Source organism: Malus domestica, chromosome 08, assembly GCF_042453785.1.
Source record: "Malus domestica chromosome 08, GDT2T_hap1".
Classification (NCBI taxonomy): Eukaryota; Viridiplantae; Streptophyta; class Magnoliopsida; order Rosales; family Rosaceae; genus Malus; species Malus domestica.
This window is the reverse complement of record NC_091668.1, coordinates 13,873,216-14,016,478: the sequence shown is the minus strand read 5'-3', so window position 1 is coordinate 14,016,478 and position 143,263 is coordinate 13,873,216. Positions and strand designations below refer to the sequence as shown.

At 37.2% G+C, this 143,263-nt stretch overlaps 8 protein-coding genes and 1 long non-coding RNA gene across 11 annotated transcripts; 3 read left to right on the top strand and 6 right to left on the bottom strand.

The window, feature by feature from the left end:
- The first annotated feature begins 29,601 nt into the window (after window positions 1–29,601).
- LOC103430333 (probable sugar phosphate/phosphate translocator At5g25400) lies at window positions 29,602–31,253 on the top strand. Its single transcript, XM_008368468.4, has one exon. It carries the CDS (start codon window positions 29,830–29,832, stop codon window positions 30,877–30,879), a length of 1,050 nt encoding a protein of 349 aa, XP_008366690.3. The 5' UTR covers window positions 29,602–29,829; the 3' UTR covers window positions 30,880–31,253.
- Window positions 31,254–37,402: 6,149 nt separating this feature from the next.
- LOC103450127 (pentatricopeptide repeat-containing protein At4g21065-like) lies at window positions 37,403–42,806 on the bottom strand. 2 transcript variants are annotated; one of them, XM_008389444.4, is made up of 3 exons: window positions 40,778–42,806; window positions 40,460–40,521; window positions 37,403–37,961 (listed from the first exon to the last, which is right to left on the bottom strand). In XM_008389444.4, the coding sequence occupies exon 1, from the start codon at window positions 42,671–42,673 to the stop codon at window positions 40,886–40,888; it is 1,788 nt and encodes a 595-aa protein (XP_008387666.3). In that variant the 5' UTR covers window positions 42,674–42,806; the 3' UTR covers window positions 37,403–37,961; window positions 40,460–40,521; window positions 40,778–40,885. The 2 variants fall into 2 exon arrangements, with proteins under 2 accessions (XP_008387666.3, XP_017192008.3); XM_017336519.3 differs by having other exon boundaries at window positions 37,403–37,983; window positions 40,778–42,711.
- A 124-nt stretch (window positions 42,807–42,930) lies between these two features.
- LOC103450115 (uncharacterized) lies at window positions 42,931–47,816 on the top strand. 2 transcript variants are annotated; one of them, XM_070826921.1, is made up of 14 exons: window positions 42,931–43,066; window positions 43,169–43,305; window positions 43,403–43,545; window positions 43,649–43,794; window positions 43,879–43,958; window positions 44,113–44,370; window positions 44,798–44,908; window positions 45,173–45,301; window positions 45,632–45,753; window positions 45,831–45,900; window positions 46,013–46,105; window positions 46,517–46,644; window positions 47,160–47,301; window positions 47,499–47,816. In XM_070826921.1, the coding sequence occupies exons 1-14, from the start codon at window positions 42,931–42,933 to the stop codon at window positions 47,631–47,633; spliced, it is 1,830 nt and encodes a 609-aa protein (XP_070683022.1). In that variant the 3' UTR covers window positions 47,634–47,816. The 2 variants fall into 2 exon arrangements, with proteins under 2 accessions (XP_070683022.1, XP_070683021.1); XM_070826920.1 differs by having other exon boundaries at window positions 42,931–43,072.
- A 10,280-nt stretch (window positions 47,817–58,096) lies between these two features.
- On the bottom strand, window positions 58,097–59,007 carry LOC103413730 (uncharacterized). The gene is made up of 3 exons (XR_011583596.1): window positions 58,868–59,007; window positions 58,394–58,676; window positions 58,097–58,298 (listed from the first exon to the last, which is right to left on the bottom strand). It is a non-coding gene; the product is annotated as an uncharacterized lncRNA (long non-coding RNA).
- A 10,117-nt stretch (window positions 59,008–69,124) lies between these two features.
- LOC103450116 (adenine nucleotide transporter BT1, chloroplastic/mitochondrial-like) lies at window positions 69,125–72,293 on the top strand. Its single transcript, XM_008389434.4, has 3 exons — window positions 69,125–70,192; window positions 71,363–71,524; window positions 71,605–72,293. The coding sequence occupies exons 1-3, from the start codon at window positions 69,644–69,646 to the stop codon at window positions 72,073–72,075; spliced, it is 1,182 nt and encodes a 393-aa protein (XP_008387656.2). The 5' UTR covers window positions 69,125–69,643; the 3' UTR covers window positions 72,076–72,293.
- A 3,522-nt stretch (window positions 72,294–75,815) lies between these two features.
- On the bottom strand, window positions 75,816–77,784 carry LOC103430334 (uncharacterized protein At2g34160-like). The gene is made up of 5 exons (XM_008368470.4): window positions 77,520–77,784; window positions 77,361–77,409; window positions 77,031–77,093; window positions 76,854–76,918; window positions 75,816–76,129 (listed from the first exon to the last, which is right to left on the bottom strand). The coding sequence occupies exons 1-5, from the start codon at window positions 77,643–77,645 to the stop codon at window positions 76,025–76,027; spliced, it is 408 nt and encodes a 135-aa protein (XP_008366692.2). The 5' UTR covers window positions 77,646–77,784; the 3' UTR covers window positions 75,816–76,024.
- A 787-nt stretch (window positions 77,785–78,571) lies between these two features.
- LOC103430335 (cellulose synthase A catalytic subunit 1 [UDP-forming]) lies at window positions 78,572–86,684 on the bottom strand. Its single transcript, XM_008368471.4, has 14 exons — window positions 85,593–86,684; window positions 84,522–84,717; window positions 84,242–84,423; window positions 83,863–83,944; window positions 83,591–83,777; window positions 83,189–83,455; window positions 82,750–83,095; window positions 82,086–82,223; window positions 81,871–81,996; window positions 81,104–81,316; window positions 80,730–80,994; window positions 80,254–80,450; window positions 79,798–80,148; window positions 78,572–79,564 (listed from the first exon to the last, which is right to left on the bottom strand). The coding sequence occupies exons 1-14, from the start codon at window positions 85,671–85,673 to the stop codon at window positions 78,977–78,979; spliced, it is 3,219 nt and encodes a 1,072-aa protein (XP_008366693.1). The 5' UTR covers window positions 85,674–86,684; the 3' UTR covers window positions 78,572–78,976.
- An 11,599-nt stretch (window positions 86,685–98,283) lies between these two features.
- HY5 (transcription factor HY5) lies at window positions 98,284–100,620 on the bottom strand. The gene is given in 4 exon segments (NM_001293823.1): window positions 98,284–98,343; window positions 99,559–99,715; window positions 99,832–100,012; window positions 100,524–100,620. Coding segments are annotated over 4 exon segments (495 nt in total).
- A 3,496-nt stretch (window positions 100,621–104,116) lies between these two features.
- Window positions 104,117–106,080, bottom strand: LOC103426862 (protein OVEREXPRESSOR OF CATIONIC PEROXIDASE 3). Its single transcript, XM_070826919.1, has 4 exons — window positions 105,676–106,080; window positions 105,220–105,594; window positions 104,577–104,906; window positions 104,117–104,493 (listed from the first exon to the last, which is right to left on the bottom strand). Exons 1-4 carry the CDS (start codon window positions 105,871–105,873, stop codon window positions 104,350–104,352), a joined length of 1,047 nt encoding a protein of 348 aa, XP_070683020.1. The 5' UTR covers window positions 105,874–106,080; the 3' UTR covers window positions 104,117–104,349.
- Between the last annotated feature and the right edge of the window lie 37,183 nt (window positions 106,081–143,263).

The window sequence follows — 143,263 nt, the reverse complement described above, 5'->3', positions numbered from 1 at the left end:
TTTATTTTCTTAGTATTTATTATATATTTCTATAATTCAATCTAAATGATTTGTGGTTTATTGTTTTAGGCACGGCTAATTTGGGAGGTGAGGAGAATACAACACAAGGAAATGAAATGCCACCTCCATTTCCTGGACCACCTCAAGTTGAAGTTCAACAACATCAAAATCAATCACTACCTCCACGAGCACCCATTTTAAGGGGAAGGGCTCAACCATCAACATCAAGGGGAAGAGTACCAACAAGAAGGGAGCAACCACAACCATCAACAAGATCAAGGGGCCAAAGTGGCAAAGAGGCCAACAATCTTCATAAACTTTAAGTTTTTCTTTTTTCTTTTGGTTTGTAACTTAATTTATTTTGAAACTTTGGCTTGTATTTTTTTGCTTTTCGGTTTGTTACTTAATTTATTTTTGTTGCATGCATGTGTAGTAAAATATATTTGAAAAACAATTCATAATTTCATATTTCAATTAGGGCTATAAATATATGATTACACAGATTGGTATGTATGAAGTTAAAGGTTCAAAATAGATTGCATTGGTGGCTCAAAATAGATTGCACAAACGCACATATGACATATTTCTATGTATGACAGATTGGTATTAACAAAATTGGGCTGACAATTTCAATATAAAAGGCTAAATTTTAGCCCAAAAGCCCAATATGTCAAGTTTCAGCCCAACAACCCAAATGCCCAAAATCAAAATTGAATCCCAATTTGTCCCAAAATCCTAAAACTATTTCGGGATTCTCGAAATTTGGGATTCCCAAATATTTGGTTTGGGATTGGTCTTGAAATTGGAATTCCCAAAAATTTTGGTTTGGGAATCGGGATATGGTTTTCAATTCGATATCCCATACCGAACCAGCCCTAGTAATGTGTCCTTATATTTACCATTACTTTAGTAAACACATGAATGGAAATCATTGCTTATTTCTTACAAATCAATTCCTTGTAAGTAAACATATTGTAACTTCTTACAAATACAATCAAATAAATAATTTGAGAACAGAACAACAAAGTCTGGTAATTTGACCAGTTTTTAAGTCGTTGTAATACTCTTAACTTTCTGATGTAAAACATTTCTTCACATATTCACAATTGCTATTAGCACTCTAAAAAATTCAGTATACAAAGTGTAATTTCTCCTTATGTCTTCACATCTTCGCAACTATTATGAGTCTAAGCTAACTTTTTTACAGTATCAATAACAACTCCCCATATATTATTACATATTTAACTTATAACCCAAAATTCTAAAGGAAAACTAATGAAAAATGCTTGAAAACTTTGAGTTTTAACGAAAAAGACAAAAAGTGTTGTAAGTGAATAGTACCAGAACCGACTTTTTAGTAAAATATGGTTTTTAGTTAAAGTGAACAGTACCGGGAGCTTTTTGTTAAAGTTCCCAAATTCTAACCCAAGAATACTACCATTTCGTCTCCCCTACATAACACACATTTCCAAAGTCTAATTAATTAAGCTCTGCAACTTTCTTTAGCGTATCTTTCACTTTCATTTGTTCTAACATCTAAAATTTTGGATTTGTTTGAGTAATGGATGTCTAGTGAATTCCACATTAATTCTGAGAAGCACTAATTAAGTCTATAAACCATACTTAAAATTCTTAATTAGAAAGCCATTACTAGTACATTCACGTTGCTTCTTTGAAAATCTCTAACATAAAAACTCATCAAAGAGCAATAGTTATCATATAATTTTGTAGCAAGTGATATTTCACGATCAATAACCTTATTGACACGCCCGACCCTAATATTCACCAAACACTAGGGTAGGCACGTGCTGGTCGACACCCAAAGGTGACGAAGCCATATTAGGATGCAAGAGAAATAATAAATATAGACAATACTTATAAATTTAAATACAATGATTATCCAATTATGGAACGTGTTCAGAGCATACAACTAATCCGGGATGCTAGAAAAGAATAATATAAAATTGAACAAACAAAGAGATGGGTCATACACCGAGAGGACTCAAAGATGCTGATGTGAGAGTGCCTTGACACTGAGATTGTATGCCTCAATTCTAAGTCATGAGGGGGCGCAAAACAAAACATGAGTGGACCAAGTTGATATCTAAGTAATACTAACATAATTATTCAACAACCTACTAACCCCCAAAGTTTCTGAAATCTCATATCGCATAAAAAGTAATAGGTTTTCCGAAAACCCTAGCATGCCATAAAACCTTTCAATAAAACATATATCGTATATAGTGTGCTAAATAGTGGTATCAGTATCGCCTGAAGGTAGGTTATTAGCCCATAGGCAAAACATATGCCCGTAGGCAGAACATAGTGATCACTAGATAAGCACAAAAATCATTTAACATAATATTTCCAAACATAAGTACATATATCTCAACGGAGCTCAGTAGCTCAAACATCATATCTTAAAACATCTTCATAGTATATAGTCATCCATCATATATACGACAAAGAACATAAATTTGATAAAGTATGAAATATCATAAAGCGTAAAACCAATTTACTCATAAACGTTCCATAAAACGTAACCATGAAATCATGTTTTTCATGTATTCATTTCTAATAGTAAACTATGCAATATAGAAGGGGTCCACTCACCTTACTCCGTCATCGAAGAGCCGCGCAAACTAGAAAAGATGGAAACGCCACTAACAAATGCACCTTGCATGGCGGCTAACTCACCGTGGTTTGGTCGGAAAACACCTTGAAAGCCTCGGAGGTCGTCGAAAACTGGATAAACTTTCTCAACAGCTAACTTGCCGTGGTTTGGTTGGAAAATACCTCGAAAGCCATCGGATTTCACGGTGCCCGATTCTCGGTTTGATCTGACATTTCGTCTAAGGTTCCTAGCCTCGAGTAGGTGTAGAGAAGGTTGAGGTAATGGTTGTGGTCTCTGTGTGTGTGGGTGTTGCTCAAAAGGAATGAGAGAATAATAGAGAGAGATGAGAGACATAGCTATGAAAGAGTTTAAGAGAGAGGGTTGTGAGGTTTTTTTTAGGGAAAGACACGAGGAGAGTGAGATGAGAAAAGGGAGTGGGCCAGGGGACCAAAAACAAAAGGGTGGGCCCCATTGGCACACCAAAAAAGACCAAAAAAAACAACCATGACAAAATATCTCCCAACCAAAATAAAATTACAAACTTGCCCTCGATGTTTCGTAAAATCCGGTACAGGTCTTTACAATCTAACCCCGTTAAGAAAATTTCATCCTCGAAATTTGAAATAACTTGCTATACATAAATATATCGAAGATAAGAAGAAGAATATAAATATAAGAAGAAATCAAGTCAGAGTGGTTGCATCAAAGAGAAAATGCCACACCGTCGCAAGCAGGTTGCAATGGTTCCTCTTTGATGCATCCAGGCTCATACCTTCTTCCCCCATCAGTATAAGAGTAGAAACATTCTTTATAAATATATAAAGTCGAAAATACATAATGACGTAAGGTTAAGAATAGATAAGTATAATATGATAACGTCAAAATAGGTACATACTAACATAAAGGTCGAAAACTAGTACTTAACTTAAAACTAAAAGTGGAAAAGACTCAACCCAACATTTGTAACATGAAAAATACAAATATATTACTATAATAAGGCAAGTTAAAATACTTGTACTAAAAATTAAAGTCGATAGTGGAAGTGGGGTCTCGCCTAAGCATTCATAACGTCACGTACTCCGAGAACAGGTGTGTCTTTAGGTTGAGCCCTAACAATAACTAAACAGTACCAACTATCGTAGACGGGTCTACCTGTCCACTTGCTTGACGAATCCAACAAATAAGCCATCGATATTACAGTCGACCGCCCGCGATATCGACAACACATTGTTGTCTCGATAAGCAAGTAGTAATTTCCTAAGGGTGCAAGCATACCAAGTATAAAATAGTGCCATACACAAACTAAAATAAAACTATTGTCGTAACTACTCTAAAAGAAATCGGTGCAAAATCTAATCAATCAAAAATCATAAATAAATTTTAAAAAACGCAACACGTCTTTCAAGATCTAGATAGTTCGTTCAAGACTGTCCAACAGTCTGCAAATAAAAATGCGATACAAGACAAACAACTTAGTACTTAAGACCTTCACGAAAACTTCACAAGACTTAGAAGTGAAACGCGCATCACGATGAGGTACAAAAGTGATGATACACCGAGAACCAGAACAATGAAATTCACAACGCCTACACAAGCTGATTCATTGAAAAGTTTTCTCTCAGATTTAGCGAATAGTTATGCCGAGAAAGCTAAGTGAACACTCATAAATTTAAGGGTCAAAATAAGTCCAACAAATCTAAACCATAGGATAATTGGAATGAAAGCGTAGCTTTGATGCAAGAATACGTGTGTTGATGCACAAAATCATTGAGGACTTTGGTACAACAGAAAGTGTTAAGTTTGTGTCCTTCTCTAGATTGCTCCAGTCTATGTAAATGGATAGAGACATGGAAGCAAACATAAGATATACGTGGTTCACCCAGATTGGCTATGTCCACGGAGTATAGGAGTTCTCATTAATTGTGAAGGGTTTACACAAGTACATAAGTTCAAGCTCTCCTTTAGTGAGTACTAGTGAATGATTTAGTACAAATGACATTATGAAATATTGTGAGAGAATGATCTCTATTTATAGAAGAGAGTTTCTAGTTTCATTCTGACATTGACACGTGTCGTGTTGTGATTGGCTTCTGATGTTGACACGTGTCGCGCTATAATTAGCTTCTGATGTCGACACGTGTCAAGCTGTGATTGACCTCCTGGTTGGAGGAAAACTCTTCTAGGTCATTGACGGTATAACGTTGACCGGTGCTTAGTAGTTTCGGGATTGGTCAAGTATGGTACAAACAGTGCTCCCCTAAGTTCCCAAGTGAGAGAAGCTCATTGGTTGGGGACTTGCAAGATCCAAGCTATTGAGTAATCACGAAACCTCTAAGTACCGAAGTGTGGTATCATTTTCACTTGCCTTATCTGTCTCATACGTAGATGTGGCATCTTCTCTGGAAGTGCTTTTCCTCCATCCAGGGGTGGTATCTTTAACCGATAAAGATGCACAAGGTAATGTATCAATTTCACTTGAAGCTTACTTGTAGTTTCGGGCTTGGTCAAGTGCGATACAAAACCCTATAGTAGAAATCCCTCAAGTCGCCGAGCTAGGAGATTTTCCGAAAGAGGTAACAGACAAGGTAAGCAATCAGACTTCCAAGCAAGCAACCTAGATCGGAGGTTCGACTTCTGCTTCCGGTTGATTGTTCTCATTCTCCTTGTGTCGTAAACAACAACAAGGATAAGGAGAAGCAAATAGAGAAGAGATGATATGAGATACTTTTGCTTTTGAAGAAGTAACTTTCCATATGCTTATTCTTGAATTGGGATGGAGGGTTTTCTGGTTTCCTCGAGAGTATAAGGCCGACTCAAGAATTTGAGGGTCAAAATAAGTCCATCAAATCAAGAGTGCATTTGACCTTGATGATATGGGATACTTTTGCTGTTGACGAAGTAATAGATGAATCGGCACGTGTTCTATTACGCTTGTCTCCACATGCTTCCTTGTATCCATCTCACTTGCCTTATCTGTTCCTCAGGCAAATGTGGTATCTTTTCTGGAAGCATAAGATGTTGAAGATGAGTACTCGAGAGGAATGTTAGGTAAGTAATCAGGCAAGGGGTTCCAAGCATTCAGTTCCTAATTGGAAGCTTGTTTCCAAGTGCTGACTGATTGCTCTTTTTCTCCTTGTCTTACAGGTAAGAATAAGAGCAAAGGAAAAGACAGGGAAAAAGCATGATATGGGATACTCTTTCTTTTGACCCTGATGATATGAGATACTCTTGCTCTGGTGTGGTTGGTTTGCATGTGTATTATTAGGGGGAAGAAAGCTGAGTATTTCGAGAGGCTTCGTTGGAAGTGCCCTCTCAGATATGAGGAAGGGTTGAGCATTTTTGCAGGTCTGCCTGTCCATGGAGGATAGAGGTCGACATATATAGGAGTCTTCCTAACAACAAGTAGTAATGCTATTCATTTACCCTTCTTGGTCATAGCAATGTAGTGGAAGCTACAAGCTTCACGTGTTTTAACTTTGTCAGAGCACTTTGAAAAAATGGTATGTGGTATCTGGAAAGCTGATGTTGCATGTGAAGATTGCAAACATGCTTTATCCAAGGAAATCTGGCTCTCAAAGTTCGAAAAGCGATGCCTCTTCGGTTTTCGAACAAGCAATCCTGTCAGGGATCTGGCTCTCAAGATTCGGAGAACGGTGCCTCTTTGATTTTTGAGAAAGTAATCCTGTTGGAAGTCTGGCTCTCGAGATTCGGATGACGGTGCCTCTTTGATTTTTGAGAAAGTAATCCTGTTGGAAGTCTGGCTCTCGAGATTCGGATGACGGTGCCTCTTCAATTTTTGAGCAAGTAATAATGCTATTTTTTTACCCTTCTTGGTCGTAGCAATGTAATGGGAGCTGCAAGCTTCACGTGTTTTAACTTTGCCAGAGCACTTGGAAAAAGTGGTATATAGTATCTGGAAAGCTGATGTTGCGTATGAAGATTGCAGACAAGCTTTATCCAAGGAAATCTGGCTCTCGAAGTTCGGAGAGCAATGCCTCTTCCGTTTTCGAACAAGCAATCCTGTCGGGGATCTGGCTCTCGAGATTCAGAGAACGGTGCCTCTTCGATTTTTGAGAAAGCAATCCTGTTGGGAGTCTGGCTCTTGAGATTCGGAAAGTGGTGCCTCTTCGATTTTTTAAAAAAGTAATCATGTTGTGAGGGTTTTCTCGAATGTGAGTAAAGGTTGGGTATTTTTGCCAGTCTACCTTGCCACAGAGCACGGAGGTTGACACACATAGGAACTTTTCAGTTATCAAGTAGTGGTGCTGTTACTTTACCCTTGTGGGTAATAGTAGGGTAGCTGGACCTTTAAAATTTATATGTCTAAACTTTGTCAAAGATCTTTGGCAAAGTTATTTGTGGTACCAGAGGAACTGATGTTGCGTATGGAGAGTGGTGCCTCTTCGATTTTTGAACCAACGGCCTTGTTACCCTTTTTTTTATAAGGGCACCAATTGTGTGCAAGAAGTACATTCAAAAAGTTATTGCTTGTAGGAATTTTCCCCTTATTTTTGTACTTAAGAGATTTATTGCACCTCATTTCTCCTTCATCATTTCTGAGAATGTCTGGCCCATCCGATCGTCGTCTTGACTTGAACTTTGGTGAAGAGGCACCCATGCCTTCTCAAGACAACATATGGTGCCCATCCTTCTTATTCCCTACTGGTTTTCTTACCGTTGGGGACTCTGTGATGAAGAATGATATGACCGCTGCGGTGGTGGTTAGGAACCTTCTTACACCTAAAGATAACAGACTACTTTCCAAACGGTCTGATGAGTTGGTTGTTAAGGATTTTCTGGCTCTCAGTGTTCAGTGTGTAGGTTCTGTGTCTAATATGGCCCAACGCCTATTTGCTCGAACCCACCAAGTTGAATCATTGGCGGCTGAAGTGATATGTCTCAAACAAGAGATCAAAGGGCTCAAGCATGAGAATAAAAAGTTGCACAGGCTCACACATGACTATGCTACAAACATGAAGAGGAAGCTTGACCAGCTGCAAGAATCTGATGGTCAGATTTTACTTGATCATCAGAGGTTTGTGGGTTTGTTCCAAAGGCATTTATTGCCTTCGTCTTCTGGGGCTGTACCGCGTAATGAAGCTCCAAATGATCATCCTTTGGTGCCTCCTCCTTTTGGGGTTCTGCCCAGTACTGAGGCTCCGAATGATCACACTCCGGTGCCTACTCTTTATAGGGTTTTGGCTACTGCTGAGACTTCTCATGAGCAACCTTTGTGAAGGCTCCCTCTTGTTTGTTTATTTTGATTCATGTATATTTACATATTTGTAACTTATCGGAGATATCAATAAACAAGCTTTGCTTCATTTCAACGTATTGTGTTAAATACACCAAGGCCTTCTTCACTAAATTCTTTGAATTTTTTCTTTTGTTGAAGCTTGTATGTTGAAGCTTTGAGAGTGAAGCATATATGTTGAGGTAGTGCTCCCTTAATTTCTCGAGTGAGGAAAACTTCTCGGTTGGAGACTTGAAAAATCCACGTCATTGAGTGGTCGTGAGACTTCTGAGTATCAAGGTGCAGTAGCATATGGTAGGAGTCCCCCAAGTGAAGTAGTCAACTGCAACGATTGCATAGCGAACCTTACCCTTTTCTGTAGGCATTGGGCTGATCAAATTAAGTCCCCATTGGGCAAAGGACCAAGGGCTGATCATAGGAGTGAGCGGTTTGGGAGGGGAGTGAGGAATAGTTGCGTAGCGTTGACACTTATCACATGAGCAGGATATTCTGGTGGCATCTTGGTGGAGTGTTGGCCAGTAATATCCTTGGCGAAAAGCCTTGTGTGCTAGGGATCGAGATCCAACATGATTTCCGCAAACTCCTTCATGTATTTCCCGAAGGACAATTTCCGCCTCTGTGGGCGTAAGGCATCTTAAGTATGGTAGGTTAAAACCCCGCTTGTAGAGTTGGTCATTAATGATCAAGTAACGGGTAGCCTTGTATCGAATATGCTTAGCTTAGACTTTGTCATTTGGAAGGGTGCCATGAGCAAGGAATATATAAATCGGAGTAATCCAACAATCCCCATGTTGTAAGTTGCACACTTCCGCAGTCATGGTGCTTGGTGCTGCCAACAATTCGACCTAAATTTTTCTCCCAATCTTGTCTTCCACCGCTGAGGCGAGGCGAGCCAAAGCATCTGCATGACTGTTTACCGCTCGAGGAATTTAGGTGATTTGGTAGTGGAAGTGCTTGAGCAACAATTGTGTTTGTGCCAGATATGCTGCCATGAAGTTATCCTTAGCGTCAAAGTTGTTGGTGACCTGGTTAACCACCAATTGAGAGTCACTGAAGATATCAATTCGTTTAACCCCAAAGTGTTTGGCCAAACGTAAGCCTGCTATGAGGGCTTCATATTCTGCCTTATTGTTCGACGCCTTAAATTTGAAACGAAGAGCATACTCCATCGCCACTTTGTCAGGGGTCGTAAGGACTAGTCCTGCTCCACAACCCTGTTAGTTGGACGAGCCATCAACATATAGACTCCATGTTGGGCCTATTGGTTCTATTTTCTGAGCTTCTGATGGTAATGAAACCACTTCTTTAGGCGTAGAAACAATGTCAACAGGATATGTGAAGTCGGCGATGAAGTCTGCCACTGTTGGCCCTTCTCAGCTGGCTTTGGTTGGTATGAGATGTTAAACTCACCCAATGTTATCGCCCATTTGATCATTTGCTCGGAAGTGTCAAGACTTTGGAGTATCTGTCGAAGAGGATGATTAGTAAGCGCAATGATGGAGTGTGCTTGGAAGTAATGGCGAAGTTTTCGAGCAGACATGACCAATGCTAGAGCCAATTTCTCAATGTTGGAGTATCGTGTCTCTGCATCTTGTAAGGCCTTGCTAGTGTAGTAGACAGACCGTTCGACATTACCATCCTTTTGAATGAGAATGGAACTTTTTACTGAAGCTGATACCGACAGATAGATAATGAGAGTGTCACCAACCTCAGGTTTGGAAAGCAGATGGGCTTTACTCATGTAGTCTTTGAGGTTCTTGAATGCCTCAGCACATTCATCAGTCCATGTAATGTACTTCTTACTTCCCTTAAGTGCTTTGAAGAAATGAGCACATCTGTCTGTGGCCTTGGAGATGAACCTAGTTAACGCTGCCATATTGCCAGTAAGGTTTTGGATGTCTTTTGAAGTTACCGATTCCTTCATGTCGATGATTGCTTTGATCTTCTCGGGATTAGCCTCAATGCCTCGTTGAAGCCTAAGAATTTGTTAGAGCCTACGCCGAAAGTACATTTATTGGGGATCAACCTCATTTGATACCTCTTCAAAATGGTGAAAGTTTCATATAGGTTGGTGATGTGTTGGTCAGCATGTTTGCTCTTGACTAGCATATCATCAACATAAACTTCCATGCTCTTCCCAATCTGTTCGGCGAACATTGAATTGACCAGTCTCTGATAAGTTGCTCCTGCATTCTTTAGGCTGAAGAGCATGACTTTATAGCAATATAGTCCCCTGTCAGTAGTGAAGGCTATGTGTTCTTGGTCCAGAAGGTTCATGAGGATTTGATTGTATCCTGAGTAAGCATCCATAAAGCTCAAAAGTTCACACCCTGTCGTAGAGTCTATAAGTCTGTCTGTGAAAGGAAGAGCAAAGCTATCTTTCGGGCATCCTTTGTTTAGGTCGGTGTAATCGACACATATTCTCCACAAGACCTTTTGGAACAGGAGACTTTCCTTGGTCGGATTCTTCTTAACAAAGACAACATTTGCTACCCATGTTGGGTAGTTAACTTCGCAGACGAAGCCTATGACTTTGAGTTTTTCACCTTCTGCCTTCATTGCCTCGTACCGTTCAGCGTCATAAGATCTTCACTTTTGTCTCACTGGCTTGGTCTTGGGGTCAATACTTAAGCGATGACAGATAATATCGGGAGAGATGCCTGGCATGTCCTCGTATGACCAGGCGAAGACCTCAGTGTTCTCTTGCAAAAAATAGATCAATGACAACCGAATGGGTGGTGACAAGGTGGTGTCAATCTTCAACATGCGATCCGGATAATCTTTTAAGATAGAGACCTTTTCCAACTCTTCAGCGGGTTGTGCTTACTGGGTGAAAGAGTCATCTCGAGGATCATCGGGTTGACTGTTGCCACCGTGAAAATCCAAGTTGGCTTCGTCTGGGCTGGTCTTTATGACTTGGTCATGTATAGAAAGGGTTTCCTTGGGCACAGACAAGTGTTGTTGCTTGACTGAAGTGTTGTAACATGATCGTGCACTAAGTTGATCTCCTCTTATGTAACCATTTCCATAGAGGGTCGGAAATTTCATCAACAACATATGTGTGGATACCATGGCCTTGAGATCATTGATGCATGTGCGTCCGAAGATGACATTGTATGCCGTTGGGCAATCAACCACCAGGAAGTTAGTGGTAATGGTAGCTGTGTAAGAGCCTGTACCAATGGTGATAAGTAAGTGTATACTCCCCAAAGGTTGCATGATATCATCGGAGAAGCTTATCAGAGGGGAAATCGAGCGATCAAGCAAGTGTTCAGCTACATTAAGTGCCCTGAAAGCTTCAGCACACATGATATTGACCGAAGCCCCCGTGTCTACCAGTATTCGTCGTACTTCAAAGTTGGCTATGTGAGCTTCCACAATCAGTGGGTCGTTGTGAGGGTAGATGATACCTCTTTCTTCCTCAGGGTAGAAACATATTGGATCACAGTTAGGCTTTTGATACTTACCTCCCCTGATGTCTTCCACGTGAAACACTTGGTGGCCAGACCTTAAAGCTCGTTCACTATTTTTCATAGCCCTATTGGAAGATTTAGATATGGGTGTGCCACCACTTATGGAATATATCACATTCACCTGGTGTTGGTTACGGTTACCCCTTGAAGGGTGAAGGAGGAATTGATCAATTTTTCCTTCACGTGCCAAAGCTTTAATATGATTACAAAGGGTGATACATTTCTCGCCGTCATGGCCATTATGCTCGTGGTAGCAACAAAACGTGCCCATGTTCTTCGTGGGCTTGTAATCCAGGTGCCTCGACTTTGGCTTCGGTATCAGGTGTGCTATACTGGGGTAAATGGCCACACATGTGGCGTTCAAAGGTGTGTATGCCTCATACCTCGAGGTAGGGGCTGTCCTGACACGTGCTTGACCCACTATGTTGACTGCCTGGGGTCGGGGATATCATGGTGATACCCTTGGTTATCACAGTAGTGTCCCTTACTCCTTCTACTAAAATGAAACTGATGAGGATGGAAATCATTCATTTTGCACTGAGATTAATATGTCTATTGACTTGGCAAAGTATTAAGTAAGGCAGGGGGAGGCACCGCTACCGTTTAGAAAGTCGAGGTCTTCTCATTTGGTTGGATCTAGCTTTCACTCCCTACTTGCTGATAAGGGGTGGTTGTGGGAAGTTTCCCTTGATATGTCCTTGCCTCGGCGGAGGCATGGTTGTAAGCCTGTGCCATCACCTCAGAGTAAGTCTTCCAAGTGTTGGTATTGATCATGTACTTGAATAAACAATCACGTAGGCCTGCCGTGAAGGCCTTGAGAGCGGTTTTGTTATCTGCCTCAGCGCAGCGAGAATACTCATGGCTGAAACGACCAGCATACTTTTGTAGTGACTCGTCTAGCTTCTAGCGAATAGTGTACAAGTCATCTGCAGAATGCAAGCGATCGGTCTGAAAGATATGTTGAGAGAAAAACAATTTCCTCAGTTCCTCAAATGAGTCTACTGTCTCAGGTAGAAGACAGCAATACCAGTTTAGAGCTCCGCCAAAGAGGGTGGAGGGGAAGAGAAGACATCGCTCTTCATCGGTGTGCATCTGATATGCCATGGTGGACTCAAAGAGGTTAATGTGTTTAATTAGGTCCTCCTTTCCAGTATAAAGTTGTAAACCAAGCTTTTGTTTTGTCTTCGCTTAAAGGGGGGTGTCGAGGATTCTTCTTATAAGAGGGTCAGGCCTAGGTTGGTTCCAATCAGGTATCTCAGCTTGTCGTTCGGCCTTCAACTTGTTTACTTCCTTAAGAAGTTATAGGACAAGAGGGTCCTGAGTGGAGTCATGTAACACTGGAGCTTTCTTTCATAAATCTCCATATCCTCTTAGAAGTATGAAGGTTTGATCAAGAACGTGTGGTTTTTCCTTGGACTTGCTGTACTGACTTCCAAGGTATGTCTGTCGGAACATCTCTGAGTCCCGTTTACCTTCGTGTTTCTCTAGGACTTGTTGCCCCTTCCCCAAATTGGTAGTCGACCTAGGACATGAGAGGGGACCGAGTCTTTCAGAGACCCTTGGGTCATTGATCTTCGAGCTTACATGGATGGGATTGTCTCGATGTTGCTTTAGGAAATCTCGACAGTCGCGAAAGACGGCTTTCGATCCTTCCACTCCTTCTGTAAGGAGGTGTCTTCCTCCACTTCTCCTACTTCGGGTCAAAGCAGCTGGGTTGAGAGAAGTTTCATGTTGATCAATGTTTTGATGATTAGTTCGTTCCTCATCAGGGATACCCATGTCGAAGGAAGGCAACCCTCCGTGTTGGGGGGCATCCAGATGATGGTTGATGTCCATAGGGGTAACGAGCTCGCGTGTTCGAGTAAGCCTAGTTTCGTGGAGCGTCTCAAAGAGCTTTTCATACTGCTCATGGAGGACCTAATTCTTCATTGCTATCTTGTTGTTCTGAGTTTCTAGCTCATCGACTTTGCAACCCTTTTTCCTTCCTTCTTTTGTTGACTCGCACCAAGTGCAAGAAGGGTGTCATTCTGCGTGCTGTGGCTTCCTTCGCTCCCCATGTTGGAGACGGATGCCTGGTCAAGAGAGAGTGTACGAATAGTGGAAACCAGCTTAACAAAGCTGAAGAAAGTGGGAATAAGTGTCGTTCCCACAGACGACGCCAAATGTTAATGCACAAAATCAATGATGACTTTGGTACAATATAAAGTGTTAAGTTTATGACCTTCGCTAGATTGCTCTGGTCACAAGATGTACATGGTTCACCTAGATTGTCTACATCCACAAAGTAGAGAAGTTCTCATTAATTGTGAAGGGTTTACACAAGTACATAGGTTCAAGCTCTCCTTTAATGAGTACTAGTGAATGATTTAGTACAAATGACATTATGAAATATTGTGAGAGAATGATCTCTATTTATAGAAGAGTTTCTAGTTTCATTCTGACATTGACACGTGTCGTGTTGTGATTAGCTTCTGATATGATTGGCTTCTGATGTCGACACGTGTCACGCTGTGATTGGCCTCCTGGTTGGAGGGAAACTCTTCTGGGTCCTTGATGGTATAACGTTGATCGGTGCTCAGTAGTTTCGGAATTGGTCAAGTATGGTACAAACAACGTGTAAGTACCTAACTTGATTATGTGGTGGCAGGTTAAGATGGTTGAATGTGGACTTGACTCGGGTGGTAGTCTAAAGTAATCTGATAGACGGGAACTCAAACTTTTTCCCCATTCTAACTTTCACAACAACTTGTTACAACGATAAACTCAAGGATGATCAAACACCAGTGGTAATGATTCGATCGATAGGATGTTAATGGGTGGTTGAATGACTGATGGTTCTGGTTAAAACTTTCGGATCTTAATGGTTCTCCTAAACAGTCTATCTGTTATAGAAACTATACGAAGTGAAAATATATGAAGTGTCGTAAGGTAAGCAAGAATCCAAAGTTGACTAAAATGCTTTCTAGTACCAAGAGGTGAAACTGAGATCAAGGTCGAAATCGATGGTAATCGAGACATCAGTCTAACAAAGACTATAATGAAATTTTTTGCCAAATGGTCGAAACTGTGATCCTCACGGATTGGTAGATAATATGACGAGTGAGTTGATCAACAAATACTGAAACGTCATCATAGTCTCCACGTGTACAAGATGGTTTGTACCGGAAATCTATGGTGACATTCACCCATTTCCATTCACATCTTTAATGGGTCCTCCACAACCCAAGAAAGATAATCATGGGAATTTCTTCCCACCTCTAAACAAGAATATAAAGAAATTGAGATAAGTCCAATGGCTTCCATCTCACCGTTTCCACTTACCAATAAATCAGACATCTACTCACATATTCAATGACATCCCATTCATATAATGCCAGTAATAAAGTGGATAAAAACAGTGGTACAATTTAATACTACCAACATGCATGGCATATGCTGAAATGTGAGCCGACAATACTCACCGTGGGTCGAACGCCAAAGTAAAACTAATTCTTCAGAGAGAAAACAATAGTGGGATGTGGATAGCTCGGATAGAGGTAAACTGTCCATGGGATTTTTGACTAAGAGCATCAGTTATGACAGTTGCCTGACCATGATGGTACTCAAAGGTGCAATCAACTCACCGATGAGTTTCATCCACCTCTTTAGTCATAAACTCAACTATTTCTATGTGAAAACACACTACAATTTTTTTGGTAAAAAAGGATACAACATTTCTCACTGTAGAGAAAACGTCACCAAATTTTACAACAAGAAAAATCATTATCAGCTCTAGGTCAAAGATAGGATGGTTCACATCATGCAGTTTCAATCGTCAAGAGGCACACACGTGACTTGATCCTGCTGCATCAGCATGCAGCCAAACATTTAATAATACACCACTGCAGAAATTCGAAAGTGTAAATGCTACAATCAGATGAGACAATACCCCGTTGTCAAAAACTTCGTTCGTCGTCAGCATCGCAATAAGGTTGACTAGTTTCTTAGCCAAAAAGGAAGTAGGTCTAAGCTCAAAGAATAGTTAAGAACTACTGATAGAATTTGACAAGATGAAAGACATTTCATATTTCACAACATCTTGTGAGGATTTTCAATTTCCAACGGTCATAACCCATTTTGGAAATTGATAAGAATAACGTCTGCTACCAAAGAAACTCCCAAGAAAAGTATATACTCTAAAATAAAATAAAACACTCGAAGAATTTGACGTACAACTGACCGTCGATGTTTAGTGAACTTGACCTCATGGTTGGAGTAAGTAAGAAGGTTATCGATAGAACAATCGATGAGAATTGTTTTAAAAAACCACACGAATTTTCTCGGCAAAAGCAAGTCCGAGGACATTGATTCGATCCCACAAAACTAACACTTATTAAACTTCACAACATCTAACGCTTACTCGCTCTCTCCAACACAAACTTCGAATGTTTCAAGAAAATTCCATATAGATGTGACTCCACCTGTAATTCCTAGGGAAAGCATGTCGCAGAGTGACATCACCAATTCAGATCTTCCAAACTCAAACCACTTAGTTTTTTTCTATTTCACCACACTCCTATGTAGATACGACTCTGCCCGCAATTCCTAAGGAATGCATGTTGCAAAGTAGCATCACCATTTCGGGTCTCCAGTTGATCTTAACCAACTCATACCATTAAAAAAAACTTTCCTTTTCCAAACACTCATATGTAGATCCGACTCTGCCCGTAATTCCTAGGGAACGCATGTCGCAGAGTGGCATCGCTATCTCGGATCTTCCGCTGTCTTAACTAGACTTTCTCTTATTGAGATTTCTAATCCATGTCACTTCAATGCAAAACCAACTTTGTGCGCAATTCCTAAGGAATGCATGTTGCAAAGTATCAGTTCGATGTTGAAAGTCATCCAACAATCCGTTTCGTCACCGATGAGGCACAATCCCGACACGAATTCTTATTTTCAACCAGAAGGTGACAATTCAAACAGAGAAAGGTTTAGACGACTATGTCGAATGGCATCAAATTCGGAAGTCGTGAGACCTAAATGATGTCATGACCGACACACAACTACAGTAACAAAACATCCTAAGTACGCTCTGAACAAACCACGCTCTGATACCAAATTGACATGCCCGACCCTGATATTCATCAAACACCAGGGTAAGCACATGCTGGCAAACACCCGAAGGTGACGAAGCCATATTAGGATGGATGAGAAATAACAAATATAGACAATACTTATAAATTTAAATACAATGATTATGTAATTATGGAACGTGTTCAGAATATACAACTAATTCGAGACACTAGAAAGGAATAATATAAAATTGAACGAACAAAAGGATGGGACTTACACTAAGAGGACTTGAAGATGCCGATGCGGGAGTGCCTTGATGCCGGGATTGTATGCCTCGATTCTAAGTCCTTAGGGGGCACAAAACAAAACATGAGTTGACCAAGTTGATATATAAGTAATACTAACATAATTATTCAACAACGTACTAACCCCCAAAGTTTCTGAAAACTCATATCGCATAATAAGTAATAGGTTTTCCGAAAACCCTAGCATGCCATAAAACCTTTCAATAAAACATATATCGTATATAGAGTGCTAAATAGTGGTATTAGTATCGCCCGAAGGCAGGTCATTCGCCCGTAGGCAAATCATACGCCCCGTAGGCAGAACATAGTGCCCACTGGATAAGCACAAAAAACATTGAACATAATATTTCCAAACATAAGTACATATATCTCAACGGAGCTCAGTAGCTCAAACATCATATCTTAAAACATCTTCATAGTGTATAGTCATTCATCATATATACCACAAAGAACGTAAATTCAATAAAGCATGAAATATCATAAGGCATAAAACCAATTTACTCATAAACGTTTCATAAAACATAACCATTAAATCATGATTTTCATGTATGCATTTCTAATAGTAAAATATGCAATTTAGAAGGGGTCCACTCACTTTACTCCATCGTCGAAGAGTCGCGCAAACTAGAGAAGACGGAAACACCACTAACAAATGCACCTTGCACGACGGCTAACTCGTCGTGGTTTGGCCGGAAAAAGCCTCAAAAGCCTCGGAGGTCACCGGAAACTGGGTAAACTTTCTCGATGGCTAACTCGTCGTGGTTTGGTCGAAAAATGCCTCGAAAGCCAACGGATTTCACGGTGCCCGATTCTCGGTTTGATCCAGCATTCTGTCTGAGGTTCCTAGCCTTGAGTAGGTGTGGAGAAGGGTGAGGTGATGGTGGTGGTCTCTGTGTGTGTGGGTGTTGCTCAGAGGGAAGGAGAGAATAATAGAGATAGATGAGAGAGATAGCTGTGAAAGAGTTTGAGAGAGAGAATTGTGAGGTTTTTTTTTAGGGAAAGACACGGGGAAAGGGAGAGGAGAAGAGGGAGTGGGCCGGGGAACCAAAACCAAATGGGTGGGCCCCATTGGCACACCAAATAAGACCCAAAAAAAAAAACAACCATGACAAAATATCTTCCAACCAAAATGAAATTACAAACTTGCCCTCGATGTTTCATAAAATCCAGTACGGGTCGTTACACTTATAGTAGCTCTAGTATGTTTAAAAGTACTTCTGGATTAAGCACTTTTATTATAACTGTATTAGAAAAAGTAATCAGAAAGACACACATATTTGCTCGACGATTAATAATCCTAAATTGAGAACTTAATAACTAAGAAGCACTAGGGGATCTATCCGTATCACAAAATTGGTTAGATGTCAAAATCCAGGTTCGAGTTTTCAAATGAAATAATGGGAGAAAGAATACAAGGGTTTTGGTGGGCAGCTAGTCATTAGGAAATTATGGTCAATTAACTAATTGAACATTCTCTGATTTTGTCATGCATCCATGAACATTTCAGTTTCAGCTTCATCTAATACATTTTTAATATTATCTACTTCAACAAAAAAAAAATAACAATAATAATATAGAACTCTACTTATAATACCTTAACATTTGAGAATGTGATTATTTCAATACTTCAACCCAATGCTACACTATTGGTCAATTTGGGATTGTTGTGCTTTAAATAAAAATTACTTCTAATGTGCTTTAAGAATAATCAATAGTAAAATAATGCATGATCATTTGATATTGTAGTTTTAAAAGTGTTCTGAGTATGAAAAGTAGTGTAAAGCTTTTTGTAAATTTTAATGCAAAAGTGATATTGCTATATATAATGACAATAATGGATATGCTAATGAGGTTGTTGGGGAGGATGATAGCAACAAGGCAGTAGTGGTTGTGTTGGTGGCGGATGTGGTGGGGGTATAATGGTGGTGCTAATAGTCTATAGTGGTCGCGGTGTAAAGGTAATAATGGTGGTACAGGCGGTGGGATCGATGGTGGTAGCGGCTGTGGTTATGGTGGTGGTGGTGGCGCCAATGATGGTGGTTGCAGTTGTGGTGTAAAGTTCTTGTTGAAGTGGTAGGTGGTGGCGCCAATGATGGTAGTTGCAGTTGTGGTGTAAAGTTGGTGTTTGTAGTGGTAGGTGATGGCGTTCACTTTGTTCTCCAAGAAATGGACTCTATATAGAAGGATAAACAATGTAATTTTCAAAAACTAATGGGGGTATTACAAGAATTGATGATATGCATTAAAGTCTCAACTCCCTTCTTTTTTTTTTTTTTTTTTTTTGAACAAACTATAGTAGCTACACTAAGGGGATGAGAGAGTGGATTTCCCATATAATGTGGTTTAACTTTGCATTTGACAAGAAACAAATCTAAGACCTCTCACTTACAATTGAAGAGCAATACTACTAAACCGTAATACTAAGTGGCTCAACTCTTCTTTTTATAAAAGTAGCTTTTAAAAGCAACATACAATCTGATTTTAAAATCTGTCTTCGGAAGGTCATTACTTTAAAATAAGCAGAATATTCCATTTTTACCAAACACTTTTTTATTGTGTAACTTTAAAATGAAGCAGTTTTTTGTGGAAAAAAAAAATTCCAATACCAAAAGGGTCCTATATTTCCCTCTAACTACCAAGTCAAATTTTATATATACACAATAAAACAGCCCACATATTGTCTACTTCCACCAAATTATGGCTTTACGAACATTCATCAACCAAAAATAAGAGGAAACAATGAATTGATTAGTTAGCAAGTTTATGAACATGGTATTTCAACTTTCCTGTAAATTGGGCAACTAAAGCCATGTCCACAATGCATGTACCAATTGTCTTTTGACATGTTTTTTGAAAGTATTACTTCCATTACATGCAGCTCCAATGAGCATCAAATTGCTTTAAAGATTATTTGAACGTAGGAACCAATGTCTTGTCTTGTACTTTGAACCAAAATTCCAACTTTCTCCCAACTGCAACAACGATTGTGATAGCTGATACTAAACCCATGCTTTGTACTAAAATATCAATTCCCATTTTCTTGTGTTCTTTTGGGGTATAATTATTGTCGTAGCACCATTTTGGTGGGATTATTGTATGCAACTTTTCACCCACACTCAATTCTTCCTAGCATGTATACGATAATTGTTCTAAAAAAATTAATGAGCAAAAGCGAGATAAGACAATGTATATGATAAAAAAATACATTTATAGACAATTATATTGTGTTTATCTTCTTTCATCAGGTGACATGTAATAAATAAGGAAAACTAATGAAAAGGGCTTGAAAACTTTGAGTTGTAATGATAAGGACAAAATAAAGGGTAAAGTGAATAGTACCAGATTTGATTTTTTAGTGTAAAAATGTGGTTTTTTGTTAAAGTGAACAGTACCGTGAGATTTTCGTTAAAACTCTCTAAAAAGAGGCCTTGAAGGGAAGGGATTCCCATATATATATATATATATAAATAGGGATTAATTGTGAGACTCACACCACATCGAACTTCAACGATCCGAATCCTTTATTTTCCAAGTTGCACCTCTTAAGATCATCCTTACAAAATACTAGCCAAATTGAAAATATTTGAGACATCTAATTGAGTTCAAATAAATTGACGAATACTTTGTTCTATAATAAACAATAAAATTTCATTGTGATAATTCAATAGGCAAATGATTTCGAATTAAATTGAATATTTGCAAGGCTGATCTATGAATCGAAAAATTTCTGAATCCACTCAAACCCTAACTTTTTACCCTTACATAAAATGACCAAACTAGGTGAAACTCTATGTAATCCAAGACCTAAAAAGAAAGGTATGTCTATATATTGTTAAATAGATGCTCATATTTTCCACTTCTAGTGAGCTGAGATTAGAGTATTTCATCACTGTTACGCTCATCTAATCATTGTATTTGGCCCTTGTTTTATAATTAAAATGCCCACAAAACTCAACTCGGAAGACTCAAAACCATCCAATATGTTGGACTTAATCTCATAAGTTAAACTACATTATGTATTAGTCACTAGTACTATACTGTAGTATTATTTTTCTTTATTTATAAGTGAGAAGTATTAACTTCGACTCTCAAATACGATGAATTTGATACCAAATTATGACCAAGTCATTGTGTGGTTTATTGTACATAAAAAAACACACTACATTATGAATTCAATTTTGTTAAGAATGTTCTATTGGTTACCAAGTGATCAAAAAAATGTATGGTCACTTACTTTTGGATTTGATATTAGAGTAAAAAATAAATTAGTATGCAAATGTTGTAATCGCAACTCATGATATCAATTCAATATGAGCAACCATTCTTAATCACCGGAGTGACCAAAGAAATGAAATTCTCAATTTTGTTGGTTGGCACTTTTTTTTCAAAATTTGATAGAAAATACAAATTTTATTTGTCTTTTATTTTATGCGGGGTAGGTAGAAGAATAAATAGAATTTTAAGGAAAACTTCAAATATTGTTCATTTTAATGAAAAATTACATTTTTACATTAAAAAGTAGATCATGGTACTATTTACTTTACCCTTTATTTTTTTCTTTATCTTTAAAACTCATTTTTCATTAGTTTTCCTAAGAATGCAACAAATCTTCAATGAGGCATATGTCCCCTCCCATTATTTGGGAATTGAATACTGAGGTCACGTGGCGTAGATCGTCAACGTGCAGGACCACGTGACGATTCCCTCGACTTGACGGTACTTGTGCTGCTTCCTTAAATCCGAATCTATGCTCTCTCTTTGTTCAGTTCAGAATTCATTCCACACGCTCGGCGTCGTTTGTTTTTCAGTTTTCAGTTTTGGGAGGGCGTGCCAACTCGTCGGCCGAGCTCGGCCGAGGAGTAAATTTTTTGATGTTGCGTTGGGTGCGCGGCTGACTCCTGCATCTTGCGATTGCGACCGAGGAAGGAACGCATCTCGGCCTTTTGGGTTCTCGAACCTGAAGACAAGGTTACTATTCTTACAAAGTTCACGAGTCGTCATCGTCGGATTCAGTCACAGTGATTGTGGAGCCAAAAATATTCACAGGGCGACACATGGATTTTTGGACAAAAATGACAAAAATACCCTTGCAGTACAACGAGGTTCCTACGCGCAAGCAGCGGGCAACCCTCTTTCAACCAAGACAGAAGTGCCCAAAATAGGTAACAATTCAAAGTCCATCTCATCAAATCCTTTCTACAAGGTAATTCCCAAACACATTCCTTTTAAATTATGTTAATTGGCTAATTGATGGGTTTATTGCCTAATTAACCCATTAATTGTCAATTAAACCATCCATTATATCCAAATAACTACAAAATACATCCAATTCAACCCTAAAACACCACATGGCCGGCTATCCCCATTTCAAAACCTAATCCATCACTTTTTTCTACCTTTTTCACCATTTCTTCCTTTTTATTACCCAATAAATTCAAAAACCACCAAAACATTCATCTTATGTTTAATAGCCAAATAAATTGGCTAATTAAACCTAAAAACCCTAGCCACCTCCTATCCCTATAAATATACTCCCATTCTCACCAAAAAGCTAATTCCAACACTTTGGCAAAAATCCAAAAATTCTCTAAACACTCTTTCTCTCTAAATTCTAACTTTGGCATCGGAGGTTCTTCGGCCAAAGCCCCCCCCCATTCATCGTGGGCACGTAAGGCTCTTGGCCTTAACCTAAGGTGTTAATTGTTTTGTAGGTGCAAAATCGTCCAAGATCGAGGAGGAAGAAATTTGCATCCACAGTGATGTTATTCGTCAGAGTAAACTCACGCCGAATTGACACCAAAGTGTAAGGGCACAAATACTCAAAACAGATATAAGTCTTGATGGTGAATGTGGTTCGGCCGTCCGAATGCCGAACTCTAAATCTTACTTGGGAGTATCCAATCATAAAACAACTCGGCGTGCAATGCGCCGAGCTCGATATATCGTAACACCTCACTTCACCGAGAAGGCTAACGAGATGACCTCAATCAATAAGGACCCGGAAATCCTCCTCGACCGAGACTTGGATAGGTAACCAACCGTTTTCGCCGCAGTGTTGTTGATGCCAACGGAAGATACTGCGAGATCGATTGATTCTACGGTGACAGAGCTATCTATGCCGACTTAAGATATCACCGGTTGCTTCCACAGTGCTGTTGATGCCAACGGAAGATGTGTCAGCGAAAAAGAAAGAAAAAATCTCAAGTTGTTGAGAGCTTGCGCAGGGCAGTTTTGTATTGATTTGCAGGGGGTTTGAATGATGCACAGCCTCCCCTATTTATAGCACTGGATCTTTTTGAATCCGAGTTAAAACCCTACTCGGACTAGGTCTTCTCCTCCTGATCAACACCAACTCGACCAGTCCTATTTTCACTAGGATTGTGAACCTAGTCCCTAACCGAGCTGGATTCGCTTCCGGGTTATTAGTCCTGTCGAGACTCCTCATTGCACTAGGACTCGACTTCTTGCGTTATGACCTAGCCGACCTAGGTTTGGAGGCCCACGTACTGAACGATCCACGGCATTCTTGTCGCAAGGCCTTCCGAGCTGAGAATGATTCTATACTCGGCCCAAACTATTATTTTGGGCCCAAACAGATAGATTGGTAGGTTAAAGAACCAACATACTATGAATCTACACCATGATACAAAGGCAGCACTCCTCTCTACTATTGGTAGAGAGCCACTTGCTTGGGAGGGCGTTTAATTATGTGCACGGGAAATTTTGATGTGACTTTTTTTTATAATCAAAATATGATTTTAGAAAAAAAAATGATTTTGGCTTTTGAAATTTAAATTTCTTACTTAACCTCACATGAATTAGTTTTTTTACTAACACTTAGTGATTAGGATTCACCTAAGTAAATAGTTTTATTAAGTTTGATTTTACACAATATGTTTTTTTATTTAACAAACGATATTATCTACACTAAGAAGTGAGAGAGTGAGCTAAACTTCACAATGGGTTAGCAATAATGTGGTTCAAATTTACCTTTGGCAAGAATCGAACATAAGACATCTCACTTATAAGTGAAGAGGAATATCATTAAACCATAATAGTAAGTGACAGTTGTATTTTTAGATGTCTAATATACTCCTAATTACTTATTTGTTATCTACTATTAATTATATGAATAACAGTCATGAAATATGTTTCAAACTATGCAAAGTGAAACAGAGAATTAATGATTTTGAAAAAAAATATAGGAAAATGTATAAGAGCAAGTGCAGTGGAGGTGTAAAAAAAATGGCAAATATAAGTTAGAATGCCAATGTAGCAATGATAAATTTCCTTTTGCTTCAATCCATATATTTTTTTTCTTATTTAATTAATAATTGTAAGACTCACTTGTAAAATAAATAATCAAGCCTAATTCTTCATTATTTATGAGTGGTAACCCACATGGATTCCGAAATAGACATTTAGGTATACCAATTTATTACAGTACACTTATGCATTTACATATGTTTCCTATGTTTCACTATTTATTTATTTTTGAATATTTTTTATTTAGGTACATTTATAAAGTTATAATTGGAGGAATTTAAATAAAGTTAATAAATGAAAATGTGTATTTTAATAAATTTAATTATTTAATGAAAGATATTGAATATTATACACATTAAAGCACAATTATAATAAATACATAATTTAGCATCATTGTCACATCCTGCCCAGGCTCCCACCACATTCAAGGCTCGACTCCACCGTAGCGTGATATTATCCGCTTTGGGCCCCAACCACGCCCTCACGGTTTGGTTTCTGGGAACTCACACGAGAACTTCCCAGTGGGTCACCCATAATGGGATTGCTCTCGCACGAACTCGCTTAACTTCGGAGTTCCGATGGAACCCGAAGCTAGTGAGCTCCCAAAAGGTCTCGTGCTAGGTAGAGATGGGAATATACTTATAAGGCTTACAGGATTCACTCCCTTGGGCGATGTGGGATCTTACAATTATGTTTCAATATGAAAATGTGTATATTAATAAATTTAATTATTTAATATGTTTCTTATGAATATGTGTTAAAAGAATATGAATATTAATATGAATTAAAGTACACATCAAAGGATTATATATATAGGGTAAATTACATAGTAGCCCCTCAGGTTTGAGGTCTATTACAACCTCATACAACATCTTTAAAACATTTCACTTTCATACCTCACGTACTATTTTATTTCAAAATATTACATCCGTTACATTTTTCATCCATTGATCTGTTAAGCGCTAACGTGGCTACCACATTTGTGCCACGTGGCTGCCAAATGTCTGCCACATGGCAAAAAAAATTAAATTTTTTTTTAAAAAAAACCTAAATCTTCTAAATAAAAATTTAAAAAAAAAAAAAACCTAAACCTAAACCTTTAGTTCGTCTTCCCCCCCCCTCCTCCACCCTCTCCTCCTCCCCGATCTTCGTCTTCTTCCCCTTACAACCCAGGGAAAAAAAAAACCCCTTCAATTCGTCTCCCCCCTCCTCCTCCCCTCTCTTCTCCCCCATCTTCATCTTCTTCCCTCGACCCCCTACCTGCAACCCAGGAAAAAAAAAAAAAACCAGATCCTGTCCTTGGGTTCATGAGGTGAAAATGGGAGGAATGAGTGTGAATTTAAGGAGTGTGGTGTGTAGAGAAAGGAAGTGGGTTTGCTGGGTTGTAGGTTTCAACATTTATTTTGGGTTTTTTTTTAATAATTTTTATATAGAAGATTTAGGTTTTTTTTTAAAAAAAAATTAAAATTATTATTTTTTGTCACGTGGCACACATTTGGCAGCCACATCAGCACTTAACAGATTAATGGATGGAAAATGTAACTGATGTATTATTTTGAAATAAAATAGTACGTGAGATATGAAAATGAAATGTTTTAAAGATGTTGTATGGGGTTGTAATAGACCTCAAACCTGAGGGGCTACTATGTAATTTACCCATATATATATATATGTTGCAGTCATATTTAGAATAGGAATGTGATTATGTAGATCCTAGTGCATTTAGGGATATCTTTGAATATTCCCTTTAGTAGTTAATATCCTATTAGAGTTGTAATTCTAAAAGGTTAAGGATTTAACATATCCTAATATTACAAATAAAGGCACAATGGGGTGATATTGCACACACTTCACAATTAAATCTCTCTATTTTCTCTCTTATTGCCGCCGGCCTCCCTCTCTCTAGTCCCTTAGAATAGTTCAGTGAAATTGGCCTACAACAATATATATATATATATATATATATATATATATATATTTCAAATCTTTTGATTTTAGACATGCTTTCTTTTTATATAACGATATAATTACTCGATTAGGTGATAAAATAATTAGTATCGAACTTATCGTTCACGAGATTTGAGCCTACGATTTTTCATTTATAAATGTAGAGGAGTACCACTAGACTCTAGTACTAAATGATTTTTTTAATGCATTTGATAGGTAGGAGAGTAGACTAAACTTCACAATAAGCTAGCCATAATAATTTTATTCAAATTCGTTTTGACAAGAATTAAACTCAAGATATCTCAATCAAAAGTAAGAAAAATGCCACTAAACTGCAATATTAAGTGACAACATTAAATGCCACTTAGTATTATAATCTAGTAGTTTTCTTCTTCACTTATAATTAAGAAATTTTAGATTCGATTATCGCTAAAGGCCGAATTTGAATCACATTATTGCTAGCCCATTGTTAGGTTAAGTCTACCCCTCCTCCTTAGTGTAAATAATATCAATTGTTTAAAAAAATGACAACATAAAATGATTTTTATAATGCATTTATTATTATTATTTGATACAATATATCATTTTAAAAGTTATAATAACTTTAGTCGTTGGATCAAATTTCAAGGGTCCGGATCACTTGATCCGATGACTTTGATAGAAGAGATCTGGAGATGATCTCTTTCCTTTGTTTTGGACATTTGGTATTCATTAGATATTTTTCTAATCGAATATTAAATAATTTTTTTGTAAACAATCGATAATATTTACACTAACAGGGTGAGGGAATTGACTAAGTCTCACAATGGGCTAACAATAATATAGTTTAAATTCGTCTTTGGTGATAATCGAATCTAAGACCTCTCACTTACAAATGAAGAAAATTATCACTAGATCATAGTACCAAGTGACGAATATTAAATAATTACTTATAAGTTATATCAAGGTAATCCATTTATAATATTTTGTTGGTCCCGTAACTTTTCTTTATTTTCTGTACCATGCTACTCTACCATATACCAAACTTGTTTGGCAAATTTTTTTTTTATGTCCAATAGCATTTACTAGGAACTTTTTGAAAACCATAAGTGGTGGGTTGCCCAATTCAACAAGGTCTTTTTTCTTTTAACTCAAGGTGTCTTAAATTAAACCTTTAACCTTTTATTGGTGCAGTTTAGGTAGTAACAAAGTTTGCAACAAATAATAAAATTACAAATAAAACCTTTTTCTTACACCATAATGAAAAATATCCTTTTTTTTCATTGTGATTTATATTAAGAATGAATAAATAATTCTATTTACTGAATTACACAATTATTTTTAAGGAAAACTAATGAAAATGACTTGAAAATTTTGAGTTTTAACGATAAAGATAAAATAAAGGGTAAAGTGAATAATACCATGATTGACTTTTTAGTATAAAAATATGGTTTTTCGTTAGAGTAAATTGTAGCAATGGTCCTTCAACTTTAATCAAATTGGAGCAATGATCCCTAAACTAAAAATCCATTACCATTGGTCCCTCAACTTATCAAAATGTGTAGCTATAGTCATTTTCATCAATTTCGTCAAAATTTTGTCAAAATAAGTTATGTTGGAATAACCATTTATATAATTAGGGTCATTCAACTCATCAAAGTGTGTAATTATGGTCATTTTCGTCAATTATGTCAAAATTTTTGTCAAAATGAGTTATGTTGAAAGGATCATTGCTACAATTGGGTTAAAGTTAAGGGACCATTTCTCCAATTGAATTAAAGTTGAGGGACCAATGGTAATGTATTTTTAGTTGAAGGACCATAGCTACATGTTTTGATGAGATGAGGGACCAATGGTAATGAATTTTTAGTTGAGGGACCATTGCTCCAATTGAGTTAAAGTTAAGGGACCATAGTTACAATTCTTTTCGTTAAAATAAACAGTACCGGGAGCTTTTCGTTAAAGTTCACTTTTTTTTTTATACAAATCATACTAGGGAAGAGAGAACGAACGTAAGACATGAGCTAAGTTTTTTTTTTTTTTTAATAAAAAAAGACATGAGCTAAAGTGGGGAATGGGCGAGAGGATTCGAAAGTATTACATGTTATAAACATTGTATTAAAGTGTGATTGTGTAAATCCGAGATTAGATTTGATATTAGTTATTATTCTCTATGAGGACTTGTATTTCTTAGATGAGAAAGATTCTTCCCTCCCTTATTACTATAAATAAAGGCACTGCGTAAGAGAAATAATACATCATCTACACAAGCGACATCTCTCACTCTATTCTCTCTTTAATTTAGAGGTGGGGGAGTTGACATGGTTTGAAACTCAACACCCTATCTACTAAAGTATTGGACACATACTTTTGCAAAGTAATTTTATGTTTGTTGAAAGGATAGCTATAGATAAATACAAAAGGATAAATGTTAAGAATAATAGCAATGATAGAACAATTTCTTTAATACAACGATATATTTATACTGAGAGGATGTGATAATAAATTGGTTGGGAATTTGCTATTTTCAAAATTCGAACGTAAGACCTTTTACTTATAAGTAAAAAAAAAAAAAAACCATTAAACCGTATTATTAAGTGGAATTTTGTTTTTAAAACAAACGATATTATCTATACTAAAAAAATGGGAGAGTATGCTAAGCTTCACAATAGGCTAGTAATAATGTAGTTCAAATTCAACCTAAAGGAAAATTATTAGACCGTAGTACTAAATAGGTTACAAACTTAAAAACACATCCACATTATGAACAAGAAATATTGACTTTATTATTATAGTAACAAGGAGGCTTTTACTTGGGAAAAAGATACAAGATGCTCAAATTAAATCACAAATCGTAAAGTGTGTAGCATTTTTTATTTTTGTTTTGTATTTATCATAAGATGCATCAATACAAACAAATAAAACATGTTATGTTAGATTTTATATGACAATATCTTATGTTAGTTTATATATACATGCCACTAATAGATGCAGAAACTCCCATTAGCAGTTGCACTATATAATGATACGTTATCTTTAGATTGATGCAACCCCAATAATAATATATATACGTTTCAAAGTTTCATATTACCAACTCTCCACCCTCCCCACAGTCCCACGATAAAAGTACAAATTAAATCCAAATCCCCAAAAATCGTGACTACATCGAATGCATAATTGTACAATAAATAAAAAAACATTTTCGTACGTATTTTACCATAATGACAAAAAATAATATGCCCATAAACCCTTATGCAAGTTCGATCGACTTCCTTCTTAATAACTAACAAGTTAACTCAATAATAATACTGTTTGTAGAAAAAAAAATTGTACATGGATCAAATTAAAAAATTCCATGAAAGTTCAAATAAGTAGATAACAAACAAAAATACAGGACATTTTATTTTTCCTACTTAATAGAACAAGAAATTCACAACTTAGTATTACGGTTCAATAATATTTCTCTTCACTTATAAGTGAGAGGTTTTAAGTTGATAAAAACGAAGTTGAATAACATTTTTTAAGACAAATTTATTGTAAAATTTAGTCGACTCTTCTATATATTTAATATAAATATTATCGTTTGTTACAAATAAAAATCAGGAAATTCAATCCATTTGAAAGGCCAAATACCACTTCAACCCTTGGGTCCCTTCCCCATCTAACTCCACACCATATAAACCTCAGTATACCCATGACCCCATCCTATCAGACTCCCACAAACTCCTAAACCAAATACACTCCCAAATTTAATATTATATTTACCCCATTTCTAAGTCCAGCTCTCACTCCCTTCCTCTATCACTTTGAATCTGACTTCTTCCTCCTCCTCCTTAACATCCCCCCCCCCCAACACCACCCTTCTCTCCCCTACTTCCCCACCACCACAGGCGCCACCGCAACTACCCCCTCCACCGCCGAAAACCCACCTCAAAAATGGGCAAGGGTGGCTCCCTGAGCGAGAGCGTGATAAAAAAGATCCTCCTCTCCTACACCTATGTCGCCATCTGGATCTTCCTCTCCTTCAGCGTCATCATCTACAACAAATACATCCTCGACAAGAAGATGTACAACTGGCCCTTCCCCATTTCCCTCACCATGATCCACATGTCCTTCTGCGCCTCCCTCGCCTTCCTCCTCGTCCGCGTCTTCCGCCTCGTCGAGCCCGTCACCATGTCCCGCGACCTCTACCTCTCCTCCGTCGTCCCCATCGGCGCCCTCTACTCCCTCTCCCTCTGGCTCTCCAACTCCGCCTACATTTACCTCTCCGTCTCCTTCATCCAGATGCTCAAGGCCCTCATGCCCGTCGCTGTCTACTCCATCGGCGTCTCCTTCAAAAAAGAGTCCTTCAAGACCGACACCATGGTCAACATGATCTCCATCTCCATCGGCGTCGCCATCGCCGCCTACGGCGAGGCCCGATTCGACACCTGGGGCGTCATCCTCCAGCTCGGCGCCGTCGCATTTGAGGCCACCCGCCTTGTCTTGATCCAGATCCTCCTCACATCCAAAGGCATTACCCTTAACCCCATCACATCTCTCTACTACGTCGCGCCTTGCTGCTTGGCTTTCCTCTTCGTCCCCTGGATCTTCGTCGAGTACCCGGTTCTGCGCGATTCGTCGAGCTTCCATTTCGATTTCTTGATTTTTGGGACCAATTCTATCTGCGCATTTGCTCTGAATCTGGCCGTGTTCTTGCTGGTCGGAAAGACCTCGGCGCTGACGATGAATGTGGCCGGAGTGGTGAAAGACTGGCTCCTGATCGCCTTTTCGTGGTCCGTGATCAAGGACACCGTGACCCCGATCAACCTGTTCGGCTACGGCCTGGCGTTTTTGGGCGTTGCCTACTACAACAACTCCAAATTGCAGGCTCTGAAGGCCAAAGAGGCGCAGAAGAAGACGGCGCAGCAGGACGAGGAGGCCAGTAGGCTCATGGAGGAGAGGGAAGGGGAAGGAATTGGGAAGAGGAACGAATCGCAGAACTGATTCTTTCCAAGTCCTCGGATTTGATCCAGAGCCTCATCTGATTTGAGCTAGATTACGATAATAAGAACAAAAGTGGGAATGTGGGTGGTGGAAGAGCTTAAAACGGGTTCGATTCGGAGGCGGAGGAAATTCGGCTTCCTTCTCCTTCTTGAAGATGAAGAAAGAATTCGGGTTTTCGGTACGTTGTTCTAGAATTCGGGTTTCTTCTGATTAGCAATATTTAGTGATGTTTAAGGGGTTTGAGATTCTGCAACTGTTGCTGATACTGCCAAATCATGTATGTTAGTAGACTAAGAATCTCAGATGCCCTGTTTTTTTTATTTATTTAATTTTTTTTTTATTTAGCTTTAATGCTTATTTTTTCATATTCATTATCTTTTCAGTCTCAATGGGTTGTTGTGGATGAATACTACATCATAATTTTGATCACATTTTGGTTTCTCGGATGTTGGGATACAGAGTATAGTATACAGCGGGGTTTTTGGCCGTTGGATCCTTCATCGCACATCCAACCCTACTTTTATTCGCTAGTTATGGCAATTGGGGTCCTGTGGGTATACGAGTCACTAAGGGCTGGTTTGGTATTGCTGTGCTTTGAAAAAAAGCTGCTGTGAGAATAAGCGGATGTGCTGTGAGAATAAGCGGCTGTGAAATAAATCAGCAGAGTGTTTGATAAATTTTTTTGTAAAAGTGCTTTTGGAAAAAAAAGCAGTCTAATAGTGGGTCTTTTCATTAAAGAAGCATTGTAGCTTCGAGTGCTTTGAAAAAAAACCAGTTTTCCAAAGCTACAAATAGCAGCTTCAGTTTTTTCCTTTGATTTCAGCTTATTCTCACAGCAACTTCCAAAATAAGCCATTTTTTTTTCAGTTTACCAAACGCCTAAAACCCTCACAGCTTTTTTTCATAGGTGTTTTTTTTTTAAGCACCTCACTCCCAAACTAGGATTAAGTTAGGTAAGCGCTAGAAAATTAGCCCCAAGCTGCCATCCTCAGTTAAACCTTATTAGTACTTAAACGCCTGACTGGTCCTACGCTCTCAGTGCAATCCGATCCACCAACCCTCGATCAAAATAGACCAGGACAGCGTAGATTCGGGTTATCCTCTTACCGGGCGGGTTTGCTTGTTCTTTGTGTTGTACCTTGCTTTAACACCTGAAGCTTGAATCTTGTCTGTGGAGTCTGAAGAAGTTCGTATCAGTATGTCGTTCAAAGAAACCTTGTCGATCCCAAAAACGTATGCGAATCCCTCAACTCCTGACACGACACGAGGTTGTGCAAAGTTGTTATGATTAAATAATTGTTAATTAATTGGGTTTAGTTTGCAGGAGAGATAATCATCCTCTTCGGATCCTCTTCGGATCCTAGAGATCTCCACATTCCTAGGGCCCTCATAATTTGGATCCGTATGGAATCCATATTTTAGCAGAAGGGTCTTTTTTTGCTTTTAAAGAGTTGACTCCATTGCATATTCATGGAATAAAACAGTTTTTCGATATCAACATATATTTAAACAAATAAAAGGAATGCTAGTAACCTTTGTGAATCTTTTCACTTTTTCAAATGACACGTGTTATTTGTTTATTTGTTTGGGGAAAAAAATTCTTAAGCCTTTTAGCTAGAAATTAACAAAAATGCTATTATTTATATCATTTCTCCAATAAAGATGAGATCTACATGTCTTGGCAATATCTACATCTATTAGAAAGATAATACAAATGATGGTACAAGTAGATGATAAGGTCATCTCCAACCGAAAGAGTTAAACATAGTTCCATCCAGAATTATAGCCCTACACAAAATTATTTTTATATGAACAATGTTAGGACATGCTCATATATCATCTTCAACTGAAACTGAAGGGGCTAAACATAGCCCCCTCAATAATTCATTTGTTTTAAGTTTATACTTTAAATTTATTGATTAATTTGGTTAAACTATTGTTTGATGTTTTTAAATATATAATTGTTGAATTTGAATCAATTATTGCAACTGTAGAGCTGGACAAAAAAAGGGGCTAAGAGGGGGCTACATTTGGCCAACCTGATGCCTCTTCGGCCAAGTAATAGTATGGTGGTCTCCATAGAATTATAGTCTAGCCATCGGTTGGAAATGAGTTTTTTGACAAATCAGACCATTTTTTGACTTTTGGACTTTTAGCTATCTTCATTGGAGATGGCCTAAGTGTAAAACTACTAAGAAATTAAAGATGGAAAACAGGACTCTATAAATTTTTACCACCTCATTTTTAAATTTAATTTCTATGTCAATATTATAAAATATTGTGCTACATTTCTCAAATAAAAAATATATAGTTTTATAGACATTAAACATTTTGTTGTTTGTGTAAAAAAATGATACGCGTCATTTGGTGTGAGACGTTGTCAAGCATATACCGTTTTTGGTGTAAAAAACATGATACGCGTCATTTGGTGTAAAAAATGAATACGTTAATCTCATACCCTGACGGTTTAGATATCATTTGCCGACTACGAAATATTACTTTGTATTCCCAAAAATGTAACATTGACAAGCATATACCGTTTTTGTGTTAGATGCTTACAACAATACAAATGAAGTAAGGTGTCACGTCTTGAGCAATATTATAATTTTGGAATGCCGGCTTCATTTGGCCGGTTATTTGAACTTTGTAGGGCAACGATTTGTGATTAAAAATTGTAGGGCCAAATGGGTAATTGAATGAATACAATATCAGTACAAAGTAAGGAATCGGGCCTTGTGGATCCCAACATTTCTATATGTATGGTCATAAGGCCCATTAAGCCACTTTTCTCTAGAGGCCCATGATCAAATTCCCACTTCCTCATTCCTCAATGTTATTATTATATGAATTGTTAAGAAATAGAGTCACTTAGTATTACGGTGTAGTAGTATTTCTCTTCATTTTTAAGTGAGAGATCTTAGGTTCAATTCTTGCCAAAAGCAAAGTTGAACCACATTATTATGGCGAGTCCATTGTAAGGCTTAGTCTATTCCCCACCTTCTTAGTGTAGATACTATCGTTTGTTATAAAAAAAAATTGAAACTTCAGAGCGATTCTATCAGCCTATCTGGTGCATGATATGGCTTATGTTGTTTTATTATTGTCAGAGAAAGTGTATTTCCTTAAAGAGTCTAAATGAACTGCCATACACCTAATTATCTATCGCGTGTCCTTTCACTATTGTTGTTTTTTTTACTGTTATTGCTGAAGTCGACTTTTTGACATCTTTTTTGAAGATATTTTGATTCACATGGCATATGCTATCCGGGAACTATGTAGATACTACACTCAGAGGAAGGGGGAGACAAATCTTCATGTGTACTTTTTAACATCTCTTTTGAAGATATTCTGATTCATGTGTACTTCTACGTACGTATGCACACTTTCATTCCTTAGTGTTATTATTATATGAAGGGTAATGCTAGAGAGATTAAATTTGTTGACAAAGTTAGCAAACTAAATAATGCGTCACCAAGAGAACTGAGCACGTTAATCAATGCTTAATTAATAATTTAATAATTAATTTATATGTCATTTAGTTTACAAAATTTTGTCTACAAGTGTAATCTCCCTAACATTACCCTTATATGAATTGCTAAGAAATAAGATTGAAATTGCAGAGCGATTCTATCAGCCTATCAGGTGCATCATGGGGATTACTACTATTTTATTATTGTCAGGGAAAGTGTGTTTCATTAAACAGTCTAAATGAACGGGTCATACACTTAATTATCTGCCATGTTCTTTCACTAATGTTGTCTATTTTTTTACTGTTATTGTTGACGTCGACTTTTTGACATCTTCTTCGAAAATGTTTTGATTCACATGATGTATGCTATCGGGAACTATGTAGATATTGTACTCAGAGGAAGGGGGAGACAAGCTATCCAGCTCCTCTTTCATTAGATTTTCTAATGGAACATAGTTGGCTTTTGAAGCACCTGGATTAACTTCTTCCATTAATTTCCAGTTGATGATTGGAGGCAGGCAGCTCAATGGTCACTCACAATTAGCAAATTGATAGTCTTTGATTTTTATTACATACCAAGATTTTGATATGAACAATCACCTTCTTTTGTCTCATCAAAATGGATATAGTTTTATTACCTCCAAGGTACCAACAACCCTAACCCACACATCTTCCACTTTCTACCTCATCCAGTTATGGACATCGAAATATAAAACTATTCGACATAATAAATAAATCTCACTAATTAATAAATCAACAAGCTTATCTCCATTGACAACCTTTTACACGGTCTTAATCTCAAATAATGAAACTTAGGTCATCTCCGGTCAAGAGTTACAGGCACATTTCGTCCTAAAATTGACAAAATCGATCACCAGCCAAAAGGCTAAAGAAAATCAGGCTAAAAGAACCAGACTAAGTTTGGCTTCACATAAAGCAACATGTAGGCCCAGGGCAGGTCAAGTTCGGCTCCAAAAACTAATAAAATATGCCGTGCGATAAAATATTTGCAATGATTATGATAAAAAGTTGTGACTAATCATTAGGGGTGGTTCGGTATGGGATCCCATACCAAAACCCTTGTCCCGATTCCCAAACCAAATTTTTCGGGAATCCCAATTTGAATACCGATCCCAAACCAAATTTTCGGGAATCCTAATTTTCGGGAATCCCGAAATAGTTTATGGATTTCGGGACAAATCGGGAATCCCGAAATGGTTTTGGGCTTTTGGGCTTTTGGGCTTTTGGACTAAAATTTGACATATTATGCTTATGTAACTCATTGAATGAATTGTTAGATTGTGCAAACATATCAAGCAAGTCTCATTCACATTCTTGGAAGTGATAGATTGTGCAGGCTGGTTAGTCTGAGACTGAGAATCTATTGCATCTCTTGCTAGTTTAAATGCAAATATAATCTCATATCGGGGCACAAGCATTGGATTGCAAATTGTAAACTTTGCTTGAAGACTCTTAACCTGACTGACAAGCATTGCTACCTTGCGCTACTTTGTTGTCCATTTACCAGTAATCTGCATATGTAAAATACATATTTACAATGCCAACAAGCTCCATTTATTGGTGTAAACAGTAAAGAGACTCAAGCATAGTAACTAGTTGATCCAACATTCTTGGTTTCAACATAAATGAAACAACATTGCTTATGTCATATCATAATTCATAACATATTCCATTCTCTGTAATAAGTTCAAACCATAAAGTCCATAATCAATTATAAAAGAATAATATATATGTATAAATATATATATATATATATAATAATTAATAATATATATTTTCGGTTTGGTATGGGATTCCCGAAATATCGAGAAGCCAATCCCGAATCCCATACCAAAATTTCGGGATCGGTTAGGGATAGCATCCCAAAAATTTCGGGAATTTCGGTTTGGGAAATTTTTGGTTTGGGATCGGGATTTTTTCGGTTTGGTTCGGGATTTTTGGGAATTTTTTCCACCCCTACTCATCATACAATGACTACATATATAGAAGGCTTTTTAAGGGAAGGAGTCCCCCCTTTTTCTTTTTTTTTTTAAAAAAAAAAGGGGATTAGTTGCGGGATCCGCTCCTTATCAAACTTCAATGATCCGAACCGTCCATCTTTTAAGTCTGGATTCATAAATCATTCTTGCAAAAATTGAATTCAATCTGAAACTATTTGTCTATTTAATTATCACAATAAAATTTCATTGTTTCAATTTCTTTGAACTCAATTAGATGTCTCAAATATTTCTGATTGACTAATATTTTGCAAAGATGATCTAAGAGGTGCAATTTGAAAAATAAACGATTTAGATCATTAGAGTTAGATATGACGTGGACCCTACAACTAATCCCATTTTTTGAAATATATATATTGTGATTCAGTGCTTAATTGTAGCTAGCCTAATTATAATGGCATGCATACTTTTGCTGTGCGTTTTATTAATTTACATGAACTTTTGAGTCCTCAACTAATGGTTGTACAAGGTTGTGCTAAAGATATTGTCAGTACAGACTTGTTCTCCTAGATTCCAATAGAAACTGTTGGTCACCCGCCATTAGATCTTAATCCAACAATTGGTTTCCATTTAACTTTTTGTTTTTGCATCGTTGCATTAAGATCTAAGGTGAGTGACCACCATTTTCTTGGTCACTAGAGCCTAGGAGAACATGACGATATCAACATATTAAACAAACAATAGTATGCACGTGAACACTATCAAAATTCTCATGTGATGAACTCTCTACCAACTGGCGAGATACTCGTCAAAATTCATCCAACAATTTAGGGCCCGTTTCGTAACATGTTAAAAAAAATTGAGTAAAAAAGGACATAGTAAAAAAATTGTAAGGTGGCCATTTTCAAACCCTCTGCTCATTCAGTTAGTATAGATTAATGTAGGGCTTCGAAGTACATCTGTCTCCGATTTTTATCTCCTTTTATCGAGCTTAATGATACGAATTGGACCTTAATGAGTTCTAATATGCAACCTCAAGATTTCCTCGTCGAAAACGCGTGAAGTAATCCAGTGCCAAAAAGAAAAGAATGAAACCAACAAAACAAGCAGTGGAATTATTACTTCAAATGTTCACTCAATACACACAGCCAACTTTCACAGAAAAATTAAAGAGCTATTACTCTTCGACGTACGATACGCGTGTACTTCTATGTACGTACGCGGGTACGTACACAAATTACTCGGGGTCTCAATACAGATTGCTCTCTCAAAGACTAGACAGAGAGAGTTGATCAAAAAGAAACAAGACTAGACACAGAGAAGGAAAGACTTACTGCTGATTGATTAAGTAATAGAAATGACAGACCACACGGTTTGCATGATCGTGAAGAGGAGGAGGAGAAAAACAGCTGCACTGACAGAAATAGCCGCCCAAGGTGTGTTGAAGTAATTCTGTCTCAAATTTGCCTTGAAAACAGGTTCCAGACTTCCAGGACGACTTGCAATGCGTGTTCAGGTCTTTACAAAGAGTCGAATAATAGAATAGATGGAAGGTTGCTATCTGAGAGGCTTTTGTTTCATCCGGAGCAACTTGGTTGCTTCCTTCCATTTTCCTTTTGATGTGCTACGACCACAGGGATGATTACAGCTGATCACTGTTCACTCACAGTCAACAAACTATCTTTCGTTCGTTACATTCCAAGATTTGATATGACCGAAAACTAAAATAATAAGAAAATAAACAATTACCAAAAAAGAAAAGAATTTGAAACCACCGCCTTTCAATCCAACGGCTAATTCTAAAGGCCTTGCCATGAGTTATGAGTAGTAAATATCTTCTGTATAACCACAACAACAACAAAGCCTTTTCCCACTAAGTGGGGTCGGCTATATGAATCCTAGAACGCCATTGCGCTCGGTTTTGTGTCATGTCCTCCGTTAGATCCAAGTACTCTAAGTCTTTTCTTAGAGTCTCTTCCAAAGTTTTCCTAGGTCTTCCTCTACCCCTTCGGCCCTGAACCTCTGTCCCGTAGTCACATCTTCGAACCGGAGCGTCAGTCGGCCTTCTTTGCACATGTCCAAATCACCGGAGCCGATTTTCTCTCATCTTTCCTACAATTTCGGCTACTCCTACTTTACCTCGGATATCCTCATTCCCAATCTTATCCTTTCTCGTGTGCCCACACATCCCACGAAGCATCCTCATCTCCGCTACACCCATTTTGTGTACGTGTTGATGCTTCACCGCCCAACATTCTGTGCCATACAACATTGCTGGCCTTATTGCCGTCCTATAAAATTTTCCCTTGAGCTTCAGTGGCCTACGACGGTCACACAACACGCCGGATGCACTCTTACACTTCATCCATCCAGCTCGTATTCCATGGTTGAGATCTCCATCTAATTCTCCGTTCTCTTGCAAGATAGATCCTAGGTAGCGAAAACGGTCGCTTTTTGTGATCTTCGCTAGATTGCTCCGGTCATTAGTGTGGATAAGTATATAAATGGATAGAGATAGGAAAGCAAACACAAGATGTACGTGGTTCACCCAGATTGGCTACGTCCACGGAATAGAAGAGTTCTCATTAATTGTGAAGGGTTTACACAAGTACATAGGTTCAAGCTCTCCTTTAGTGAGTACAAGTGAATGATTTAGTACAAATGACATTAGGAAATATTGTGGGAGAATGATCTCGTAATCACGAAACTTCTAAGTATCGGAATGTGGTGTCGTCTTGACTTGCCTTATCTGTCTCATAGGTAGATGTGGCATCTTCTCTGGAAGTACTCTTCCTCCATCCAGGGGTGGTATCTTCAACTGGTGGAGATGCACAAGGTAATGTATCAATTTCACTTGAAGCTTACTTGTAGTTTCAGGCTTGGTCAAGCGCGATACAAACCATGTAGTAGGAGTCCCCCAAGTCGCCGAGCTAGGGGGTCTGCTGAAAGAGGTGACAGACAAGGTAAGCAATCAGAGCTCCGACTGATTGTTCACCTTCTCCCCATCTTGCAGCAGCATGAAGGATAAAGAGAAGAAAAATGAGAAGAGATGATATGAGATACTTTTGCTTTTGAAGAAGTAACTTTCCACAGGCTTATTCTTGAACTGAGCTGGAGGGTTTTCTGGTTTCCTCTAGAGTATAAGGCCGACTGAAGAATTTGAGGGTCAAAACAAGTCCATCAAATCTAGAGTACGTTCCACCCTGCTGATATGGGATACTTTTGCTTTTGACAGAGTAATGGATGTATCGGCACGTGTGTTGTTACGCTTGTCTCCACATGCTTCCTTGTATCCTTCGCACTTGCCCTATCTGTTCCTCAAGCAGATGCGGAATCTTCCCTGGAAACATAAGATGTTGAAGATGAGTACTCGAGAGCAATGTCAGGTAAGTAATCAGGTAAGGGGTTCCAGGCAGTCAGTTCCTGGCTGGAAGCTTGATTCCAAGTGCTGACTGATTGCTCTCTTTCTCCTTGTCTTGCAGGTAAAAACAAGGCCAAAGGAAAAGACAGGGAAAAAGCATGATATGGGATACTCTTGCTTTTAACCCTGATGATATGAGATATTCTTGCTCTAGTATAGCTTGTTTGCAGAGGTATTATCGGGGGGAAAGAAAGCTGAATATTTCGAAAGGCTTCGTTGGGAGTGCCCTCTCAGATATGATGAAGGGTTGAGCATTTTTGCAGGTCTGCCTGTCCGTTGGGGATGGAGGTCGACATATATAGGAGTCTCCCTAACAAGTAGTAATGCTATTCCTTTACCCTGCTTGGTCATAGCACGGTAGTGGGAGCTGCCAGTTTCACATGTTTTAACTCTGTATAACCATATGTGAAAATTTATAGACGTTTTTAATTTTAGGTAAATGATTTCCTCATATTTCATGAGAAATAATCAGGGGGACAAACAGGGTGAAATCACTTCCCTTATTTTTTTTGGTAGGCAAGAAGGAGACTGTTTCTTAATAGGTTGAGATTCACATCTGGTCTTATACATCCATATCCCTAAATCGTATTCGTCAATCAAAACATATAACCACCAAACATAAGAGATTAAAAGCTTCAAGCAAATGGATATGTGGAAACATAAAACAAAACAAGTGATTATGAATTTAAAATAAATAAAAGATGAAAATTTTTTGAGGAGATAGATTTGCACCTGCTATGACTAGAAAAGCTGAATGCAGATTGTATGCTCCTCCGCTAGTTGTAGTACAAGTTCTGTCAATAATACATACCACAATGGTGAGCTCTGTGCAAGTACAAGTGGCTTAAGATTCATCCAGAAAAGGCTTAGATTTCCAAACATAAAAGATAAACAAGTTTTAAAAATTAAGTCACTCAGAGCTTGATTTTATGCGTTAGCTTTTTAGTAAAGCAAAAGGTGATCCAATAGTACATAAAATAAACAAAACAATCCCTTACAGCTAATTAGATGTTAAAACTTCACTTAATAAAGCAAAATGATGAGCTATACCAACAGCAAGTTGTTTTGTGGCTGTGATCAATTGCCATTCTTTGTAAGGAATTTTCATTGTAAAATATGCTCATAAGCTCCCATTTGGAACCATTTCTGATATGCTTGTCACCAGAAATCTCTACAAGAACACATACCATCCTTGAAATGGTGAAACCTGTTTCTATCCCTCACCACTATTTCTCGATTATAAACTTTAGAGATGAACTTAGTAGCAGAGTGGCAATCATCGCAAACTCGTAAGTTCTTCACTATTCGAATAGGAGTTCCTGGAGGCGTATTCAGGAGGGCAAAAGCAATGGCTAACTTTTCACTATGCCTATTCAAAGCATCCTCTTTATCTTCTTCATTGATATCTAGCAAGACCTCTGATGTAGTGGGAACATATCCAGCTTTCTTCATCTTCCTCCCCATCTCCTCTACCATCTCGTAAATCTCTTTGGACTGTCTATGCGATTTATCTCCAGCCACAAATTCGTAAATTTCGTGGTCTAGCTCGATCATAGTGCTCCCAGGGATCTTTTTCATCCCCTTCTTGTCCATCGCCTCTCTAATCTTGGTTTTCTTGTCCCAATGGTTCATTTTTGCATAAATGTTGGAAAGCAGGACATAGTTTGACTCCTGCATAGGTTCACTCCTGATTAACTGCTTGGTGATACTCTCTCCAAGCTTGAGTTCACCGTGTGCATGACAAGCACTGATCAGGGTTCGCATGACTATAGGGTTTGGCTCAATCGGCATCTTTTGGATAAACTCCGATGCTTCTTTGACATGTCCGGCCCTGCAAAACATATCCACCATGCATCCATAGTGTTCTATCTTAGGTACAATTTGAAACTTTTCTACCATTGAACTGAAGTACCTCTTACCCTTTTCAACTAGCCCAGAATGACTACACGCAGAAAGCAACCCTAAGAAAGCAACATCATCAGGTGCTACCCCAGTCCCAATCATTTCCTCGAACAAAGCAATGGCTTCCATTCCGCGGCCGTGCATTGCCAGACCATCAATCACAGAAGTCCAAGAAACAATTGTTCTCCCACTCATGTTTCTAAACAATTTCAAAGCTTTATCCACATTCCCGCACTTTGCAAACATGTCGATGAGCGCATTACAAAGCTCCACAGATTTATGAATCCCTTCTTTCTCAATGTAAGACTCAACCCACTTCCCAAGCTCAAGTGCACCTAAATCCGTACACGCAGACAGAACGGAGACCATAGTTATCTCATCCGGCTTAACTCCCGCCATCTGCATTTCCCTAAACAACTCAACTGAATCCGTCGACCACCCCACACGCACATACCCGCCAATCATCGCACTCCATGAAACAGAGTCCAACTTGGGCATTTCATCAAACACCTTCCGGGCAAACTCAATCCCTCCTCCACAACAACAATACATATGAACCATAGTGTTACAAACATGAACATCGGCATCGAACCCGAATTTCACCACCGACCCATGAACCGACTTCCCCAAATTCAAGTCCCCAATTCCAGCACAGGCCTTGAGGACAAAAGGGTAGGTGAATTTATTAGGCAAAACAGAACCTTGAACCATAACATTGTAAAAGCACAAAGCTTTATGCTTTTCATGGCTGGTCTGCGCGTAAGCTCTAATTACAGTATTGAAGAGGAACGAATCGTAAAGATGCGTATCGGCGTCGCCGGAGAAGAGGAAGGAGGAGGCGTAGTCGATGGCTTTAAGGTCGGAGGCCGTGGCGGCGAACTTGGTGAGTACTAGCGGATTGTTTTGGAGCCCCGATTTCAACACGTGGGCGTGGATCTGGGAGAGCTTTGAAACGGCGTCGCACCCTTGGAGGAGCGCCAAGCAGCTCTGCTCTGCTTCTCTTCTGTTGGCGGTAAAAATGGCGGTCTTGACGAGCCTTTGCATTTCAAAAGCTCCCAACGGTTAACGGTAAATAAAAAACATAAAAGCAAAAGCAGGATTTAACAAAACGACAATGGATCCTCCCGCACTTTCCGCTTTTCCACGTGGCTGGTGGAATTTGTGGCCACGTCACGTCGTCTTCTACCTCTCGACTTACTGGTACGCTTTTCTGGTTTCTGATGTTTCGTTAACAGTTGGTGAGAAATCAATAACGCCACTCCAGAGTTTGATAATTCCAATCCAATTAGCTGGGTGGAAGAATGAGAAAAGCGTCGTCGATCTCAGCGCGTTTGTTTCTAGGGTTTGTTCGAGGCCAAACAACCTCCAAGCTCCGGTGCTTCAATGCGGTGCGTTTTCACTGTGATCGAGCCCAACCTTCCTCTATTAAGCCTCCAGGTCCAGGTTCCTCTCTCTCTCTCTCTCTCTCTCTCTCTCTCTCTAGAATTTCAAATCGAATTTCTCTCTCTAGAAATTCAATTGGAATCCTTGTGCTTTCAGGGCCACTAACGCAGTACAAGAGCCTCGTCGAGGAAGGGAAGCTGCAGCATGATCCGAAGCAAGAGACGGTGGCTTTTCAATTGGAGGAGTTGCTCGGGAGATTGGAGCAGTACGAGAGAGAAATGGAGGATTATCATGTGAAAAAATCGTTAATTTTCAGCTCCTACATTTGAATTCAAAGTTGTAATTTGAGAACTGGTCGGAGAATTTTGAAATTTTCTTCACATTTTGCAGGAAAAGCTTGCGATTTGGGAGAGGCGGAGAGAGGACGAGCGGCGGAAGCTTTTAATGGAGGAAGCTGAGAGCCAGCAGAAAGATGATGTATGGACATCAGTCACCAACCAGCGCAATAAGTTTGTGCAGAGATGGCTGTCCCGGTAAGGCATAGGCATATACCATTGCTTGTCGAAAAAGCTTAGAGATTTTCGGTTTCTTTTTACTGTTTTCTGAATGTCAATGTTGTGATTCTGTTTGGCTCAGGAAGAAACCTGATAAAGCAGAACCCGGAGTGGGGAAATGGGTTTCGTATCTTAATCGAGAGAGGAAGTTAGATTCACGCGTTGGTCGCCGCCCAACTGCTCCTCCGGCTCCCAAGGGACTGTATATTTACGGCAATGTTGGAAGTGGTATGTTGCTATGTTTTTTGTATGTGTATCATCTGTAAAGCAAATGTGTGCCAGCTTGAATCGAAATTCGGTACTTCTATTCAGGAAAGACGATGCTTATGGACATGTTTTTTAGTGCCACTGAAGGAATAGTTAAGCATCGAAAGAGATATCACTTTCACGAGGTGAGCTTTTGAGTGTGATTCGACAAATTTTGGATGACATTAACTGATCATACGCATTTTATTTCGAACCGTACGTCCTTGAAATATGTGGATCATCTTCTACCCAAGTTGACCATGAGAATGCAAGTTATTCTTTTAACATCTTTACTTGCAGGCAATGTTAAAGATTAACGAACAAATGCATCAGATTTGGAAAAGCCAAGTGGAGGAAAAGTCTTTGCATTCAAGCCTTTCCAATTGGGTAATGAATCTTCCCTTTGATTCGAGGGTGAAGGAGTGGGTCGCTGCTGAAGAGAGATATAAGCAAGAGGTTCAGATGAAAAACATCCTTCCAGCTGTAGCAGATAAGCTGCTCATAGACCGGCAGGCAAATCAAAAGGGTGGTAGCATTCTCTGTTTTGACGAAATACAGGTCAGATTAATGTGGGCTAACAGATTTAATCGGGGACACATGTATGACTTGTAACCTATTACCAATTAAATAGAGCTAGTATTTGCTGTCTCAAATCAAGCTTGAAGGATCCTAGTCCATAGCTTATATGTAGCCTATAATGCCTTACAGAAATGATCGTAAAGTTTCTAATGGATCAGTCAGTCAAGATTTAATGTTTTTAGGTCTTGCTGTTTTGTCCTTTATTTATTGTTTATTGCAGTTTGTGATCATTTTTTTTCTAATCGCAAGGTTGAATTAAACTTGTTAAGTTAAACTTAAATAGGATCAACTTGGCATTCATGTATCAATAATGGTTCCGTATTTTCTACAACACGCTGGGGGAAAACCTAGCTTAAATGTTCTGCTGCTCATCTTGTGACTTGGAATTTCTTTCTTTCTATTTCAGACTGTTGATGTATTTGCTATTGTGGCCTTATCTGGAATTGTTAGCAGATTGTTAAGTACCGGAACTGTTTTTGTTGCCACCAGTAATCGAGCGCCAACAGACTTAAATCAGGTGCACATGTGTGTTTCTTTAATACTGTGATAAACCATCCATATTCCCTGCCAATTTATTTCTCTCGATAATCCTTTGGCATTGTGCCTATTCATGTAACTTCATGGGTAAGGAGTGATGAAGATGGCCTAAAATCAATACTTTGTAACCGATCTTTGAATTATTTAGCAACTTGATTGTTATGTTGATAAGAAGTTTTCATCCTTTTTTCTTGGACCAACATTTCTCTACCTTTTTCTTTTGAAACAAAAATTTCTTATGCAGGATGGTATGCAGCGGGAGATCTTCCAAAAGTTTGTTCGCAAACTGAATGAGCACTGTGAGACTGTTCTCATTGGAAGTGAGATTGATTATCGTCGTGTTATAGCTCAAAGTCAAAGATCTGCAGACCAGGTAAGCATGAAGCATTTTCTTTTTTGGCAAATACATGTGAAATATTACTTCTATTTCGTTGCACTCGTTGACAACAGCTTCATATATGAGTGCTGTAAGTCATGGCTATTTTCCCGTCATTCTTTAGTTGTTCTTCATGTATTTGATGGATATGCTTCACTGACTCATCAGTCCATTCACAATTCTGTATCTTGTTTTTTTTTTTTTTTTTAAATTATAGAAACAGAGTTCCTACTCTCTTGCATTTTGGAGTAGTTGTTTCCATCTAGTAGTTAGAAAAGGCATATAGATAATACTGTCGCGTAAAACTTGACCAGCTTAAACATACAGGTTCACTACTTCTGGCCCTCAGACAGCGTTGCTATGGAGAAATTTGAGAAGAAGTGGCATGAAGTCACAAACCAAATAGGGGGACAGATTGCCTCGGATACTATTCGAGTGATGTTCGGGAGGTACTTCTAAAATTTGAAATAACAATTTATTTGTCATAATCCATTATGTAATTAAAGACACTTGGTTCGTAAATCAGAACACTGGAGGTTCCCGAATGCTCTAATGGAGCGGCACGGTTCGCATTTGATTATCTCTGTGGTCGGCCGGTATTACTCTTGCCTTTGTCTGTGTTTGCAAGTTTCGTGTTATATCTTACATCTATTTTCTATATCTGATGATTGTTTTATATTTTCTCTCTGCTTTTGTTATTGAATTTAGGTAGGTGCAGCTGATTATATTGCAGTTGCAGAAAATTATCACACTATATTTATATCTGACATTCCAATGATGAGTATGCGTATCCGTGATAAGGTACTACTCAACTTCTCTAGTTTTTTGTTTGGCATGTTTCATGTTCGGGTTCCACATAAGTTGGTGAAGCTTCATCGGACAATAAGGACTAAAACATTGTATGCAAAGTGGGTTTAGTTTTATCTGGTAATGTGAGTCGGGGGGGGGGGGTGACTTTCCACCACTTTGAACATATATCTGCAGTTATTCAGGTTAATGCTTGAAAAAAAGAAACAGAAAATGAAAGCATTAAGTAGTCATCATGTCCCAATCCTGTCAATGATAACTGGATTGACATGCATGCATATGTATTGTACGAGATTAATACAAACATCCGAATGTCTCAAAAACTATATCTCACATTTAATTTTAGTTCAAATGAGTATACATTTGACATAAACTAAATAATTTTTTTTTCTTCCAATTTTTCAGGCACGGCGGTTTATTACCCTCATTGATGAATTATACAATCATCATTGCCGTCTATTTTGTTCTGCAGCATCTTCTATTGATGAATTATTTCAAGGAACTGAAGAGGGTACTCTTTTTGATCTGGAGAGGTGAGTGTCCGTTTTTGTTCATTTCTTATTAATTTTATATCAAGAAATCTCGGGGCTTTGAGATTCATCATTCTGGATCAGGACTTACCGCTCATTGCTTTGTTTCTGACTTGTATTCCTTTCGCATATGTTTTGCACTATGATGCACGGATACTTCTGTTTGGTCCTGTATCCCGTATCCAATACTTGCCCGATACTCTCGGATAGGTTTTGCATATCCTCGATAGATGCATGTAAAAATTACTTTCTCCTGCTTGCACACACAATTTATTGCATTTGTGCAAATTCATCGGTGGTTGGGGAAACTGTCATCAAAATATCAGCTCAGTTATAAGAGCGCAACGTGCAGGAAATATCAATTGACTTGGATACATTCTTGAAAGATTCTTGTACCGTCAAGGGCTTAAGGAGATACATTTGCTTAATAGTACTAGCAATTCTGATTCAATGGTTCTTTTAGTATTGTTATGGTTGTCAGTATTTCAGTCTAAACATGTGTACTTGCTTGCTTTCAGTTTCCAGTTTGAAACAGAGACAGAAGGTTCAAAGCTTCGTCGCGATGTTTTAGCAGAAGGTAATGTTAGTTCAGGAGGTGCCCCAACTGGTATAATATCCATGCTATCTGGTCAAGAAGAGATGTTTGCTTTCCGCAGAGCAGTAAGTGGTTCTTTGTTTCTCCAGACCACTTTGTTTCTGATTTCGTTCTTTGGCTCTCATAACAGTTTAGGCGGTCCAATGAAAGCGATGAGTTAATGTAGAAACTTCAGGGCTTTTATTTATTCTGGATTTTCTTGTGGTTTCTGGCCAGACAGATTAATCTTCCAATATTCTGAATGGATGATCCGTATGTGTAGGTGTCGCGCTTGATTGAAATGCAGACGCCCGTATATTTGGAGGGAGTCCACAGTCTTCATCCGTATTTCCAGAAACAACGCCGGGGATTTGAAAGTATATCTTCACGAAACATACAGCCGCAGTTGTCATATTAAGCAGCAGAATTGTTGTACCAATGTTACTTCTTCCTGTCCATTTATAATTTTCCATTCATTTGTATCTCCTTACGGTATGAACTAAGGAGAAAATCCAAAGAAGTCTGAACTTGCCGTTACTTGACAGTTAACACACAATGTCAAGATTGTGAGTGTGTTTTAATAAAGAAATTTGATATTTCATTCGTTCTTTCTTATCTGCAATTTCCAGCACGACGATCCTTGTCACTTATGTGATCATACTGCTAGAAATAATCACTCAATCGTTTGGTTTTGTCTCCTCAAAGGTTTGTTCATGCATATGCATTTCATGCTTAATTTTCCAATCCATTCTGTCTAGTTGTGTTGTCTCATCATAATTGGTCACTGCTTTCACGCAAGTTAGGCACACACTTTAAGACATCTCACATGAGCCAACTGACACATTTTTCCTGAGAGTGAATTTTCCACCCTAGATTTGTAAAGATTGCTTTTGCTCTTGACACATGTCTCCGGGTTCTCTTTGTTTGAAACATGCATGCCTTCCTTAAAAACAGGTCCTAGGGTTCATTTGTTCTTTTGGTTAAAAAGTCTAGATTTTTTAAGATTGCATTAAAAAAACTTTAAGCTTCCTCTTGTGTTTTTCACTTGAAACCTTATCTGCCAAACTGATTTCCATGCATAAAATTCCCCATCATTGAGAAATAGATTTGCACTATTTTCATGGTCCCTTAAGTTTCAAATCTTCATTTAAACCTAGTTTTCAGATTCATATAGATTTCTTCTTTCAATTATTTGATTGGAGAAACTGACTGATCTTTTATATCCATATTTCACATTATCATCATCATAATATCATTTACATTGATTGTGTTGGTCTTAGTGCCACAAGAAGAAGAGTTCAAGGTTAGAGCTGCCTCCTAATGAAGACTAAAGACATCTCCATCATATGCAAAGTAAGGTTGCATAAAGGTAAAATTGTTCCTTAGATTAGATCTAGGAAATGAGCTTGATGTGATAATTTGTACGAACCTTATTTCCACTAGCAAATTGGACTCAGTAAAGTCCCTTGTTTTTTAATCCAGATGTGGGCTTTTTTGGCCAAAAACTTCGTGTGTTGTTGATTGTTTTTCTTGTTTGCATATCTTGTTCATTTGCTTGTGATATTTTATTTCTATGGCTTGCAAATATATTTATGTTTATGACTAAGTTTATCAAAGTTACCATGAGCATTGAACTAGACTTTAGTTAATTTGGATCACTTAAGTAATCTAAGTTTAACTGATTAATTCGCTTTTGGTAAACTAGTAAATCTGAACTTAGTTGACCGGTGTCGTTGACTATTCAATCTAGCATATATTGATTTTTAATTATAGAATATTCCGCCTGGTACCAATTTCAATATAATTTTATGAGGAGAGAATTTGTACGTGAAAGGGAACGGTGCGTATGACATTTTTGGAGTGACAATTACAACACAGTGTCATACAAATCTTCAACAAAACAAATAAACTAACAAAACAAGGACCTTGGTTCTGAAATGATTCATTGCAACTAAGTTTGAATCCTCGTAGATTAATGTTAAAACTATATATTGTCCCTTTAAAACATAAAAAAATACAAAATTTGTTGTCATTAATTACAAAATATTTTTTAGGTTATCGTCAGTTGGTACATTTTAGGTTATCTTGGGAAAATTACAAGAAAATTGAAATTTTCTTCTAAGAAGTGCATAGACAATTAGGTTGTGGTGTGAGTATCTCTCTTTAAGGAAAGCACACTACGGTTTGATAAAATTTCACGAACCAGTGCGTTATTTCTTGACTTGTTCTCTCTAGAATATAACCATCCAACTAAATCGTTGTGTGACCACTAGTGGAGCCAATGTTGGGGGAGGCCCGGGGGGGGGGGGGGTTGTGTGACCACTAGTGGAGCCATCCAACTGAATCGTTGTGTGACCACTAGTGGAGCCAATGTTGGGAGGGGGGGGGCATTGGGCTCCCTTTGACCCCCAATAACTTTGTGAACGAAACCCTTTAAAAAAAATTGACCCTTATAATAGCGCTGCTAATTGACCCTTATAATAGCACTGTAGTAGCAGCGCTGCAACATCACTCACAATAGAAAGTTGCTATTGTAAGTAATCTTGGTTGCGTGGGCCACAATGGCCAACAAATATTGACCCAAGTTGGCTCACTCAACATGGAACATGTGAACCCACATGTGATCCAAATTAGTGTACTTGCTAGTGAAATTAGTATTGATTTACTTGTTGCTCCTGTTTTAGTTGAAAGAGCTTTTTCGGTGGTGAAAATTGTGAAGAATCCACATCGTAATAGGATGGGTGATCAATGGTTGAATGATATTTTGGTTGTATACATTGAGAAAGAGGTATTTGATTTTATTGATAATGATGTTGTAATACGACATTTTCAAAATATGAGAACACGTCGTGGACAATTATAAATGAAAGTGTGATAGATTTTTTAAAGCTATTTTTTGACCCTATTGTCTTAAATTCCTAGCTCCGCCATTGCGTGTGACTCAAACTTATCTGCACAAAAAGTAATAGTCCAAAACTCTGTCATAAGAACATTATCCTCATGTCATGTCGTACCCAGTACACAAGGCTCCCGCTTTACGTAGGGTCTGGGAGAGATGAATGTCAGCTAGCCTTACCCCCATTTATGGAGAGGCTGCTCCCAAGTCTCTAACCCGAGACCTACCGTTCATGGGCGAAGGCACTTGCCATCGCATCAAGTGCGACCTTTATAATAATTATAGAGGAATGAAGAATAATAGTTATAGAGGAAATTTGGACAATTTTCAATTACACATTATTTTCATTTAACTATAAGTAGATGAGAAAAAGAAATTTTGTTTTGCTTTGTCACTCTTGAGTTGTTATCATCTTTGACTCTTTGAACTCGCAGTTTATAAGAAAATTAATAAATAAATAAATTATTTATTAGGATTCTTACGACTAGTAAGAGATGATTGATCCTCAGTTACGAGATAACTACCATGCCACTTTGCTTTCGAAGTCGATAAGACATTTTCCATGTTTTTATGCTGAATCATGATTCTCTGAATATGATGACTTCAAGTTAATCTCAATTATTTAAAGGAATTGTTATTAGCACTCCATAACTCTTATTTTACATTCCAAACTTTTTATATTAAGAAAGAAAAATACACTTATAAAGAGTGTAAAATAAGATTTTTAGAGTGCTAATAACACTTTTCTTATTTAATAGGATATAATGATTTGTCTCCATTATTTAATTGTTTGGCGGCTCGATGAGTAATTATACTTTGAATAATGTTACACTTATCATCTATTTATATTTTCTCTTAAATAAAGGTAGGGCCTATGAACTCATGTGGATTCCATTTCTATTAGACAGATGATACAAATGAATGGTACGAACAATTTTTTTTTTTATATACTTTACCAACTAAACTACAATCTATAGGAATATTTTTCTTCATTAGTAAATGAGATGTCTCATATTCGACTGACGTCGATGAAAATAGCATATTATATTTGTGATGAATTCAATAATAAGTAGCTGACCTATTGCAGTCTGGCTCAATCCTCTCACCACTTATAATAGAATATCCCTCTTCAGATCAATATCAAACTTACAAGGTCAATAAAGAAGATTTCACACTACCTTGTTTAAGTAAGAGATAATCAAGCAATTGAGATTTTTGGATTGCACAATGGCGGCATAGAGGAAAGACAAACAAAACATGTACTTTGGGCTTCACTTTAAATTAGGCTCTTCTTCATATCCTTATTATATATCTAAAACATTTCATCATTCATCATATTCTTGATTAAAAAGGGGAAAAATAAATCTCTTATTTTCATAAATCTAATCTAATGTATCTCAAATTCATATTGTTGTAAATAAAACCTTATTAAGGTACTATAGGAATTCCTCGTTTCAATTTTGTCTTGACTTCAGTTTACATTGGGACTGCGATGCTACTAACTAAACCAAATCATACTATTATACATAAATGAACGAATACAAATACGACAAATAATTTGTCACATTCTGACTCGGGCCTCCATCATATTCCGGGCTCGATTTCAACGTAGCACGATATTGTCAATGTGGGACGTTACAATCCACCCCCCTTAGGGGCCCCACTTCCTCGTCGGCACACTTCCGGCTAAGGATTGGCTCTGATACCAAATTGTCACATCCCAACCCGAGCCCCCACCACATCCCGGGCTCGACTCCACCGTAGCACGATATTATCCGCTTTGGGCCCCGACCACGCCTTCATGGTTTTGTTTCTGGGAACTCAGACGAGAACTTCCTAGTGGGTCACCCATCCTAGGAATGCTCTCGCCCAAACTCATTTAACTTCGAAGTTCCGATGGAACCCGAAGCCAGTGAGCTCCCAAAAGGCCTCGTGCTAGGTAGAGATAGAAATATACATATAAGGCTTACATGATCCACTCCTCTGGACAATGTGGGATGTTACACAATTTATTTGAAGTTCTTCAAAAAAAAAAAAAAGATTTATTTAAAGAAGCACAACCTTCTATCCCTAAGTACAACAGGTTTGGCCCTAAGCCCAATCCAACACGAGCAAGGAGCGGCATGTTTGGGAGTAGGGATTGTGATAAAGAAAATATTGTATATGTTGGCGTGAGTCAATACCACAGGGATTCCATGTATATATGTAAGCGTGAATCAATGTACCACAGAGATTTAATGTGTGTTGACCTGAGTTAATGTACCTAGAATAGGAATTCAATGTTCTCGTAATAGGGATTCAATTGTACGTGACATCCTCGTACAGTTTTACACTTTTATATGTATATTATCGAATACATTCAGTACGAGTACATAGTCTTTCGAATCTTGTGAAATTACATAATTAATTAATTCAAGCATTGGTGAAAAAGTAGCATGCATCTAAAGTTCATGATTAGTGGTCATATACCAGAAGAAGAGATGTAAAAAATAATTTGTAAGCTGATGAGATCGATTAGTTCTTAGTTGCAATAGTGGACATGATAATACACTACACATCAGCCCACTCATCACTTATGATACAGTTGTTGAGTTCTAATAAAAGGCGTAGCTGGTTGGAAAGGCTACAAAACCATGCACATTCCGTTTTGTTAACGACCATTAGTTGTTTTATATCTTGACTCAGTGGAGGTTCCATTTCGATAAGGTGCAGCTGGCTAAAATAGATAGATCCCACTCATGGCTCAAAGTGGAGACAAAAACTTTCAAGGGATGTTATTGTTGTTGTATTTCAAGTTAATTGTACTATTTATATAAAAAAAATTATAACACATGATAATATGTGATTGATTTGAAATATGGTACTGTGATAACTCACTTGTATGTACGAAGGAAAGTCAATACTGCATAATGACTATAATGGGTAAGTCGGATAGGTATTGTTGATTAGGTGCTAAATGAAGCGTGTTTAAGGGCTACAAAACAATTGAGTAGAACATAACTAGACATCCAACTCAAAATTAATTGAAAAAAAAAAGAGAGTATTTCCCATTACATTAATAATGATGAACATTGCAATATAATATATGTGCATGCACTAAGAGGTAATTAGATTTTGCATCTGCAGACTGTAGTCTAGTCTCATTTCCAAATGCAAAGGCTCGGAAACATCTCTATCATAATTGAGGGCCAAAAAAAAAAAAAAAACAGAGGAGTGTATGTGAGGTAGGCCTGGCAAACGGGTCGTGTCAGTCGTGTTCGTGTCGTTTTCGTGTAACACCTGTTATCTTAACGGGTCGTGTTGTGTCACACCCGTTATCTTAACGGGTCCTTAACAGGTCGTGTCACTTTACCCAACGGATAAAGTGACCCGACCCGTTATGACCCGTTAAGAAAAATATATATTTTTTCTTAAATTTGCACATACCACACATTGCCACATAAATATTACTTCAAAACATTAAAACACATTTGTCGTTTAAGTACTACATCTACACTCGAAAATAAGAGCCTAATAAAAAAATAATACATACAGTATTAATCTATTACAAATTTTAAATGTTCAAGGATATGCAAAATGAAACAGTTTTTGTTTTCAAGGTTGTGAAATCTTTCTCAAAAGTTTAAACCTCAATTTACAAAATCCTCGATTTACATCGATCATCATGAAATTGCATTGGAACTTTGGCTTGATCTATTGCCTTCAAGAGTTATGTTGATGATGTTTTCAGTAAGGTTTTCCACGTCATAACTATCTTCTGCATAAACTAAGCATAGCAAAACCAAACATTAAAAATCATTCAAATTATGAGAAGTTTACCAAAATAATTATGAAAAAAAATAAAACAATAGTACTATACCATACTTTTATTAAGTATAAACATAAGATTTTGTGGTATCCACTAGTATAAATATTTTAAATTGAAGATCGAATTCAATCATTGTATTCAAATAAGGTCAAGGAGTGTAGTTGTAAAAAATCATCAAAATCGGAGTTAAATTAACCGTTAAATCGTGATTTTTCGTTTATAACCGTCGAAAAGTTTTGTCCCGCTACGTGCTCTCTGAATGTTTGTTTTTTGCAATTTTTGGCGTATGCGATCTCGAAATATATACAAACATGTTTGACGGTTGGATCATTGAAACTAGTTTCGTAGAATGAGTATCCCATCAAAACAATAGATTCACTAATACTTAAGAGTTTATTCATACTTTTATTAAGTATAACATAAGATTTTGTGGTATCCACTAGTGTAAATATTTTAAATTGAAGATCGAATTCAATCATTGTATTCATATAGGGTCAAGGAGTGTAGTTGTAAAAAATCATCAAAATCGGAGTTAAAATGACCGTTAAATCATGATTTTTCGTTTATAACCGTCGAAAAGTTTTGTCCCGTTACTTGATCTCTGAATGTTTGTTTTTTGCAATTTTTGGCGTATGCAATCTCGAAGTATATATAAACATGTTTGACGGTTGGATCATTGAAACTAGTTTCGTAGAATGAGTATCCCATCAAAACAATAGATTCACTAATACTTAATAGTTTATTCATACTTTTATTAAGTATAGTATAAGATTTTGTGGTATCCACTAGTGTAAATATTTTAATTAAAGATTGAATTCAATCATTGTATTCATATAGGGTCAAGGAGTGTGGTTGGAAAAAAACATCAAAATCGGAGTTAAAATGACCGTTAAATCGTGATTTTTCGTTTATAACCGGAAAGTTTTGTCCCGTTACTTGATCTCTGAATGTTTGTTTTTTGTAATTTTTGACGTATGCGATCTTGAAGTATATACAAACATGTTTGACGGTTGGATCTTTGAAACTAGTTTCGTAGAATGAGTATCCCATCAAAACAATTGATTCACTAATACGTAATAGTTTATTCATACTTTTATTAAGTATAATATAAGATTTTGTGGTTTCCACTAGTGTAAATATTTTAAATTGAAGATCGAATTCAATCATTGTATTCATATAAGGTCAAGGAGTGTAGCTGCAAAAAATCATCAAAATCAGAGTTAAAATGACCGTTAAATCGTGATTTTTCTTTTTATAACCGTCGAAAAGTTTTGTCCCGTTAATTGATCTCTGAATGTTTGTTTTTTGTAATTTTTGACGTATGCGATCTCGAAGTATATACAAACATGTTTGACGATTGGATCTTTGAAACTAGTTTCGTAGAATGAGTATCCCATCAAAACAATAGATTCACTAATACTTAATAGTTTATTCATACTTTTATTAAGTATAACATAAGATTTTGTGGTATCCACTAGTGTAAATATTTTAAATTGAAGATCGAATTCAATCATTGTATTCATATAAGGTCAAGGAGTGTAGTTGTAAAAAATCATCAAAATCGGAGTTAAATTAACCGTTAAATCGTGATTTTTTGTTTATAACCGTCGAAAAGTTTTGTCCCGTTACTTGCTCTCTGAATGTTTGTTTTTTGCAATTTTTGGCGTATGCGATCTCGAAATATATAAAAACATGTTTGACGGTTGGATCATTGAAACTAGTTTCGTAGAATGAGTATCCCATTAAAACAATAGATTCACTAATATTTAAGAGTTTATTCATACTTTTATTAAGTATAACATAAGATTTTGTGGTATCCACTAGTGTAAATATTTTAAATTGAAGATCGAATTCAATCATTGTATTCATATAAGGTCAAGGAGTGTAGTTGTAAAAAATCATCAAAATCGGAGTTAAATTAACCGTTAAATCGTGATTTTTCGTTTATAACCGTCGAAAAGTTTTGTCCCGTTACTTGCTCTCTGAATGTTTGTTTTTTGCAATTTTTGGCGTATGCGATCTCGAAATATATAAAAACATGTTTAACGGTTGGATCATTGAAAATAGTTTCGTATAATGAGTATCCCATCAAAACAATATATTCAATAATACTTAAGAGTTTATTCGTACTTTTATTAAGTATAACATAAGATTTTGTGGTATCTAGTGTAAATATTTTAAATTGAAGATCGAATTCAATCATTGTATTCATATAGGGTCAAGGAGTGTGGTTGTAAAAAAACATCAAAATCGGAGTTAAAATGACCGTTAAATCGTGATTTTTCGTTTATAACGGTCGAAATGTTTTGTCCCGTTACTTGATCTCTGAATGTTTGTTTTTTGCAATTTTTGGCGTATGCGATCTCGAAGTATATATAAACATGTTTGACGGTTGGATCATTGAAACTAGTTTCGTAGAATGAGTATCCCATCAAAACAATAGATTCACTAATACTTAATAGTTTATTCATACTTTTATTAAGTATAATATAAGATTTTGTGGTATCCACTAGTGTAAATATTTTAAATTGAAGATCGAATTCAATCATTGTATTCATATAAGGTCAAGGAGTGTGGTTGTAAAAAAACATCAAAATCGGAGTTAAAATGACCGTTAAATCGTGATTTTTCTTTTTATAACCGTCGAAAAGTTTTGCCCCGTTAATTGATCTCTGAATGTTTGTTTTTTGTAATTTTTGACGTATGCGATCTCGAAGTATATACAAACATGTTTGACGGTTGGATCTTTGAAACTAGTTTCGTAGAATGAGTATCCTATCAAAACAATAGATTCACTAATACTTAATAGTTTATTCATACTTTTATTAAGTATAACATAAGATTTTGTGGTATCCACTAGTGTAAATATTTTAAATTGAAGATCGAATTCATTACTTGTATTCATATAGGGTCAAGGAGTGTAGTTGTAAAAAATCATCAAAATCGGAGTTAAAATAACCGTTAAATCTTGATTTTTCGTTTATAACCGTCGAAAACTTTTGTCCCATTACTTGATCTCTGAATGTTTGTTTTTTGCAATTTTTGGCGTATGCGATCTCGAAGTATATACAAACATGTTTGACGGTTGGATCATTGAAACTAGTTTTGTAGAATGAGCATCCCATCAAAACAATAGATTCACTAATACTTAAGAGTTTATTCATACTTTTATTAAGTATAACATAAGATTTTGTGGTATCCACTAGTGTAAATATTTTAAATTGAAGATTGAATTTAATCATTGTATTCATATAGGGTCAAGGAGTGTGGTTGTAAAAAATCATCAAAATCGGAGTTAAAATGACCGTTAAATCGTGATTTTTTGTTTATAACCGTCAAAAAGTTTTGTCCCGTTACTTGCTCTTTGAATGTTTGTTTTTTGCAATTTTTGGTGTATGCGATCTCGAAGTATATACAAACATGTTTGACGGTTGGATCGTTGAAATTAGTTTCGTATAATTCGTATCCCATGAAGTTCAATGGTGTGTGTGTGTATATATATATATATATTTATTTATTAAGTAGATTTAAATCTATTTATTTTGTATGTATAATTATTATAGTTTTTAGGGGTATAAAATTTAATATATATATATATATATATAATTATTATAGTTAATATTTTGGGTATAATTATTATAGTATATATAATTATTATAATTATTATAGTTAATTTAATATATATATATATATATATATAATTATTATAGTTTTTAGGGGTATAAAATTGTTAAATTAATATATATATATATATATATATAATTATTATAGTATTTTTTTAGGGTTATAAATTATTAAATTAATATTCTGCTTATCGTGTATCGTGTTACCCACGTGTATACCCGAACAAACCCGTTATCTTAACAGGTGCTTATCGGGTTACCCGATAACGACCCGTTTCGTTATCGTGTAACCCGAACACCTGTTAATTTCGTGTCGTGTCGTGTCGGGTTATCGGGTCGTGTCAGGAATTGCCAGGCCTAATGTGAGGTATGTTGTTATATCATTTTCTTATTTAATTATAAGCAAATTAAAAGAACAAAAATCGGGAGCGTAGTTTACATTATATATGATCAGTAAATGTGAAAGAAGTAATGTTATTTTTTCTTTTATTGGCATGTAGATGGTGCTTCTTGGATAAAAAATAAAAAAATAAAAAAATAAAAAAATAAAAAAATAAAAAAATAACTCTGCGTGTCATTTTATTGAAGACTAGTGTAGTACAAATTAAGAAAATGTAGCATCATATTAATTATTATTACAATGCTTCTCGATATCATTATAAACCTGAGTCCAACGTGAACTACAAAGTCAATATAATTGATGATATTCTCAGCTGTAATTGGTCATCATATATCTGGTTCAGCTGATTTCATATCCTGTAGATCAAACGATCGACATATTAGTATATATGTAGATATAAGGAAAATAATAGTAGAACTATAAAAGAATGCAAAATTATATAGTTATTTACTGGACATATTCGACGTTGATTCTTGTAGAAGGAGAGTGTGAAATGGCTGCAAAAGCATCAGTTGACATGACTACGGTAGAAGGGCAGGTTGAATCTCGACAAAGATCAACCACCTTCACGTCCACGGTAGCACCACCCTTGCAGGGCTTATTACGTCCACTCAGGCACCTCAGTCTATACCGCCTTCCACACGCAGCACCATTGTCCCACAAGCCTTCACTCACCGCCACAAACAGATTCCCCGGAGGGAACTGGTCTTGCCTACTTCCAAAGCACTTTGTAGCTGCACCACAATTACAATATGCCATTGAAAAACATTAACTATAATCCACACACACACACACACACACATATATATATATATGAATGTGTACGTAGTTCTCTAATTCATAATTTCTGACGACATAATTTATTAAATATCTTTATATATTCATTGTATAAGCATATAGAGAGAAGAATATGTTGTTTGCTCACGTATATAAGGAGGACCGTAAGACGTTGCTGTGCCGATATCACTGGAAACGAGCCTTAGTTCTCTGCATAATAAGCTTAACACTATTGACATGAATAAGAGTCTCATGTTCACAACAAAGTTAGAAAATATATGCATTTGTTTAGGGGGCATGACTACACATATAATGGCATTGGGGCTCCTCTCTCTCTCTCTCTCTCTCTCTCTCTCTCTCTCTCTCTAGATCTCAAAAAGTTTAACTACTTTTTAAAAATCTTCGGCGAAGGATAAGAATCATGTACATAATTGGAAATTCAAGTCAAAGTTTAATATCTTATAGATGCGAGAAACTTACATGCACCCGTTAGAATTCCTGTAATGACATTAACATCCCGAGAGTGCATGTGGTTCTTATTCTCCTTTGTAATGACATTAACATCGCGCGAGTGTGTGTAGTCCTTATTCTCCTTTTGGAGATGAGCCTTTTAAAGTTGTCATGGGGTTGTTTCAGAAAAGGGTATTAATTACCTAAGAAAATATGAGCCAATTAAGTGCGAAGTCTCATCATGTCAAGTAAAAAAAATCACATAAAAGTAATGAGAAGCTGTTTTTTTAGAAGAAAAAAACGCGTGAGAAGTTGAGAAGCACTTTACAAATTTTCATTTTGCTTTTGCGAATGCCGATATTAATCGGCGGAACGCAAATTGTGGCTGTAAACTCAAATTGCATCATCAATTGGTGATTGTTATCTTTACCTGCCAAAATTTTGCACTTCATGACAAATTGGACATTTTATTTCCTACCTTGGTTGACTAAGCACCGCAAATGAACGTGATAGAATGTTCCCTAAAGAATTGCTTAGAAATCAAATGACCAAGCCCGCTAATTAAGGCAGCCTTTCAAACTTTCTTTTTTAATTAACAAAACAATATTTTAAACTATAATTTACGAGGAAACAAACTCAAACTTGAGTACAACGGAACGAGCGCATTACTTAACTAATTGATTTAACAAACATCTGTCAATGATAGTTTATGTAGCTTGGAATTGACAATGTTAAAAGTAGTAGTTATACAAATTCTATCATACAGTTGGACAAGTTTAATTGTCCAATTCGAATCTCTTCCGACCAATTCAAATCTCAAACTCGTTCAAAACATTTGTCAATGATTGTTTATACAACTTGGAAATCAACAATGTCAAAAGCAGTAGTTATACAAATTATATCGTACCGTTGGACAAGTAGAAATTAACCAATTCGAATCTCTTCCGACCAATTCAAATCCCTTGCTCGTTAAAAAAGCAACCAAAAAAAAAAAATGATAAGAACAATAAAAAGAGGATGAAAAAATGTAGGTCCAATTGGGACAGTGCAGCAGGCCATGTCGGATCCGAGTGGCACCAACCCGTTATCCTTCCACTGCCAAGAGCGGGAGGTGGTCGTTGCTCTGTGAAGCCAGCCTTCCGCGGTGCCCTCCGCTCTAGGAGCCGTGAAGCATGAGCCTTCGCCCAAACTCCACGGCACAACTCCTGGCTTGGAACGGGCGGGTTAGAATAGAGCCACGACAGAGCCGACCCGCTGAGGCCGAACCAACGTTCCAACACTTTGATATCCCCACTCGGGTTACAAGCTTGAGTTAATAAGCTCGACGGTGCCTTAGCTTTGGGCAAGTTATATAAAGTGCTTTATTTAGCCGCTGATGGTCGATGTGGGACTAATTGTAGTTGGTGCTTCTCTCTTGACTTGCTCTTCCCTTTTTGGAAGCTCAAAACTATGGCCATATCTAAATCAAAAAATTGTATATGCAAGAGAAGTTACGGGAGTTAAGGTCTACCTTGTTGTGGAGAAACATTAAAATAAGAAAAAATCGAGAGTTTGAAGCCTCTCCATCTTCCACTGTCACACTCCCTATGAAAGTTAATGCTTCCTCCCCCCGGCCTTGTTTGATTGCCTCATTCTTTTCTCATCACATTCTCACACGAACGCCATTTTATTTATTTTTATTTTCTGTAAAGTTCCGAGTGATGAGTGATATATCGCGATTAAAGTTCCAGCAAGGACTGAAAGAAATGAGATTACTTGAAGTGTTTTCCAAAAAAAAATCACCATTAGACCAGCCTGGTATTCTAGATGATATGGACACGACAAGGAAAACAAGTTGGGAGATAAAAGTGCAGCTGGCACTAGCTAGCAGGGCTGAAACAACCTGGTATTCCGGTAAGAATGTCCGTCAATGTTCCAGTTTGCATCCAAGTTTGTGCAGGCCTTTGAACACCCAAAACGCGTGCAGCTGCTCCAGTGTACTCATGTTGGCACCCTGATCCTAAGCTAAACTGCCTTGGAGCTTACCACACTGCTTCTGCAACTTGTTACCATGAGATTTGCGTATCTTACTGGACTCGAAAAGTCGCCGTTCAACAAGACTGCAGCTAGGCCATTGTCGAAATGGAAGATGATTGTGCAAATTATATGTTTTCAGCAAGTTCAATTACTTGTTCGAAGCTTTGTTGCAGCACAATTGCTAGCTTGGCAAGGCCAAAATCAGCAGGACCATCACCACCAAAGCATAAATAAGTACCAAATAGCTCAAATAAATTACTTTTTTTTTTTAATTTTATTTTCCCTTAATGGTTAACCCGTTATCCCTCCACTGCTGAGAGGGGGAGGTGATCGTTGCTCTGTGAAACCAGCCTTAGGGTGCCCTCCACTCTAGGAACCGTGAAGCATGAGCTTTCACCCAAACCCCGTGGCCCAACTCCCAGCTTGATATGGGGGGACCAGAATGAAGCCATGACAAACAAACCCAACCCGCTGAGGCCGAACCAACGTTCCAACACCCTGATGTCCCCACTCGGGTTACAAGCTTGCATTACTAAGCTCGACGATGTGTATGCTTTGTGCAAGGTATATAAAGTGTTATGTATAACTACTGATGGTCAATATGGGAGTTCTCCCTTGACTTGCTCTTCCCTATATGGAAGCTCAAAACTGCGGCCATATCTAAATAAATTTGTAGTCTTAAATACTAATTTTTTAATATAAGGTTTATATTGCTGTGGAGAAATATTAAAATAGGAAAAAAATCGAGATTCGAAGCTTCTCTCTGACCATCAAACTCCCTGTGAAAACAACTCAAAACGATAAGTGGTGTTCAAATGATTTTGAAGTTAATGCTTCCTTCCCCAGCCTTTGTTTGATAGTCTCATTCTTTTCTCATCATAATCTCACACAGACAACTTTTTGTTTCCTTTTAGGTTTTGTAAAGTTTCAAGTTATTAGTGAAAAATATGGATTAAAGTTCCGGCGAGAACTGAAAAATATAAGCTTGCTCATAAGTCGTCGTACCCAGTGCACAAGGCTCCCGCTTTACGCAGGGTCTGGGAGAGGTGAATGTCGGCTAGCCTTACCCCCATTTATGAAGAGGCTGCTCCCAAGTCTCGAACCCGAGACCTACCGCTCATGGGCGAAGGCACTTGCCATCGCACCAAGTGCGACCTCTAAGCTTGCTCATAAGTGTTGCAGAAAAAGATTTGCATTGGATCTACCTGGTATTATAGATGAAGGATACAATAACGAAGGCTGAAACCATACCTGGCGTTCCGGTAAGAATTTCGTCAGTATTCCAAGTTGCACCCAAGTTTGTTCAGGCCTTTGAACTGGATAAATAGACACTAGGAATGTGGTGTAGGCATTGGGACACTCTCAGTTTCTATTCTAACTTAAGATAAAAGCACCTATATAAACAAAATAGATAGAATAGAGTGCTTTGTATAATAAATTTCACAGATAATATCTTGCATAACTTATGTATTGTGTATATTAAAGTGAACAACACTTGGAAGGAACAAAAGTTTGGTTAGATTCTTCAGGTTTGTAAAACATTTGCTTTTGTTATATGATTCGTTCACACCAATTTTCGGGATTCGTGACGTCGAGCCATATTGGGACAGCCACAAATAACCAAGCTAGGTTCAGTACTTCAATAAATACATAACCAGAGCACCTGACTAACAAAGCCAGTAGTTCAACAACGTAGCATCCTCTTGTTTATTTTATGGTTGCATCTAACCCTTGGGTTAGATTGTTTATGTACACCTCTTGGGTTAGACTGTCTATATACCCTAAGACAGGATCAAGTTATTCGTAGTTTTCCATTTTGTTAAGCTCCAAAGTGTTGTATTCACGATGGCTTTCAAGACTTCTCATGATATTAACTAGCAGCAAACATTAAGTTCTAGACAACTCCCAATGCGGAGTGATGCTACAAATGTCATTTCATCTTTTACATACATCACAATGCTTTCTACCGACAATTCCACAATCAGCAACAATTAACAATTCAATGATCCAAAGCGGTACAATATTAACATCTAACAACATTGATCAGCCAATACGATCAAATGTCACCTCACAAAATTAATAGGGCCAATCTCCATATAGATCTACCTCATTTCCTTACCTGGGTTCCAAAACAATGACATTGTAATCTCATTACAAACACAAGAATCCACCTTAAGCAATTGTATTCACAAGAATCCAGGATTCTAAACCAACTCATTGGAACCAAATAGGAAGTGGGATTTCGAACCAACTCAATGCGTATGGTCCCCCAATGCAGATTAACCAACAGGATCATAGGCATCTATTTAATAGTGTAGTTCCTGAATGTGAATTAACCAGGCAGGATCACATATGCAAACAAGTAACCAAGTAGGCAGTGATCCCTTAACCAAGTGTAGTCACCCCTTGAATGCATATAGTCCCCCCAATGCGGATTAACCAGGCGGGACTATAGGCAAGGGTCCAATAGTTTGATCCCCCATTGCGGATTAATCAAGTGAGACTACCCACAGAAGTAATGTGACCAAGTAGGCAGTGATCCACAATTATGGATTAACTAGGCAGAGTCACCCCTAGGATGAGTATGATCCCAATGCGGATTAACCAGGCAAGATCATCCATGTACCATATTGATACATGGTGCAATCTCATTATCACACATCAGGCATCAACCATCAACCATCATACATCATACATCATACATCATACATCATACATCATGCAAAATGCATCACCCACAAGATTTGCATTGCAAGAACATACCCAGTTCATCACACATAATACATCATACGTCATATGATCATAACCAATTAACTAGTCACACAACGTACAATTTCTACTAACTGGTCTCCGACTCATTTCCTCACACTAAAAATTGCACATATCATTTATCTCACCTAGGAGCTGAATAAACCTGTAAATTCAGGTAAGGTGCCACTCACACGCAAGCTAAGGTCTCATACCCCAGGTGGCCTGCTAACCAAAATAGGCCCACTAAGATTTATCGTATCTCTAGTAATGTTAACTTCAATTCTTAACAATACTTCATAACATGTTGACCAAAAGTCAACTCTTGGTTAACATGGTCAATGGTAGGGTCACAGCACTACGTAACCCAAATCCGGAAGATCAACAAATTGGATTTTTGATCCATAAATTTCTAAGGTCGTCACGTCACTCCACAACAACATACTACAATTTCAAGACGAGTGAGGGCCATTTACGAAACAAGGGTCAAACGATGGAATCTTATCAGATGGACATTAAAATTGAGTTTAGGTCATCGAAATTAGCTTAGGAAAACAAAGTTAGCCTATCTGGCTCACATGACGTTGCATGCGGCAATGGGCTGGTTAACCTTGGCCAGAATCCAGCCAAATCCAAAGCATGCTCAAAATACACAAAAACTTAGTAAACAACAAGGGGAGTAAGTTTTATGCCTGGGCTAGAGCCTGGTTGTGGTTGGAAGACAGTGAAAATCGCCGGTGAAGCCTCGTGACCTTGAATGATGCACCCATGACGCACCACCATCCAATGTCTAATAGACGATCTAAGAACTAGGATTTGAAGCTGGTGTCGAGGCGAGTCCAACCTCGGTGGTGGTGACCATCACCGTTAAGAGAAATTGCTGGAAAGTGGTGAGAAACCGGCAGCTATCGAGGAAAAACTCAGCATGAACCACTGCGAACGGAGGCCCAGCGGAGTTAACTTTTGGGTGGGTTGTGATCAGGAAGCCAAGGACTATAATTTGGTGGTGGTGGTGGTGGTGATGATGATTGATTCGTCGAAAAAAGTCGTGAATCCACATTGAAAACTTTCTGCTTAAGTGGGTCGCGTTGCCTGGTCGAGTCAACACACATAGATCAGCTTTCCAAAACAAGAAAGTGTGCTCTAACTTTGTTGAAGCATTCTATTTATAGAGGCCCAAATGACCATTTTACCAATGCCTTTGCTCGCTTATTTATCCTTCGTTGCAACTTCGTTTCATAGATTGTTTTCGCATACGCATTTGTAGAATCGAGCTCTATCCAAAAATACTAAGATTGACCGTGAAAGGTCTAATTAATGAGTAATTACGAAAAATTAAACTTTGTAACTAACTACAATTTTAAATTAATGAAAATAAAATTGGATTATCTATAAAGCGATTAATTATTTATATGCTCCCTTAATTAATTGCAATCTTATTGTGCCTCTTAAAATTTAGTTGTTTTATTGGAAACCCAAATCCAGGGTCGGTCCAGAGATTTTTGAGACGCGGGGCAACGCTAAAAAATGTGCCCTCACTTCATATAAAAAAAAATTATTTATTTTCACACGTAAGACATCAATAAAATTATATTTAGAAAACACTTCAAACTTAATAATTTAGAAATACAAAATAACTAATTTATTTTGTATTGAGAAAAGGGAACAAAAAAACTTCGGGTTTACAAGTAGATAGATTATGAGTTTTGTTTTCCATCTGAACTTTTAAAGTGTTTTTGTATAAATCGTGAGGTATTTTTATCTTATTTACTAACCTTGTTGATATAATACTAAAATAATAATAATGTTTTCGAGTTTTTAAGGATATGTATAAGTAATGAATGAATACTAAATTAAACATTTTGATAACACGTAATATTATTTGCAAATTTGGTCTAAAAATTTAGTCTACGCGTTACTCTTTATTGAAGATTAGACTTGAATTGGAACAGATATTTAAAAATAGCAACCTACATAGCTACTAGCTAGTAAATAAATTAACAACAAAACAAAAAATTGTAAAAATTGAAAAAAATAAACATGCACATGGCATTTCAAACTTAAGACCTGTCGTTAATTTTAAACAACAAAAATCATTGCTTCCAATTAAACTTCTTCATCATTTAGCCAAATTTTATAAATTTATACTGTTAAAAAATTTTATAAAAAATGGAATGTAAATAAGTATACATGGTGTTTTGAACCTAAGACCTCCTTATTAATTTTAAACAATAAAACCACTAGTTCTATTTAAATTTCTTTGTCACTAAACCAAATTTTATAAATTTATACTCTTATAAAAACATATATAAATATACCGCCTAATAATTTTGGTGCCCCCAATTTTTTCGACCTAACTGCATTGGGCCTGGGCCTGGGCCGGGCCTGCCCAATTCACTGCTGAATCAAATTTTTTTTTTTTACAAATTCAAATTTTTTTATTAATTACTTAATTCCCTCAACTTGTGCCTTTCTTTTCTCCTTTGATTAATTATGTCAAAAAAATCCGAACTGTTTGTCAAATAATTCGATTCAAATCGTGTGATCACGCATTTTGATTAACTAAGTGATGAGAACCAAACAGTTCAACATCGGTTTAGTTCTACCAAGGACGAGGCTATGACATGTTGGTTTTGCAACGGGAATGTGAGATTCGCATTCAAAATTTTAGATATGAGAAATTCTTAATCTAAGTAAATCTGAAATCAATTCGCAAACCAGTTATGTTACGTCATGTTTGAAACTTTAAACATGTTGTGTTGTGTTATTAGTCTACAATGTCATTGTATCGTCTTGAAGTTGTTGGTAAGTCCTCTAAAGTGAATGGGATGATGTGGCTGTTAGGTAGGGATATGAAACTAATATCTCATGGGACTGCTTTTCGAAGGGCTGGAATCACTTTCTAACAACCAAAATAGATTCCGACTACAATTGGTAAAAAAAAATGTAGACGTTTTCGCCTATTTACCCTCATAAACTTTTAAGTCAAGTCGATTTCCCACCCTAAACTTTTTATAAACATCCAATTACCTCACCATCATCTAATTTCTTCTTAAAAACTTTCCGTCATTCTTTGGTCCATATTTATTATGTGCACAATAAGTGAGCCATTTAATAGGATTATATCGTTATGTTCAGCATTTAGATGAGTCATGTGTAAATCAAATAGGACAGTGAGAATGTAATTGACGATTTGTAAAGATTTAGAGAATAATTGACCGAAATAAAAAGTCATGATAAATTGGACGAAAATCTCAAAAAATCAAAAGTGGTTAATGATCATAATAGTGTTTTCTAAAAAAACACATGGAGTAAGTATCAAATTTTCCCTTCTATTCTCCCCCTACCCCTCCAAAACATTTCATTCCAATCCTTATTCTAAAATGGGGTTAAAAGTATTAGAACTAAAAAAAAAAAAAAGTCAAATTCCAGCCAAGATTTAAGCCAAAATTAGTGAGCTGGCCCACTTGTGCGAGTGGGAAACCAGCAATTGGAGATCACTTTCCCAACTGACGCGCCATACTCTCCCAACTCTCCAGCGCCTGCTAAAGGTGGCAACCCCCACCCACGTGAGTTGTGTTGGTGTTTGGACCCGATTTTACACCATCGGCCCAAGTAATCGAGGTCGTCGGGTAAGCAATTTTAAAGGATAGTATTATGATTTTTATCGTAATATTTATCCGTTAATATTAATTACTCTTGGCATATTCTTATTATATTTTCAAGCAAGCAGTACAGTTCAAGTGGGCTTGGAATTCTTGTTATCAGATTGGGATAACATGATGGGTGTGATTAGAATTGTCAAGATACATGGTTTTCTTCTATGCGTGGGATGCCAAGATGAAATCTCTGATAATGGAGCCGCTCATATCCTAGATGGGATAATTATTAGCATAAAAATATATGCTAATATATGCAAATTGGTTGGCTGACTCCATCAAATCCTACGGCCAAGGACCAATAAGGATGTGGAGTTTTGAATTAAACAAAGTTTTATTTGGTTGGATAACTGCATGATGACCTCATGCGATTATATTTGTTTGATCCCGTCAAACATGGATGCTTTTTCATGGTCTTTTTAAATTGGTAATGATCCAATTTGAGATAAGGGCTGATGGGAGTTTAATCTGCACATGCAAACCACGCCACAGATCAAATACAATTCTTTGAAGATCAAGCCACGTCAGGCATGCTCGTTCCTATAAATACAAGGCTACAAACAATGGAAAGGGACCTCCAATTCAACACACAAAACTGCCCTGCGCAAACTCTCTCAACAACTTTGAGATTTTTTATTTTCTCTTTTCGCTGACACATCTTCCATTGGCATCAACAGCACTGTGAAAGCAACCGGTGATATCTTAAGTCGGCATAGATAGCTCTGTCACCGTAGAATCAGCCGGTCTCGCAGCATCTTCCGTTGGCATCAACAGCACTGCGGCGAGGACGGTTGATTACCTATCGAAGTCTCGGTCGAGAAGGATTTCTGAATCCTTATTGCTCGAGGTCATCTCATTAGCCTTCTCGGCAAAGTGAGGTGTTACAGTTATTACATTCGGCACATTGAAAACCGAATTTGATATTGAACTTCGTAAGAATAGTAACCTTGTCTTCAGGTTCGAGAGCCCAAGAGGCCGAGACGTGTTCCTTTCTCGGCCGCAATCGCAAGACACAGAAGTCAGCCGCGCACCCAACGCAACATCAACAAATTTTACTCCTCGGCCGAGCTCGGCCGACGAGTTGGCACGTCCCGCATTCACCGAAGGACGTAGTTAACTTATAGATTACTCGGCCTACGCGCCACGTAGGCTTGGTAGTTTTTAGGGTCAACAGTTGGACACTTGTCGGCAATAAAGTTGAGCCCAACGGCTCTTTTTGTGATCAACTGCTCACATTCAAATGGTCGTTAGTTATCCAACGGGTCCACATTTAATTTAATTAATGTTTTTGTTTTATATTCATTCTTTAATAATATGAGGCTAAAAATTTAGATTTTAAGGTTTGGAACAAAAAAGTTGTTTCTGAATTTTAACCTAAGAATTAGAGATGGTCTAATAAATTTCAACGCATTTTTTTTAAATGAAAATACTTATGGCCAAAATTAACTGTTTAAAAGCCAAGCATTTATGAAAAAAAAAATAAAAAATGAAGAAACGTATTCAAATCCTCGAGCGACCGAAACGCAACCTTTGCTTACACAAGTGACAAAGGATTCTTTCTTTGGGGAGGGTTCAGTGGCACAAGTAGCTTTGTACGTTACTAACCTGGATACAAAACTAACTCCCTCTTCCCCTTCCCCTTCCCCTTCCCCTTCCCGCACGGCCACCACCACCACCCCCACCACCAAACCACAGAATAGGAGAGAGGGAGCTGCGACTACGTGTGGGAGACAAGCAGAGAGAATCCAGTTCCCACCTACCTCTCCTCTCTCCTCTTAGGTTTTCTCTTCCTCTTTTACTCTTCCCCCTTTCGTTTTCATCGCCTCCTTCCCGAATCAAAACAAAACCCAATTCTGTATCCACCCAATTTTTTTCCTTCTTCGCTGTTGTTCCTCGTACGCATCTATTAAAATGGATTCTTCGATTACCCATTTGCCCAAAATCGAATCTTTGCCTCTCAAGCACTGTGAATCCGCTTGAAACCGTAGCCAAAAATGCTTTTATCTGCTACTAAATTTTAGAAGAAAGCGTTTTACTTTAGGTTTCGAACAATGGTTAGGAAGCAAATTCAAGTTTTCGATGATAAGAGTGATGGGTTTCTCTCTGTTGGCAATTTGGGAAATTTGGGATTTCAATGGAGTCCCCAAGAGGGGGGTTACCATCCCGGAGGCTTATTTGCAAGCGTTAGCCAAGTGGGGGTGGGGTTTGGGGTCTCGCCGGACCCTCCCAATCCACGCAGTGATGGCGGGGCCGTGAAGCTTCCGTATGCCGAGCAGTACATGAAGTATGTGGAGGGGATTAAGAATTTTGGGGTTGGGGAAGAGAAAGGGGTGGTGAAGAATAAGAAGGGTGGTCTCAAATTGAAGATTAAGATTGCAAACCCTTCACTGAGGAGACTAATAAGTGGTGCAGTAGCCGGGGCAGTTTCACGCACGGCTGTGGCGCCCTTGGAGACGATAAGGACGCATTTGATGGTCGGGAGTAGTGGGCATTCTACTACTGAGGTGTTCAATAATATAATGAAGACTGATGGGTGGAAGGGGTTGTTTAGAGGAAATCTAGTCAATGTGATTCGGGTTGCACCGAGCAAGGCGATAGAGGTAGGAAGATTTCTTTCGTATCAACTTATTTTGGGTTATGGTGGATTAAGACATGTCTGATATCTTCGACTTTTTTGTGCTTTGCTTGTCATCTTGGTGATGTTACTATGGTTAGTGATTTGACTTATTCTTTTTTAGGTGTAATTAATGTCTTAGTGACAAGTTCTTTTAGATGTAGTATGGCCTCTGTTGGTTGTTAGCATTGCATGTAAATTAATTTTGCCCTTTGTTTGTTGAAGCTAGGAGTAAGTCAAGTTTCATACTTTTTCATGTGGTATTTTGTTTCTCTGAACATATCAAGTGCGTCCAATACGAATTGAGCTGTCTGTGAAATTTATAATTGAGAACATTTCTGATTTAATCCGAAAAGCTTGGTCTTTGGCTTCCACAAGGTATCATGATGTTTTTCTATGGGATCACAGGTCTGTTTTCAGCTTTTTTCCTTCACTGGGATGTATATGCAACAATCTTAGTTAAAGTGCCTTGCACCTATGAGTCAGCCCATGCTTAGATTGCTAGATCATTTAGTTCGGAACCTGCCAATCCTTTGGTATGATGCTGCTTTTAGTTGCACATGGTAGTGCTTTTTCATTCTAGTCAAATGATCTGCAAGGTACGGTAAACTACCTTATTCAGGACCTCAAGGAGGAACCTTGTGTGAATTGGAGAAATTGAATTCGTGGTACGGTGTTCTGCATTAGTTATAGTATGGAAAATGCTGCTGCAAATTGTTGATTTAACGTGCTAATCAGTTCTCCATTTAGTTCTTTTTTTAGTTATAGCATCTTCGATCATTGAGGAGAAGCACTATAATGTTAAAGGAGAAGACCCATCTAGCTTCTGTTCGATACAGAAAAGATGAAGCTTGCTTCATGCAGAAAACAACTTCCTTTTGATGTACCGTGTTTGAACTGGCCTAGTCTGTTTTTTTGGTGGCCAAGAAAACATTTGTTTATAGTGTGTACAAACAGATAAAGAGATTTAAGGCACCTGTCCAGTGTACAGTAGCTGTTGTATTGTTTTGGAGTGTACATGTTATGTTAACTCAAAATTGGCGAGAAAATCTTTGGAAGTTCCCTGCATGAATATGATATTCGTTACAAAGATTTGAAGGATTTCAAATCTGCATGTGTAATTGGTTTTGTTTGTGCTACCTTTTTCTATTTGCAGCTGTTTGCTTATGATACGGTTAACAAGCAACTGCAACCAAAACCTGGAGAGCAGCCCAAACTTCCAATTCCTGCCTCATTAATTGCAGGTGCTTGTGCTGGAGTGAGCTCAACAATTTGCACATACCCTCTTGAGTTACTTAAGACGCGGCTAACCATTCAGGTATTGTAAGGACTAGCACGAGTGTGTGCCTATCTCAAGTATGGCTGTTGCATCACATAATAATGTTGTTATATCTGCAGAGAGGCGTTTATGATGGCCTTTTGGATGCATTCTTAAAAATAGTGCGAGAAGAGGGACCGGGAGAGCTTTACAGAGGTCTTGCCCCTAGTCTTATTGGAGTAATTCCATATGCTGCCACCAATTACTTTGCTTATGATACATTACGGAAAGCCTATCGCAAGTTTCTCAAACAGGAGAAGATTGGAAACATTGAAACCCTTTTAATTGGATCAGCAGCCGGTGCTATTTCAAGTACTGCAACTTTCCCACTTGAAGTGGCACGCAAACAGATGCAGGTAGGAGCCCTCGGTGGGAGGCAGTATACGAATGTGCTTCACGCCCTCGCCAGTATACTTGAGCATGAGGGGGTTCAGGGTTTATACAAGGGGCTAGGGCCGAGCTGCATGAAGTTGGTGCCTGCAGCAGGGATTTCATTCATGTGCTACGAAGCATGCAAGAGGATACTGGTAGAAGGAAAAGAGGAAGAATAGAATACTTTCATGAGAAATAAATGACATTACATGGTTGCAGCAGAAAGGAAAGATATGGGAGAACTTATCTTCGACATGGGTTTACTTGCCCCTTTTCTTTTTGATTGCTGGATATTTTTTTTGTTCCTTTACATTTTGCAACTCGGTTGAGGGAGCCTTGTTTTTCCTGAGGTTAGACTTGATGTTTTTGAGGATTAATTTAAATGGCATTTGGCTTAGTGTTTTGGCTTGATGTGTCATAAGTGAGAGAACAATTTGCATGGAACGAGTCTATCACCATGTGGATCTCAGTTCAATTAAGTCCTCCGAATGCGGCTGCAGCTCCAAAGGTATGCACATTGTACATATGCATTTCTTTGTCGGGCGCCTTATTTATTGCCTTGGAGGTTTTGCTACCAATTCCCATTGCTATCATGTCCTTGCACAATGCTCATGTTACCCTAATATTGGTTAGAGCATTTCCAGCGTTGGCTGGAGCTCGGGGGACAGGCCAGCAAACAGGGCCCGAGAGCCCGGCCTATTGACTCCAGTGTGTGGGAGCCCGAGGGACAGGGCAGGCCCGAGCACCAGGCCTATCACGAATTGCCAACTCCCAAGCCCGAAGGCTATCTGACGCAAGGCTGATGTCAGCCCCTTTTTTTATTTTTTTTTGTCAGGTGTGTGCATTGCACCCGTGCATGGGGGCGCGTCACCTGACATGTTTCAATGAATGGGGCCCGCGGCGCAGTTCCAAATTGTTACCGTTGGGAAGCCACATGGCTTCCCATGGTCCGTTGGATCTCAACGTCAAGAAAATGTGGACCGTCAGATTTTCAACTGTAAAAAAATAAAAAAATCTTATTTAATATCAACGGTTGGATTTGAGATCAACGGTTGATATTATTCTCCTTTATAAATAAAAAAATAGTTTTAAAATTAAAAAATGTTACCGTTGTGCCACGTGGCACAATCTAGAGTGTTGGAATTAAATTTTTTTTTTAAATCCAATAGTAGAAATTATTTAGCTGAATAAAAAAATTTTAAAAATTTTAAAAATCCGAAAAAAAATTTTAAAAATTTTTTAAAAAAATTGTTTTTACTTTTCAATAAATACCTTCTCATTATCATTTATTTTACACCACAATTTCATATTTTCTCAACCATTTTCAACCACATTCTTATCTTTCTCTCAAAGTTTCAATCCAAATTTTTTTTCAACAAAATGACTACTAATACAGGTACGAATTGGACACTTGTTGAAGATGTTGTGTTGTGTAGTAGTTGGGTTGAAGTTATTCATAGTTTGCTTACGGGTAATGAGATGCAGTTACGAGAAATGTGGAGAAAATGGGTTGAAGTTATTCATACCAATTATCTTGAGAAAATGGGTGGGAAAAGAACCAAAGAATCGATGTCCAGTCGTTGAAAATTACTTAGCCAATCTTTTAGTACGTGGAGAGACGCCTTGGCACAAACTAATACTAATCTTCGAAGTGGGAAAAATTACGCGAATCAGGTAACAATATATTATTTATTTGTTTGTACTATACCCAAATTTACATTATAATTATTTGTTTGTATTATTTATGTCACATCCCGACTCAGGGTGCACCACATCCCAAGCCCGCTCCACCACCGTAGCACGATATTGTCCGCTTTGGGCTTACCATTCCCTCACGGTTTTGTTTTTGGAAACTCACGAGCAACTTCCCAGTGGGTCACCTATCCAGGGAGTGCTCTGGCCTTCTTCTCGCTTAACTTCGGAGTTCCTACGGAACCCGAAGCCAGTGAGCTCCCTAAAGGCCTCGTGCTAGGTAGGGATGTGAATATACATTTAAGGATCACTCCCTTGGGCGATGTGGGATGTTACAATCCACCCCCCCTTAGGGGCCCGACGTCCTCGTCGGCACACTTCCGACCAGGAATTGGCTCTAATATCATTTGTCACATCCCGGCTCGGGGCGGATCACTTCCAGGGCCCGCTCCACCACCGTAGCACGATATTGTCCGCTTTGGGCTTACCATTCCCTCACGGTTTTATTTTTGGGAATTCACGAGCAACTTCCCAGTAGGTCACCCATCCTAGGAGTGCTCTGGCATCCTTCTCGCTTAACTTCGGAGTTCCTACGGAACCCGAAGCCAGTGAGCTCCCAAAAAGCCTCGTGCTAGGTAGGGATGTGAATATACATTTAAGGATCACTCCCCTGGGCGATGTGGGATGTTACAATTTATTTGTTACCTACTTTCGTTATAATTATTTGTTTGTATTATTTATTTGTTACCTACTTTCATTATAATTATTTCTTATCCCGTATAGTGTAGCAACTTCAAGCACAAGCTTGGTATGGTACCAAAACCAAAAGCAAAAATAAATCATTCAACCGGTGGGAATGTTTATTCAAAAGACATTGAAACACACCAAATAAAATTACATAAACATACCAAATAATAAAAAACTCACTAAATGAACTAAAAAAAACACACCAATTTATTGTATCAATTCCCACTGTATCAGATCAATTTGCGGGGCATTGTGCATATATGGCCTTTGAAGTGCAGTATATCGTTGAATGATCAATTCATTGTAACGTCCATCCCTTTCTAATGGCTCATGTTGCACCGGTTTTTCGGTGGTGTCATGAGCACAAATGTCGTTCCATTGTAAAACGACGTATAAAGTACGTATCAAGGAATGCACACAAAATAATCATCCAAGAGTTCCGTACCTCGTCGTTGCCTGCTTCTATCAAGATTTTCAGAATGGCAAGGCCTGTAGATCTGACCCACAGCTTGGATGATTTGACGGGAATGTGAGGCTCTACCCATTCTTGCTTCGTCATCTCTCCTTCTACGCTCCTCATCCTCTTCCCTCTCATTTTGGGCCATCTGGAGATTGAACATTCCTTATGATTGGTTAAACAATTGTTCCACTTGCTAATCGATTTCCCACATCATCCTTAAAGAAGAAAACAATGTAAAAATGAAGCAGAAACTATGAATAATGAGAGAGATTTTGGTGAAAAAGGAAGCAAAAACTATGAATAATGATAAAGATCTTGAGACAATTGGTGAGATTTGTTAGGATAGATGGTGGATTATATGGAGGATTCAGAAAGGATTAGGTTGTAGATAATGCTACGTGGCATGCCGTCATTCGTTAAAAATCTAATGGAAATCTATTCTAAAAGATTGTGACACATGGCGCAACGTAATTGGTTAATAATATTATCAGAAATCAATCACCAATAATTGTATTTTCAGATAATGACATGTGTCGCAACAAGTACGATTAAAAATCTTATCGGAAATCCATCACCTATAATTGTCTTTTCTGATTTTATGACACGTGGCGCAACAAGAACGATTAAAAATCTTATCCGAAATTACAAATAAAATTATTTTGTATTATTTTATAACTTTTCGAATAATGACATGTGATGCAACAATAACAATTAAAAATCTTATCGAAAATCCATCACCAATAATTGTCTTTTTGGATTTTATTATAAATAAATAAAATACTAATATTTTATTACCTATTGCCAGGGAAGAAATTATTGTGTGGTACAAAAATACCTTGAAGCATAAGCCCGTCATTCACTTGTATTATAACACGTAAATTGATTATATCATTTGATTTAGTTCCCGACCAATAGTGTGTTATCATCAGTGCATTACATTGAAATCGCGAAAGCTAAATTAATTCCTTGCTCCTGCAGAAAGAAGCAATAAATTCATAACATCCTAACACACATGTTAGCTTAGATAATTAACCTAGGAATAAATTTTAATCTTTTGGTAGCAGAGATAACGCTTTTCTACAACAATCCCTAAAAGAAATTTTATCGCAGCTAAACAAAATGCCACTAGAGAGACGAATCTAGTAACAAAAGTCAAGACATCCACTGGTTTTAAAGAAACCTACTAGTGCATGCACCAAGCTAGATATCAGAAACAACACATTTCAACTCTACTCATACTCAATGCCTTCCTCGGCCGCAGCAGCTGCATCAGCATCAGCATCAGCAGCCATTATCTCGTCGAACTTCTCTGACTTTCCAAGCAGTATTTCAATCTAAATAACAAAGAAAATCATATGATACCATCATCAATCTCCAAGACAAAGGTACAGTAATAAATTACTTAACTAAAGTAATGTAATGCATTGTGATGTCCAAAATAAATCGTTACATCATCCAAGTTATGAGAAAATGAAAGTGTAGAGTGAGCAAACCAGCCCTGAAACTTATAACTAAATTGAAAAACAACCCTGTAGAATCAACCCTGGTTAAACAAGCACTTGAACAAAAAGACAACCAAAACAAATACTTATGATCCAACAAAACTAAACCCACATTTTGCTTTCAAGGTCTAACAATTCAACTAAATTGAATAAGCTATCTGGACAGTCCGATTATTTGGCGCCGGCACTTAAGTGTTCAGGTATAGAAGCACCTATAAATTACTCAAACACCATGACCCGCAAAGAATGGGCCGACCATCATGCAGACACAAGTAATTGTATAGATATAGAAACAAGCAGACTTTGAAAAGCACGTGCCTCATTTTCGTCAATGAGCACTTTTTGACTAATATGAACCCCATTTTCAGTTAAACAATGATGAAGTACGTTCCCATAGACCTTGCTAACATCTAAGAAAGATTTGTTGTTAACATCAAATAATGTTTCAAGGACCCTGAATTTTGGCGCATTACGTCCCCATTCTGCCGACTTAGGTTAATGAAATGCCAATGCAGATACCAGAAAGTTTCAAAGCTAATACATGATTAAAATGTACCTTTGCCTTTTGAATGGGCCGCCCTCCTGCATCTTCCCTCATGTCAATTGTAGAAGTCATGATTCCTGTATATAACAACAGCAAGTTAAAACATACATGAGTAACAATTACCACAAAATAAATATCTAACAAAAAGAAAAGAAAAAAAAGAGTATCGAGAAGGCGCAAGAATCATACTCTTCTCCAAAGCCAATCCATTGTTCTTCAGAATCTCAGCAATGGTAACAACTGTGGCAATAGCTGTAGATATACAACAAATTGGGAAGCCATGGTAGTTAGTACAAAAAAGACACAAAGCCTTCACCTCAATTACACCGAACATATTCAACAATTGACATAGCCGAGAAAGAATTGTGGACAAGCCAATGCCTAGGCAGCAGTAGGATTCTAATCCATAACCACACTCGCGAGAGGAGAAAGAGTAGGCAAAACGAAGACAAAAGTATCTGCAACCCAATAATCACTCGAACCAGAAAAAATACCGGGCTAAGGTGAAGAAAACAATACCCATTCCAAGAGCGGAGAGCTCCACCTCATTGTTGTGCTGCATGTACCTCTGCAAATCCAGATATAAAACCACTGAATCACTCAAAACTCAGTAGCTTCTGGTTTTGTAAATAATGGGGTTTCTCAAAAGGAGAAAGGTGGACATTTGGTTTTTGTTACCTTGGCGAGATTGACGTAGAAGAAGAGGGGCTTTTTGGTGTTGGAGACTTGGATGCGATTCTTCTTCTTGTTGTATGATGCGTCTGTAATTCGCAAGTTGTTCACTCCTTCTGCGAGACCCTCCATTGCTTCTTCCTTCTTGGTTGGTCCTGCTGAGAGAGAAGACAAAACCCTAATTTGGTCTCAACGGTGCCTCCGAATTCTCTCTGGTGGCTTCTGCAAGTCAATACGCTGTCGTATTATACATAATTGGTTTGAAGTGGGACATGTAATCTCATCTTGCTGAAATAACATTTTTATCCTCCCAATTTCTTACTTTTTAAGTTTTAATAATAAAAGCGATTTTCAACTTTGAACTAATTGTTAATCTAATTGCACAATGGGGTGTGTTATCCACGCATCAATTTATACTTCTCAAACACTCCTGCTTAATTTTTGTCTTTTAATCTTCTTTAATTTATATGATTCGACCGAAAATTAAAAAGGTATGTGGATATCATACCCCTTGCACAACGAAAGATTCAAACTTGGATGCATAAGAAGATCATGTTTAGATTGGAATTTATTGTGTTTGCAAGTTTGAGGTGTTCTTCAACACAGTCCAATTTACTGCAATCAAGTAAAACTGAATCCAATTTAGGTGAAGAAGATTGAAACTGATCGATTAGGATGTTCATGACACACGCATTTTTGTGAACTACATATATATCCTTGGAAAATATCGTATCAATTTTTTTTTTTCTAGCTATTTGAATGATGGTAATATGGTATGATCGAGAAAAACTAGAGTAAAGCAACCCAATCAATCAGCTAGTGAAATCATTCTCAACAAGCAGTGAATTCATGTGCAATGGAAGTTGTTACATTGTATTGCGTAGTACTCGCTTGGATCCGTTCGTCCAACTGGTCAGGTCGTACTACCAAAGTTTTTCCCCATGCTTCATCATATTATCATTCATGTGAACATATTGCATAAAAAATGGGCTCCAAATAAGTGTAGATGTAAGATTATAGAAAATGTGCTCAATAAATAAACTTAGTAACAGAGGCTGTTTGTTTAATGAAAGAATCTGTATTTCAATTGTAGTAACAATGCTTGCATACATCGACCAAAACAAAGTTTGTCCTAAAAATACAGACCAAGTAATGAAATAAATAGCTTTTTGTATCCTCCCTCTTGACAACAACCATAACAATAATACTGCACATCAATGACCAAGATCATCAAAGTTCAAGAAAACACATTTCAATAGCAAACAATAAATACTTGACAACGGGGCAACATAACCGATACACAAGGCGTTCTCTCATTGTTCTTCCACCCGACTCCCTTCTGGACGTGGAGACCATACGTAGAAGTTCAGTAGACGAATTTACCTGATTTCTTGTATATAGTATATACACACAGATGGCGTGGAGAGAGATGCCAGTTCCAAAAAATTAGTCCTTGAAACGAACTAACAGTTGATGCCACATTGACCGTTTGTTGCAGCTTTTGTTTTGTCTGAAGTGAATGGGTCGATGCGCACCCATAACAAGGAAAATATTGAAGCAAGAAGGATAGACCACACGATGACAATTGTAGGGGTACGATTTTGCCGACCCAACAGACCCTTCAAGAATGGATACAGATGTGCTACGACCCATAAGGCGAAAAACAGTTTGCCAAAAAGTGGACCCCAAGATTGGTAACCGCTATTTATGGCATATGAAACACCAGCCACAATACCTACTATGTTCACAAGAAGAACCGTGGTTGGAGGGATGAGCAGTGATGTCCATTTGAACACGTAGAGCTCAGCAAAATCCCCATCCTCATCAGATGACTTTGACGTGACAGTGAAGTTGGTATCAATCCCAGCAAGAACTTTCAGGAGACCTTGGAAGACAGCGAAGAGATGAGCTGATGTTCCACCAATGATCCAGAACTGTTCATTTCTCCACCAGTCATCAATACTGACTCCACTCCACCTTAGCTCAAGAATACCGGTTGCAATAATGGAAACAAAGAGCAGAATGAACCACATGCTAGCAAAGTTACTTATCTGCATAAACAATTAAACATTCAACAAATTTAGTGACTGCCCAGAATGATAATCTAGAGTGTGAAAAGCCTAAAGAAAGGTCCCATGACAGTGCTGTTGAGAATGAATCCCACATTGATGGGACGAACCTTGCACACTTCAAGGAATCATGTTAATGAATTCTTTCAAAAGTTGCAGAACTAGTGTATTTTTTTGTTTGTTTTGAGTAAGAACAATGCAGAACCAGTACTTACCTCAGGAATGATAAACTTTTCTGTGAGCAGGCAAAAGGCAGGAAGCAAACAGTAGGCAATCAGTGGTATGGATGTGAGAGGGTAAACGATGGTATTGATGTATGCAAGTCTCTCCAAAAGCTTCAACTTCCCATTGTAGCCATACCATATGGGACAATGCCTGCTGAGCAGAATTTCAATGGAACCCAAGGCCCATCGAAGCACTTGGTTCAAACGATCAGAAAGATTGATGGGAGCAGAACCTTTAAATGCTGGGCGGGGAGGCATGCAATAGACTGATATCCAACCACGAGCATGCATCTTAAACCCAGTTAAAATATCTTCAGTCACAGAGCCATAGATCCATCCAATCTGGTGATAAAATAAAATGTCAATTATTGTGAATTTAAAATCACAAATTCATTCATTAAGTATTTTCGGAATAAGGGAGGCTAGGACCTATATTGCTATACTGACCTCTTTTCCCCATTCACTCTTGTCTTCATATCCACAGCTAATAACATGTATGGCTTCCTTCAAAAGAGTTGCAGGATTGGTTGTAGGTGGAATGCCTCCTTGTTCCATGAATGTGGCTGCAATAAAAACTGGTGATTGACCAAAACGCTTCTCTAAGCTCTTCTGAGACATAAGAAGAGTCCTCTCATCATCATAACCTGCAGAAGATTAAGTTATCTCAGTCAAATTTGCAAAGCATGGATGCATCAAACATCATTTTGGTTTTCTGTTAATTTTGGTCAATAACACTCTGAATGATTTTTTTCTTTCTTTTTCTTTTTAAGGTTTGTCAAATGAGCAAACTTGTTAAAAGTTTCCTTGTTACATGTGATGCGATCATGCGATGGAAGCACTTTCATGAATAACTTACAACATTAATGTACGTGGCAAGATATTTGGAGAAAAGAACTTGAAAAAAATATAATATAAGAATCTACCTTCAACACCCTCCTCAATGTCTTCCATATTGAAAATGGGAATGGTGGATTCTGTTCTTTTGACCGCCCTCTTCTTGTCAATATACTTCTTATTGCTAGTCTTGTTCTTCTTTCTTGAACCACAACAACTCTTGACAATAATGTTTGGCTGCAAATCTTCCTCGGTCAAAACCGGATCATACCCATACAGAGCTTGTCTGTTGAAACAGCAACCAGTTCCCACATAGACTGGACCCTGGATGCCATCCAGCCCTTTCAAGTTGATCTGCAAGTAAGACGAAATAAGAATATATTTTCCAGAGTGTATCCACACTGTCACATAGAATGATATTAGTAATTGACTAATTGGTGGTTATAAATCAAGTAGCACATACATCAAAGAAGACAATGTTCCGATTGGCATATCTATCGTGCAAATCAATGCCATCAAATCGCTGAGGGAACTGGACATAGCAGGTCTTCTTCCCATAAGCTGGGTCCATCATGAAACACATGGCTTCCTTAAGAGCTTTACTGTTATTGAAGTAGTGATCACAATCGACGTTTAAAAGATATGCACCGTTTGTCAGAACGGCTGAAACTCGAATCTACATGGCATATGGTGAACCAAGTTAGAAAATCAAAATGGTTTTGGTACCGACTTCAATTCATCAGGGAACAATCTTATCTTACAACACTTGTTTAAGAGACAATGACATTTTGTACCATAAAATGTGTCATGGTGTAGTTAGCCAAGGAAACATTGAGGGTTCTAACTGGTCAAGGAAATTTTGAGGATCCTAAATGGCAAAGAAAATAATGAGGATCTTACTAGGCTAAGGAAACATTGAGAGTTCTAACTGGTCAAGGAAATTTTGAGGATCCTAATTAGCAAAGAAAAGTATTGAGGATCTTACTTGGCCAAAGAAATATTGAGGATTCTAACTGGTCAAGGAAATTTTGTGGATCCTAATTGGCAAAGAAAACATTGAGGACCTTACTTGGTCAAAGAAATATTGAGGGTTCTAACTGGTCAATTTAGAATTTGTCCAGCTTTAGCAGAAATGTTGACAAAATATAGTTCCAAACAAGTCAAACCACTGAACATACTGCTAAGAAAAAAAAAACAATTATATTTTAATTAATTTGAGGGGAAACAAACCAATGCATTCATTGCTCCAGCTTTCTTGTGATGCTGGAATCCAGGTCGCTTCTCACGAGAAACATAAACAAGTCGAGGCAGTTCATTGCCATCAGTATCAAGGCCACCACTGTGGCCTAAGAAGACCTGTTCTTCCACATGATGGAAAACTAAATTAGCATGAAAGACAGAAGAGGAGGTAGAAACCCAAAAGCACTAGATAAAAATGCAAGTACCTGGATCATTCCTGGATGGTCTCTAGGGTTGTTCCCAGGCCATGGAGTCCCATCCTGCATTGTCCAACCTTCTTCAGGCATCTTCTGTGCCTTGGCAACTAGGGCATTGATCCGAACCTTGAATTCTTCATACTCTCTCTGTGGGCAAAACCAATATGCATTTAGACTCTCTTCATAGTGCTACATATGTATGTAAGTTTACCACAATCTGCTCTCTAAACATCCCTTAACTCTCCTAGGTATAATCAGTCTTACGATTTCAAATTTTAAACTATTTGAACAGATTACAGAAATAACTACCAAAGCATAACACCATTTTTCATTTTCCTTTTGCGCACTTGCGTCAAACTCAAGTTTTGATAACAAAGAAATTGATAATCCGGAGTCTACCTATCAAAAAATTGAAGTAATCGTCTTGTTTGAATGATAAATAATGCAAACTATAGAGGTGATCAATTGATGTTTTAAAGCCGAAAACCAGATAGGGATTTATATTGCTTTAAAAGTAAGGCACCACTAAAAGGATGGATTATGTTATTTAAAGCAGGCAAGATTTGCAAAAAATTGAAATAATCCTCCTGTTTGAAATGGTCATAGAAGAAATAATCATTTATTAACTTCTTTTTAGAAACCCATGCAACATATTGGACTTGCATTCACTCACCTTCATTGCTCTACGCTCTTTTACGAAAGAAGGCTGTATCTTGTCCTTTAAGTAATCAATCTTTTGGGCAAAATAAAACTCAGGGGCTCTAGGTTCAATGTTGTGTTTCTTGCAAAAAGGCACCCACTTCCTAGCAAACTCCGCAGTTTCAGAAAGGGATTCAAATGTTAGCATTGCGGACCCATCATCAGACACATAGCAAGAGACTTTGTCCACTGGGTAATCCACAGAAAGTATGGACAAAACAGTGTTAGCCGTAACCAGAGGAGGCTCTTTCATGGGATCCACTGTACTGACGAACACATCTATGGGGGCTAACTGGGATGGCTCCCCATCACGATCATACCTGCATGGTGGAAACTATGTTAAGGCAAATAAAAATGATAATGAAACAAATTTTAAAACCTCAACAACTATAGATTGTGTGAAGTTGGCCAACCTCAGTGTGAGCCTATCAAGATAGGTCTCACGGTTAATGGGAAACCATTTCGGAAACTGATCCAGAAGCCAGGATAAAGCAAACCAAATCTCACAGATGACTGATGTTAACCATAATGGATATGCATCTTTCACTGGGTGAGTTGCACGGTATTGCAAGAAGAAACCCAGAATAATTAGCCGGAGTATGATCACAACACGGTAAGGTGTCAAATGGGATGAAGAAATAGGCACAATGCGACTCAAAGGTTGTCTAGCATCATCAGCCCTGAGATGAAGACAAAAGAAAAAGGACAATGTCGTTATCAAGGAAATGTACATCATATGAAACACTTCTAATTCCCATTCTCTATAATGCAAAGGCAAAATGCTTTCTAAGTAAAGTTTTACTCCAGAAGCTCACATTTGGAGTTCTTCACCATTTGAACCAGTGCCTTCCATGTCCCCCTTTCCTTCAGCGTATCTACTAGTCATCTGCATCATACTTTTGTCCTGTTTGAGTTTCCAGCCTTCAACCCTTTCTTTCCAGTCAACATTTCCTAGCCCATAAGAATTCAAGTCCTTTGACGGGTCCACTATTCTCACTGGAACTGTAAAAATAAATTGCAGAATTAAATAACTATTCAAACAAACCATTTGTCAGAGGAAATTTGTATGAATGTAATTAATTTGTACCTGGCTGTCGTGGATCCAAAGGACCTGATGTAGTTCGCACAGACTGGTTGTCCGGTGTGGCACAAGGAATCTCACCAGACACCTAATGAAATTATGAGCATAAGTGCAAAACAAAGATTAACAAGATGCACAACCATACAAGACTTGCAATAATAGCCGTAGTTACAAGCAGTAATTTCAGCTAAAGATAGAAATACCCCAAGTGATATGAGGAGCTAGGAACACTTCCGTTCACAGATTTACTTGTAGTATCAAATTAAAAGAAGAGCTAGAGAATCAATCAGCTCATCTCCATGAACATGAGAGTTTTGAATTTTTTATTTTTAATCTTTTAGTGATAAATGAGAGATATGAAGAAGTTCCATTGCTAATCACTTACCGACTGCCCATTGGTTAAAAGGGGAATCGGCTGTTGAGATTCATGTCTCGAGGAAGATGAGAGATCAGCATCTTCTCCTTGCCACTGGCGCCTGGCATTGCTAGTTCCTTGTGTATAATTGAACTCATTCTCCAGATCATCAATGTCATCCTCATCGTCATCTCCATCCACTCGAGGACTCCCTAAAGGACATCAGTTTTTGTTAAATTCATTGCAAGAATTATATCTATAAGTCAAAACAGTAGGAATTCTATTCACATAATGAGAAAAGCAAGTGAACCTTTGTGCCTTTTATATCTAGTCTTGCACTGTGGGCAAGCCTGGTTTCCATCTTTCCTCTCATACTCATAACAAGGTCGACAGACTGGAAAGGCACACTCATTGCAGGCAACAAAGACATCACCAGTGGCTGTAAGACCAACAGTATCACCACAGATCTGACATATCTGCCCGTTCAGATTCTTTACGGGTTTGGACTGCATTACATATGACAAAGTACAAAGTCGTTAAAAGGCAATTCATTAAAAGTAGCAAGGAATCTGATACTTATGCGGATATTTCAGGCTTTTAGCAAATTAAGAGGTTCTGTTTTAAAAGCAATATGTTGAAATAATGAAACTCAAGAATGCACACAATTACCATGATCAAAGTCTAAACCATCAATAATATAGAATTTCATTTCAAGAAATGTTAAGTTAATATAAGTTAAACTGACATTGTAACGTAAACCACGAAGCACAACAAGCAGTTCAGCTCAAAGCTCAGTTGAGTTATGAAAACAGATCTCGGGGATGACGTGTTATCAAGCTGATATTTCATTGGGGGAGTTTTGTTTAGTGGATTTGAGCTTAATTCAACTGCGATTTTGCGATCACCGAGAATAGAGGTTGAAGCATCATAATCTTAGATTGACTGTCGAAAAATAAGATAACCATCAAACTACAAAACAATCCTTACAAAGCTAATAGTAATTAGATTGGATTGTCAACAAGTGTCGGCAAATCCAACTACAAACATCAAAGATCAAACATTTCTAAGATCTGACTGAAATTACATTTACCATTCCCTAATTATTCAGAAAGCAAACAAATTTCAACAAAAAATCAAAGCTTCGACCAATCCAAACTCAAATCCCCAACTTTGACTGCAATATTCCCTCCCCCTAGTCTCAATCACTCAAAATCCAATTCCAAAACCTACCCACTTCCGATTCAGTAAAAAAAACCCACAAAAATTCACTGAAATCTAAGTCCCACCAGATCCACACAATACACAAAAGCCAAAACCCACATTCCAAACAACATAAATAATAAAAAATATCGAAATGGGTAACTCCATAAACACAAATTACCGAGCTATCAGAATCGTGGCGAATCCGAACGAGCTCGTTCCTCTTGTAAGAGCCGGCCACCAGTCCTGCATTGGCTTCCATGGCAGCTGCCGCGCTCAATGCTTAAGCTTTGTTGGGATTTCGATTCAGTGGTCTGGGGATATCAGAAAGGAGGGAGATCTGTGTAGGCAAAAGAAGCTGTGAAATTCGTCGCCCGTTCACTACGACATCTCTGATCTCTCTCTCTACTCATGACAGCTTTCCTTTCTCTTTGCGTGTCCTTTTTATCACTATATTTTCTGTATTTTTTTATTTATTTATTTTTACCGGATCGACCGGTTGCCGCTGTCATAACACAACACCCAGCTTGCTGATCCCATTTTTCTTGAATTCACGTGTTTTTTTATTTATTTATTATTTGAGTGGAATTATTTCTTCTTGTTTTTTATCCTCTGTTGGGAGATTTTTTTTATTTTTTTATTTTATTTTTATGGGGGGAGTTAAATATAAATGATATTTTTGCACCTACCATTTGACATAGCATTTTAGTCTTACATCATATGTTTTTTTATTTTCCACTATGTTATAATTCAATTTCGAAGTTAGTGATTCAAATTGACAATTTAATAATGAAGCATTTCACATTTTATTATTTTGATATTGTATTTAGTTTTATCGTATCAATCGTATTAATATCAAAATGTTTTTTTATTTTTGGCTTATCTTTATACATTTATGCATTTTTTTTGTTTGTAATTAGTAAATTCATGTGGGTTTACTACTTGCTTTTTTATTTTACCTACTTGGTGGCTGCAATCGGACAAGATTTCTTTGTTGGATGATGGAGTTTTCCTTCCTTCCATCTCTGAGGCATTGTTTAGCCTGATTTATGGTGGTCGTTGGGGTCGATGGCTCGTGTTGATCGAAAGGTGTTGTGGTGGTTGTTGTTGCAGAAGGATAGGATTTTCTTTTTCTTTTAGTTTGTTTCTATTTGTGAGCCTAATCTTTTGGTTGGGCTCTTGGTGTTTTGTTTTGCACGCCCGCGTTTTCTTTGTGTATTTCTTTGGGGCCTCTACCATATGAATTTTGTTTTGGTTGGTAATAAAATTAGCCATTGTACCAAAGAAAAAAAAACATGTATAATACATGAATTCCATGTTGTGGTACTTTATTTAAAAATCACATATATTATACACATATTTATGTAGTTTTAACGTTTGAAAATTTCAGCTCTCATCCCTTCACTATTGCTTGTACAAAAGAAATTATATAAGTTTCATGTAGATTCTCAATATTTTTGTTGGCATTCAGTTCAATGCTTTTAGTTAGAGGGTAATTACCATGAATTGAATTCTATTAAATCCTCATAACAACTAAAAACTAGTAAATAAAATCTTAGATTATCTAAAAGCATGACAAAGTAAACATGGACTATCTCTTTTTTTTTTTCCCTTCTATGTAACACCAACACAATGACAGTAACTCCATCATCAATAGTCATTACGATTATAGTAAATAGGCGTATAATAGTATACAATGACGGATTCAAGAAAGATTATGGAGGTCAGTAAGAATAACTCGCACATTGCACAAATTTTTTTGGGCGGAGTATCATGCAAATTGACATTTCATCAAGCCTTAATTGGTAGGCCTGAGGCCATTTGTCATTTCATATTGCAAGCATGTTGATAGATGCCAACAACTTTTGAGCGAGTATGTCGACTGATGTCAATAGAGTGAGTATGTTGGCAGATGCCAACATATTCCAAGTGAGCCTTATGGGCAGATACTGCTTACAAAGGCATGAGGCTATCAACTACCTTGCCCAGTGACCGTAGTGGCAATTCGTCAAGAAGTTAGAGGATGACTTTCAAGAGAATCTAAGATTTTCAAAATACAACACCCAACTCTTCCATGAAAGATGTCTGAGTTTGAGAGAAGTAAGCTGACCCACCTTGAACTAAGATGGATCTATTCCTGATCGTATTCGCTTTTGAATAATTGTATTGTGGTTTCTTTTGGCGAAAAGGTCATTACTATTTACACAAACAATTTCACAAAACCTTGTTAATTTGGATGGTGGTTGAGAAATAATAAGATTATTACATGAAGAGATGCGCCTAGTTATAACAGCATTCCTAATTATTTTTGTTTATTTAAAAATGATGTGATTGTAATAATGCAACGTAACAGCAAGCATGCAGTTGTTTATAAAAATTCCAAATTGAGCTGCTTTGTTGACTTCAAAATGTTACGTCCAATTGAACAGGGGCACGTGTACGCTACCGGTTGGGTGGTCTCTATCAACGTTTGTTGTGTATTTTTAGTCTTAATTTTCTGTAATTTATTATTTGCTGGTACTAGGCTGTAGTGGGAGGAGGAGTGCAAGTGGCTGCTGTCGGTGGCTTAATTCCTCCCCTTTTTTACAGCGGCTCGCTGGCCGGAGTCAAAGTAAATCTTCTTCAACGAGAACTGGAAGCCCTTACATCAAACGGCTCAAGGCCGAAGCTCAATAGGACATGGGAGAAACCGAAAAGTCCGTGCAAGAGCTTCATCACAAACGACAACGGTGTAAAACTACTGTTACTGATCATATATTGTATTTTATGCAATCCATTTTCCAATGTAGAATTTATATAAAGAAAATTAATAAAAATGGCTTGAAAACTTTGAGTTTTAATGATAACGACAAAATAAAGGGTAAAATGAATAGTCCCATGATTGACTTTTTAGTGTAAAAAGTGATTTTTCGTTAAAATGAACAGTACCGGATGTTTTTCATTAAAGTTCCCATTTATATATTCTTCGACATGCTTATTCATGTGGTACTAGTATATAGTGGCCTAGTTGGCCACAGATCATTCAAGTGCATAAGCAATACAAAGCAGTAAATCAACACGCACAAATATCATGCCAAGATTTCAGAGAATCATGTCAACTATTTATTACAACATACTGATATCGCTTCCAAAGTACATTTTACTGCCTACAAAAAAACATGTCTGTTATGAATGAAATCAGTCATTATATATTGTATTTTAATCTTTTCACCTTTTCAGCTTGAGATTCTTGTATTCTTCAGCAGTATGTAACCACTGACTAGATTTTCAATTTTTAACAACACAAGATCTTTTTCAAAGATACTAAACTTTGCACAAAACTTGTAATTTAAATGGTTAAAATTGTTTACCATGCACCCAGGATTCTCTTTCGAATCTCTCTTCCTCAATATCATTTGTGTAACAATTTACTAAATTTTAATTCTTAGATGAACCTAGCAATTCCCCCGCTATGCTGTGAGTTTTAAAATCATATAAAATATGTAGAAAGTTCTAAATATGTATACGATAGACAATACTATTTACATACATGTGGAAATCTATTTACAATCCCACTTACAATAAGGAACAAAATAGGTGTCCAAGGGCGGGGTTTAGAATGTTTAGCAAGTTTAGAGCAATGTTGAACTGCTCATTGTACAAAATATTCTATGACACACCGCTACCCAGAATGTCCACCTGGATTCCGAATCGAACTGTGTTGACTGACACCAAAAATGTGACGAAACCAATAGTGTAGTGATGTGGAAAATATGAATAAATTTAAACATAAAAGTGACTAAATGCAAAAGTGTGCATGTGAGCGGGAATGAACCCCTTTCACAATGTCAGAGCATAATTGTATGAGAAAAGTGAGTTTTGTGTGGATGTTTGAACAAATACATAGGTATTTACAGAGTTTTTTGATAAATTTTGAGTTAAATAATTTTTTTAATTATTTTAGTCGTTGGATTTAAATTTGGGCCGTTAGATCTTTTTTTTACCATTAGATTTGATTATATTCAATCTCAGCCGTTGGATTCAATAAATATATAAATATAAAAATATATATATAAATTTGAATCTAGGTTGTTGGATCAACCAACGCCCTTTTGATCGCGATCGTCGGATCAAAGTAGCCATTGGGGCGCCTGGGAAAGGTGGTCGACAGGCCCACATGGGTGGGGCCTTATCTGTTGAAGGGTTGCGCATCATGCGCGTCAGGCAAGTGGGTGGGGGGGGGGGATTGGCGCACAAATGCCAGGTTTCACTCATTTCGGTGAGGCCCACACTGAATCTTGGGCTAAATTTTGAGGGGAATTTGGCTTAGGTTTGGCTTTTAGCTTTTAGCCCAAAGATTTGGCTTGGGTTGGGTTGGGTTGGGTTGGGTTTGGGGGGGGGGAATAGGGGGAAAATTTGGCATTTAGCCCATGGTTGGAGATGGTCTCAGACCATTGATGTGAAAATTATACTTAACACACAATTAAACCCTCTTTTGACAATTGTAGTATATGTATAAGTAGGGATCGTTCTAGGCCGGGGATTAGGATGGATTGCTAATTGATTCTAAACTGACTTAAAGACACAAAAACAAACTTAAAAACGATAGGGTAGATTCAAAAGACTCAAAACTAGTTCACAAGACTCAAAATAAGATAAAAACACTCAAAACTGCCTTAAAACACCAACTAGGCAGTTTCTGACACTAAACACAATTTTGGACGAAAGTAAGGTTTGGGCTTGACTCAAAACACTTAGAACACAAACAAAACAAGTTTAAAACAATTTGAAACAAAAAGTAAAGGGGGGAAGGTTTTGTTTTGGACGAACTTAAAATAACAAAACATGTTGTCACTTAAAAACAGGTTTGAAAACAATTTTAGGAAATTAGATGGATGATGGGATAACTAGAGGCTTTTCCTCCACACAAGACATGTATGCAAACAACTTGATTTCCAGTTACTACTTCATTGAATTATGAACGACAATGCTCCAAATTAATCGTGACATCACTAGTTAACCCTCAGATTTTCCTTTCTTTTTAGATTGGATGACATCATTCGACAACCCAAAGTATTCTTCAAAAGTTCCCTACATGACATCATAATAGAGATACGATCAAAGATCATTACGTTCAATGAAAATCATAAGCATTGACAAAGCACTTGCAACTATGACATCATGTCACTCATGCTAGGAATTAAACTTAACGCGATCGTGATCAACAACCTTCACTACATATGAATATAAGTTTGTAACGATTATGTGAAACTTCCTTATACTATAGCATCAGATTTATGCATGCCAATTAAGTGTCGACCCTCAATTAACAAACACAAATAAGTTATCAATTAAACAGTTAAGCCAATTGCATTCATGATTCAATAATTCGTAACTGGAATTTATCAAATCATATTGCACACATAATCATGGCTTTGAAATCACCCCTAGCCAAGAGGGGTTTAGCCACTTATGTTTACAGCAAAACAAAAGAAAAATAATTTAAACATTGTAAATATAGAACGAATTACACCTTGAATGCTTCAACAATCAAGTTTGAATATCCAAGAGTACTCCCTTCTTTCTTTACTCACGGCACAAGGTTTGGTGTAAGGTTTGGGTGGTGATTTGTATGGAAGAATGGCTAAGAAGATGAATGGATGTGTATGGATGAAGGTTAGATGCAGCAAGGGATGGTTTGATGTGTTTTTGGTTGTGTTGAATGATGGTGGAGGATGGATCAAAATCTGAACACTTATGGCTGTTACACACACTTCCTTTTATAGAAGGAGTGCACAGCTAGGGAAAGAAAAGGGAGTGGTGTGTGCAGCAATGAGTGCAAGGATGAGAGGTTAATGATGCACAGCATGGAGGGTGAAAGGTGAGGGATGGTGCATCAATGATTCAATGAAGTGGTGCAGAAATGATTCATTGAAGGGGACATGAATGATGCACGGCATGGGGAGTTAAAATAGAGTGATGGTGCAGAATGAGTGCATGGAGTGGAGGTTAAGGTGATGAAATGATGCATGAAATCTGATATGATGGAGGGAACAAGGAATAGTGCAGCAATGAGTGCATGAAATGGTGCATGAAATGAGTGCATGAAATGAGTGCATGAAGGGGACAATGATGATGATGCACGACATGGGTGGAAAGGTGAAGAGTGGTGCATCAATGAGTGCAAATGAGTGGACAAGAATATTGTGCATATGGTGGACAAAGGAAAGGAAGTGGAATGGTGCATCAAATGAGTGCAAGGAGGGAACATGAAGGGGACAATGATGATGGCACGGCATGGAAGGTGAAAGGTGGAGTGACACCCCTTTGTGGCTGAGATTAAGGCTTCTAGAATCCTTTATTTAGTGTCCTAATTTCTTTGGGGAACCCTCCTTGTGGTTGGATTTTAGTTGGATTAGGATTAAGAAATGTTAAATCAAAATAAGGTAATCTTGACTCATGTTTCTTCTTTGGTTGCTGAGCTCTTTGTCCTTTTTAAATTAATTCTTCTTTCTCTTTAACACATTCTTAGCCTCTTTAGTCTTCAATTTCGTCTATCCACCTTGCTACATGCATGTGCTATCCATTCCAAGCCCAAAACTGCTCCAAAATGCACCTTATTGCTTTATAAGGCCTATGGACCTATAAACACATGAAAATAGCTTAAAATACATAATTAACTAAGAAATAACAATATAAATGCATGAGAACAAGCTAACTCAGTCGCATAAATATGCTTCTATCAACCATATCCAACCCTGACCTAAAACCTAAAAATATTTACCCCAAAAAATTTAGGTTTTAGCCCAGAAACAGTTTTTCTACTCCAACCCTTTTGGCCTAAAATTTTAGCCCCAGATTATCAAAAAATGAATTAAGGCTAATTTTTTTAAAATTAACTTTAAAAAAAAATTATGTAGACTATCCTAAATTAATTTTATGAACATTTTAACCTAAAAATATTTAAATTCCGATAAATTTGAAAAATCACTAAATCAATACATGAAAATCATGATAAACCACATAAACTTTAAAAAAAAAAAAAGACAATTAATAAACCACATAAACTTAATACAATCGAAAACTCATAGACTACATAAACTTAATAATGATATCCACCATCTTGACTTGGTGGTGAACTTGGGTGATAGTCTTGAGATGAATCATCATCTTGAAATATACTCCTTGTGGCATTCCTTCGTAAAATTTCTTTTTGCGTACCACGTAAGTATCTCTTCCTCTCTGGAGTGTATTTGTCGAGGTCCTCCATTAGCAAATTAGTTTCGTACCTTTCTTGCTCCCTATCCCCTTCTTGCTTCATGGCCAAAAACATTTTGGGCCGATTCTTCTTGCCGACGACACTAGTTTTCGTTCATTCTTGCCATTTCGCTAGCAAATTGTGCACGTATCGGATCTTGGGACTCCCTTTTCTCTTTGCTTCTTTTTGCTTATCTCTACCCGAGGGCCTTGGCAAAGAAGTAGTTGGGCTCATTTGGTCGATACCTTCATTGTCGGCAAAATTCACACCTTCATTGACATCATTTGGGGGTGGGGCTTCATTATGAAATAATCTTCCACATTGTTGATTTGCATCGGTTCCTTACCTCGGACAATCCTTGAGGATGTTCCAAGCATGATGCAACTTAAAAGCTTGATTTTTTGGTGTAGTTCTTGTCTTGTAAATTGTCATTTCTTTGTCACCCTATGCAACAAATACATAAAAATAATTAGTTGCAAAATACTATTATGTACATGACAAGTAAAATATCAACAAAGAAACTCACAATTTCTGAAGCACCCCTTCCACTAGACATATCAACCATGACTCTCTCCAAGCTTCCCTTTCACAAAGTGCACGCTTTGTTGATAATCTTCCACCGATCATAAACACCACAAACTTCCCTTCGACCGGCATTGGAGTTTTCATGGAACTTATCAATGATTTTACCCCACAAATCCTTTCTATTTTGATTGGTGCCGACGACACCATCTTCACTAACAAAAATCCATGCCAAACATAAAGCAATATATTCATCAAAGGTCCATTACGACCTCTAACATGCTCTTTTGTCATCTTGAAAATTTTGGAAATGAGAAGAAATGGTAGAAAGAAAAATTGGAAGAATTGTAGGAGAAAAATGAGTTTTGTGTGGATGTTTGAACAAATACATATGTATTTATAGAGTTTTTGGTTGATTTTAAGTTAAAAAAAAATTTAAAATTATTCTAGCTGTTGGATTTAAATTTGGACTGTTAGATCTTTTTTTTTACCGTTATATTTGATTATATTTGATGTAAGCCGTTGGATTCAATAAATATATAAATATAAAACAAAACAAAAAATTGAACCTAGACCGTTGGATTAACCAACGGCCCAATTACCACAACCACACGATGAAGAAAAGTAGCCGTTGGCTACATGACAAGGCTGACAAACCGGGGGACACACCCACGTGGGTGGGGTCCACCTCGGTTGAATGCAGTTTGAACCCTGGGCGTGGCAGAGGGCAAGTGGGCTTCACAACCCTAGTTTCAGTCTCAGACCGTGGGGCCCATTTTACTTTGTGGCCTAAAATTGGGCCGGAATTTGACCTTCATTTGGGTTTTAGGTTTATTTTAGGTTATGGGTTGGAGTGGGCTTTTGGGGGGGGGGGGGGAGGGGGGAGGGAAATTTTAGGTTACAAGTCATGGTTGGAGTTGGTCTTAGGGGGCATTAATAATTTTCCTTTAATTAAGGGTTAAAAGCCCTAACAAAGTTTTGATAAGGCCACTACCATACAATGTACCATCCTCTCATACGTATTCTTTTTGTTTGACGAATTTTTACATTTCTTATGAAAGAAGCACACGTTACTTCAAATCTCGTAGAAGACGAGTTTAATATCAATTTTATTCCCTCACTATTTAATATAAGGTTTTTTAGCTAAAATAATCTTTGAGATTTGTCTAACTCTTCATGTGAAATCCTATTCCCGAATTTCACTATTTAAGTTACATATTTTAGTATTATTAATTTCAAGATTTATTTTTAAAGAATTTTATATATAGTTGGCAACCGTGCATAAATCTATAATTTCTTTCTTTATATGGTAGTGGATAAATTAATTTATAGGGGAAGGAAAAAGAAAAAAGAATAAAAGAGAGGTTGCCTGATGGCAGCGAGAAGGGGGGAAAAGGGGAGGAACATGAGGAACAATGAGGGAGGGGGACGGATCAGAAGAGGAGAGAGGAAGAAGGAGAACGAATCAGGGAAGAAAGAAAAGAGGGAAAGGAGGGAGAGGGGACGCACGAGATCGGATCCCTAACCCGTTTTGGTTTGACCCGACCGGCGGCACACCATGCTTCCCGACGCCATTCATGGATTTTCACGGAAAATCGAGCCAAATCACCACTTGGAAAAAACTTCCTAGCCTACCCTCTACCAATTCCATCCCAAAATTCATGCAATTTGGCCTTGGATTCGCAAGAAATGCACCGATGGGTGCGATGGCGTCTAGGTGGTGATCCGCCATTTCTAAAGCTCACTCCATCGATTATCACCACCAAAATACATCCCTCAACCTCAGGAACAAAGCCTAATTAGTGGTTGGGGCGTCAGAGCATGTTTTGAGGTCGAATCGGAGCACACCCAATTATAGGTTCCAGTGATTCGTGGGCAATTTTAGGTGTTTCTTGGCCGAATTGGACTTCGGCCCAGGTATGAAAATTGCTCCCCTCACTGAGATCTAGTTCCTTATAAAATTTGGTAATTTTTAGAAATAGTTGGAATTTTCCGGCAAGTCGGGGCGGCCAGCCGCCACGTGCTGCTGCGCATGGACCGAGACCCCCACCTGCCCTTTCTAGACTAATTTGGATATCATGATTCCATATGTGAAGTTTGATTGACGGAATCTCATCGTATGACTATAGTTTGGATAAAGACCGCCCCTTGGACCTTAAGTGAATCGATGATCTGACCGTTGGATCGTCACCAAACTTTAATAGGTTATAATACATAATATTTGAGGACACTAGGAAGTTATGGATTGGGAATCCAACGTTCGGATCTTCCCGAATTGGGTTTGTAAGTTCGTAAAATAAAACGTTGACCGCCACTAAAAATTGTGATTGGTAGATATCTGACCGTTGGATTGTGGTGAGACTTTAGTATGATGTTCTATGAGTATAATGAGGACATTAGGAAGTTACGGATCCAAAATCCGATGGGCAGATCTTTCGGATCGAATTACGTAGAGTTGTGGACCCTACAGTTGACCGAGAGTTGACTTTTGGTCAACATGTCTCGAAATGTTCTAGATACTAGAATTAGTACTACATGACTAATTGAAGTCTAATGGGCCTATATTGGTTAGATAGTGACTTGAATATATGAGATATGATTATTATCTTAATTTCTTATATTAATGACATTGTGAATATGAATTGGTCTTATAAATATGATTTCTATTGAAATGTGATTTTTTATATATTTAGCCATAAACATATGCTTATTAAATATGATTTGGCTTGTGTACTGATGATGTTTGTGATATATATGTGTTTAATTATCTTTTTAATAATGTGAATGATAATTATGATGAATGTTATGGCAATTATGGGATTGACATATTGTTTGATAAATATTTGGATATGATTGCCAACTGAATACCTATTTGAACTTGGCTTTACTACCTAGCATAAGATGGAGATGAAAGTCAGGAGATGAGTTAGGTACTTTATTAGATCTTTAGGAAAAATAGTGATTAAAGGAATTCTTTGTGTTGTGCTCCATATGACTAGATGCTGGTTGATATGTGAAATCGATAGCGTGTATGCATATAATTATGTATAATGTGTGATGATGAGACTGCACCATGTAGTAGTGGTACATGGATGGTCCTGCTTGGTATATCCGCGATGGGGGACCATACGCATGCTAGGAGTGATAATGCTTGGTATATCTGCGTTGGGTGATCACTACTGAGAGCTATATGATACAGTCCTGCTTGGTATATCCGCGATGGGGGACTGCTAGGGGTGATTATGCTTGTTATATCCGCGATGGGTGATCATTGCCTACAATATTAGACTATGCATACGGTTCTGCTTGGTATATCCGCGACGGGGAACCATACGCATGCTAGGAGTGATCATGCTTGGTATATTCGCAATGGGTGGTCACTACCTAGAGCTAGGATGTGGTCCTGCTTGGTATATCTGCGATGGGGGACCATATGTATTCAAGGGTAATCATGCTTGGTATATTCGCGATGGGTGATCACTGCCTGTACGATGAGATTATGCCTATGATTCTGCTTGGTATATCCACAATGGGGGACCATATGCATTCTAGAGGTGATGATGATTAGTTGTACTTGGTACATTTGATAGTCGATCATATTTAGTTTGGTTCCGTTGAGTGGTTAGGAACCCTAGGTTGTTGGATTTCGTGGAGTGGTCTAAAATCCCATTATTTGGAGAAGTAGGCTTGACCTAATTGTGTCAATCTAGTCTTAGTTTTATATATATTTGTGAAAATGGTCTTGAGAATCTTGTGAATTGAGTTAGAAAAGATGTTGGAAGTCTGGTTAACTCATTCGGGATTTGCTACAATTCGATTATGATTTCATACGGTATGAATTTAGAAGATATGAGAATGATTGTTATTACTTTGATCAAATTAGAGAATGATTTTGTGTTTTGTCGGTTCTTAAATATGATGTATGTTGTGAATTGCGATATCATGATGAGACATAATGATTTATATGTTTGATGGGAGAGAAATCATGTTTTTATGGGATGAGACCAGGAATTTCATGCATTCAGGTTATAATAAATGATTGAGGAATGTTATGCTTTTCTGCTTGAGCTTAGTGGAATAAACGTCTAATTTTTGTGATAATGAACTACGAATGACTTGATCCCTATTGAGGGTACGTAGGCAGTCTAATGAGGAGGTTAGATGCAGCCATAAAGTAAACGAAAAATTACTTTGCAATTTGATTCTCGAGTTGTGATTTGCCATATCCCAAAGATGGGGTATGTGAGATATACGAGTATTTGATAACGTCATGTGTCGATTCTAAACGTATATCGAGATCGGGACGTGACACTTCACTTTAGCCCCTAAGATTTGAAATCAATAGAAGTAATCCCTGAGATTGTCCACCATCAATCATTTTGATCTTTCAGTGAAAAAATATGTTAAATAAGATTCAAAATGACAAAATTACCCTAATTTCATAAACAATAGGCTAAAATATTTTGACAAAAATTGAGAGCATTTTTGTCATTTCATCCTTGTTTTATAGAAATTTTTCACGAAATAACCAAAATAATTGATTATGAACAAACTCAAGAACCAATTCTATTGATTTCAAATATTAAAAACCAAAATGAGCAGTTATACAAATCTCAAGATCATTTTAGCTAAAAAACCTTAATATAAATATATCCGTTGCTCATATTTTTATTTTTATTTTTTTATAAGTAATTTTTCTTTATGTTTCCCATTCCATTTGAAGATGGGCATATGACCTCCCATAAAACTTAACTACATTTGGACAAAAAAATAATTAGAGACAACTCCACTAACAACCCCATTACATTTTCACAAAGGCTAAAACCACAACCATTTCCATTAGCTCTGTACTTATCCATCATATGAAACACCTTTCTTGGGCTTACAGTCCTTACACCTCTGCTACCCACCATACCCACCGCTGTCGACGCAATTGGCTCAAAACCTGCACCATATCGCTGACAGAAAAGAACAAGAAGTACTAGTGAAGATTACTTATAGGAAATCCAATCTAAGATTAAGCATGCCTAAGTTCTTTCAAGTTGTATCGCCTCCACTTTTGCACTCGCAACGTCTTATGAACACTCCGATCTCATGCCATGTCCTACAAGGATCAATCCGCATTTGCACCACCATCTGTTCCTCTCCGGCTTGCCGTTGTGTTCTTCAATATCTGCAACAAATACCGGTAAGTAAATGCCACATTACACCAAACTCGACGTGAATTACATAAAATGGAATATAAAAATGTTAGCATATATAACCTCTGTCTGGTAAACAATCAAGACTTTCAGTAAAAGCATAAGCCTAGTGGCAGTTCTAGAATTGTTTCCGAACTCTGTCTAGGTTTACGAAGGATGAATACTTTCCAATCATGCAAAGAAGTTAGGTATTACTCAGTATTTTCCAATTCAAACAATGATTAGGCGCAAAATCTGGGACTCATACTGATGTTCAAGCAGCCTAAACTTTGAAAATCGGCATGTGTATAGCTTATGAATTGGTTTGACATGCGACAAGAATGTCACGGGCAATAAACTACATCACAACTTTAGATAACAAAAAGAGTACCATTTGGCTCTAAGCACGGGAACATTACTCCCGTCCCAACATGGTATGATGTGCAAAAAAAACAAATTTCTGATATCTTTTACTGCAAGTAAAATCACATATTAACTATGAATTACCATTGTAACCTACTCAAAACACGTTAACTGGGATAATTTTCAAGCCACTAATCAGTGGACACCATCACATTTATAATTCTATTATATAAAGTCCCAACACTTACGGCAACCTTTTTGATTATCAAGCAAAGAAGTAATGGATTTGGTGGAGTTGACCCCGCAGCCCCTACCCTAATACCCAATTCACTACACTTTCCACTTTTGATATGAAGTGATAAGATGAAACCAAGAAGGCCCCTCCTCAACAGAATTGTACATTTATCCCATCAAATCATCTTTCCTAAAATACCCCTCCCTAAACCCAAATCTTTCATCTGTCACATATTAACAAATTCTCACTAATGATTCTATGTTGATTGGAAACAGAGATTTGTATGCACCTGGGCTAGCATCACTAGCTTTAAGCAATGGAATCAAATTCTTGGAGTTGGCTACAATACTTACAAGTACTAGTACAATTACCATCTAACGATAAGATATGTTGTCCAAAGAGCATATCTGGCCGTCAGATTGTGATAGTATTAAGTACTTAAGTATGGTAGCGAGTCTCGCTAGTTTTGAAGGAATTGGATTATTGGATGGGGGTAGTATACTAATTCCTGGTTTTGTGAAATTGGATTCCTCCTCACCCGATTACGGATTAGTAAACATGCCATAAAACACCGATATCATAGCGATATATGGGGAATGATATAACATACATGTCTAAGCATCTGATTCTCATTCTGCAAAGTGGAAAGCCTCTCATCAAGCTCAGAATTCTTCTGCTCCAATTCTTTGACTCTCACTTCCAAATCATTCAAATATGCCTTCTTCCTCTCCCTTGCTTGCTGTGCTGAAACTCTGTTCCTCAACAACCTGTTATTTTTGCACCCACAAAATTACACAAATTCACCAAAATACCAATGACCCCGTCACACAATAAAAAGGGCAGAACAGTAAAATCATCCAGAAAGCAGTGCATCTGAACCCACCTCTTCAGCCGCTTGCTTTCCTTGTCTGCTGGATTTCTTCCTCTCTTTCTCTGACTCTCACCAGCCATTTGGACCTGGTCTGGACCGGCCAACAAGCCGTTTTCCCGGGCGGAAGCCGACGCTCCTGCCGATTCGCCGCCGATTTCCGGTACTCTTCCGATCTCCTCGTCGCTTTCCATGCCTAAAATTTAGACAAATCAAAATATAATTTTTGAACCCAATAAAAGAACAAAAGCATAAACAAATACACAAGGTCAGCTCCTTTTTGTCTTAAACAATGCAACAGGACAGAGTTTTCGCGGATAAAAAATCCATTTCCCGGGAAACAAACAACGACCCTGTTGAGAAAATTGTCGATTCTACAAAACCAGATGAGAAAATTCGAAGTTCTTCCAATTTGCAAAGATAAACAGTCGACCACGAACAAAATAAGCTGTACTTATTGAACAAAGCTTTCTCCTTTTTATCTGAGACAATGTAAAAATAGAAGACTTTTCATCCAAAAAGAGCATTTTCCCGGGAAATAACAACAACCCAGCTGAGAAAATCCTGGATTTTACAAGACCCAGGTGGGAAATCTCGAAATTCTTCTGATTAAAAAACAAGTACACAAATTTAAACAAACAAAGCTATACTTTCTGGAAAAGAAACTTGAAAAAACTACAAAACAAGTTGAAAAATCAAAGTCAAACCTTCTTTAACTTCAAGATGGAATGCAGAGCTCGAAGACCTTTCGCTACTGGAAGGCAGAGAGCTCGCAGCGAGGGAGCTCGTCGCCTGCTCTTGCATTTCTACCTGCTAAATCCAATCAAACGGAGAGAGAGAAATAAAACCGAATTTTCTGCCAGAACAAAATTAAAAGAGCGGGACATTAGTGTTTGAGCGAGTAAGTAACAGAGGGGAGAGGATTAGCAGCCGTCAAAGGCTGTGCAGATCTGAGGGTTGTGGGAGTGTGAGCGTGGAGGGTTTTGAGCCATGAGGGGTGGCAGTAATCAAAGGTTTGGAGGGAGGTAGCGTGGAGGTTTAAAGACCGTTGGATTGGGGTTTGATCGGACGGGTTTTGTGGAGGGTTGCGAGGGAGGTGCAGTGAACTGGGACAGTGTGGGACCACATTGTGTGCTGGATGGAAAATGCATGTATTTCTTGGTTACGGGGAAGCATCCAGAGGGTTCGTTTGCCATGGAATTTTGTACCACTCCCACTTTTAGGGTTGATTTGATATTAATGTGTTTTGAAAAAAATTGTTTTTTGTTGTGATGTGAGAAAAAACTTATTTTTGTTATTTCACGTTTTCAGGTTTTTTTTTTTTTTAATAAAAAACTGTGAAAATAAGTTGTTTTTAAGTGTTCACCAAACACCTTTTTGAGCTCAATCTCTTTTGATATCCACTTTTTATAAAAGCACTTACCAAACCAGTACTTATGATGATGTCTATAACTTGCTAATTTTTATCGACTTTCGATGCTTCAAGTTGATGAGTTTGTTTGATTATGGTCACTAGCATGATGAACACTTTTTCATAATCTCTGTGGGCCTGAAAGAGAAGGATAACAGCAGTTTGATACAAGTTATTCCTTTTTCAAACAAAAAAAAAAAAAAAAAAAAAATCTCTATTGACCTTATAATTTTGTTAATGTGACTATTGCCTAACTGCATAAATTTTGGATATAGACTGCCAAGTATTAGTCCAACAGTAGTTTCAAAATTATTACTAGAGTTTGATTTCACATCGGAGTTTAACATCTTTTCTTACAAATCAGTTTGTAGGGACAAATTATATACATATGTGCTCTAGCAACATGTATACTGGATTAAGATAGTTGTTACGATGTATGTGCATATTATTGAGTCGTTGAATACATATAGAAGAGTGAAACCGCCTCAAAAGAAATAAATGGCCACTATCAGACCAGTGCTAATAAAGTAGGCTAACGAGCACGTTGAGCACAAACAAGTAATATCCATGGGCTCGAACAACTTGTATACTGAATGAAGATGGTCGATATGATTCGTGTACGTATTATCGAGTCGTAGAATACAAAGCTACCTTATTTCTTTGGATGAATGGTAGAATATTCCTTGTCAAGCACGTACGAATTACGATCAAGATCTTTTGAAAGTTGTGGAGGGAAAGGACTCGAAGATGGCCCATTAACAGTTAGGATTGACAACTCCGCAAATTCATGATTTTTGAACCATGAGTTTTCCTTTTGATTTTAGAACATAAATCTACCGTCATAGAAAAGACATTAGAAATCTCTAAATATCCCCTTTGAAGATACCAACTTGAGATGTTAGGTCCCAAGTTGCCTTCCTAATTTACAACAATGTAACTTCATTTTTGGGGTCTTAGATGCAACCGTTGGATCACAACTATAAGGAAAAAAGACAAAGAAAATGCGGTTTAGGTACTACAATCTAGTACTTCTTTTATTCACCTGTAAGTGAAAAGTCTTATGGATGTCAAATTTGTTACCAAATTAAATAATATGACTAGATTGTTCTCTGTGTCCTTAATAATAAAGAAATTTGCCTACAAGTCTCTTTTTGAGAAAAAAAAAACAAAGTGTTGTCAAAGACTAAAAAAAAACAAAGTGTTGTCAAAGAATTTTTAGTCAGACTCCCACCAAATTATTATGAGTAGCTAACTTTGCGGTTATCTAAAATCTCCTACCTCTTTGTTTATATCTCGTTGTATTCAAAATCAACTTTATCCATGGATTACTCTAACAATAGTGCAAATTGTAAAATACGTATATATAAATGACATATTATTGAATTTGACAGTTTAATATGCATTGAAGAATCCAACTAAAATAAACGAATAGATCTAATTCATGTATACTATACATAGACGTATCGACGTATCGTCGTAAACATTGATGTATACGAGAACTCTACGAATAGATGCTATCACTCGTAGGTAGACCGATATTTGAGGTGGACCCAAAGAAACTATACCAAACCTTGTACAAAATCCTTCATGACATGAACGAATGGTCTCTTGCAATTTATCAACACATATCAGAAATGGAGAGACGGGCTTTAGACCCTTTTTCGGCTAAATACTTCGTCTTTTTCTTTCAAATCATGAGCAAATGGAGATGGGCTTATACCACCATGTCCTCACCACAAGCAGGGGTTGTCGATTTCCTGAAAAGAGCACGAGCAATAGTATGGCTGCGGGCAAGAATTTGCTTTTGGAAGAATGTGGGTTCTTGGTTGGGACAGAATGGCTACGGGGGCTTATCGTACCATATCAACCCTGACGAGCCTTGCCTCCTAAATGTGGAGGCCGACCTTGCTGATGTTGCCATGGCCTCTCTCAATCAGTCGACAAGTTGTGATGATTTTTGGGTTTTGGTGTGTGCAGCAATTGTGATAATACCAATCTAGATGATTAGGCTGTTTTATATAAGAGAGGACGAGAAGATTCAAAGGGACAAGTAGGGCCATCTCAAACTGAAAGGGCTATGTTTAACCTTGTCTAGATTATACCCCTGCGAAAAATTATTTTTTAATGAATGGCACTAGGTCATATTATATACAATCTCCAACAGAATGAGGTTTTTTTTTTCTCCCTCAATAATTTATTATTTAAATTTGTTCTTTAATTTGATTTGTTAATTGAATTAAACTATCATATTAAAATAAGATTTCTAAACATATTTTGAAATACAACACCTTAAATATTAAAAGAGTGATTGTTGTGAATAGAATGTGAAGAATTGAAATAAAATGAAGTAATATAGTATAAAAGGTGAAAATGATGTGAAAAATAGTATATGAATAGCTTAAGTATTTGAAAAAAAAAAAAAATTAGAATTTTTAATTATTTTTTTCAAATTTAGTCTTATAAAAAAAATCACAATCCAACAGCTAGCTAACGTCAGTTAGCAAGTGGGTTGCTGACAGCTTGGGCCCCTTACACGGGTTGGCTACCTATGTTTGCCTAGCTCGGTGGCCATTTGGTTGGATTTTAGCCCTATGGGTCCCAAATATTTTTGACCCAGACTTTCATTAGAAATGAGTTTTGTGTCAAAACGAGCTATATTTCTACTTATAACCCTTTGGCCAGCCCAGTTGGAGATGGCCTAAGATGGCTTAAGAGAATAACGCGCTTTCGGTTAGTCTAATTTTATGCTTAAAGTTGTTGCTTATACTGTATGGGTGTAAACAAATTCTGTTTCTGTCTTTTTAGCGTAAGATCAAAGTTCTCTCCCTCTCTCTTACCTCACTCTAGGCAAAAGAAGATGAGAAGTCAAATATTTCTGAAATAAAATCATTTCGAACGAAGGCAATAATAATTCATTCAACTCATATTCCTTTTGGGTACATCGGATGTGATCGAAACCACAAACCGAGCTAATCTGATCCTAATCCAAATTCTTTCGCCACCCCTTCTTCACCGAGCTAGCCGAGGCTAACACAGATGCCACAAAAACAAAAAGGAGGTGGGACTAAACCCCATCAGATGTCATTATAAACAACATTGAAGTACCTGATTTACACGTTGGTTCACAAGACAGTATTGGGGATAGGCCGCTGATATGGTTGCCGAGAGTCAGGAACGCCATCCTCCGAACGTTTGTCTTCAAACCATTTCACAACTCTTTTGCGGGGCAGGTTTGTCACGTGCACCATGCTGCTGACCATCGCATTCTGTATCACATATCAATGCACACAGAGCATGAGGAAATCCTGAACAAGATCTAGAAATCATTCAGCAAAAATTATTCACTTACAGTGGGCCGCTTTGTTTTTCTATAAACGCCTTCAAGGGTTTCAACCTGTGCTTTCTTCAGCCTCTTTTGAGCAGAAAACTTTTGTTGTCTGGCATGAACGGGCACCTTCGCTGCACTTTCAAGCTCTACAGAATCTGTAGTCGTTTCCACCACGGTTTCTCCAGTTGTTTCCACAACAGTTTCTACAGAATTTGGTTGGGACACAGATACCACTGTCGCAGGTTCATCAGGCAAAGTAACACACATGATCAAAAGACTTGGAGGGGGCTCACGAAGCAATTCGAGAACAACAGCCCTGTCAAGACAAAGCTCAGCTGCAAGAGTTTTTATCTGCAACAAAGAGAAGAAGCGAAAATTGAAATTGATTGTAGTAGTGTACTTGCCAGCATAACGAAAAACCCCCAAATAACGGGAAGCACATTTTCACCAACACTAAACAGGAGTTTACATTAATAGGACTACACATATAATCTCCACATTTCCCCGGCCTCCTTAGAAATCGAAAACTTATTTCGAATCAAAGAATCACAATCAAACAGGATATGAAGCATCCAATATCTTCAATTTCGTCTTCAGGACAGTAAATGTTTTCAAAGATTCATCAATACAAAACCCAAATTCAAAGAGAAACCGAAACACTTACGCTTGTTTTGCGCCGACCAACTTTCAAAGCAGCAGCCAATCTCCGCATCTGCCAAGTCTTCAGCTTCACCGGAGTTTCCTCTTCCTCTTCCTCCTCCACCTCCTCATCTTCTTCGGCATAGCTCTCAACAACACCGTCATCGTCTTCATCCTCCTCCTCCTCTTCCTCATCGTCATCATCATCACCGTCAACTCCCAGTGCCTCTGCCACTTCCTGCTCGAGCTTAGCAAGCTCTTCTTCCGTTAAATCCTCGTCGTCAAATGACGCGTCGTCATTCTTGAGATCCTCCTCCAGCAACCTAAACAGCGCATCAATCGCATCCTCATCCACATCCTCCTCCTCCACCTCCTTCACTTCCTTATTCCCCAAACTTCTCTACATTTCACCGCAATTCAAAAGCACAATTTCAGCAAAAAAAAGGGAATTTTTTGAACAAGCTCATTTCTTAGTTCTTACCTTCTTTATCTTCGTTCTGGAGGGCGCCACTTCGGCGCGGTGGTTCCGGCGGCGAGCCAAGGCGATGGTGGACGAGAACCGAGTCGGGAAGTGCCGTGGCAGAACAAGATTGGTGGGTGACCGTTCGTGGCGGGATGAAGACGGTAACGGTAGAAAGTGAAGCCCCTTGGGCGTGTCGAGCGCGGAAGCGAAAGCCATTTTTCTGTCGGTGCGAAGAATATGGGATGGGAATGTTTTCCGCCAACCGGTGCCGTTTTAAAGGTCGCAGAATCGCACCGCTTCCAGCTCAAACACCGATGAATAAAAAAGGCGGCGCCTTCTGCCTCTTGGCTCAGGTCGTTTATCTACTTATTTCCAGTGTCCGCGTAAAGCGTCTAAACCATTTATAAATGTCAAATTATAAAAGTTAAATTATAAATAATGAGTGATGTGAAGTTTTGTATTAAATTTTATGCTTTTTAAACTGAATTATCAAATAATTTTTTTATTATTTAAATAGAAATTTAAATGGTTTGTAATTATTAAAAAAAATGTTGGAATAAAGTTTTTATTGGTTAAAATGTTGGTGAAATAAGGAACTCATCGTCAAAATGAATTAAAAATAAATTTGACATTGATGTTAAATTTAACTCCAAATTACAAAGCCTTCAAATCCAATAAACAAATAACACTTCGGTTGGAGAGACTTTTGATATCAAATATGCACAGTAATTTAGACTTTGTGATTTGGAGTCAAATTTGGGAGATGTCAAAATGGAATGCCATTGTGTATATTTGACATCAAAAGTCTCTCCAACCAAAATGTTATTTGTTGACTAGATTTGAAGGTTTTGTGATTTGGAGTCAAATTTGACATCAATACCAAATTTATTTTGAATTCATTTTAATGGTGGGTCTTTATTCTACTAAAATTTTTGTAAATGACGAGTGATGTGAAGTTTTATATTAAATTTGGGATGTGCTATCCACATATCTTATTTTACTTCTTACATACCCTTGATAATTTTTGTCCGTTGATCTTCTTCAATTCATCCGATCCGACGACCAAAAATTAAAAATGTGTGTAAAAAGTAAAATGGAGTGTGTGTGGATATCACATCTCTTAAATTTTATACTTTTTTAACTGAATTATCAAATATTTTTTATTATTTAAATAGAATTTTAAATGATTTGTAATTATTAAAAAAAATGTTGGAATAAAGTTTTTATTGGTTAAAATGTTAGTGAAATAAGGAACTCACCATTAAAATGAATTAAAAATAAATTTGACATTGATGTTAAATTTAACTCCAAATTACAAAGCCTTCATATCCAATCAGCAAATAACACTTCGGTTGGAGAAACTTTTGATATCAAATATGCATAGTAGTTTAGACTTTGTGATTTGGAGTCAAATTTGGGAGATGTCAAAATGGAATGCCATTGTGTATATTTGACATCAAAAGTCTCTCCAACCAAAATGTTATTTGTTGACTAGATTTGAAGGTTTTGTGACTTGGAGATAAATTTGACATCAATGTCAAATTTATTTTTAATTCATTTTAATGGTGGGTCTTTATTCTACTAACATTTCAACTACTAAAAATTTTGTTTAATTTTTTTTAATAATTACAAATCATTTAAAACTCTATTTAAATAATAAAATAATATTTGACAATTCAGTTGAAGAAGTACAAAAATTGACATAAGGCTTCAGATTGCCACATTAGCCATCAATTATAATTTGACTCTTATAACTTGATATCTCATTTGGAGATGGTCTAAAGTGTATTCAAACGACCGTGGTTCGTGCCGTTTTGTGCTAAAGCTTCAATATGCTAGGTCTAATTATCTTTTTTGGGTTAATTACATTAACACCCCATGAGGTTTTTTGTGTGTTTCACAAAAACCCTTATGATTGATAAATATCACTAATACCCCTTGAGATTTTAATTCACTTTCACCTAACCCTTCTAAAAACGTCTATACCCTTGTAGCTAATTACTTAAAATAAAAAATCTTTATAAATAAATAGAAAAAGAAATGAAATAAAAAATAATCACATTAAACATTAAAAATGGCCAAATTGTAGAATTCTTCTTGGCTTTGAATTCTGGGATGCGTGTGTATTGGGTTTTTGGTTTTGGTATTTGACTATTGGTGGCTTCCTTCAATATTTTCAAGTTTCATAATTATTTTTCTTTATATGTTTTTGGTCTGATTCACACTCTCTTTGCGAGAATGGAAGTAGAAGGAAGAAGAACATATACTATGACAACGAAAAATTCTCCTAATAATGTTTATAATTTACCGGAAACAAAGATTTCATTTGATCATTTTTAATTCTCAGAAATTAAAAAATCCACCAAAATACAGAACAAAAAACAATCGGAATGGCAAAGACGGGTGTTTTCCACTCTGATACGACGGTAGTGGCCAAAGCGGCGGTGTTGAAGAAGTAGTTGCAGTGGTTGGCGAGGGAAACCTTGCACGATAAAGAACAACAGGTTGAAGGGTGTATTAATATAAAAATGGTCTGTGCATTGGGTCTGCGGGTTTTCTTCACTAAACGAGGGTGATTCTGATCCGATCGTGGCTAAGGAACAATGGATAATCTGGCTGACTGTCGTGCAAATGTGTTAGGTTGCAACCGGTCTGTGCAGCATCGTTGTTGGGTTTTTGGAATGTTCTTGCGATCCATTTGTGGTGATGATTTAAGTATGGGGACTAGATTCTTTGAAAAGAATGCCGATCTTGAAGCATCTCATAAGTAGATGGCTTCATAGGGTTTCTTTTGTTTTATTTAATGGTGTCCCCTCCGAAGTAAGCGTGCTGCTCACGCTTTGACGTAATTTTATTTAATTTAACAATTTTTTAGACTTATTTATTTATTTATAAAGATTTTTTATTTTAAGTAATTAATTACTAGGGTATATCTGTTTTTAAAGAGGTTATGTGAAAGTGAATTAAAACATCAGGGGGTGTTAGTGATATTTCTCAAACGTGAGAGGTTTTTGTACAAACACGAAAAACCTCAGGGTGTGTTAGTGTAATTAACCCTACATTTTTCACTTCTCTAAGAGCAACTCCATCCCTAAAAACCCCATAGTCAATAGTCAATTCAATCCACCCAAATAAATAGTTATTGAGTGCAATGAATAGTAACTGTCCAAGCGTATCTCCACTCCTATACTGAATTGCCTAGTCAATTCGTATAAAATTTTTATTATTTTTTAAATTAATAAAAAATAATTTTATTTTTAATTTCGGATAGGATTTTTAACTAATCTTGTCATGCCACATATCATTATCCGAAAGTACAATTTTTTGTGGATAGATTTCAATGTAGAATTCTAACCAATTTCACAGTGCCACATGTCATGATTCTGTAAGAATTTTATGGATAGATTTTGAATAAGATTTTGAACCAATCCTGTCATGCCACGTGTCACTATCTGTTTAGAATCATTTATAATGGATTTCGATAAGATTTTCAACCAATTACGTAGTGCCAAGTGGCATTATCTACAACCTCACCATTCCTTTTTTTTTTTTGGGCCCATATAAACCTTATCCATCCTAATTCATACACCAAACTCAAACTAGCTCAAAATCATTTTTCATAGTTTATAAATTTTTTACAATGTCTTCTTTAAAGGGATTGTATAAAATCGATGAGCAAGAGAAAAAATTATTTGAGGAACACGAAGAATTGTTCAATCTCGAGGATGGTACAGATGAGGCGTTCGTAATGGAAGAGGAAGAGGATGATGAACTTAGAAGGCATAGAGCCTCACATTCCCGTCGTGTCATGCGTTTGCAACCATGATGCATACTTTGTGCAAAAAAAATGATACTTTTCATGTTATAGGTCTCCGTCCTGAACAAAAAATTTATTGCTGCTTGCAAATGCTTGCATATGGAGCATCTGTAGATCAACTGGATAAGATTACAAGGATGGGAAAATCAACTGTTCTAAAGTCCTTGATGAGGTTTTGTTCCGCAATAGAAGCTATTTACACTAATGAGTACCTCTAGAAACCCACAACAATGGACTTGCGAAGACTTTTGAAGAAGGGTGAGATGCGAGGCATTCCTGGCATGATTGGAAGCATTGACTGTATGCACTGGACTTGGAAAACCGCCCAAGTGCATGGCAAGGAGCTTATGGTGATAGAAAATGAGCCAAAAGTATCATTTTGGAAGCGGTGGCATCATTTGATACATGGATTTGGCATGCTTTTTTTGGTGTTCCAGAAGCTCAAAATGACCTTAAATTCCTTGCCCAATCTTTAGTGTTCGACGAGGTGCTACAAGGAAAAGTGCTGAAAGTCACATAATGGGTCAATGGAACTATGTACGACAGAGCATACTACCTAGCAAATGGCATTTACCCAAGGTGGACATCATTTGTCAAAACCACGTCCACAAGTGAAAAGGAAAAACACTTTGCAAGATGTCAAGAGGGGTGTAAGAAGGATGGGGAGCGTTGTTTTGGTATCTTACAAGCTCGTTGGGCGATTGTCAGAGGTGCTGCTAGATTATTTGAGGTAGAGGTGTTTCGATCCATGATGATGACGTGTATCATTGTGACAACCTGTCCCAAAATTTTACATTTTTATTAATTTTAAAAGCATGATTTTACAAAAATGCCTCTAGAGGCAGGAGTATTGACTTTCGTTGATCAGCGTATAGTGAGGTGTATGAATGAATCCTTTTGCATTTCCCTGAAGTACTCGACCTTATGGACTCGTAGGCGTAAGCAGAAGAGGATTTGGGGTTACAGTTAAAATTTTACGGAACTGTAAACTCGAGAAGTACTTTTGTTTTAGTCACTATTTATATATTTTTATATATTTTTATAATGTTGATATTTATTTATCATTTAATTATTTTTAAAAGAGGAAAAAGACGAGAAACAAGAATGGGGGAATGAGAGAGAAGAAAAAAAAAAGGGGGGGGGGGGTACTGCCCAATCGGAAAGGAGAGAAAGAGAGAGGGTGGACGAATGAGGAGAGGATAGAGGAGAAGGTGACCAACCAAAGAAGGGGGAAACGAGTTAAGCCTAAAGATTACTCAACTACTAAGCATCAACTTCCAAATTCTATGGATTTTGTTCCTACAACCTACCTTCAAGCTCCAAAGCATGCACACTGGAGACTTGCAATGCAAGCAGAGTTTAATGCTCTGCAATCTACAGGCACTTGGACATTAGTCCATTTCACTCCTAATCAAAACATAGTTGGTTGTAAATAGGTGTTTATGATCAAGAAAAATTCTGATGGTTCTATTGATAAGTATATGGCTCGGCTTGTAGCCAAGGGTTTTCATTAACATGAAGGTCTTGATTTTAAGGAAACCTCCAATCCAGTTGCCAAGCTAGTAACCATCAGAATTTTATTATCATTAGCAGTTTTACATTTGGTTTCTCAACCAATTAGATATCAGCAATGCATTTCTCCATGGAGACTTTAAAAAGGAGGTCTTTATGCATCAACCATCGGGTTTTTGTGATTCAAATTTACCCACTCATGTTTACAAGCTCAGAAAGTCAGTCTATAGGGTAAAGCAAGCTCCCAAGGCTTGGTTTCCTAAGCTTTTTCAAGCTCTGTAGCCATTTGGCTTCACACAATCCTCATCTGATGCATTACTTTTTATTCTCAAGGCATCTATTCCAGTCATTGTTTTGGTATATGTAGATAACATAATGGTAATAGGACCTAATCCTTCTCTATGTCAACATTTCATTCAAAAGTTAAGTGTAGTCTTTCTTGTCAAAGAGTTAGGCCCTTTGCACTATTTCTTGGGTCTTGAAGTTCAAAGGTCTTCAGAAGGCATTTTTCTTCATCAAAGCAAGTATTTACTTAACTTGCTTCAAAAGATTAACATGGAGGGTACTAAACCCTGTTCCACTCCTTTAAGTACACAAAAGCTTGATAACACATGTCCACTTATACCAATGTCATTGAATATAGGTCAATTGTGGGAACCTTACAATACCTAACTCGAACAAGACCAGATATCTCATTTGCTGTCAATCAAGTAGGCCAATTTATGTACACTACTAGAGAACCTCACCTTTAAGCTGCTAAATGTATACTCAGGTTTCTTAAATGGTCAGTCACACATGGTTTGTGGTTCAAGAAAGGTGCTATTGATCTTACTACATATTCTAATACAGACTGGGCAGGATGTACCTATAACAGGAGATCTACAAGTGGCTATTATATCTTTCTTGGTTCTAATCTAATTAGTTGGAGGGCCAAGAAGCAACCAATTGTTGCTCGATCTTCAACAGAGGCAAATTATCATTCCTTGGCTCATACTGCAGCAGAAATTACTTGGATCTGCAAAATGTTCAAAGATATTGGTTTCAGTATACAATTCTTAAACTTTGGTGTGATAACATCTCTGCTATTTTCCTTGCTTCTAATACTATTTTTCATGCTCGAACTAAGCATATGGAAATAGATTATAACTACATCCAAGAACTAGTACTTGCCAGTCTCATTAAAGTCCAATATGTGTGCAGTGAAGATCGGTTAGTAGATATTCAAACAAAATCCCTCACTAAAAATAGGTTTCTGTATTTTCAATCCAAGCTATCTCTTGGACCATTTGATGCTATCAAGTTCAGCTTGACAGGGTGTAAAGAGACTAAAGTTAGTTAGTTATATTATGTAGTTGTTAATATAGTTTGTTTGAGTAATCTTGTAGTTTGTTATATCAGTTAGGGGCTTTTATGCAATTGTCATGATTGATACAAAACTATATATACCAATGATACATTGTAATTATGGCGTAATGAAATGAAGAGGAATATTCAGTACAACAAACTTTCTCTATATTCTTGAGTTTCTATATATTTCACTCCTTTTTCATTTTGTTCTTTGATTTTTTCATTCCACATAATTATCGATCATATTGAAGAAATTTCAAACACTGGTTATGTAACAACCCGTTCCTAATTTTACGATATTGTTGACTTTTGTTGACTGTCATTTTGGGACGTGTATGAGCTATTATTTTATCGTATCCTTAAAGGACTTGACGATACGAACACGTAGATGCAAGCGGAATCGAATTTGGAGCTACGATGAAGATTTTATAGAACTACGAAACTTGAGGGTGTTTTATGAAATTTGAATTTTGAGTATTTTATTATTTTCTGACAGGATATTTTTAATATTTTAATAATTTTCTGGCCTATGAGGCCGACAACAATACCAAACTCTCATTTCTACTCTTGCCATGTGTCACCTATCCCCAAAATAATTAGATCTTTCTCCTCCCTCACCTTCCCTCACCTTTCTCCAGTATCTTTGCTCTTTACAAAAACACAACAACATCAATGCTATCATGCCTTCGGCGCTCTAGCGAACTCTTCCACCACCGGCCATCACCATCGACCTTGCACCTCCCCCTTCCCCTCTTTGCAAACCCTCGTCACACTCACTCTCCCTCTGTGTTCGCTACACATGAACACCGGAGTAAAACCTGACGATTCCTTCCATTTCTCAATTCGGTAAGGACTCGTACTCTTCCTTATTGTTTTAGCTTTCGATCACTAGCTCGATTTTGAGCTTACATAGGAAATATGGTGATGATTAGTGCAGGAAACACCCCTAGAACTAAAACCCAGTTTCCGACGAAGTCCACGGAATTGCAGGTTTTTTCCGATCACTTTTTGGCCACGGCTAGGCTTCGTGTCGATAAAACCTTATTCTCTTTTCCCTTAGCTTTCAATTTGATATATAGATTGCTGAAAATAGTGGAGATTCGAGCTCGAATAGAGATCAGGAAGCTTTCCCGGCCAAAATTCCAGCCTTCTTATTCTTTAGGTCTGACGACCCGCGAGCCCAATCGGATAAGATCCGACCCAATTTAAAAAATGAAAAAAAGAAAAAAAAGAGAGAAGAGGCCCAAAAACTAGATCCATGGGCTGGCCCAAACCTTTAGCCTATTAACCTGATCCGGCCCAATTTTGAAATGGATCTAGAATATTCTCTGGAGTATTCCTTGTGTTGACTTTTTTGAAATTTTCTTGGAAACCCTCATTGGCTAATTTCGACACCCCGGGTCTATTTTTGACATCTATTTAGTGAAATTTCGAAGTTTTAACATAGTTGACCGACTTGGCATCTTTGTTGACTTTTTGTTGATTTTTACAAAAAATTGCCCGGGAGCCTTCTTAGATTCTCTGATTCCAAATCCACACTCCGTTTTCCTAAATTTAATCTTTTTAGTTGGATTTTACTAACGGGTCCCAATATTATGCTTAGGTGTGATTACTATCGGAGACTCCGGCTTTCCTTCTTTTGAATTGTTACGACTTCACAAGTATCTATGAGTGAGTCTTTTCTTTTATATTGTATATATATACTTGTTTAGTTTCCATATATACAATTAATAATGAAGTTCCTACGTGATTGCCATAATTAAATTAACGTTTATAAGAAACGCCGTACTGTTGGGAAATTATGAAATAATCATACGGGATGCACATGTAAGCTTACTATAAGGGGATGCCTTAATTAGATTTATAGTTATGAATAGTTTTATGTCAACTAGAATTATCGAATTACCATGCACATTTATATTTACATTATCTGCTCATCATATGGTACACTGGTGTTTGTACTCGCCCAAGCCAGGGGCAGGCTTCACGTGTATGTTCACATCTCACTGCACACTCACCTTGGATCTATTGTAGGTGCCAGTCATGTCCTAGATTGCTATAGGCAATTAGGACTCGTATATGATGTGCCAGTCTTCACGTGATTGTAGTACTAGAGCGTAAATCATTTATTTACACCCAGTCATGTTCATGTCAGAATATCTCTACATGAACTTGTGTGCCAACATATGTCAATGAGCACTCGATATGATATATTTGTTATGCAACCGGATGTTAGGTGTTTATTTACGAAATATTGTGATGTACTAAATTCTTGAGATATTGCAGGCTACATGAAGTATTTTCATACTATACGTAGTATGTATATTTTGGAAACTATACTTGTTTTACAGTGAAGGGTTATTATGTTTTCAAAAAGATTTTTACAAAGCTTTATTTTTCGGCCCACTTACCCTTGTTTTTCGCCCCTCTAGGTTTTAGTAGCAGAGCTTTCGTGTCGACGAGGACTTTCTGGCAAAGCTTTGTTATGGAAATACTCACGATTGTATAAATCTTATCCTACCTTTTTGTACTATACTTATATTCTGACATCACGTGTGAAATGGCTACACTTTATGACACTTTTAGATTTAAATTTATTTAAATTTTCCACATCACTACACTTTATGGCTTCGTCACCTTCTGGTGTTGGCTAGCACAAATCGATTTGAAGTCCAAGAGGACATTCCGGATCAGGATGTGTCAGGCTAGTAGTACAAATTGTATACAATAGTTAAATGTTGATTTTTCAAATCAGTGAATGATAAATAACATAAAATAAAAATTACAAAAATACATAAATGAATACTATTATAATATCTTGATTGAGAGTGACGTGTGAAAAATAAAATCTCGCAGATATTTTTTTTGTTTTAGGCAATAAGAATTTATTAAGAAATCATCAAGAATGTACCTAGGACAGACATGTCACACACATAAAAAAACTTTCATAATTACAGACTCATCATGAATACAATACAATTCCCCAACCACCACGAAGATCCATATCTAACCATCTAAACAACAAGAAAGATAACAATCTTGCAAGTTGTAGGACCAACATAATAGCATCACGAGAAAAAGACTGCACCACCTCTGATGATCTTGCAATTGCCAGTAAAGAAGCACTGCAATGAGTCATCTCCCACAAATGTTGTGTAGCTTATCTTCTGTCAAATTATTCCAGTACTGTTCATCTCCTTCTATTAGTTCTGCCTCTTTTTCTCTATAACTTTTTTTAATACTTTGTAATACATATTAGATGTTTCTCCTTTGAAACTCTGATGCTTCTAGTAGGTTGATGACAAAATTTTGACTTGCTGGAAATACACATTTCTTGTTCTTTTACTACTAATATCATATCATATCTAAAATCTTCAAACTCGTCTAAGGCTAACATTTGGATCCCTCAAAATCTCAGAATATTTTTGTACGAAGGAGTTCATCTGTGTGGGGAGATAGAAGATAGTCTAAAGGGACTCTTTATTAATGATGGCTATATGCCTAGCTTTCTCCTTATGCATATGTATATACCAATATAAAGGACTACTAATAAAACTTATACAAATTTCTTTCCACTCTTCTAGACAATCTTCTATTACTTTTATAAGCTTTTCAAGAAATGATTCTAATTGAGCACTATGGTTAATGAATATTTTATCAAGATAGCCAAACTCTGATAGTTAGGCTAGGGTAACTTCTACTACATTATGCGTCTTTTGATGTTCATAACTAAAATGTCATGGTCTGAAATCTCTGGTTTATAAATACAACTCTCTGTACTATCAAAAAGGCTTGGTGGATATATCCATCCCTGGTTTTGAATCAAAGATGAACTGATAGAAGTAATTGTAATTGTAACTCTTTTTTGAACTGTGATGCTTGCTCAGGATCTCATTTCGCTTAACTGGTGGCATTATTCTTAATTTTGTTTTTGAAATTTCTTTTAATAAGATATCATCTATTATTAACTCTAATGGAAGATTCCTAAGAAATCTTTAATATCTTTCTTGTTTTTCTTTGTCTGACAGATGCTGATGCTACTGCATTTCAACAACTTCTTCTAAGAGCTCAATCTTAATCTCTCTCTCTCTCTCTCTCTCTCTTTTATGGGCTCATTAGCCTCTTGTTCTATGGGTTCAATAACCTATTTTTCTTTATTCTTATGCTAATCAATTTCTAAGCCTATTTTCAATTCTCTTTTTCAGGGTATTACTTGTCTTCTGTTGCATTCTAAGAGATTGAAATTCTTGGTTCATTTTGGTGAACTGGTTAATCAATGATTCATGGTCTCTAGAAAGGGCTTAGAGGTTATGTTATATAGAATGAGTATAATGCTGACTTTGGTGGAAATTAAAATTTAAATTATCAAACTCTTGTTCTAAGGCTCTAATTAATTTTTCATGACCTATCTCATTCTTGGCTTTTTAATTTGAACATTCCAAAAATTATCTAAGATAACATGCAGCCTAATAGCTAGTCTTGGTACCCTTAGCCTATACCTCAAAATTGGATTTCTGATTCCTTCAACTATAGTGACATTAAAGTTAAAGGTGGGTACTGGTGGTGATGCTGGTTTACTTATGCTATTTTGGAATCCTCTGAATGGTGGAGGTCCATAATGCATCATTATACTATTGAAATGTGTTATTCTGCCTTGTGATTTTGTGCTATTTGAGGATGATAGTCCATGATATTCCATTCCTGTTTAATGAATAAGTCTTGATAAGATATCATGTAATGTATTATCACTACCTTTAATATGTTCAAAAATTGGTTTAAAACCATTTCTTATAATTGAATCTATAAAATTGGTCCATCATCAGCAACCTATTTATTAGTATGTATCTTATTTTATTGAGAAACTATATTTTGACAGTCTGTTCTTATTGTATATACTTCATTGTGTAAAAATAAAGAACATGCTTCAAGTGAGTTAATGATTCCTAAAAATTCTAAATCTGTTGCTGGTAATCTTGACTGTACATCACTAAATTTTTCAGATGAGTATCTACAAACTTGTTCATTAGACTTTGGTGAGTCCTTATGCTTTTTCTGATATGGTATTCCTACCCATCCTAATGATGATGCATTTGATTCAACTATGTTGTAACAATCATCTAATGGTAATGTTAATGGCTTAAGTTTAGCAATTTCTTCCTTTATATTTTGAACTAATTTAATAACTTCACCATTAAAATACTTTTGTCCTATTTCACTAGTTTTACTTTGTTATACTACTATTTTTCTTCCTCAATTAGGTATAAAATTTCTTGCATAATTTAACTATCCTAAAACTACTTTATAACTGTTTTTTTTTTTATCTTCTAACTTATTTGGAAATTCTAAAACTTTCTTGGCTATATGATCTTGTAATTGTATTGTGTCTGACTTAATATACATTCCTAAAAATTCTATATCTTGCTTTTCTAATGCTATTTTATTTTTACTAATTACAATTTCATTCTTGATAAATTCTTGTAAAACTATCTCTACGTGTTTTCTATGTTCATTTCAAGAGAGATAATGGGAGTTTAGGGACCATGACTATTGTAGTCAATGGAGAAGTCAAATGAAGGTGGCGAAAAACTCCAAGGGAACAAACTTTCTTTATGAAAGGATGGACATTGAAAGGGGTATTTGCAAGAAATGTCTTGCAAGTGTCAAGAACACACATTTCTAAGGTATTGTAAAATGTTCTTGAATAGTTCAAAACAATTGGTTTTTCTACTTGAATGTTTGATTCCATATTAGTAACTATGTTTTACAATCGTTGTAAAAGTGTGGCTAATAAGAAGTAGAAGATTAATGAGAGAAGAGAAAGTACTTCACATTCGGAATGTGAATCAAATATAAATCTCTGCGAAAGCAGATAGTACTTACTTCCTCATATGAACTACCAATGAAAATGGAAAACAAAGATTGTCTTTACATTTCAATTTGAATAAAGGAACTTAATTCCGTCATTATAAGAGATGGATGAATGTTTTGTTTGACAAAATATTGTTCTTTATTAATGAATGATTGGATTATTGTAATCTAATTGATTGTCTCTATAGTAGAGATGATGCGGTAGTGTTAACTGTTTAGAATATAACGACGCTTAAAACCCAAAAGGTTGCAAGGGAGTGACTAATCCCACTGAGTTGTGACTCCTTCTAAAACATAAATTACAAGTTAGTCATAGATGGATACTTTCGATTGTTTGATCCGGATCCAATGCCTTCTTGTTAAAATTGTATAGAGGCGAAATGTTCAAATCTTTGTTCTTTTGAAAAGAAGAAAGAATCACAAAATTGTTGAGGTTAATTCACTTAGATGTTAGTGGCACTTGTCCACAACATAATACTACTCATGTTATATGACATTCACCGAAGATCGCTCTCGGTTGGACTATCGTTTATTTTGAATAAACACAAGTCCGAAAACTTTGCAAAAGGTTTCAAAGAATTCAAGAATGTAAGTTGATGAGTAAGACGTCTAAAGTATTTACCTCCTTAGATTTGATCCAAGGAAAACTAACACTTTAGATGAGTTTCCTTGAAAGATACCAAGGAAAGAAGTATCATAAGATAATGGATTTCTCCATTGGGAGAAGAATGAACTCGAATAAGATGCAGTTCGTTGGATGTTATCAATTACCCATATATAGGATGTATACTTCTAAGACAATATGATTGTCAATTAGAAGATCTTCCAAAATTTTCATGACTCCATAGGATGTAGTTGGAAAGGACAAGTCTTAATCGTGTTAAGATTTGGGGTTGTGTGCTAATACGCAATATTGGTTTGAGAACAATCTTGTGGGATATCCTTAAATCAACCTTTGGATATCACTTCTATAATCCAACTAACAAATGTTATTTGTTGGGTAGTTCATTGTAATCCTACAATGGGATTTGCCTAAGATAAAGCAAATGAATGAGAGATAGACTTCAAAGAATGGGTTCTTTGAGAGACAAGATGATAATCAACAAATATAACAAACCAGTTCCTACACCACTAGCTCCAAGGTAGTCAAGAATGATCTATAAACCGTCTCAGTTGATTGGTTTGAACTTTATGAATATGTCATAGAGTTACACCTCTTAATTCGAAAGAAACAAGAATGAAAATCCTTATGACTACATTGAGTGTATATACGACATATACTCAAGGAAATGGTATAGTACCATTTGACCCGATATAGTGAAACCTTTGTAGCTAATTGGTAGCTTAAGGTGACTACAATAAAAGAGATTGGTTGACTTGGAAGAAACCATCTTTGACGTAGTCTTGGTTTCTGTTAATTCAAAGGTTGCTAACTACAATTAAATTGTGATTCAATGTTTGGACATAATATGAGTTTCCAAAACCATTATCAAGATAGTCTTGATAATATATGTCTAATACTAGGAATCACAAGACTTGTAAGTTGTAGAGATCTATCCATCATGAATCTTTGCAAGCTAGTGGGAGCTATAAGTGTCTTATGAGAGAAAGATCAAATCGTTTGATTCCTCATAAGATGTAAATGAATCTTTTGTTTACTAGGTTTACAAAAGATTAGAGGGAGTTAATCATATTCCTAAATTTGAACATATATATATGATATATTAATTTTAGGAATTCTTCTTCGTTAAAGATATGACTTTAAACGTTCTATAATGATATAATGTATATGGGAGACATAGTCTATATACATGGGATGAAAATCTATAATGATAAATTTCAAGATATAATTGGATTATCTCAATCCTTATTGATAGACGATAGATGTAGGAAGTTTCTCGAATGATAAGCTTCAAATGAAAGGACAATTCCAGTCAGACTGGGAAATTGCTTTTCTAAAAGGGAATGTACCCCTTTGACTCGCAAAGAAGCATAATGTGTAAATAGAATCCTTTATGCATACGCAGAAAGGTGATTTACATATTTCATATTGTATGAAAAACGTTGATATAAGTTGTACCAAGAACGGTAGAAGACAATATTAGTGCAAGCCTAGGATCAGAACCATGGCAATTGTCAAGTGAGTCATTAAGTATTTAAGAAATACTAAAGGATAGATTCCTCAAGAATGAGGAAGAATTAGAGTAACGCAATGGAAGCGTAAATGTATTGGATTATGAATCTAATATCATATCCATCATTGGATGTCTACATTATGAATGAAGAGATAATAAGATATCTCTTTATTATGACTAAAGAGATATTTGGGTGGAAACGTTATAAGTAATGACTTAAGTGTGTTCCATCATGCATACAAAATATATCGCCATATAGAAGCTTACAACAATGTTGTTTCGATGGGAAAGTTCATTTATGAACTCACCATTCGGTTTCAACTAGAAAGTGTCTTTAGTGTACCGACACTATGACACTAATGGAACGATAACTTAAGTCAGGGAAACAAGCTCTCATCAAGATCCAAACTCAAATGAGAGATTGAACCACATGATTGAGAATCATGTATAATGGTGACGTCATTATTCTCAAGGTTGCTTCTATGGATAACATATAGATGTCCATTGTCTAGGCCTACTACTCAGCCATTTTTGAAATGAATTCAGAAGAGGTATCATCACAGATGACAAAGCTGATTGGCTCTAGTGCAAGTAGGAGATTGTTGGAAATGTGCTCTAAAAGCCAATCATATGATGATACTTTACGGACATTTCACATGTTAAATAAATAAATATATATATATATATATATATATATATATATATATATATATATATATATAAAGGGCAAAGATTATTGTTAAAGCTGTCTCATATAAATGTTATATGCTTAAATGATAAGTCCAAGGAATGTGTAATTGGGAGAATGTGATCTAAAGAAGTTAGATTCATGAGACCATTCTTTTTCGTATACATATCCTAAACGTTCTTGATCATAGGATTGCCAATTGGGCATTGACAGTCCGTTAAGATCAGTACGTGCTATGTCTTCTCTTAGAGAGAGTGATTGGTCTCGAGTCATTGGTGTGACTGACACCAAGACAAGCATGTAAGTGCTTAATAGAAAATGAGTCCATTGAATATGATCAACAAGGAGTTCTCATACTTATGTCACATGAGAACTCATGGTTGGGATAATGCAAAACAGTCCTTTGACCTGAGGCATCATAGTTGTCTTCTGGTTAGATCCTTGATCTTTGACTTTGTCAAAGTCACTCTATCAAAGGGTGTCCACTGCATAGTTGGGGTTACGCCATTTAGCCATGGAGGCAACTGAATGCACAACAAGGGATCTCTAACCTTCAAACCATTTGAGGGAGAATACTCTATGATATGATTAAGAATCTTTGGCCAGAGTATGAATGAGATTTAGGAAGTCGTTCCAAATCACATTCAAGGTAATCATATAAGTAAAAGAATCACATTGGATAGTAGACATGAATAAACTATCAAACCAAACAATGTGGTCAAGAGTGTTGTATTAGAGAAAGACCGTATTGCATTGTAATCCTAAACTGAATAGGTTCTCCACCTCTTTTGATTAGCTTGGGTAGCCATGACATACTGCCAGGTGTCACTCATGGTTTGTGGAAGCCCTAAAGGTGTATAATCACAAAAGGGAGAATTGAAAGTATGTTTCAATTCACAATCGATTTGAAGAGTTCTAATTGCCCATTGCCTCTCTAAAAAAGAACCTAATAGATTGTACACCATGTGAGGTAGAGATTGAAGAAACAACGGAGATGAGTAAGGATAAGTAAATGGTTTGATTATTTATGGCTAGGATTAATTAATATCTCTACTAATTAATAAAACACTCATTGTCAACCAAAATCTTATGAAATTACCAGTTTAACCCTCTAATTAAAACAGAACATGAATAAGAAATATAGGGTAGAAATGTAATTTCACACAACCAAATTTTGTTTTTTCAAAGCCTCACCTACATGTAATCCTAAGATATCTCTAATTAAAAAAAAAAAAACTTCCTACTTCGACATTCTCTATCACTCTCTTCCTCTCTCCTTCTATTTCAAAAACAAAAATAAAATTTTTTCTCACACACTTTGTGTTTGCCCATATGCTAGTGTTAATTAATCAAATGAATAAGTTTGTTATAGACCTCGGGTTAGTTTTGGGCCGCAAGGCCCAATGGGATTTGAATGTCAAGTCCAATAACTCAAGTTGTATGACAACTTTAAACACAAAGGGCCTCAAAGCCCAAAGAACCCAATATGGCCGGCCATAAGAGTGAGGGGTAGTGAATTTGGCTTAATTGCAAGTTTGCCACTCCATTGTGAGGTGGTATAAAGGCAACTTTATAGACATTTCATCCTTAGGGTTTTCTTTAGAGAAAATATGAGAACACAAAGCTCTCTTGACTCTTGGAAGAGATTACTAGCATCTATCTCTTCCTAGGTCACTCATTTCTTCATCAATGCTTTCTTTGGTGTGGAGACTTAGAGGTTCTCTATTTTGGGAACTTGGAGAATCCATTCATCCATCCTCCTCCAAGAAATCCATGGAGCTAAGAAGAAAGCAATGAAGACCCTCTCTCTTGGGTGATTAGCCTTTGCTTATGCAAAGAGGATTCAACAAAGGTATAAGATTTATCAACTCACTTTGTTTTTGAGTTGAGTCTTGGTTCACCACAACTACTAGGCTTTGAATTTCTTGGGTAAAGTTTTGTTTTGAGTGCATACAAGCATGATTCTACCTTTTAATTGTTAATTGCATGCATATATGTTGCTCAAATAAACTAGTTTTTACAAATATTTCCTTCAAGTGGTATTAGAGCCTAGGTTTAGTAGTTGGTGAATCCTTTTAGGTTTTGTAGTTCGTAGTCTATGATTTGAATGTTGTAATTGTTACAAGCTTTATTCTTGCTTCTTTGAATGTAAATTTTGCTTGAAGCACATTATAGCATAAACCAACAGGGCGGCTAGAAGCCACCCCGTCAAGGTCAACAGAGTCAAGGCCATCTAAGGGAGGAAACCGAGCCCAGAAGTGCCCTAACCTCACTCCCAAGGCCCCAAACTTCAAGAATAAAGGTAAAGCACCTAAAACCATGGATGTGGACATATGCTATCGTTGTGATTCAAAGGACCATTGGTCTCTTGTTTGCCATGCTCCCCAGAAGGTTGTAGTTGAATATCATTCTCGTCGTAAGAAGTTTGAATCATACTTTATGCAAGTGGATGAACCGGAGAGTACCAAGATGGAGGTTTTTGACTTTGAGAAGGATACCACCCTTATGGAAGATTAGAATTTTAGACATAAACTATTTTTAGTTGAAATTTGGAACAATGGGGCCGAATTCCACCTAGTGGATGAACGTGTTTTTTGTTTAATTTTACACAATTTTCCTTTATATTTGGATTATTTGTTGGTGAATTTTTTTTTTTTGGATATTAAGTGTTTTTTTAATTACCATCCTTGAATACTTAAATTATTTTGAATGGATATTTGTTTTTAGAACTTTTATGCATGTGACCAATTCAAATTAATTTTTATTTCTAGGTATGACTAGTGGGAAAGTTAGTTATCTAGCAGATCGTGCAACCGCGCACACCATTTTGCATGAACACATTTGTTTCACTAGTTTCATACTTAAGAATGCACCTCTGACAACCCTCCCAGACCTATCCAACTTGATCGAAAGATACGATAAAGCACGTATAATGTTGTCCAATAGTACAATATTGACCATTGATGAGGCACTTTATTCTCCACATTCTAGAAAAACGTTATTGAGTTTCAAGGACATTAGAGATAATAATTACCACGCTGAAACCTATGTAAAAAATGAAGTTGAATTTATGTGCATAACTTCTTACGAATATGGCCATAAGTGCATTCTAGAGAAGATCGAGCGTACCTCGATTGGTTTGTATACTACAACCATACGCCTTATAGAATGCCACTAAATGACCAACCCTACCAGTAGGACCGCACACGAAATTACACTTTGGCATGATTGTTTAGGACACCCTGGATGAAGCGATGCACCATATCTTAAATCATCACACATGCATCCACTAACTTGAAGTTTATGTTCGATTCAAGGAATCACATGCCAAACCTGCTCAATGGGAAAACTTATTATTAAGCCTTCTTATGAAAAGATTTGTTCAAATTCTCCTATTTTTCTACAAAGGATTTAGGGGGACATTTGTGGACCAATTCACCCTTCCTGCGGACCATTTAGATATTTTATGGTTTTGGTTGATGCTTCCACACGTTGGTCACACGTGTTCTTGTTGTCCATAAGGAACGCTGCATTCTCCAAATTGTTGGCTCAGGTTATCAAGCTCAGATTTCACTACCTTGATTATCCGATCAAATCTATTCGATTGGATAATGTTAGAGAATTCACATCTAAAGCTTTTGATGACTATTACATGTTAGTTGCAGTTGAAGTTGAACATCTAGTACCTCATGTTGACACCCAGAACAGCCTGGCAGAGGTATTCATTAAGCACTTATAAATGATTGCTCGATCGTTGGTCATACGTACCAAGCTCTCGATCACTGCTTGGGGCCATGTAATATTGCATGTAGCCATGTTGGTCTGCCTAAGGCCTGTTGTGACCCAACCATATAATGGCCTTTAGTTGGTTACCAGATACAAACCCGACATATCGCATATGCATGTTTTTGATTGTGCTGTCTATTTGTCGATTTCGTCGCCCTTACATACAGAAATAGGGCCTCAGCAAAGGATGAGAATCTATGTTGGATATGATTCTCCTTCGATCATTCGTTACTTAGAACCTTTGATAGGTGATCTGTTTATCGCTTGTTTCGTGAATTATCACTTCTATGAGACAATCTTTCCGTCGTTAGAAGGAGATAAGAATGTCACCGTTCTTGAAGAACGATGCGAATTATCGTGGACAGTTCCCACTTTTTCTCATTTATATCCCCGTACCGCTCAAAATGAAATTGAAGTACAACGCATATTAGATATTCAGAGCGTAGCTCAAAGCATGTCAGATGCTTTTACTGATCTAGTGTGAGTGACAATATCACATATTCTAGTTGCGAATGTGCCTACAAAGATGGATGTACTAAATGTACGAAGGATTTCCCTCTTGGAAGCTCGAGATGCCACTTTGGCCGATCCACGTACATTAGCGGCTAGCTAATCATCTGCCTCTACACGATTGCATGACAGACCACTTAGTTTAAAGGATTTACACCCCGGAAGAGGAAATCCACGGCACAGGCTCTTTTTAAGCCTACCATGAGTCCGACTATTGCCTACTCATTTTGTCCAACTCATGAGGAAATTCTAGATTACTGAAGCGTCCTTGAAGAGAGGAATCCACCTCCCCAGAATCAAGAGATTTTGGTCCATTATGCTAGCTTGGATGATGTTTGGTGTAGAAATGAGATGATCATCAATGATGCATTAGCATATGTAGTAGCTACTGAAGTCATGTTGAGCGATGAACCCCATTCCGTTGATGAATGTTAATGTAGAATTGATTGGTCAAACTAGAAACAAGCAATCCAAGTCGAACTTGATTCGCTTGTGAAACGTAAGGTGTTTGGACCTATAACTCCTAGTCCTCCACATGTGAAGCCTGTTGGCAACAATTGGGTTTTTTTTTTGGAAGCGTAATGAGAAGAATGAAATTATGTGTTACAAAGATCGTCTTGTTGCACAAGGATTCTCACAACGCACCTGGATTGACTATGACGAAACTTATTCACCCGTTATGGATGTGATTACTTTTTGCTACTTTATTAGTTTGGTAGTTTTTGAAAAACTGAGTATGCAGTTGATGGACATAGTAATTGTGTATCTTTATGGGGATATTGATACAGTATGAAAGTTCCCGAAGAACTTACATTGATTGGATCAAATATTTCTAAACCTCGGAACACGCTTTCAATCTGGCTGAGGCATTCACTCTATGGTTTGAAGCAATCTGGAAGAATGTGGTATAACCATCTGAGTGAGTATTTGACTAGTCAATGATATGTGAACAATGAACTATGCCCTTGTGTGTTCATTAAGAAGTCATATTCTGGTTTTGTGATCGGATCATATTTATATATATTTTTACTTTAAATTCACTCGTCTTTTCTTAGTTAGTTCCTTACATTTTTGAGCTATTTACGTTATTTTTGTGTTTATAGGATTTGTTATGCAAAGAAAATAAAAATAGCACAAATGAGTTTTAAATAATAAATTCGTCAAAAATTGCTCTAGTCGTTCTCATTCTGTCATGGATTATTGGTAGAATTATGTCACGGCATAAACAAAAGAAATGGAGAGAGTCGGTCAATGAGGGAGCAAGAGAGCATCATGATTTATATTTTTTTTACCTCGTTGACTCCCATATTCTTCACTTCTGAAAACAACAGGAAGTTGCTTTGCAGCTGGAAAGAAAGGAATCCAAGGTGGAAACGTGAAAGAATAAAATAAGGGAAGCTGCCTTTGGGCAGTGGAAAAATAAGAAGAAAAAGGAGAATCCAAGGCATGAGACACGGGGGAATAATAGTGGAACAAAAAGAATGGCAGAAAATAAAGATAGACTTGCGGAGAGACAGGTGGGCTGTCTGTGACGAAAAAGAAATAGCTGCGTGGGCAGCTGTGTGATGACAGTCAAAAGCTAGGGTGAAAGCTGCTTTGCAGCTGGTCAAAGGGAATAAAAATAAGCTGGAAAAGTGGAGGGCAGCCTGGCTGCCAAAGTGAAAGACATGCGCATAATAAAAGCTCGCAGAGAGCACGCAGAAACGCAGGGAGCGGGAGAGGGGGAGCTGCCTTTGGGCAGCTCGCAGAGAGCACGCAGAAACGCAGGGAGAGGGGTGTCAGGGAGAACCAAAGGCAGACAGCTGCCTTGCGGCAGCAGATAGCACGGACAGAAAGGCAGCAAGGCTGCCAGAAAGAAAAAGAAAAAAAAAAAAATAAAAAGCAGAGAAGAATAAAATGAAGGGCAGCGCGGGGAGAGACTGGCGCAGGAAACGGAGAGCAAAGCTGCAGTGCCAGAAATACGCGAGGAAGTCAGGGAGTGAAGAAAGCTGCAAGCTGTTCTCTCTCTCTCGGTTTAAACTTTCCAAACTTCTATTTTATTTCTGTTTTAATAATATGTAATTAAATTTATCTTGGCTAGAGGTTAATTCAAAACTATGAATATATTTGTAATATGAATTGATTACCTTCGGTTGTGATTTCATAAGTTGTGATTTCAATTTACTTATCCGTTCGTATAAAAACTGATTTGTGTATGTTGGTTGAGAGTGCACGCTTAATTTACATGCATGAATTTGATGCTAGAATATAAGTGAATTTCACCTAATCGTTATGAACTTATTTTCACAAGTAGTAAAGGTTGCTAGTCACAATCACGTTAAGTAAATTCTTGGCAAGAGTATCATGCTTTTCATAGTTACGAATGCCTCGTCAATGCTTATAGTTTTCACAAAGTTTAATGATCTTTGATTGTATCTCTATTGTGCTTTTCACGTAGGGGACTTTTGAAGAATGTTTTGAATTGTTGTATGCGTTTTCCCGTCCAATTCAATAACTTAAGGAAAACTTGAAGATTAAAAAAGTGCTGTTCACGGTTAATCTGGAGTATTGAGATTCACAATTTATTGAAAGAACAACTGAAAATCAATTTAGGTTGCTTATGTGTCATGTGTGGAGAAGAACCCTCTAGCTAGTCCGTCATTTATCATTTTACCTTAATTTTATGTTTTTGTCAATTCTGTAATTTATTTAAGTTTAATTTACTTCTCGTAAAACCAAACACCCATCCATTATTAAATTATATTATTTATTTAGTTTTCTTTATTGTTAGTCTTTTAATTTAATTTCCATCCATTTCAGTTCCTAGTGTTTAATTTGATTATTTTCATTATTTTGAGTCATCCTAAGTGTGTTTCGAGTTATTAGAGTTTTTAGCCTAGTTTTGTATCATTGAGTCTTGTTCAATATTTTTAAATTAATTTAGAATAGATTAGCAATCCCTCCTAATCCCCGGCCTAGAACGATACCCTACTTACATCTATACTACAATTGTCAAAAAGAGGGTTTAATTTGTGTGTCAAGAAATTTTCACATCAAATTTTGGCGCCGTTGCCGGGGATTAGCAACTTTGCTAATCCTTTTATTTTTGTTTTTGTTTATGTTTATATTGGTGTTTGTGTATTTTACTTTTGATATTTGATTTATTTTTCTTTCTTTGATTTTAGGTTCAAATGGAGCCGAGGGAAATTTAAAGGAAAGATGCGTCCGGCTAAAGACGTTAAATCAAGCGCTTCTTGGGAGGCAACCCAAGCATTCAACGAAGGGAGACTTTGGAATTGCTAACCCAATCAGCTTTGCATTCTTCCACCCTTATCTTTACTGCTTTCATTTTGTTTTGTTTAGTTAGTTGTGTTATTTGGTTGATTTCTGTGAGTTTGTGTTATTTAGTTTAAGTGTGGGGGAAGGTTAACCAAAGTCTCTTTACATTAATTTACATATAAAAAAAAAAAAAAAAAAGATAAAATTTAAAATTAATGATAAAAAAAAAAGTACATAAAAAAAAAAAAAATTTAAAAATTTAAAAAAAAAAAAAATTAAAAAAAAAAAAAAAAGTACAAATATTTTACAATAATGTAAACTAATAGTATTCATTGGTCGGGTGGTGCTTCGGTAGTAGGCGGGGCTTCAGCAATTGGCGGGGCCACAGAAGGAGGAGGCAGCAGAGGTTGATCAGTTGGAGCTTCACTACGCGGTGCCGCTCCAGAAGACGAAGGCAGATGCGGTTGGAACAAACCCACAAACCTCCGATGATCAAGTAAAATTTGACCATCGGTGTCCTGCATCTGGTCAATCTTTCTCTTCATGGTTGTGGCATAGTTGTGTGCAAGCTTGTGCAATTGTTTATTTTCATGCTTGAGTCCTCTAATCTCCTCTTTGAGACTCTGTATTTCAGCCACCAACGATTCAACATGACGGGTTCGGGCAAATAGGCGTTGGGCCATGTTGGACACGGAACCGGCACACTGCACGCTAAGAGCCAGAGACTCCTTAACCGCCAATTCATCAGACCGCCTAGCGAGCAGTCTGTTATCTCTAGGGGTGACAAGGTTCCGGGCCACCACCGCGGCAGTCATGTCATTTTTCATCACCGAATCCCCCACGGTAAGAGGACCGGTAGGGGATATGAAGGATGGGCGCCATATATTGTCTGGTGAAGGCGGAGCTGCCTCTTCACCAATGTTCAAGTCAAAACGACGATCGGAAGGGCCAGACATTTTTCAGAGGTGGTGAAGAAAGAAGAGAGTCGGAATGATCAAGATTAAACAAGTGCAAGAAGGGAGTGTTTACAGGAGGGTGCTCAAGTGTGTTGTGGAACAAGCTTAACGCCTCTATAAAAAGAAGAAATCAAAGAGGCGCTCCTCAGAGAAGCGTCCTCTCGCAAATCGAAGAGTCGGAGTCTCCTTTCTCAAAAGTCGGATTCTTTTCTCAAAAGAGGCGTTTCATTTCTTAAAGGCTGGGCTTGCTCAGAAACCACGAGCCGAATCCCGGATTTCGAAAGATCACTTTGTCCAGACGTGTTGTCACTCGTCACATGCAACCGGTAGCTTTGCGGAAATCACGGGCAGTTTGTCGAAGCACCAATTCAGAAATCGAAGAGGGAAATTCAATAGTCAAAGACACGCTAGCTTTCTCAAAAGCTGGGCTTCAACCCACGGGCAAATCTTCTTTTCCAGATTTATTCGCACGTGTCACATGCTACCTCTACAATCGACGATGCTCAGAGCTCGAAGCGCCGATTCCAGATATCAATGAGGAATCTGCTTTGCGGAAATTACGGGCAGCTTTGTCAGAAAGCGCGTAATTTGTATTCTTCACCCATCCACCGGCTGCCGACACTAAGTGAGAGAACAGTTCCGGTTGTGAAGGCAAGTCCTATAAGTTTCTACCTTCGCCTTCCACAGCAAAAGCACACTCACTCAGCACACCCTCTCAACACTTCTTCATCTCCGAAAATGCATTCCCAAAGAACCCTCTCGAGTCACTCTGTATTCCTCATTCCTTGGGATACTCCTGCGAACAACCCATTCAAAGCAAAAGTATTTCATATCATGAAGGTTGAAAGCAAGAGTATCTCATATCATGCTTTCTCCCTGTCCTTTCTCCAGCCAGCACCTGCTCTCGAGTACTCATCATCTTGTGCTTTCGCTTTGTCTCTCACGTATAAGGGAAGTGAAGATGATACCTCGAAGCATGTGGAGACAACGTGCTGATTCATCCTCAACTAAGGACAAGGAGAAAGAGAGCAAGAGGTGGGCACTTGGAAAGATTGAAGAAAGAAACAGACCAACACCTCTCCCTCGTGCCTGCCCGCCATGCAGAGGAAACAAGCAGAGAAGAATGCAGCTTGCACAATCATCCCAGCAGAAGGAGTCTGAGATGAAGAACTAGAGAAGCTGCCACATCTGCTTGGAGAACAAATAAGGAACTGCAACATCACCAAAGAGCAAAGCTCCGCCGTACAATATCATCAAATAGTAAAAAGCTAAGTGTCACCCCGTTCAAGAGGAAAGCTGTGGAAAGTCAACAAGCACGACCAATGATTACTTATTAGTTTTATTCATTATCTTTTATCTTAATTTTCAATTTTTCGTTTGCAATTTTTTTTTTAATTAATTTTCTTGCGTACTTAATTGAATTTTTCCTTTTCTTTGCAGGAACTTTTGGTTATTTCCACCCTTGAAGTTGATTGCAGAATTTTAGCTTGGGGGTCATCGCTTGATTTTACTGCAAATTAGGGAAGTTTTCAGTCCAATTGTTTTATTTTGTTTCTTATTATTTATTTATTTTATTTTTATTTGCATTATAGTGTTTTCTGACATTGGGGACAATGTCAAGTTTAAGTGTGGGGGTAGAAATCTCCAGAATTTCATTTGTCTCTGTGTTGTTGTTTTTTGTGTTCTTAATTAGTTTTGTTTTCTTTTAAAAAAAAAATTTAAATTAAAAAAAATTTCGGAAAATTTAAAAATCCAAAAATATTGTCTTGTTTCCCTTATTGTTTTGAATTAGATTTTTGTTAGTTTCCCGACCCAATGATATAATTGGATCAAATTTGAACCATGATCATCAAGAACTTAGTTAACATGTGTTTTGTGAAATTCCTAATTCTCTTGTTAGTTTTGTACATGTTTGATCATCTTTGAAAAACCAAATGCACATAGCCTTGTTAATGTGAAACTAAAGTATAACTTAAAGCTTCATATGTGAATTTAGTGACCATATACATCCTATGTGAGTTTTTGAGCCGATTGAAAGTGTGTGCATTTTTTTTCATACACTCCTATTCTTTCATGTGTGATGAACTTATGTGAGATACATCTCTAGAACTTGCGTAACGATCTTTCGAAATGTTTGTCATTGATTGCATGAACTTGGAAATGATAGAGGCATTAGGTTTACCACTATGGCCCAAATAACCATGTTTCCCAAAGAAAAATGATATCATTAGTTTGCCAATTTGAGCCGTGTTTGTTGAGCCTTTTATTTCTTATCACCAGATATGTCTACCCTTATACCTGAAACATTTTTCCTTACCCTTTCCAAGCGAGCAATGCGAGATTGTCTTATGAGAAACGTTTGTGAAATACTGTGAAGATGTTTGGCAAAAGAATAAGTGTGGGGGTATTTCATGTTTGTGAATTAAAAAAAAAAAAAAAAAAAAAAAAAAAAAGATAAAGATTGTATAAAAAGAAAATAAAAAGTTTTTAAAGTTTCAGTTAAGGGTGTGGTTGGAGGTGTTAGAAGAATCGTTGGAGAGCTTGAGTTTTTATGAATCTAAAGAAAAGAATTGCTTGCAATGTAGCTTGGAACTTGTGTTTTCCTATTCTTTCATTTCAATAACCCTCTCCCTAAACCTCATTACATCCAATAAAAGTCCTCTTGATTTAAGTTTTGCAATTATGATTGTGGAGATGAGATCTTTATGCAAGCTTATAGTAGAAATTTCACATTTGATTCTTTGAGCGAAACACATTAAAACTAAACACATGTGTGATTGAGTGAATATTCAGTGAGAAGGTCGCTAGTTTGCATATGATGATTTTAAAAATAAAAACTTGAAATTGCATTAGCATGGCTATCTCACACACTACACTTCAAGGATGATTCAAAGATTACTGCTAATATTTGAATTAGGAAGATGAACTTGGATTAACGTGTTTGGTGCTAGCTATGGTTCTTGATGATTTGTTTTCTTAAATGAAATTCATGAGGGTCACATAGGGGGAAGCTAATGTTTTTCTTGTTACTTCTTGTTCTTGTTTTCTTTGTTTTGCTCGAGGACTAGCAAAAGTTAAGTGTGGGGGTATTTGATCGGATCATATTTATATATATTTTTACTTTAAATTCACTCGTCTTTTCTTAGTTAGTTCCTTACATTTTTGAGCTATTTACGTTATTTTTGTGTTTATAGGATTTGTTATGCAAAGAAAATAAAAATAGCACAAATGAGTTTTAAATAATAAATTCGTCAAAAATTGCTCTAGTCGTTCTCATTCTGTCATGGATTATTGGTAGAATTATGTCACGGCATAAACAAAAGAAATGGAGAGAGTCGGTCAATGAGGGAGCAAGAGAGCATCATGATTTATATTTTTTTTACCTCGTTGACTCCCATATTCTTCACTTCTGAAAACAACAGGAAGTTGCTTTGCAGCTGGAAAGAAAGGAATCCAAGGTGGAAACGTGAAAGAATAAAATAAGGGAAGCTGCCTTTGGGCAGTGGAAAAATAAGAAGAAAAAGGAGAATCCAAGGCATGAGACACGGGGGAATAATAGTGGAACAAAAAGAATGGCAGAAAATAAAGATAGACTTGCGGAGAGACAGGTGGGCTGTCTGTGACGAAAAAGAAATAGCTGCGTGGGCAGCTGTGTGATGACAGTCAAAAGCTAGGGTGAAAGCTGCTTTGCAGCTGGTCAAAGGGAATAAAAATAAGCTGGAAAAGTGGAGGGCAGCCTGGCTGCCAAAGTGAAAGACATGCGCATAATAAAAGCTCGCAGAGAGCACGCAGAAACGCAGGGAGCGGGAGAGGGGGAGCTGCCTTTGGGCAGCTCGCAGAGAGCACGCAGAAACGCAGGGAGAGGGGTGTCAGGGAGAACCAAAGGCAGACAGCTGCCTTGCGGCAGCAGATAGCACGGACAGAAAGGCAGCAAGGCTGCCAGAAAGAAAAAGAAAAAAAAAAAAAATAAAAAGCAGAGAAGAATAAAATGAAGGGCAGCGCGGGGAGAGACTGGCGCAGGAAACGGAGAGCAAAGCTGCAGTGCCAGAAATACGCGAGGAAGTCAGGGAGTGAAGAAAGCTGCAAGCTGTTCTCTCTCTCTCGGTTTAAACTTTCCAAACTTCTATTTTATTTCTGTTTTAATAATATGTAATTAAATTTATCTTGGCTAGAGGTTAATTCAAAACTATGAATATATTTGTAATATGAATTGATTACCTTCGGTTGTGATTTCATAAGTTGTGATTTCAATTTACTTATCCGTTCGTATAAAAACTGATTTGTGTATGTTGGTTGAGAGTGCACGCTTAATTTACATGCATGAATTTGATGCTAGAATATAAGTGAATTTCACCTAATCGTTATGAACTTATTTTCACAAGTAGTAAAGGTTGCTAGTCACAATCACGTTAAGTAAATTCTTGGCAAGAGTATCATGCTTTTCATAGTTACGAATGCCTCGTCAATGCTTATAGTTTTCACAAAGTTTAATGATCTTTGATTGTATCTCTATTGTGCTTTTCACGTAGGGGACTTTTGAAGAATGTTTTGAATTGTTGTATGCGTTTTCCCGTCCAATTCAATAACTTAAGGAAAACTTGAAGATTAAAAAAGTGCTGTTCACGGTTAATCTGGAGTATTGAGATTCACAATTTATTGAAAGAACAACTGAAAATCAATTTAGGTTGCTTATGTGTCATGTGTGGAGAAGAACCCTCTAGCTAGTCCGTCATTTATCATTTTACCTTAATTTTATGTTTTTGTCAATTCTGTAATTTATTTAAGTTTAATTTACTTCTCGTAAAACCAAACACCCATCCATTATTAAATTATATTATTTATTTAGTTTTCTTTATTGTTAGTCTTTTAATTTAATTTCCATCCATTTCAGTTCCTAGTGTTTAATTTGATTATTTTCATTATTTTGAGTCATCCTAAGTGTGTTTCGAGTTATTAGAGTTTTTAGCCTAGTTTTGTATCATTGAGTCTTGTTCAATATTTTTAAATTAATTTAGAATAGATTAGCAATCCCTCCTAATCCCCGGCCTAGAACGATACCCTACTTACATCTATACTACAATTGTCAAAAAGAGGGTTTAATTTGTGTGTCAAGAAATTTTCACATCAAATTTTGGCGCCGTTGCCGGGGATTAGCAACTTTGCTAATCCTTTTATTTTTGTTTTTGTTTATGTTTATATTGGTGTTTGTGTATTTTACTTTTGATATTTGATTTATTTTTCTTTCTTTGATTTTAGGTTCAAATGGAGCCGAGGGAAATTTAAAGGAAAGATGCGTCCGGCTAAAGACGTTAAATCAAGCGTTTCTTGGGAGGCAACCCAAGCATTCAACGAAGGGAGACTTTGGAATTGCTAACCCAATCAGCTTTGCATTCTTCCACCCTTATCTTTACTGCTTTCATTTTGTTTTGTTTAGTTAGTTGTGTTATTTGGTTGATTTCTGTGAGTTTGTGTTATTTAGTTTAAGTGTGGGGGAAGGTTAACCAAAGTCTCTTTACATTAATTTACATAAAAAAAAAAAAAAAAAAAGATAAAATTTAAAATTAATGATAAAAAAAAAAGTACATAAAAAAAAAAAAATTTAAAAATTTAAAAAAAAAAAAAATTTAAAAAAAAAAAAAAGTACAAATATTTTACAATAATGTAAACTAATAGTATTCATTGGTCGGGTGGTGCTTCGGTAGTAGGCGGGGCTTCAGCAATTGGCGGGGCCACAAAAGGAGGAGGCAGCAGAGGTTGATCAGTTGGAGCTTCACTACGCGGTGCCGCTCCAGAAGACGAAGGCAGATGCGGTTGGAACAAACCCACAAACCTCCGATGATCAAGTAAAATTTGACCATCGGTGTCCTGCATCTGGTCAATCTTTCTCTTCATGGTTGTGGCATAGTTGTGTGCAAGCTTGTGCAATTGTTTATTTTCATGCTTGAGTCCTCTAATCTCCTCTTTGAGACTCTGTATTTCAGCCACCAACGATTCAACATGACGGGTTCGGGCAAATAGGCGTTGGGCCATGTTGGACACGGAACCGGCACACTGCACGCTAAGAGCCAGAGACTCCTTAACCGCCAATTCATCAGACCGCCTAGCGAGCAGTCTGTTATCTCTAGGGGTGACAAGGTTCCGGGCCACCACCGCGGCAGTCATGTCATTTTTCATCACCGAATCCCCCACGGTAAGAGGACCGGTAGGGGATATGAAGGATGGGCGCCATATATTGTCTGGTGAAGGCGGAGCTGCCTCTTCACCAATGTTCAAGTCAAAACGACGATCGGAAGGGCCAGACATTTTTCAGAGGTGGTGAAGAAAGAAGAGAGTCGGAATGATCAAGATTAAACAAGTGCAAGAAGGGAGTGTTTACAGGAGGGTGCTCAAGTGTGTTGTGGAACAAGCTTAACGCCTCTATAAAAAGAAGAAATCAAAGAGGCGCTCCTCAGAGAAGCGTCCTCTCGCAAATCGAAGAGTCGGAGTCTCCTTTCTCAAAAGTCGGATTCTTTTCTCAAAAGAGGCGTTTCATTTCTTAAAGGCTGGGCTTGCTCAGAAACCACGAGCCGAATCCCGGATTTCGAAAGATCACTTTGTCCAGACGTGTTGTCACTCGTCACATGCAACCGGTAGCTTTGCGGAAATCACGGGCAGTTTGTCGAAGCACCAATTCAGAAATCGAAGAGGGAAATTCAATAGTCAAAGACACGCTAGCTTTCTCAAAAGCTGGGCTTCAACCCACGGGCAAATCTTCTTTTCCAGATTTATTCGCACGTGTCACATGCTACCTCTACAATCGACGATGCTCAGAGCTCGAAGCGCCGATTCCAGATATCAATGAGGAATCTGCTTTGCGGAAATTACGGGCAGCTTTGTCAGAAAGCGCGTAATTTGTATTCTTCACCCATCCACCGGCTGCCGACACTAAGTGAGAGAACAGTTCCGGTTGTGAAGGCAAGTCCTATAAGTTTCTACCTTCGCCTTCCACAGCAAAAGCACACTCACTCAGCACACCCTCTCAACACTTCTTCATCTCCGAAAATGCATTCCCAAAGAACCCTCTCGAGTCACTCTGTATTCCTCATTCCTTGGGATACTCCTGCGAACAACCCATTCAAAGCAAAAGTATTTCATATCATGAAGGTTGAAAGCAAGAGTATCTCATATCATGCTTTCTCCCTGTCCTTTCTCCAGCCAGCACCTGCTCTCGAGTACTCATCATCTTGTGCTTTCGCTTTGTCTCTCACGTATAAGGGAAGTGAAGATGATACCTCGAAGCATGTGGAGACAACGTGCTGATTCATCCTCAACTAAGGACAAGGAGAAAGAGAGCAAGAGGTGGGCACTTGGAAAGATTGAAGAAAGAAACAGACCAACACCTCTCCCTCGTGCCTGCCCGCCATGCAGAGGAAACAAGCAGAGAAGAATGCAGCTTGCACAATCATCCCAGCAGAAGGAGTCTGAGATGAAGAACTAGAGAAGCTGCCACATCTGCTTGGAGAACAAATAAGGAACTGCAACATCACCAAAGAGCAAAGCTCCGCCGTACAATATCATCAAATAGTAAAAAGCTAAGTGTCACCCCGTTCAAGAGGAAAGCTGTGGAAAGTCAACAAGCACGACCAATGATTACTTATTAGTTTTATTCATTATCTTTTATCTTAATTTTCAATTTTTCGTTTGCAATTTTTTTTTAATTAATTTTCTTGCGTACTTAATTGAATTTTTCCTTTTCTTTGCAGGAACTTTTGGTTATTTCCACCCTTGAAGTTGATTGCAGAATTTTAGCTTGGGGGTCATCGCTTGATTTTACTGCAAATTAGGGAAGTTTTCAGTCCAATTGTTTTATTTTGTTTCTTATTATTTATTTATTTTATTTTTATTTGCATTATAGTGTTTTCTGACATTGGGGACAATGTCAAGTTTAAGTGTGGGGGTAGAAATCTCCAGAATTTCATTTGTCTCTGTGTTGTTGTTTTTTGTGTTCTTAATTAGTTTTGTTTTCTTTTAAAAAAAAAATTTAAATTAAAAAAAATTTCGGAAAATTTAAAAATCCAAAAATATTGTCTTGTTTCCCTTATTGTTTTGAATTAGATTTTTGTTAGTTTCCCGACCCAATGATATAATTGGATCAAATTTGAACCATGATCATCAAGAACTTAGTTAACATGTGTTTTGTGAAATTCCTAATTCTCTTGTTAGTTTTGTACATGTTTGATCATCTTTGAAAAACCAAATGCACATAGCCTTGTTAATGTGAAACTAAAGTATAACTTAAAGCTTCATATGTGAATTTAGTGACCATATACATCCTATGTGAGTTTTTGAGCCGATTGAAAGTGTGTGCATTTTTTTTCATACACTCCTATTCTTTCATGTGTGATGAACTTATGTGAGATACATCTCTAGAACTTGCGTAACGATCTTTCGAAATGTTTGTCATTGATTGCATGAACTTGGAAATGATAGAGGCATTAGGTTTACCACTATGGCCCAAATAACCATGTTTCCCAAAGAAAAATGATATCATTAGTTTGCCAATTTGAGCCGTGTTTGTTGAGCCTTTTATTTCTTATCACCAGATATGTCTACCCTTATACCTGAAACATTTTTCCTTACCCTTTCCAAGCGAGCAATGCGAGATTGTCTTATGAGAAACGTTTGTGAAATACTGTGAAGATGTTTGGCAAAAGAATAAGTGTGGGGGTATTTCATGTTTGTGAATTAAAAAAAAAAAAAAAAAAAAAAAAAAAAAAGATAAAGATTGTATAAAAAGAAAATAAAAAGTTTTTAAAGTTTCAGTTAAGGGTGTGGTTGGAGGTGTTAGAAGAATCGTTGGAGAGCTTGAGTTTTTATGAATCTAAAGAAAAGAATTGCTTGCAATGTAGCTTGGAACTTGTGTTTTCCTATTCTTTCATTTCAATAACCCTCTCCCTAAACCTCATTACATCCAATAAAAGTCCTCTTGATTTAAGTTTTGCAATTATGATTGTGGAGATGAGATCTTTATGCAAGCTTATAGTAGAAATTTCACATTTGATTCTTTGAGCGAAACACATTAAAACTAAACACATGTGTGATTGAGTGAATATTCAGTGAGAAGGTCGCTAGTTTGCATATGATGATTTTAAAAATAAAAACTTGAAATTGCATTAGCATGGCTATCTCACACACTACACTTCAAGGATGATTCAAAGATTACTGCTAATATTTGAATTAGGAAGATGAACTTGGATTAACGTGTTTGGTGCTAGCTATGGTTCTTGATGATTTGTTTTCTTAAATGAAATTCATGAGGGTCACATAGGGGGAAGCTAATGTTTTTCTTGTTACTTCTTGTTCTTGTTTTCTTTGTTTTGCTCGAGGACTAGCAAAAGTTAAGTGTGGGGGTATTTGATCGGATCATATTTATATATATTTTTACTTTAAATTCACTCGTCTTTTCTTAGTTAGTTCCTTACATTTTTGAGCTATTTACGTTATTTTTGTGTTTATAGGATTTGTTATGCAAAGAAAATAAAAATAGCACAAATGAGTTTTAAATAATAAATTCGTCAAAAATTGCTCTAGTCGTTCTCATTCTGTCATGGATTATTGGTAGAATTATGTCACGGCATAAACAAAAGAAATGGAGAGAGTCGGTCAATGAGGGAGCAAGAGAGCATCATGATTTATATTTTTTTTACCTCGTTGACTCCCATATTCTTCACTTCTGAAAACAACAGGAAGTTGCTTTGCAGCTGGAAAGAAAGGAATCCAAGGTGGAAACGTGAAAGAATAAAATAAGGGAAGCTGCCTTTGGGCAGTGGAAAAATAAGAAGAAAAAGGAGAATCCAAGGCATGAGACACGGGGGAATAATAGTGGAACAAAAAGAATGGCAGAAAATAAAGATAGACTTGCGGAGAGACAGGTGGGCTGTCTGTGACGAAAAAGAAATAGCTGCGTGGGCAGCTGTGTGATGACAGTCAAAAGCTAGGGTGAAAGCTGCTTTGCAGCTGGTCAAAGGGAATAAAAATAAGCTGGAAAAGTGGAGGGCAGCCTGGCTGCCAAAGTGAAAGACATGCGCATAATAAAAGCTCGCAGAGAGCACGCAGAAACGCAGGGAGCGGGAGAGGGGGAGCTGCCTTTGGGCAGCTCGCAGAGAGCACGCAGAAACGCAGGGAGAGGGGTGTCAGGGAGAACCAAAGGCAGACAGCTGCCTTGCGGCAGCAGATAGCACGGACAGAAAGGCAGCAAGGCTGCCAGAAAGAAAAAGAAAAAAAAAAAAAATAAAAAGCAGAGAAGAATAAAATGAAGGGCAGCGCGGGGAGAGACTGGCGCAGGAAACGGAGAGCAAAGCTGCAGTGCCAGAAATACGCGAGGAAGTCAGGGAGTGAAGAAAGCTGCAAGCTGTTCTCTCTCTCTCGGTTTAAACTTTCCAAACTTCTATTTTATTTCTGTTTTAATAATATGTAATTAAATTTATCTTGGCTAGAGGTTAATTCAAAACTATGAATATATTTGTAATATGAATTGATTACCTTCGGTTGTGATTTCATAAGTTGTGATTTCAATTTACTTATCCGTTCGTATAAAAACTGATTTGTGTATGTTGGTTGAGAGTGCACGCTTAATTTACATGCATGAATTTGATGCTAGAATATAAGTGAATTTCACCTAATCGTTATGAACTTATTTTCACAAGTAGTAAAGGTTGCTAGTCACAATCACGTTAAGTAAATTCTTGGCAAGAGTATCATGCTTTTCATAGTTACGAATGCCTCGTCAATGCTTATAGTTTTCACAAAGTTTAATGATCTTTGATTGTATCTCTATTGTGCTTTTCACGTAGGGGACTTTTGAAGAATGTTTTGAATTGTTGTATGCGTTTTCCCGTCCAATTCAATAACTTAAGGAAAACTTGAAGATTAAAAAAGTGCTGTTCACGGTTAATCTGGAGTATTGAGATTCACAATTTATTGAAAGAACAACTGAAAATCAATTTAGGTTGCTTATGTGTCATGTGTGGAGAAGAACCCTCTAGCTAGTCCGTCATTTATCATTTTACCTTAATTTTATGTTTTTGTCAATTCTGTAATTTATTTAAGTTTAATTTACTTCTCGTAAAACCAAACACCCATCCATTATTAAATTATATTATTTATTTAGTTTTCTTTATTGTTAGTCTTTTAATTTAATTTCCATCCATTTCAGTTCCTAGTGTTTAATTTGATTATTTTCATTATTTTGAGTCATCCTAAGTGTGTTTCGAGTTATTAGAGTTTTTAGCCTAGTTTTGTATCATTGAGTCTTGTTCAATATTTTTAAATTAATTTAGAATAGATTAGCAATCCCTCCTAATCCCCGGCCTAGAACGATACCCTACTTACATCTATACTACAATTGTCAAAAAGAGGGTTTAATTTGTGTGTCAAGAAATTTTCACATCATTTTGCGATTGTTGTAGTTTATGTCAACGACATAAACCTCAGCGAAACTCTTTAAGAGCTCAAGAGAAATGCTGCGCACCTTAAGTCAGAATTTGAGATGAAAGATCTAGGAAATACTCGATATTGTCTCAGCCTTAAGATAGAGCACTGTTCAGATGGAATCTTAGTACATTAATCAAATTACACCCAGAATGTGTTGCACTGCTTTAATGAGGATAAAGCAAAGCCTTCGAGTACTCCTATGGTCGTTCAATTGCTAAATGCAAAACGAGATCCCTTCCGTCAAAGAAGGATGATGAAGAGATTTTGAAGCTTGAAGTTCCTTAACTTTATTGTACTTAGCTCAATGAACTAGACCCAATATCTCATTCGCTGTTAATCTTTTGGCAAGATACAATAATGCACCAACACGCATACACTGGACTAGTGTTATAGACATCTTCTGTTACCTTAAGGGTATTACAGATTTGGGCTTGTTTTATCCCTACGGATCCTCGAGTGATGCCACACCCCCTTATCTCGAGTCGATTCTCGCCTTATTGGTTATGCCGATGTAGGATACTTATCTGATCCATGTTGGAAATGTGCCCTAAAACCAATCATATGATGATACTTTACAGACATTTCACATGTTAAACTAATCCAGTTTAATATAAAGGGCAAAGATTATTGTTTTAAGCTATCTCATATAAATGTTATATGCTTAAACAATAAGTCCAAGGAATATGCAATCTGGAGAATATGATATAAAGAAGTTAGATTCATGAGACCATTCTCTTTCGTATACATATCCTAAACGTTGCTAATCATAGGATTACCAATTAGGCATTGACAGTCCATTAAGATCAATATGTGCTATGTCTTTTTTAGGGAGTGACTGGTCTCGAGTCATTGGTGTGACTGACACCAAGACAAGTATGTAGGTGCTCAATAGAGAATGAGTCCACTAAATACGATCAACGAGGAGTTCTCATACTCATATCACATGAGAACTTAAGGTTGGGATAATGCAAAGTAGTCATTTGACCTGAGGCACTATAGTTGTCTTATGTTTAGGTCATTGATCTTTGACCATGTCAAAGTTACTTCATCAGAGGGTGTCCACAACGTAGTTGGGGTTAAGCCACTTAGCCATGGAGGCAAGTGAATGTGCAACAAGGGATCTCTAACCTTCAAATCGTTTGAGGGAGAATACTCTATGATATGATTAAGAATCTCTGGCCAGAGTATGAATGAGATTTAGGAAGTCGTTCCAAGTCACATTCAAGGTAATCATATAAGTTAGAGAATCACATTGGATAGTAGACATGAATAAACTATCATACCAAACAAAGTGATCAAGAGTATTGTATTAGAGAAATACCGTATTGTATTGTAATCCTAAACTGAATAGGTTCTCCACCTCTTCTGATTAGCTTGGGTAGCCATGATATACTGCTAGGTGTCACTCATGGTTTGTGGAAGCCCTAAAGGTGAGTAATCACTAAAAGGAGAATTGAAATTAAGTTTTAATTCACAATCGATTTAAAGAGTTCTAATCGCCCACTGCCTCTCTAAAAGGAACCTAATGGATCATACACTGTGTAAGCTATAGATTAAAGAAACAACAGAAATGAGTAAGAATAATTAAATGGTTTAATTATTTAAGCCTATGATTAATTAAATATGTTAATTAATCAAACAAATATGTTCATTATAGGTCTTAGGTTAGTTTTGGGCCGCAAGGCCCAATGGGATTTGAACTTCAAGCCCATTAACTCAAGTTGTATGACAACTTGAAAACACAAAGGGCTTGAAAGCCCAATAAACCCTTAAGGCCGGCCATATAGAGAAGGGTAGTGAACTTGCCTTAATTGCAAGTTTGCCACTCCATTGTGAGGTGGTATAAAGGCAACTTTATAGCCATTTCATCATTAGCGTTGCTTTTGGAGAAAACATGAGAACACAAGCTCCCTTTTCTCTCTAAGAGGCTGGCCACCCTAGGAAGGTTTTACTAGCATCTAAATCTTCCTAGGTCACTCATCTCTTCATTAATGCTCTCCTTGGTGTGGAAACTTAGAGGTTCTCTATTTTGGGAACTTGGAGAATCCATTCTACCATCCTCATCCAAGAAATCCATGGAGCTAAGAAGTAAGGAATGAAAGGGTGATTAGCCTTTGCTTATGCAAATAGGAATCAACAAAGGTACAAGATTTCTCAACTCACTTTGGTTTTGAGTTGAGTCTTGGTTCACCACACTCACTAGGCCTTGAATTTCATAGGTAAAATTTTGTTTTTGAGTGCATACAAGCATGATTCC

Excerpts from the sequence above, each read along its gene's own strand:
- LOC103430333 (XM_008368468.4), top strand. The coding sequence starts at position 29,830 with ATGGGCAAGGGTGGCTCCCTGAGCGAGAGCGTGATAAAAAAGATCCTC.
- LOC103450116 (XM_008389434.4), top strand. The coding sequence starts at position 69,644 with ATGGTTAGGAAGCAAATTCAAGTTTTCGATGATAAGAGTGATGGGTTT. Across the intron at positions 70,193-71,362 it reads CACCGAGCAAGGCGATAGAG|CTGTTTGCTTATGATACGGT; the intron begins GTAGGAAGATTT and ends TTCTATTTGCAG. Across the intron at positions 71,525-71,604 it reads AGACGCGGCTAACCATTCAG|AGAGGCGTTTATGATGGCCT; the intron begins GTATTGTAAGGA and ends TTATATCTGCAG.
- LOC103430334 (XM_008368470.4), bottom strand. The coding sequence starts at position 77,645 with ATGGAGGGTCTCGCAGAAGGAGTGAACAACTTGCGAATTACAGACGCA. Across the intron at positions 77,410-77,519 it reads TCTACGTCAATCTCGCCAAG|AGGTACATGCAGCACAACAA; the intron begins GTAACAAAAACC and ends CTGGATTTGCAG. Across the intron at positions 77,094-77,360 it reads GCTCTCCGCTCTTGGAATGG|CTATTGCCACAGTTGTTACC; the intron begins GTATTGTTTTCT and ends GTATATCTACAG.
- LOC103450115 (XM_070826920.1), top strand. The coding sequence starts at position 42,931 with ATGAGAAAAGCGTCGTCGATCTCAGCGCGTTTGTTTCTAGGGTTTGTT. Across the intron at positions 44,909-45,172 it reads CGCCAACAGACTTAAATCAG|GATGGTATGCAGCGGGAGAT; the intron begins GTGCACATGTGT and ends TTTCTTATGCAG. Across the intron at positions 45,754-45,830 it reads ATTCGAGTGATGTTCGGGAG|AACACTGGAGGTTCCCGAAT; the intron begins GTACTTCTAAAA and ends TTCGTAAATCAG.
- LOC103426862 (XM_070826919.1), bottom strand. The coding sequence starts at position 105,873 with ATGGCTTTCGCTTCCGCGCTCGACACGCCCAAGGGGCTTCACTTTCTA. Across the intron at positions 104,907-105,219 it reads TTGGTCGGCGCAAAACAAGC|ATAAAAACTCTTGCAGCTGA; the intron begins GTAAGTGTTTCG and ends TCTTTGTTGCAG. Across the intron at positions 104,494-104,576 it reads GAAAAACAAAGCGGCCCACT|AATGCGATGGTCAGCAGCAT; the intron begins GTAAGTGAATAA and ends TATGTGATACAG.
- LOC103450127 (XM_008389444.4), bottom strand. The coding sequence starts at position 42,673 with ATGCAAAGGCTCGTCAAGACCGCCATTTTTACCGCCAACAGAAGAGAA.
- LOC103430335 (XM_008368471.4), bottom strand. The coding sequence starts at position 85,673 with ATGGAAGCCAATGCAGGACTGGTGGCCGGCTCTTACAAGAGGAACGAG. Across the intron at positions 83,096-83,188 it reads CTTGATAGGCTCACACTGAG|GTATGATCGTGATGGGGAGC; the intron begins GTTGGCCAACTT and ends TCCACCATGCAG. Across the intron at positions 81,997-82,085 it reads ACCATCCAGGAATGATCCAG|GTCTTCTTAGGCCACAGTGG; the intron begins GTACTTGCATTT and ends GTGGAAGAACAG.